At 44.1% G+C, this 144,179-nt stretch overlaps 1 pseudogene; it reads left to right on the top strand.

The window, feature by feature from the left end:
• The first annotated feature begins 61,653 nt into the window (after window positions 1-61,653).
• On the top strand, window positions 61,654-111,952 carry LOC122554702 (calcium-activated chloride channel regulator 3A-1-like; annotated as a pseudogene).
• The last annotated feature ends 32,227 nt before the right edge of the window (window positions 111,953-144,179 follow it).

The raw sequence follows: 144,179 nt of genomic DNA, 5'->3' as shown, positions 1-144,179 counted from the left end.
CCTTTCTTGGAAATATATTGTCGTTTGTTCACTGTTGCAAAATCCTGTTCACTGTTCACAAAATTCTAGAATTCCTTCCCTAATGGCATTGTAGGTCAACCCATTGCAGGTGGACTGCAGCAGTGCAAGAAGGCAGCTCACCACCATCTTCTCAAGGACAACCAGGGACTGTCAATAAATGCCAGTCCAGCCAGGGACACCCATATCCCACAAATGGAGAAAGAAAGACAGAAAGCAGGAGGCTGTAGGTTAGTTAAGATGATGTATTGTCATTGGAATAATGTTAAAATCAATTGTGACAGGCATTAAAACAGGGCTAATAGAGAAATTCAAGGCAGAGACAACATAATTTTGTTAAAAAAGAAATCACATCTAACCAATTTATTGAAGTTCTTTGTAAAGTGGATGCAAAGTAGACTTTCAGAAACCATTTGATAAAGTGCCACATCAATGGTTACTGCAGAAAACAAAGGCTTATGGTGTAAGTGGTAACATCTTGGTATCGAATAGGAGGAAGCAGAGTACACATGTGGGTCATTTTCTGGTTGAATGGGCATGGTATGCCACAGGGATCAGCACTGGGTCCTCAACACTTTACGATCGAAGTAAATGATTCAGATGAAGGGATCTGAAGTAATGACCTTAGTCCTGGTGAAGGGGTTCGGCCAGAAACATTGATTTTCCTGCTCCTCGGATGCTGTCTGACCTGCTGTGCTTTTCCAGCTCCACATCTATTGGACCTGAAGTAATGGTTGAACAATTTGCTCACAACAGGAAAGTAGATAGGAAAGTAAGTGATGAAGAGGATACTAGGAGAGTTCAAAATGATATAGGTACACTAGATGAGTGAGCATAAACCTAGCAAATGGAATACAATGTAGGAAAATATGAAATTGTTAATGTTTGCAGGAAGACTAAAACATCTAAATGGTGACACATTGCAAAGGAGACTAGATATCCAAGTGCATGAATCACAACAGGTTAGTTTGCAGATCCAGCAAGTCATTAAGAAAGCAAATAATGTTGCTATTTATTGCAGGGGAAATGAATACAAAAGTAGGGAGATTATGCTTCACTTACACAGGGCATTAGTGAGATAGTGGAGTAATGTATCCTGTATTGGTCTCCAACTTTAAGGAAAGATGTAAAAATGTTGGAGGCTGTTCAAAGAAGGTTTACTGGATGAATACTTGGGAGTCCTAGTTCAGGATTCTCTGAGGGTTAACATGCAGGTTCAGTTGGCAGTTAGGAAGGTGAATGCAATATTAACACTCATTTTGAGAAGGCTGGAATACAAGAGAATGGTGTACTGCTGAGTCTGTACAAGGCTCTGATCAGACCACATTTGGAATATTGTGAGCAATGTTTGGCTCTGTAACTTCGGAAATATGTACTGTCCTTGGAGAGTGTCCAGTGGAGGTTCACAAGAATGATCCTGGAGATGAAGGGCTTGTCATATGAGGAGCGGTTGAAGACTCTGGGTCTGTACTCGATGGAGTTTAGAAGGATGAGGGGGGATCTGATTGAAACTTACAGTATATGAGAGGCCTGCATAGTGTGGGCATGGAGAAGATGTTTCCACTGGTAGGAGAGACCAGAATCTGAGGGCACAGCCTCAGAGCAAAGGAACAATCCTTTACAACTGAGATGAGGAGAAGTTTCTTCAGTCCGAGAGTGCTGAATCTGTGGAACTTATTGCTGCAGAAGGCTGTGAAGGCCATGTCATTGAGTGTATTTGACTTAAATACCTATCAGAGATAGGTTCTTGACTGGTAAGGAAATTAAGGGTTATGGGGAGAAGGCAGGAGGCAGGAGAATAATGGGGTTGTGAAACATACCAGCCATAATCGAATAATGGAACTAACTCAATGGGCCAAATAGCCTAACTCTAGCCATTTATCTTATGATCTAAAAGGTAGTAGAGGCAGAATCTCTGAGTACTTTTAAGGCAGAGGTAGACAGATCCTTGACAAGCAATGGGGTGAAAGGTCACTGAGGTAGGTCGCAATGTGTAATTGAGGATTAAACCAGATTATCCATTATCTTAATGAATGGCAGGGCTGGCCCAAACACCTTCTCCTAATTTGTACGTATGTTCAGACATTTTTGCCCATCTCTAAGTTTCCTTGAACTGCGGAACTTATGGGGCATAGCAGAGGGCACCAATCCTCGGCATCATTAGTATAAAAGCTGGGGAAGTGAACGTTGAAATGAGCTTGGAGCTTTAGTATAACATTACTGTGCTGGGTACCTCCGAAAAACAGGGTGGTAACCACATAACACATATCTCCCTTTAGGTGGGTGTATGCTCCATATCAGGGAGAAAGTGAGGACTGTAGATGCTGGAGATCAGAGTCAAGAGTGTGGTGCTGGGAAAGCACAGCCAGTCAGGCACCATCTGATAAGCAGGAGAATCATCATTTCGGGCATAAGCCCTTCATCTTATGCTTTATCTTATGCTCCAGACCAGCTGTTAGACTGATGAAAACCCTCCCACAGAAGCTGTGGTTCTGATCATCTGTTTTCAGCTGGAAGGGAGGGGGAAAGAAAGCATTGCTTTCCAATAAATCAGGAAGTATTCAAAACAAAACAAATTGGCTCAATTTCACTGCCTAAAACTGCAGCTCCTAATATCTTGTCCTTTTGACATCTTGAAATATTTGTTGAGTTTAAATGCACAGTGGGATGATTAAATTTCACTAAATTAATAAGATCACCATATTCTGTGCCTTTAGTGAGGTTGAAGCATCATATATTGATAATTTGCATTGTGCAGAGTTGCCTGATTGAATGTCTGCTTTCAAGGTGAATTAGTCATTCATCTTCATCTGCTTATTATTTCCTTTTCCACATTTTCTGAGCATCCTATGTTGGATATAATCCAGTTAGTAACAGGCAGATAAATGCAGTAAAACAGGGTCTAATAATGTTCCTATGAGCAAAGGCTAACGAGGTTAGGACTGGAGTTTCGAAGAATGTGAAGTGATCCCATTGAAACATATGGGATTCTTAATAGGCTTGGCAGAGTAAAGGCTGAGAGGATGTTTCCTCTGATGGGAGAGTCTAGGACCAGAGGGCACAGTCTCAGAGTAAAGAGCCAATTTAAGGCTCAAGTGAGGTGGAACTTCTTTTCTCAGAGAGTTGTGAGTCTTTGCAACTCCTTGGCACAGAGAGCTGTGGGGGCAGAATTTTTCCGTACATTTGAGGCTGAGAGGGCTTGACAGAGGCCTAACAGTGTGCTTGCAAATCTTGGATAAACAAGAATGTAATTTGATAATATTTTAAGCTGTATACTGTTCCACTGACTTGATAATCTTAAAAAGTCTGCTGAAAGCAGAGGCTCAGGTTATCCACAACTTCCATTATTAACACTGCTTCACTGGCCAGACATGAAAACAATAATATTGTATGTCTTTAAGAAATGGCTGAACGATATGTATTGATTTGTTGCTAACTGACAAATCCTTGTTATATGAATTTTTTTTTCTGTTTTCTGTGCTCGAGGTAAAAAGCCATTTTGTCTGTTGATTCGTGAGACATATTCCTCATGATTTCCTGATAAAGGGCCCTTGCCCGAAATGTCGACTCTCCTGCTCCTCGGATGCTGACTGACCTGCTGTGCTTTTCCAGCACCATACTCTCAACTCTAATCTCCAGCATCTGCAGTCCTCATTTTCGCCTATATTCCTCGTGCCTTTCTGTTTTATTAGAATTTTGAAAAGATGCCCTTGCTCTGAAGCTGGCAAATAGTGATGCACACTCCAGAATCTCCGATTTCTAATTTGGCATCTGTGAAACTTTACACCTGCTCTTTATTATACATGGCAATTTCTGTTACTGACTCAATGTTTCACAGAAGCACATTTACAAGTTTTAGGATTGCTGTCCCAAGGCAGTTGAATGATTAGCCTCTGTTTTTGCAGAAGCAGAACTTGTTCAAACCTATGTTACATACCTTCAGCTATTAAATAGTTAAATTCACCACATATTGATGCAAGTTAATGGAATTTTCCTCACAGGCTAATGTCCCTTTTGAAGAAGGGCCTGTGCCCGAAACGTCGAATCTCCTGTTCCCTGGATGCTGCCTGACCTGCTGTGCTGTTCCAGCAATAAAGTTTCAACTTTGATCTCCAGCATCTGCAGACCTCACTTTCTCCTTTTGAAGAGCTACACAGGCTTGAAAGAATTGGAAAGATTTGGGATGAAGTGAAGCCTCAGCTGTGGAACTTCTTCCATAACAATGTACAAATGAACATAATATGTGTAATGATGTGGAGGTGCTAGTGTTGGACTGGGGAAGACAAAGCTAAAAATCACACAGCACCAGCTTACAGTCCAACAGGTTCCTTTGGAAGTATACCCTTTCTGTGTGCTGCTCCTTCATCAGGGATTAGGCAGGCAGGATCATAGGAAACAGATTAAAGTGTCATACAACTGGTGCAAAGTATTGAACAAGACTAGATTGCTGTTAAGTCTTTAATCACTTGGAATGGGATTGGAGATTTCGATTCATTAATATGTAAATCCCAGAACTTCTTTCAAGTCATATTCCTGAGATAACTTAAGGTTCTATTATAAAGAAAGTGACATCTCAGCTCAGACATTTAATGTAATGTCTGAGCTTAGAATCTGTTTGTCTCCCAAACTTTATGCAGATTGTTTCTATTTCCAAAGCAGGAATTTATAAAATCTCACATGGACTGACTGTCTACAGAATTTGTGCTTTTTGAACAAAGTAGAATGTATCTGTAAATACAAATCTGCAAATGTAAATTCATTGTCTTATATGTATGAGTGTGTGTGTATACACATGCATGTGTGTGTGTGTGTGTGTGGTAGAGAGAAAGAGAATGTGTGTGTGTGGGAGGGAGTATGTGAGTGTGAGTGCGTGTGAGAGTGTTTGTGCATGTGTGCATGTTTGTTAGTGTGTACGTGACTGTGACAGAGTATTATGCCTGTGAGAGGGTATGCACATGATTGTGGATGTGTCTGTGTGTCTGAGAGACAGCATGTGTATGAAAGAGGGTTTGTGTGAGTGTGATCGAGTGTAAAAGTGTGTGTGTATATGTGTGTGTATGTGAGAGTGTATAGTGTAGTGGGGTCACCTGTAGTGTGACATGAACCCAAGATTCCCGTTGAGGCCACCCTCATGGGAACCGAACTTGAATATCAGCCTCTGCTCAGCAACTCTGCATTGTTGCGTATCCCAAAGGCCACCTTGAAGGACGGTCACCCGAAGATCTGAGGCCCAATGTCCATGGCCGCTGAAGTATTCCCTGACTGAGAGGGAACATCCCTGACTGGTGGTTGTTGCGCAGTGTCCATTCATCCCTTGTAGCCTCTGTGTTGTTTCGCCAATATACCATGCCTTGGAGCATCCTTGCCGGCAGCGGAAGAGATAGACAATGTTGGCTGAGTCACTTGAGTACCTGGTGTGCATGGGTTGGGTGGTGTCCCCATTTGTAATGCTGGTATCCGTGTCGACACTCTGACACGTCTTGCAGTGGTTGCCATGACAGTGTTGTATGATGTTGTGGTCGCTGTTGTCCTGAAGGCTGGGCAGTTTGCTGCGAACAATGGTCTGTTTAAGGTTTGGCTGTTATTTAAAGGCGAGATGTAGAGGCAAGGGGAAGATCTTGGTGGGGTGCTGTTCTTAATCGATAGCAAGTTACAGGCTACAAAGAACATGGCATAGTTTCTCTGGTCCTGAGAAGTAGTGTATTGGTCACCGGGACAAAGTGTAACCTTAACTGCACAGCCACCTCTTATCTCTTTCGCTTTTGTTACCATGATTGTGTTGTTTGTGATCGAGAAAACAGCATATCAAAGGTGTTTAACATTTCACTACTTTCATTGTTTCCTGTACCTGATTGTTTATGGCCTGTTTGTACTGAGTCTATACTTTGTATGATCTTACCATGTCAATCATTGTCATACATAGTAACAGGTGAGACAATCATAGATGGTTACCGTAAGAATAAATTGTCTATATTTTAACCCTACTGCGAATCCTCTTGCAAGGATGCCTGCCTTGAAGAAGTTTTCCTCCTCTCTCTACAAGAATCTCAGGGAGTCCCTCTCCCACTGCAACTCCCAGGTCATTTCCTCTGACCTGAAGCTCTTCCTCCCTGACCTATCACCTTCATCTCCTCCCCCACTCACCCATTGTACTCTATGCCACTCTCTCCCCACCCCCACCCTCTCCTAGCTTATCTCTCCACGCTTCAGGCTCTCTGCCTTTATTCCTGATGAAGGGCTTTTGCCCGAAACGTCGATTTTGCTGAAGCTCCTCGGATGCTGCCTGAACAGCTGTGCTCTTCCAGCACCATTGATCCAGAATATATTTTAAAAGAATCTACAATAACTCATGATTTAGAAATGATTAATACACCCTCTTAATGGACATCCCATATGAATGTTGGTTTATGTTGAAGAGGTTTATTTCGCTTGTTATTAGAATATTACGTGAACAGACCCTGGGTAACCTTAATCGAATGTCAAGAGAGAATGTGCCAACATCACAATGCTGCCCTTAACTTAATATCAATTGTGACTCTCAGTTTGAGGTGCCATCAGATCTGAGAAATGAGAAATGTTGAACCGTTGTTGTTAAAGTGATTTTCTGATATTGCCGCTTTGGTGCATTGTTGGGAGAGAAAAGATAAAGAGCTTTGCACTCCACAAAACCATTCCTTACTGAGCATGGGAATGCTTGAAGGGAATCTAAAATGGAATATGTTCAATTCCCAGCATCAATATGAGTTTTCATCGCACACCTTCTCCAACACAGTGTTTTTTAAATGACTTAACAGCAGTACACAGAGAGTGGTGGAGGGTTGCTTTTCGGACTGGAGTCCTGCGGTGTTCCATATGGATCTGTTCTGGATCCTCTTTTGTTTGTCATTTATATAAATGATTTGGATGAGAACATAGGAGGTATGGTAACTTTGCAGATGACACCAAAATTTGTGGCATAGTAGACAGTGAAGAAGGTTTTCTAAGAGATCTTGATCAAATAGGTCAATGTGCTGAAAAATCGTAGATGGAGTTCAATTTGGATAAATTATTTTGGTATAACAATCCTTTGAGTATAGGACAAAGTGAGGAGTGCAGATGCTGGAGATCAGAGTCAAAACATGTGGTGCTGGCAAAGCACAGCAGGTCAGGCAGCATCCAAGGAGCAGGAGAACCGATGTTTTGGGCATAAGCCCTTCATCAGCAATGTAATGGGGAGGGGGAGGGTGCTGAGATAAATAGGAGAGTGTGGGTGTGGTGAAAGTAGCTGGGAAGGTGAGAGGTTTATGCAGGTTGGGTGGGGTGATTGTGATAGTTCGGAGCGGAGGTTGGAGCAGATAGGTGGGAAGGAAGATGGACAGGTAGGACAGTTTAAGAGGACAGTACTGAGTTGGAGGGTTGGATCTGGGATGAGGCAGAAGAGGAGAGATAAGGAAACTGGTGAAGTCATCATTAATGCTGTGTGGTTGAAGAGTTCCAAGGCGGAAAATAAGGGGTTCTTCCTGCGGTCATTGACAACTGGAGGAAGATTTGAAGAATAGACTAGGAAGAGCTAGGAAGGGGCATGAGAAAGCCTTGTTGGGTAGGATTAAGGAAAACCCCAAGGTGTTCTACACTTAGGTGAAGAACAAGAGGATGGCCAGAGTGAGGGTAGGGCTGATCAGGGTTAGTGGACGTCGGGGAGGTCCTTAATGAATACTTTGCTTCAGTATTCACAAGTGAGAGGGACCTTGTCATTTGTGAGGACAATGTGAAACAGACCGATATACCCAAACGTTACATTAAGAAGGAGGATGTGTTGGAAATTTTGAAGAACATGAGGATAGATAAGTCCAAAGGGCCAAGTGGGATATACCCAAGGTTTCTATGGAAAGCAAGGGAAGAGATTGCTGCACCTTTGCGATGAGCTTTGCATTCTTACTCTCTGCTGGAGTAGTGCCAGATGAGTGGATGGTGGCAAATGTTATTCCCTTGTTCAAGAAAGGGACTAGGGGCAACCCTGGGAAATATAGACCAGTCAGTCTTATTTGGTGGTGGGCAAATTATTGGAGAGGATTCAGAGATACAGGAAAAGCATAGCTTGATTAGAAATAGTCAGCATGTCTTTGTGAGGGGCAGGTCATGCCTCACAAGCCTTGCTGAATTCTTTGAGGATGTGACAAAACACATTGATGAAGGTACAGCAATGGATGTGGAGCACATGGATTTTAGCAAGGTATTTGATAAGGTTCCCCATGGGAGGTTCATTCAAAATGTGAGGAGGCATGGGATCCAGGGAAATTTGGCTGTCTGGATTCAGATTTGGCTGGCCCATAGAAGACAGAGGATGGTAGTTGATGGAAAGTATTTGGCCTGGAGCTCGGTTACCAGTGATGTTTTGCAAGGATCTGTTCTGGGACCTCTGCTCTTCATGATTTTTATAAATGACTTGGATGAGGAAGTGGAAAGGTGGGTTAGTAAGTTTGTCAATGATCGAGTTGTGGATAGTGTGGATGGCTGTTGTAGATTGCAAAGGGACATTGACAGGACGCAGAGTTGGGTTGAGAAGTGGCAGATGTAATTCAACTGTAATCAAGTTGAATTGATTTATTTTGGAAGGTCAAATTTGACAGGGTTAAAGGCAGGATTCTTGGGGTCCATGTCCATAGATCCCTCAAAGTTGCCACCCAAGTTGGTAGGGTCGTTAAGAAGGTGTAAGGTGTCTTGGCTTTCATTAGCAGGGGGATTGAGTTTAAGAGCTGCAAGGTTATGCTGCAGCTCTATAAAGCCCTGGTTAGACCACACTTGGAATATTATGTTCAGTTCTGGTCTCCTCATTATAGGAAGGATGTGGAAACTTTCGAGAGGGAGCAGACAAGTTATGCCAGAATACCTGGACTGGAGAGCATGTCTTATGAAGAAAGGTTTGGGGACCTAGGGCTGTTTTCACTGCAGCGATGAGAGATGACATGATAGCGATGTATAAGATGATGAGAAGCATAGATAGAGTGGTCAGCCTGACTTTTTCCAAGGGCGGAAATGACTATCACGAGGGGACATAATCTTAAGGTGATTGGAGGAAGGTTTAGGGGAGATGTCAAAGGTTGGTTCTTTACTCAGAGAGTGGTGAGTGCATGAAATGCACTGCCAGCTGTGATAGTAGAGTCAGATACATTAGGGACATTTAAGTGACTTTTGGATAGGAACATGGATGATAGTAAAATGAAGGGTATATTGGTTAGTTTGATCTTAGAGTAGGATAAAAGGTCGGCACAACATCGAGGGCTGAAGGGCCTGTACTGTGCTGTACTGTTCTATGTTCTAAGACATTCCAAACCTCAAATAGCAAAATATTTTAAGATCAACTCTTAAATATATTCAGTAATTACATGGAGGTAGGAAAACAGTCAAATTTAATTGGAACAGGACTGTGTTGCAAATTTAACTATTTTCTGTTGTCTTTGCTGCATATGTCAGCGAAGTACAATCAGCTAGGTGCTGCCTGCACTACTGTATCTGTTGACAAACAACTCATCTCAACAAAGGACAATATGAATTTTATATAAAAAAGTACTATTCATGGATTCAAGGGTTGTAACCGAAACTGGAATGGCCAGCATTTCTTGAGCAAAGCAGCCCTAAAACAAAATGATGAACTTCTGCAGCCATAGAGGTATACAACATGGAAACAGACCCTTCTAACTCATCCATGGTGATATTTCTGTATAAATCTAGTCCCATTTGCCAGTATTGGTCCAAAAAACCATCTTAACCTTTCCTATTCAGACACCCATCCAGATGCTATTTAAATATTGCAATGGTACCAGCCTCCACCACTTCCTCTGGTAGCTCCTTCCAGACACGCACCACCCTCTGCGTGAAAACATTGCCCCAAGGTCCCTTTCGGATCTTTCCAAGTGTATAAGTCCTACTCTGATTTGCTTTTCCAAAATGCAGCACCTCACATTTATCTAAACTAAACACCATCTGCTACTCCTCAGCCCATTGGCCCATCTGATCATGATCCTGTTGTACCTAAGGTAACTTTCTTTGCTATCACTACAACTCCAATTTTGATGTCAATTGCAAACTTACTAACTATACCTCTTATGTTCACATCTAAATCATTTATATACATGAAAAAAAGACATGGACCCAACACTGATCCTTGTGACACTCCACTGGTCACAGGCCTCTAGTCTGAAAAGCAACTCTTCACCACTACCCTCTACCTTCTACCTTGAAGGGAGTTCTGTATCCAAATGGCTAGTTGTCCCTGTAATTCATGAGATCTAACCTTGCTAAGCAGTCTCCCATGGAGATCCTTGTCGAATGTCTTATTAAAGTCCATGTAAATGATGTCCGCAGCTCTGCCCTCATCAATCCTCTTTGTTATTTCTTCAAAAAATTCAATCAAGGGTTTGTGAGACATGATTTCTCATGCACAAAGCTGTATTGACTATCCCTAATCAGTCCTTGCCTTTCCAAATAGATGTAAATCCTGTCTTTCAGGATTCCTCCAACAGCGTGCCCACTATGACATCAGGTTCACTGGTATGTAACTCCCTGGCTTGTACTTATCACCTTTTTTGTTCGAGGAAAACACATTTTGGGCTGGGATTGTATTTATGGACTTACAAGTCGGTTGAATAAGCTTTGAACTCATGTGAAGTATAAAATCCAAATGGACATTGATGCAGTGAAACAGACAAATAAAATAAAACACAGGTTTGTTTCATTGGTGTGTGTGAACAGAATTCTTGTCAGTGAAATGCACGACCAACTGCAGACTCTCAGCAAGTTCATAAAAGGCCAGAGGAAAACTCTCGATTTAGAGAGAGAAATGTCCAAACTATGATCTGCAGGCACCTCACCACCTGCAAACCCTGTCCATCTGACCTACAATAATTTGCTTTTCTCCAGTCTTCCCTGGATTTGGACAACACATTAACTCAGAATGCGACCAACGATTGAGGAAGAGGCAAAGTATGAGTGTTATTTCCAATGTCATGGGGACAATTTAATTTTAATGCCTCCTGTAAATTTCCCAAATGAGATGTAGGGTTTTGACTGGGCAGATTGTATGATCTGCATCACTCCCCACCCACCTCCCCCTGTACTGTACATGCTGGAAATCTAAAACACAGAGAATGCTGACAGTACTTAGCAAGCCTAGTGGCATCTGAAGACAGAGAATGTTTCTTGTCAGTTACCTTTCATGAGGAATCAGGAGTCAGGAGTGGGGAACAGGGAATGTGTATGGGAAGTGAATAGAGACAGAAGGACTCTGAGTGAGTGATAGGATATAAGGCCCAATAGAAGATTGCAAAGATTGGTTGTAGCTAATCCATAAATTTGAAAAGATTTGGAACATTTTGACCATAACAATGCTGGGTTCAGAGAAACATTGAGGAGAGTAACAAGTAAATGCTCCTTAAACTGAAGATAAGGAACAAAAAACAATTTTAAAGCTTCATGGATCCCATATTGTTTATTTGAGAGAGCAAGCCATCCTGTATTGTGTTCACCATCGAGCTGGCAGTGTGACTGGGGCTAGAGGCTCCTGGAATGAAGACTGTACTGGGGAAGGGGGTGTGAATACATGGTATGTTTCATTACAAGAGAAAATGGGACACTTTGGGTTAGATCTATGGACCCTATTCTGTGCAACGTTATTGAGTACCTAACTCTTTTCGAAGAAATCAAAGCTTCTGCTGTCCAGGTATTTTGTGATGGGCCGAACAATACAATAAATATCATGTCCATTGGCACAGCCAAGAAGTGTCATTGTTAGAATTCGTGGATTTGCATCAAAATTCCTGAAGTGAACATATTCTCTCCTTGTACAGTAACTCTAATACAATGGATGGTTATTTCTGACACTGAATCAAAGTACAATCATTTGAATGATCCCCATGGCTGCTGAGTCCATTGAGGTTTGGTGCAGCTCTTTCTTCATCATTCCTCTTTGTTTCATGATGTTTTGTTTTTCCTTATCCCCCCCAAACCCTAGTTCAGGGTTGTACATGGCAAAACACAAAACGTTTTTATCACTATGAACTGGGCAGTAATCTGGTAGAGTGGATCACACAATGTTTTAAAGGACTAATGTAATTTTCATTGCATTTCATTGAATACATCTACCCCACCGTGTCCCATCTTCTCTTGAAATGAAACAGACCAGGTGTTCACACCTCCCTCCCCAGTACAGTCTCCATTCCAGGAGCCTCTAACCCCAGTCACACTGCCAGCTCGATGGTGAACAGAATACAGGATGGCTTGCTATCATGCAAAAACAAAGTTAGACTGCATAATCTAATCTTCTCACCAGAGTAGGAATCATTAGTGCCAAAATTAGGATTTATGCTATCATTATAGGGCCATTGTGGTTAAATCAGATTAGCAACTTGGACAAAAAGCCTCTATTGCAGCTTTTGTGATAACTCAATGGGTAAAGGCATCACATGGTGAGGACTTGGGCCATACAGATTGGGGGGTTCTTCAGGCTTGATGCCTAGCCTGTACTAGGTTACCTGAAACAACTGAATGATGCAATCACCCCACATTTTCAAAGGTGGAACAAGAAAAACTAGCAACAACACCCACCCTGATTACAGGGTCCTGACTTCTATTAGGAAATGCATTTGGTGCAGGCAAGAATAGACAAAGGTGCATTGTCCCTGTAGTCATCTGATCTGACAGTAATATTTGAGTTCAGATGTGCAGAATCTGGCAAAATACTGATGGCTGTGACCTAACTCCCTCAATTTGGAGAACAAAGTGTTGTCAACACTTTAGATGTGATGTTGGTGACACTGATGAGGGCAAGGTTCGTTACCCATCTCTTAATATCCTGGAACAGATTGTCTTTGCTAGGTCATTATAAAGGGCAGTTAATGACCAATCACATTGCCATCAATCTGAAGTCACATGTAGATTAGACTGGATTTCCTTCTCTGAAGGGCATTAGTGAACAAGATGGGTTTTGAACCACAACGATGATCAATTCATGGCCACTTTCACTGAAACTCGGTTTCAACTCCAGAACTAATTCCAGTTGCCAATGTGGAACTTGAACCCTTACCCCCAAAGGTCAGCCTGGAAGTCTGGATGATTAGTACAGTGCCATTACCACCAAGTCACCAGCTTCCCCATAAACTGACCTAATTGGCCATTTCATCTTGCTCCTTTTCCATACTACTCCTCACAGATGGTCTTGTTAAAACCACCTTTTGCATCCATCCATAAAACCCATCACAACTTCATTCACTTCGCTTCTGAAAACTCCTCCATTCCTGTATGTTCCCACACTGTCTGGTCCTGTAGCCTTTTCCTTCTGTTCTCACCGCTCTTGGCAGAGTCTTTTGGCAGTCTCCTGGCAGAGGCATCTCAAACAAACTCTCTTTGATTCTCAGTAAACCAGTGTATTCCTCTCATGTATCCCAGTCTTTGAAAGTGTATTCAGATCTACCTAAGAGAAAAAAAGATTGTCAGTTGTCTGACTCCTTGTTCACACTGAACACTGCATCTGTCACTTCTTTTCCATTCAAAGAGCCTCAATAAAGACAGGCGAATGTTGGTGAGAATGGATTGGCAATTCTGGTGATTAACCAGGCAGCAGACAGTGGTACAGGCCTGGACTTTATGGAGCATCCGCACTGGACAGGGTGGAGGGTCAGAGAGCGGAATTATAAGAGCTGTCCATCAGCAATTTCTCAGGAAGAAAAGTCATTAAACTTGAATTGACGCGTTCTGGTTTGTGTCATCTTGCATTCCTCAAAAAGAGACTCTTGTACAATCCAAAATAATTTGGATCCCTTCAGTCAACACTGAAGGAAGTGTCAATTACTTTAAGGAGGAACTGCTATCCCTTTCTCAGGAGAAAATCTACCCCTGAGAGTTGCTAGCCAATCAGACGAATGACTGATCTGTAGTCTCACTGTGATACAGTGGCCATTGCTGGGACTACAGGCTGCCCCACCAATTAATCGACATGTTGTGCCATTTCAGTCAATGTTTGTCCCTCAGGTATAGGGACCCTGGTCTGCAAGCTTATGCTCGAAGCACTGACTCTCCTGCTCCTCGGATGCTGCCTGACCTGCTGAGCTTTTCCAGCACAACACTGTCGAGTCTGATCTCCAGCATCTGCAGTCCTCGCTTTCTCCTCTGTGGTCTGTAGGCTGATCCAATGGAGGATATGTGCTACATCTGGGGAAGTTTTGCTTATTTACAAGACATGATTGAACACGGAATTATCAGGACTCACACCAACATTGAGGTGCCATTGGGGATTTATGTCCAACAGATGCAGTATCCCTACTTTGTTCATGAAATGTGAGGAATGTCATACTTGGTGCATTTTGTAAAGTTTCCTTGTTTTTGAAAATCATCGGAACTTCAAAACTTTGCAAGTTACTGCCACTACAAGCTTCACCCAGTGACAGCACATTGTGGGGATCCAGGTGGCATTTTCTGGCCTGAGTTTCTGACAAGCAGGTCCCGCTGGAAGGATTATAGCAGGAAGTTAGCCTGTACATACTGCCCTAAGTAAACATGCTCTGCTGTATGTAGTGTGAGAAGCGAAATGCCCATATCACGTGTTCTGTGTCATGGTTATGTTAGATATTCAATCCTCTGCAACACACCATAACCCACCCTTCACAGTGCTACAGGTCATTCTGCTCTATTGTGACAGTTGTGTTCCTCTGCAACCTCGCACTGTAGCAAATTGTGCTGTAGATTACCGCGATAGAAAATCGCACTGTAGAAGATCAGTAACAGAAAATCATTATACTCATTCAGCAGAAGGTTCGCACGATCCAAACAACGTCCATAATTCATCAATTACATTATAGCGAATTCGCTTTGACGAAACACACGTTATAGCAGAACAACCTGTGCTTCACAACTTCGGCAAAGTCTATCCTGATCTTACAGCTTAAAAAATGTAATATTAAATCAAAGTACCACTGATAGAAGTCGGAAATTAAATGGAAAAATGCTGGAAATACTCAGTAGATCTGGCAGCATTTTGAAAAGGTGAACAGAGTTAATTCTTCAGGTCTGTGACCTCAGCATTTTGATCAAAGTTTGTTGATCTGTAACAGTGGGAAGGATGTAATGCAGCCTCCCAGAGTGACCTATATTGATGAGTCGGCCTCTATAATCATAGGAGAGATCATATATCGCAGTCCCGCCATTGTTGGGAAAACCGGTTGCAATAAATCAGTGGCAGAAATGGGTCATTGTGGGGAATATGCTCCCTGGTTAAACAGACTCCTATTGAGTCACTGAATATTCATTATCTCTGACTGCTCCACAACTTAATGTTGACATCAGAATTCTCCCCAAACCCATATGAAGGTGGCGCTAAATGGTGGTTGTGGTGCTGGTTTTCCTCATAGTGATTAGATTAGATTAGATTCCCTACAGCATGGAAACAGGCCCTTCGGCCCAACTAGTCCACACCGAAACTCCGAAGAGTAACCCACCCAGAACCATTCCCCATATTTACCCCTGACTAACGCACCTAACTCCACGGGTAATTTCATCTTTGGACTGTGGGAGGAAACCCACGCAGACACGGGGAGAATGTGCAAACTCCACACAGACAGTCGCCCAAGATGGAAATCGAACCTGGGTCCCTAGCGCTGTGAGACAGCAATGCTAGCCACTGAGCCATCATGCCACCCCAGTGATGCCAGGCCGAAAAATGGAAGGAAACACACTTAATGCTCGAGAAATTAAAACCTTAGAAAAGTATTGTCATCCTACCAGCAGATAAGGGATGCATGACTGGTATTTTGAAAAAAATCTGACAATCTTAAAAAGACAAATGCACTTTGACAAAAGGTGAGTTAGACTCAAAACGTCAGCTCTTTTCTCTCCATACAGATGCTGCCAGACCTGCTGAGATTTTCTAGCATTTTCTCTTTTGGAGGCAAATGCACTAGTTGCAGTTACCAACACTTACCAGCAGGTGGCAGTAAACCAGACCCCACAATTATTAAATAAAAACAATGACTGCAGAAGCTGGAAACCAGATTCTGCATTAGTGGAGCTGGAAGAGCACAGCAGTTCAGGCAGCATCTGAGGAGCAGTAAAATCGGCGTTTGGGCATTTGCCCGAAACGTCGATTTTACTGCTCCTCGGATGCTGCCTGAACTGCTGTCGTCTTCCAGCATCACTAATCCAGAACCCACAATTATTAAACAGAATCTCATCCTTTTTAACATCATTTTTAAAAATCAGGAGAATCAAACAGGACAGGCTTCCAAAACATGAAACCAGATGGATCCAACACACCACGCTTCTATGGATTACCCAAAATGCACAAACCAGCAGCCCCCTCAGACCCTTAGTCTCCCTACCTGGTACACCAACATAACGACTAGCCAAATAACTCCACCAAAAAGTAAGACACCTAATTGAAGATTCACACTCCATTCACTCCATCCAAAAATTCCTGAACACCATCAAAGACACCAAGATAGATGAGGACAAAATAATGGTCATCTTTGATGTTTCAGCCCTTTTCACATCAATTAACACCGATCTTGCCAAAGAAACACTGGCATTACTACTAGGAAAACCAGGGCCACAACCACCTGGCAGCACCAACTTCATCAGCAAAGATAACAACCTCAAGCTCAAGGACCTGTCCTTCACCACCCACTTCACATTCACTAACAAAACCTACAAACAAGTGAATGGAACACCTATGGGATCACCAATATCATGGCTCATGGCGGAAGCAGTAATGCAGTGACTTTAACAAGCTGCCCTCCCATCTATCCAACCCAAACTTTGGGTCTGCTACATAGATGTCACCTTTGTTATCACTAAACGGAACATATTAGAGGAAACATACAACACCTTCAACAATATCCTGACAGGCATAAAATTCACAAAAGAGGAGGAGGATGACGACAGACTCCCATTCCTAGATGTGACAGTTGAACATACAGTTAACGGAGAACTCCAAACCAGTGTCTACAGAAAAACAACACACAAGGACCAAATACTTAACTTCAGCAGCAATCATTCCAACACCCACAAACGAAGCTGCACCAAGACATTATTTCAATGAACTATATCACACTGCAGCACCCAAGAACTACAAAAAGCAGAAGAAAAATATCTATACAACGTTTTCAAAAAAAAGAGTACCCAATAAACACAATTCGCTGATTCCTCAGAAACAAACGCAAACAAGTAGACACAATGCAAACAAAAACGATAGCCACATGACCTTACATCAAAGGCACAGCAGAAATGACTTCCAGACTACTCAGACCCCCTTGGCATCAAGGTCGCCCACACACCTACTAACACACTTAAACAGTGACTAATGAACCTAAAGGATCCAATAGATAACACCAGCAAAACTAACGCCATTTACAAGATATCATACAAGAACTGTAAAAAAAAGACACTACATCGAGCATACTAGCAAGAAATTTTCCATCAGGATACATGAACACCAACTGGCCACCAAAACACAAGACCCACTATCATTAGTTTCTATACATATAGACAAAGAAGGACACCACTTTTACTGGGACAACATACACATCCTAAGATAGGCAAAACAAAGACATGCACGAGAATTCTTAGAGGCATAAAGTTAAAAATCACACAACACCAAGTTATAGTCCAACAGGTTTACTTGGAAGCACACTAACTTTCGAAGCTAGTGTGCTTCCAATTAAACCTGTTGGACTATAACGTGGTGTGTGTGATTTTTAAGTTTGTACACCCCAGTCCAACACCGGCATCTCCAAGTCTTAGAGGCATGGCATTCTAACCAGAATTCTATTAGTAAACACATTGATTTAGACCCTACCTACCTTTCCTTGAAAAAAAACAGAAATGACATCACCCATCTTAAGAAACTAAGACTATAAATGGAGAGGTGGGACATACCACCAGCACATCACAAGAGCCTCTCACTGATGATGTTACCTCGTATACTGATGAAATGTCTGCAAACAAGCCTTCAAGTTCAGCGAGCTAACTTACATACTTAACATCTTTACATCATAAAGCCACCTCAAGACAAAGTGGGAGCATAATAGACAATGGGATATTGAACCACATAGGAGATTGGGAGAAATGACAAAAGGCTAGGTTAAAAAGATCGATTTTAAAGACCAATTTAAAGGATGTGAGAGAGGCAGAGAGGTTTAAGGAATCCCTGAGCTTAGATCCTAAGGCTGCTGAAGGCAAAGTGACTCAGGGATTGAGAGGAGATGTACATTGAGCAAGGAACATGGAAACTAAACTGTGGTGAAAGGGATAAACGCTTGCACGGCCTTTTAAAAGAATAACAAAGAGGGAAAATGGTTTTGAAAAGAATTTGCAGAGAGCATGACATAATGGCTGAAGAGTCTGTATTGAATGGTTCGTGTTAGAATTGAAGCAATAACATAGGATCAGGAAATGGAGTGGAAGGAAATCCTGAGCTGGCGGTATCTTCAGGAATTGCAACCGTAAAAATCCCTCCAGCTGCCATTCACTTTATTCAAACATTGTCACCGACAGAAAGACCTGGTTTACCAATTCAATCTTTCCTTTTTTCACTTCCTCTTTGCTTGGGTCTATTATGTTTAAAACATGAGTCTTTGCTGCCATCTTAATGAGGGTGTATGCATACCTACAACCTATTTCTTTTCATTGGATTCATTTTTCTGATCAAGCTATTCAGAGATATTATTACACACCTCTGGAGCAGGCAGGACTTGAACCCTGGCTGCTTAGTCTAAGAGTAGGGGAATTTATCACTATGCCACAAGACGACCCCTCACACTTATCATTGACAGTACAATCTCGGTTGTCCGAACATTGATTATCCAAATTCCGGATTAACCAAACAAGATCTCATGGTCCCAATGTGCAAACATTCAATTATCCGAATATTTGACGATCCAAACAAAGTATTCCCCGCCCGTGTCATTCAGGTAATGGAGGTTGCCCTGTGTTCCGAACTGTCTCATTGAACTCACCCATACAAATTTATACTACTTCCTCAGTTCTTGTGCAATTAATTTCAATCTGATCAGTTCAGTCCATATGCTTCCCCAGTTTACTCAGGTCACAGACGTTAATTCCCTGGACTTGCAGCAAGTTACAATGCAATTCAATTCAAAGGCCTAAGTTTGTGAGGTAAAGTCTAACAAATAGAACACAGGAAGAACTTGCCTTTTGGACACAGAACTGGCTGAATGGTAAGAGACAGAGGGTGGTGGTGGAGAGTTGCTTTTCAGACTGGAGGCCTGTGACCAGTGGGTGCCACAAGGATCGGTGCTGATTGCACTGCTCTTTGTCACTTATATAAAGGATATGGTTATGGATATGAATATAAGAGGCATGGTCAGTAAATTTGCAGATGGCACCAAAATTGGTGGTGCAGTGGACACTGAAGAAGGCTGCCTTTAAGTATAACAAGACCTTGATCAGATGAGCTGAGGAGTGGCAGATGGAGTTTAATCTCGATAAATGTGAAGTGCTACATTTTGGGTAGGCAAGTCAGTGCAGAACCTATGCACTTAATGGTAAGGTCCGGGGGAGTGTTGCTGAATAAAGAAACCTTGGAGTGCAGATTCATTGTTCCTTCAAAGTGGAGTTGCAGTGGACAATGTAGTGAAGAAGATGTTTGGTACACTTGCCTTTACTGGTCAGTGCATTGAGTACAGGAGTTGGGAGGTCATGTTGTGGCTGTATAGAACATTGCTTAGGCCTCTTTTGGAATACTGTGTTCAACTTTGAACTCCTTGCCTTGGAAAAGATGTTAAACTTGAAAGGGTTCAGAAAAGATTTACAAGGACGTTACCAATGTTGGAGGGTTTAAGCTATAGGGAGAGGCTGAATAGGCTGGGGCTGTTTTCCCTGGAGCACCAGAGGGTGAGGGGTGACCTTATAGAGGTTTATAGATTCATGAGGGGAATGGATAGGGTAAATAGACAAGGTCTTTTCCCTGGGGTGGGGGAGCCCAGAACTAGAGAGCATAGATTTAGGATGAGATGACAAATATTTAAAAGGAACCTAACAACCTATTCACACAGAGGGTGGTGTGTGTATGGAATGAGTTGCCAGAGGAAGTGATGAGGCTGGTATAATTGCAACATTGAAAAGGCATCTGGATGGGTGCATGAATAGGAAGGGTGGAGAGGGATATGGGCAAAATGGTGGCAAATGTGACCCTAACATAATTTAGGATATCTGGTTGGCAGGGACCGGTTGGATCGAAACAACTATTTCTGTGCTAAAAATCTCTTAGACTCTAGTAGTCATCAATCATGCTGTACATTCATGGTTCTGAAGGGGACAATGTTCATGGTACATTGATTCCACCCATTCCACTGATGTCACACACACTCTGGCTTTCGTCGGGAGAATGCATTCCGGTCTGCTTCCTAAAGACCTAATCATTATGCTTGACCACCATACTAGGTGGAACATGTGAGAGTCCCTCGCTAGAGTGTCCATTCCTAATTGCCCAGCAGGCAGTCAAGAATCCACCACATTGCAGTGGTCTGGAGTCACATGGAGGCCAGACCAGCTGGAAATAGTAGTTTTCCATTCCTACAGGACTGAACTGATGGATGAAGAAGATGCCAAAGTAAACATAGCCCCTTAGAGATTGAGGCTTGGGAAATAATAATCAGGAACAAGAAAATGACAGAGGAGCTGGAGATATACATTGCATTGGTCTTCCCAACTGAGGATGCTAATATCATTCAAAACTACAAAATAATCACGTCTAAAGGGGGTTGGGAATTAAACACAGCAACTATCGCAAGACAATATGCCTGATGCCTGACCTGTTGTGCTTTTGGGAATAAGGCTTGTGGGCCGGGGGGTGCTGAGAGATAATTGGGAGGGGTTAGAGCTGGGGGAAGGTAGCTGAGAATGCACTAGGGGTGGGTCTTCATCTTCCACCCCACCAACCTCTGTATACATCACATCATCCTCCACTATTTCCACCACCTACAAACAGACACCACCAGGGATATATTTCCCTCCTCACTCCTATTAGCATTTCGGAGAGACCATTCCCTCCGCCTCCCTTGTCAGATCCATGCAGCCCCCACCAGCACATACCCCATACCCAGCACCTTCCCCTGCCACTGCAAGAAGTGCAAAACCTGTATCCACGCCTAACCCCCCCTCACCTCTATCCAAGGCCCCAAAGGATCCTTCCGCATCCGATAGAAATTTACCTGTACTTCCACAAATGTTATCTGCTGTATTTGTTGCACCCAATGTGGTCTCCTCTACATCGGGGAGACAGGATGCCAACATGTGGATCATTTCAGAGAACATCTCTGGGACAGGTGCACCAATCAACCTCACCGCTCTTTGGCTGAACACTTCAACTCCCCCTCCCGCTCCCCCAAGGACATGCAGGTCCTGAGCGTCCTCCATCACTGAACTCCAACCATTCGACACCTGGAGGAAGAATGCCTCATCTTTTGCCTTGGGACCCTGCAACCACAAGGGATTAATGTGGATTTCACCAGTTTCCTCATTTCCCCTCCCCCCACCTTATCCCAGTCCCAACCTCCAATTTGGCACCGCCCTCTTGACCTGTCCATCACCTTTCCCATCTATCTGCTCCACCCTCCTCTCTGGCCTATCACCTTCTCCCCCACCTTCACCGACCTATTGCATTCTCAGATACCTTCCCCCCCAGCTCCACCCCCTCCCATTTATTTCTCTCCCCGCCCAGGTCCACAAGCCTAATTCCTGATGAAGGGTTTATGCCCGAAAGGTCGATTCTCCAGCTCCTCAGATGCTGCCTGACCTGCTGTGCTTTCCCAGCACCACACTCTGGTCTCCAGAGCATTAGCCTGGCCCTCAGTCCAGTGACATTATCACTATCCCTGACAATAACATATAAACATATGGGAACAGTTAGTGCTGAACTTTGCAAACCACTGTACGCAAGCACATTGCTGAAACAAAAGCCTCATAAATGGAAGTCAGTATTGAAGTCGCTCACTGATCTTTTGTCTCCCTTCCCTGGAGCATTCCTTCATTAAAACTCTGCATTTATTGTGGCAGCAAAATATATTTCAGATTACTTTAAATTATGAGCTCAAATACTAACACTGCTCGGATTGTTGAGTAGTCTCACCACAGAGAACAGATTGTGCATCTAAACATCAGAAACTTCTTTTGACAAGTGGAAATAAGATAATGCTGTTGTGGGATTCGAGATTATAGATCTCTTCATTCACCCACTCACAAGCGCTTTTTATTTACTCATTCATAAATCGCTACTACAACACGGTCTCACTCATTCATTCATAAAACTGTGGCTCGGTGGTATATTTTACTATCACCCGACAGACCAAATTAAAACAACCCATTCCTGCAGTTGTGGGGTTCAGCAGGAACCCACAGGGCAGGGAAGAATAAAAGGGGAGAATTAATTGAATCAGGGAAACTTCATTAGATCAGAATCAAAGTTTCCAGTGGCAACAATATTGATAAAAAGGGAACTAAAGGGAGCAGAGTTAAAAATCACACAACACCAGGTTATAGTCCAACAGGTTTAATTGGAAGCACACTAGCTTTCAGAGCGACGCTCCTTCATCAGGTGATTGTGGAGGGCTCGATCGTAACACAGAATTTATAGCAAAAATTTGCAGTGTGATGTAACTGAAATTATACATTGAAGAATTGATTATCTGTTAAGCCTTTCATCTGTTAGAATACAGTGATAGTTTCACTTCTTTCATGTGTAAATCACAAAACCCTTTTTTTTTAAAAGTTGTGAGAAGTTTATGAGAGGTGCAGTGACAAAGTCCCTCTGCGTAGTCTGTGTTGTAGGTCGACCTAAGTGGGTTCGTGATCCGTAATCCTTTCGGGATCTTTCCTGCTTGCCTGCATTCCTGTAGAAACTTGATGTCTGTGTCGATATGTGCGATCTTCTTGGAGATTCTCTCCACTTTAAGCCTCCACAACCACCTGATGAAGGAGCGTCGCTCCGAAAGCTAGTGTGCTTCCAATTAAACCTGTTGGACTATAAACTGGTGTTGTGTGATTTTTAACTTTGTACACCCCAGTCCAACACCGGCATCTCCAAATCATGACTACTATCGACACCACTAACTGCCGGCTTAAAGTTTGTTCTAGCACTAAGCTTCCACCCTAGCTCCCTGAATTTCTGCCTTAAATCCACATTTCTCTTCCTATCTATGTCCTTCATGCCTATGTGGACCACAATTTGGGGCTGCTCCCCTTCCCCCTCAAGGATCCTGAAAACACGATCCGAGACATCATGAACCATGGCACCTGGGAAGCAACACACCAATCATTCCCACCGAACCTCCTTTCTGTCCCCCTAACTATGGAATCCCCAGTGACTGATGCTCTGCCCCTTTACCCCATTGCCTTATGAGCAAGAAGGACAGACACTGTGCCACAGTCCTGTACCCCGTGGCTTCCCGTTGGTAAGTATATCCCCAACAGCATCCAAAATAGTATAATTGTTATTGAGGGGAACAACCGCAGGGGTTCCTGCACTGCCTGCCGGTTCCCTTTCCACCCTCTTGCTCAGAGTGCGCTCCACCTATTCATGAGGTAAGTTTTAAATCAGTGATTCACCTTCCCGTCAGCCCCCTGGTCAAAGCTCCCGCTCTTCCTCCTGCTGAAGCAAAAAAAAATCCCCATCCAGTCTTTACCAGATAGCAGGTAGGCATTCCAGTCTCTGAGCGCTGGGCTGGCATCCTGTGGGGTGTGCATGTCCAATGGGAATGAAGTTACCCTGGTGGGCGGGCCATGTTGAGGTGTTTGTATCTGATCCTATGTGTAGCTGCAATACTGAGAGGCACAAGTCAATGGAATTGTGATAAGCAACAAAAAGCATGAACTGGTTGGTTAATAAAGAATCCATATTGTTTGCTGTGTGAAATTAAATCCTTGTGTGTCTTTGGCTGAATCATAGAACATAGAACATAGAAGAATACAGCGCATTACAGGCCCTTCGGCCCTCGATGTTGCGCCGATCCAAGCCCACCTAACCTACACTAGCCCACTATCCTCCATATGCCTATCCAATGCCCGCTTAAGTGCCCATAATGAGGGAGAGTCCACCACTGTTACTGGCAGGGCATTCCATGAACTCACGACTCGCTGAGTAAAGAACCTACCCCTAACATCTGTCCTATATCTACCACCCCTTAATTTAAAGCTATGCCCCCTTGTAATAGCTGACTCCATACGTGGAAAAAGATTCTCACTGTCGACCCTATCTAAACCCCTAATCATCTTGTACACCTCTGTCAAGTCACCCCTAAACCTTCTTTTCTCCAATGAAAACAACCCCAAGTGCCTCAGCCTTTCCTCATACGATCTTCCTACCATACCAGGCAACATCCTGGTAAACCTCCTCTGCACCCGTTCCAGTGCCTCCACATCCTTCCTATAATATGGCGACCAAAACTGCACACAATACTCCAACTGCAACATGACCTCAGTACTCCGGAACTCAATTCCTCTACCAATAAAAGCCAGTACGCCATATGCCTTCTTCACCGCACTATTTACCTGGGTGGCAACTTTCAAAGATCTGTGTACATGGACACCAAGATCCCTCTGCTCATCCACACTACCAAGTATCCAACCATTAGCCCAGTACCCCATCTTTTTATTACTCTTACCAAAGTGAATCACCTCATACTTAGCTACATTGAACTCCATTTGCCACCTTTCTGCCCAGTTCTGCAGCTTATCTATATCCCGCTGTAACCTGCCATATCCTTCCTCACTGTCTACAACTCCTCCGACTTTCGTATCATCCGCAAACTTGCTCACCCAACCTTCTAACCCCTCCTCCAGGTCATTTATAAAAATGACAAACAGCAATGGTCCCAAAACAGATCCTTGCGGAACACCGCTAGTAACGGCACTCCAAGATGAACCTTTGCCATCAACTACTACCCTCTGTCTTCTTCCAGCCAGCCAACTCCTAATCCAACCAGCCCCAAAAATCATGCCCCAAAAACACCAAGGAGGAAGTGAGGACTGCAGATGCTGGAGATCAGAGTCAAGAATGTGGTGCTGGAAAAGCACAGCAGGTCAGGCAGCATCCGAGGAGCAGAAGAATTGACATTTTGGGCATAAGCCCTTTATCAGGAATGGGGGACAGCCCGAGGCGAAGGAGCTGAGAGAGGAGGGTGGGGGTGGGTGTGTGTGTGTGTGTGTTTCCCCTCCGCCGCCCTATCTCAGTTCCAACCTTTCAACTCAGCACCGCCCTCATGACCTGTCCTACCTGTCCATCTTCCTTCCCACCCACTTGCTCCACCCTCCCCTCTGACCTATCAGCATTATCCTCACCTCCATCCACCTATCACATTCTCAGCTACATTCACTCCAGCCCCACCCCCCCCCCGCCCCCCCCCCCCCCCCCCCATTTATCTCTCCACCCCCGAGGCTCATCACCTCAGTCCTGATGAAGGGCTTATGCCCGAAATGTCGATTCTCTTGCTTCTTGGATGCTGCCTGACCTGCTCAGCTTTTCCAGCAACACATTTTCAGCTCTGATCTCCAGCATCTGCAGTCCTCACTTTCTCCTTTTTCACCACCCTGTCTACATGTGAATCCATTTTCGAGGAGCTACGCTTGTGTGATTTGGATGTCACTAGGAATGCCGTCATCTGTTGACCTTGGGACTATCTTGCTTGGCCATTTCAAAGGTCAGTTAAAAATCAACCACATTACTGGGGGTCTGGAGTCACATGTAGGTCAGACCAAGTAAGGAAGGCAGATTTCTCTCCTTAGGTCTGCAGCAGACTTGTTAACCACAATCAAACTAACACAGTGCATGTGTAGATTAGCTGTGTTGCTATCTCATCATTGGGACAGGGTACTGAACAACACTTTCAGACCACGGCAACCCCTCCAGGAAACCCCCTTTTGCTGAGGTACCAAGAACCACCAACCATTGTGACATGGCCCAGGATGACATATCCTCAAGAGCAGGCACCTGAGGGCTCCTGGGGCTCCTATCCCTGAGCACAGTGCCAGCTGGAAAGCTGTGAAAGAGGACTATGTGGGTGTCACACAATAAATAATTTTAAGCAACCATCCTCACTCGGATTTGGATGATGTGACCTGCCCACACAGAGACTGCAACAGGCTTGGGGTCAGCAGTATCATATGGTACTTTTCATAAGCAATGGCTTTAACAAACCATTTCACAGACAATGACGTACCATTGAAGTCGGGGTCAGTTTGCTCAGATGGTTGGTTTGTGATACACAATGACACCAATAGCGTGAGTTAAGTTTCTGCACTGGCTGAGGTTATATGAAGGACTCTCCTCGTCAACCTCTCCTCTGGCCTGAGGAACAGCGATCCTCAGGTGAAACCACCACCAGTCATCTCTATCTGAGAGAGCAGTCCTCTGGGACGATGGTGACTTTACCTTTTACCACTGCAGTGTAAATCCTGTTTTCAGGTAGTGTGTGTCACAGCCAGTTTGTGTACAATAGGGTCTGGCAAAGTTTAATAAGAACCAGTTGGTCTGTTTGAGATGTTGGGGTTTTTGTTGATTAGGGCCAATCACCTGACCTTCTTCAAAGCTCTATGGGATCCTTCTGTCCACTTGAGAGAGCAGTTACATCCACAAGGATGAGTTGGATTGAAGAGTCTGTTTCAGTGCTGCATGATTCTATTACTCTATGACCTGATCTCAGCGCAAGATGTCACCTCTGATATCCTACATTAGCCTTCATAGTTGTGCCCAAGTCCTGGTACAGATCCTGAATCTAAAGCCTTCAGCTCAGAGGGAGAGCACTGCCAACTGAGTCCAAGGCTGAAGCAATGTGCCCACAGTGAGGGCTAACACTGTGCTGTGCCCTCCACTGTGTTGCACCTTTTATATTACATTTATTCATGGATGGGGGCATTGCTAGCTAGGCCCAGCATTTATTGCCCATCCCTAATTGCCTGGGGGGCAGTTAAGTGTCAATCACATTGCTGTGGGTCTGGTGTCATATGTAGACCAGACCCGGTAAGGACGGCAAATTTCCTTCCCTATGGGGCATTAATCAGCTAAGAAAAGTTTTTATGAAAGTCAAGTGCTTTCATGGTTAACACTAGATTATTTTTATTTTACAGATTTTTTTCCCTTCGTTGAATTCAAATTTCACAATGTGTTGTGGTGGGGTTTGATCTCATGTTCCCAAAGCATTAACCTGGAGTTCTGGCTTACCAGTCCAACGCCACTACCCAACAATGTCTCCTTCCTCCTTGCTCCCTGACATCAGGAGACTGCCTGGCTGACCAGTCACAACAGCAGCATATCCATATCCATACCCCTTCAAGACCACCCTGGGACTGCTGCCTCACTGAGGTCCTGGTGAACCTCCACAGCAGAATCCAGCAACCACCTCCCCTTCAGGGAAAGGAAGCATCCATGTCTCCCTGTTCTGAAGAAGAGTCACACTGCACTCAAAACATAACTCTTTCACTCTCCACAAATGTACCAGACCTGCAGAGTTTCTTCAGCACTTTCTATTTTCAATCCTTTTCCCCATGTCCTGGCTGTAGCTCACTATTGCCTGCTGACCCACCATGTGTTGGTCATAACCCTGCACTGATCTCCAAGTTACATGTCATGCCAGTATTCAAGCTGCAAGCATGAGATAAAGTGACGGGATCTGTTCATTTGTGCTGTGCTGTTGCTGTCTCCCTTCCTCCTGAAACTCCTGTACCTGAGCAGGTGGCAGTTCCAGCATGACTCAAATCAGATCTCAGAAGGAGAAAGCTGATCTGAGGGTAGAGGGTGTGGGTGGGAAGCAACAGGTTCATGATTATACCATCAGCAGCTTGTTCATCAGAAAACAGGGTTAAGGTGAACTGGGAATGGTGAAGGGGCATGTAGAGTTCAGGAGATGTAGGCAGCCTTGCGATGCATTGGCTTTATTCTGTTCTCTTCTCTTATGAGAGAGGGCAGAGTGTCTGTGACTGGCTTGCATTGCGATTGGCTGATCTGTTCATCATCGCGCACTAGCTGAAGGAATGTGGAGCAGCAAGAAACAAGGATATGTCTTGCAGCATTGGGCGGTGAGTGAGGGGCCAATCATTGTAACTGCTGAAAGTCAGGGGGTGGCTCAATGAAAGTGTTGGTGTGGTGGGAGGATCAAAGTTTGAGTAGAGGTTGAGAAGTGACAGGTAATGCTGCAGTCATTGGTGAGTGAAGTCATTAGATTCGTTGAGACACTAATGCCAAGTTTTCAAGTCCATGGGGCTGTACGGTGGCTCAGTGGTTAGCACTGCTGCTTCACAGTGCCCGGGACGTACGTTTGATTCCAGTCTTGAGTGACTTGGCTGATAGGAGTTTGCATGTTTTCCCTGTGTCTGCATGGTTTTCCTCCGGATGCTCCAGTTTCCTACCACAGTCCAAAGATGTGTGTGTTGTGTGGATTGACCATGCTAAATTGCCCATTATGTCCAATGTGGTGCAGGTTAGGTGGAATAGCCATGGTAAATGCAGGGTTATTGGGTAGGGGGGTGGTTGTGGGTAGAAGCTGTTTGGAGGGTCAGTACAGGCCCAAATGGTGGAATGGCATCTATCTGCACTGTCGGGATTCTATCCACATTTTAAATGTTGGCCACCTGCTCCCATCCCCTTTTTGTGTGTGTGTGTGGTACTTCAAAACGTCTGAGGGCCAATGGAGCCATCCTCCCAATCACCTCCTCCACTAAAACCTCCAGTGTCACATTATTCCACCTTGCAAATCTCTCTTTGCCCTGGTGTTCATCATTCAGTGCAGTATCCCTTCAACATCAATGGACTACCTTTAGGAAGGGTGCTCAACACACTGTTGATGGACAACCTTTATGGTTTCAGCACTCCCTGCTGAGTGCAGAAGCAGCCAGGAGTATTGGGACCCACTGAGACTCAAACTACAATTCTGCTAATAATTTGGGAACGTTGTCCTCCTCTGACAGAACTGGTGGAGGCAGAATGTGTATCACGTCTCCCATGCCCGAAATAACCAGCGCTGAGGAATTTACCGAATGATGCTGCTGACCACAGCAGTGAAATTCTTTCCAGCTCCAGCAGAGGTATTCGGCACTTTGCAGCAAAGTTTCGAGCAACAGCAGGAGGCACTGGTGCTGATAAAGGAAGACAATGAATCAAACCAACCTCAAGCAATTTCTGCTTCTCGATGTTGTCCAAAATTGCACGTTCAATTTCGTTAAATGATCTCTTCTGAAAGATATGTTACTCAGAATCAATTACAATGTTAATATTATATTGACTCTCAGATGTACAAAAGAGATAACTGGAATAGCTGCTGATTGCACAGGCAGATCCTGTTCACCATGTGAGATTGATCCTGATACAACATTGCTGAAAGGTGTTTGTGAATTTTTCCCAGTGAAGAATCAGAATTCATCCTTTTCGATCATGTACCTCCAGGAGCTGCCAAATGTAAGTGGAGATACAATAAGGTGCTTTTCTCAAATATCATTAGCAGCTCCTGTGGCTTTTACACGGCTTATCATATCAGCTCCAGGCCACTGTGACAGGATAACCCTCATGGTAGCCTCCTAGGCAGAATTATCCTCACTGTGCTTCACCAATGTTCTTCCCCTCACCTGGATACTGCTGTTGATTGTACAGTTTTCAGCTCAATTCACAATTCTTCGAATAACAGAGCTGTCTGTGCATTCATGACACAGGACCTGCACAATACCCAGGGTGAACCTGGCAAGTGTCAAAGTGCCAGGCAATGACCATCTCCAACAAGTGAGAATCTAACTATCTCCTCTTTACATTCAATCTGATTACCCTCACTATTACCATCCTGGGGATTACCACTGGCCAACAACTAAATTGATATCATTCTGGAACAGGTCAGGGACCCCGCAGTGAGTGCTACATCCCTGCAGCCTCTCTCCCCACCACCTCAGGTCAGTTCGGAAAGTGACAATAACATTCAGCTGAAGAATAAGTATGAACCCATGTCTAACTATATATTTGTATATTTCTTTGAAAGGGACTTGTATATTGGCTTCAGTGCTCTCGGAGGATTTCACTTTGATGGAATCCTCCAATTTCTCAGAATCAATCTCCCCTTTTTACTACAGATTGGGAGTGACTGCTTTTCATTGGAGGGACGGCAGTGAAATCCTGCATTTTCCACATCTCCAGCTTCCTCCTGCAGGCTTCACAGAGCCAGGCCCTGGAAGTTGTTGATAATGTAGGGTTTGATGTCTTCCCATGATCAGTTGCCAGGAAATATGCAACTACTATGGTGAACACACTATTCACGATAAAGATGAATTTTGTGAAAAAAAAATTTGGCTAATTTGTCTTTTGCCTATTTTCAAGCTCAGATTGTAATGGCATCAGTGTGAAGTATGTTTTAAACTTTGTGTCCAGGAGCACATATCTGATGTCCTGTTAGAATCCCTTGGTATCCATTGGAATTAATGGAATGCCAATCCAGGTGGTTTCATTGTGGGTGAGTGGTGGGACTAATAGATCACTGTCCGATTGGGAAAGGTAAAAATGGAATACAGTATAGCGTACAATTCTGGTCCCCCTGCAATAGGAAGAATGATACTAAGCTGGAAAGGATGCAAAAAAATTTTAAAAGGTGTTACCAAGACTCGAGAGTTTGAGTTATAAAGAAAGGCTTGATAAGCTGAGACTTTTATCCCTGGAGCATAGGAGGCTGAGGGGTAACCTTATAGAGGTTTATCAAATCATAAGGGGATATAGGTAAGGTGAATAGCCAAGGGCTATTTCCCAGCATAGGGGAGTCCAAAACTAGAGGACATAGTTTTAAGGTGAGAGGGGAAAGATTTTAAAGGAACCTGAGGGGCAACATTTTCACACAGAGGGTGGTGTGTGTATGGAACAAACTGTCAGAGGAAGTGGTGGATGAGGAAATGATTACAACTTTTAAAGAAATTTGGTAAATGGAATAGGAAATATTTAGACGAATATGGGCCAAATGCTGGAAAATGGGACTATTTCCATTTAGGATATCTGGTCAGCATGGTCAAGTTGAGCTGTTTCCGTGCTGTGTGACTCTATGACCCTGTGGAGACAGTCTCCACAAATCTGCTAAATCCATTCTGGCTTTTTCTATCTTGAAGAGTTCCACACTTTGGAAGACATTGCATAACATTTTTATGCAGAGCCCTTCCGCCCCACACCCCTATTGCCCCTGCACCTCACAACATCACAATCTAACCCTTTAACCCACTGCATTTGTTTAATCTAAATATGCAGGTGGTTGAATTCTGTGATAATATGACACACTATCATGAAGCACCAACTATGCAGAATAAAATATGCAACTACAGGAGCATTTGGGAGGTAATCAGCGAGTCGGAGGATTTCAGAAACAATCACCTACCGTACAGTGGTTCAGTGATACCGACCTTTACACTGCTACAGGCCAAACACCGTGTGCTGTGCTTAGCCCTTGATGTTTCTGGGAGCATGGGCTCGGTAAGGCTATTAGTAAAGTTTATTTCACAGAAACCTCACTTCATACTGTTGTGTGACTTCATGCAGCAATCCAGAGCAGGTCAGAAGCTGGGTTTGCTGAGACAAGTGGCTCATCTCTTGATTCCCAGGTCCTCTCTGTCACCAACAGAGGGGACTGGAACAATCTCCACTTGCCTGTATTGAGGGCGGAGACACCACTGAGGGAAAAGCAGTCTGCTTGATCAATTCCAAACTAAATGAGTACTTGCAAATCTTATTTCTTAACATTATGTTGAAACAATTCAAATAAATGACTGCATATTTCATATTGCTGTATCTTTTATTTGTTTAAATAGGGGAAGTGCATTAACAGACTATGACAAGCATCTGAGATATTCTTACTGCAGATCATTGAAGCAAAATCAGAAGTTGGAATTGTCATTTTTAATGACACTGCAACCATTCAAACAAATTTGACAGTGTTCGATCATGATGTTGTCAGGGATGAACTGGTCCAACTCTTACTGACCTCGGCTAATGGGGGGAACAAGCATATGTGCAGGGGTTCGAGCTGGTTTTCAGGTGAGTTCAGGAAATTTTAACAGCTCTTTGCTTTTAGTTAGCACGTTTCTCCCCAACACTGACAATAACTAATTGCTTTGCAGATAATTCACAACAATGACAATGCAACATGCGGTGATGAAATTTTGCTGACTGATGGGCAAGATTCCACAATGAAGGGCTTTTGCCAGAAACGTCAATTTTCATGCTCCTTGGATGCTGCCTGACCTGCTGTGCTTTTCCAGCAACACTCTAATCTAAACCCAAGATTCCACAATAAGCAGTTGCTATTCAGAAGTGAAACAATGTGGTGCCGTGATCCATACCACAGCATCCGGACCAAGTGCATCTGTTGAATTGGAACAGTTGTCAAATATGACAGGTAAAAAGCCTGAAAGGCCATAAGACCATAAGACCATAACACATAGGAGTGGAAGTAAGGCCATTCGGCCCATCGAGTCCACGCCGCCATTCAATCATGGCTGATGGCATTTCAACTCCACTTACCCACATTCTCCCCATAGCCCTTAATTCCTTGTGACATCAAGAATTATCAATCTCTGCCTTGAAGACATTTAGCGTCCCGGCCTCCACTGCACTACGCGGCAATGAATTCCACAGGCCCACCACTCTCTGGCTGAAGAAATGTCTCCGCATTTCTGTTCTGAATTTACCCCCTCTAATTCTAAGGCTGTGTCCACGGGTCCTAGTCTCCTCGCTTAACGGAAACAATTTCCTGGCATCCACCCTTTCCAAGCCATGTATTATCTTGTAAGTTTCTATTAGATCTCCCTTTAATCTTCTAAACTCCAATGAATACAATCCCAGGATCCTCAGCCGTTCCTCATATGTTAGACCTATCATTCCAGGGATCATCCGTGTGAATCTCCGCTGGACACGCTCCAGTGCCAGTATGTCCTTCCTGAGGTGTGGGGACCAAAACTGGACACAGTACTCCAAATGGGGCCTAACCAGAGCTTTATAAAGTCTCAGTAGCACAACGGTGCTTTTATATTCCAACCCTCTTGAGATAAATGACAACATTGCATTCGCTTTCTTAATCACGGACTCAACCTGCATGTTTACCTTTCGAGAATCCTCAACTAGCCCGCCCAGATCCCTCTGTACTTTGGCTTTACGAATTTTCTCACCGTTTAGAAAGTAGTCCATGCTTGTATTCTTTTTTCCAAAGTGCAAGACCTTGCATTTGCTCACATTGAATTCCATCAGCCATTTCCTGGACCACTCTTCCAAACTGTCTAGATCCTTCTGCAGCCTCCCCACTTCCTCAGTACTACCTGCCTGTCCACCTAACTTTGTATCATCGGCAAACTTCGCTAGAATGCCCCCAGTCCCTTCGTCCAGATCATTAATATATAACGTGAACAGCTGCGGCCCCAACACTGAACACAGCTTGTCACTGGCTGCCATTCCGAAAAAGAACCTTTTATCCCAACTCTTTGCCTTCTGTCAGACAGCCAATCCTCAATCCATACCAGTAGCTCACCTCAAACACTATGGGCCCTCACCTTGCTCATCAGCCTCCCCTGTGGCACCTTATCAAAGGTCTTTTGGAAGTCTAGGTAGACCACATCCACTGGGTTTCCCTGGTCTAACCTACTTGTCACCTCTTCAAAGAATTCCAACAGGTTTGTCAGGCATGACCTCCCCTTACTAAATCCATGTTGACTTGTTCTAATCCGACCCTGCTCTTCCAAGAATTTAGAAACCTCATCCTTAATGATGGATTGTAGAGTTTTACCAACAACCGAGGTTAAGCTGATTGGCCTATAATTTTTCATCTTTTGTCTTGATCCTTTCTTGAACAAGGGGGTTACAACAGTGATCTTCCAATCATCCGGGACTTTCCCTGACTCCAGTGACTTTTGAAAGATCTCAACCAACGCCTCCGCTATTTCCTCAGCCACCTCCCTCAGAACTCTAGGATGTAGCCCGTCGGGGCCAGGAGATTTATCAATTTTAAGACCTTTTAGCTTTTCTAGCACTTTCTCTTTTGTAATGGCAACCATACTCAACTCAGCCCCCTGACTCCCTTTAATTGTTGGGATATTACTCATGTCTTCCACTGTGAAGACTGACGCAAAGTACTTGTTAAGTTCTTCTACTATTTCCTTATCTCCCATCACTAGGCTTCCAGCGTCAGTTTGAAGTGGCCCAATGTCTACTCTTGCCTGTCGTTTGTTTCTTATGTATTGAAAGAAACTTTTACTATCATTTCTAATATTACTGGCTAGCCTACTTTCATATTTGATCCTCTTCTTCCTTATTTCTCTCTTTGTTATCTTCTGTTTGTTTTTGTAGCCTTCCCAATCTTCTGATTTCCCAGTGCTCTTGGCCACTTTATAGGATCTCTCTTTTTCTTTGATAGATTTCCTGACTTCCTTTGTCAGCCATGGCTGTCTAATCCCTCCCCGGATAATCTTTCTTTTCTTGGGGATGAACCTCTGTACAGTGTCCTCAATTATACCCACAAACTCCTGCCATTTTTGCTCTACTGTCTTCCCTGCTAGGCTCTGCTTCCAGTCTATTTTGGTCAGTTCCTTTAATTATGGCTTGTAAGATCACCATGAAAGCACTCCTGGTCTCTTGCACTTTGTGTTTTTTTATATACGTAGCTAGCCTACTGTATACTACAGAGAATTGAGTTTATTTACAACACTACTTACACAGCCTATAAAGAGGCTAGGAATTCTGCAGGAAGTCACTTTCTGACTCCCCAAAGCCTGTCCACCATCCCCAAGGCACAAATCAGGAGTGGGATGGAATACTCCTCATTTGCATGAATGACAACAGCTCCAGTAACAATCAAGAAACCTGACACCATCCAGGGCAAAGCAGCCAACTTGATTGGCACCAGACCCACTCCACTGCCCCGGGACTCAAAACGTCAACTGTGTTTATCTCTGATATGGAGATGCCAGTGGGTGGGCAAAGTCAGAAGTCACATGACACCAGTTTATACTCCGAAAGGTTTATTTGAAATTACAAGCTTTCATAGTATTGCTCCTTTGTCAGGTGATGTTTTCACCTGACGAAGGAGCAGCGCTCTGAAACCTTGTGATTTCAAATAAATCTATTTGACTATAACCTGGTGTCATGTGACTTCTGACTCAGTTTTTCTCTCTCTGCAGAGGCTGCCAAGCCTGCTGAGTTTCTCCAGCAATTTCTGTTTTTGTTTGTTTAACTACGTTGGTTGCCATCTCAATGAAAATAATGGACAAAGAATTTCCAGGTGAATGTGCTCCAATCACTGGGCAGATTCTGACAGGGAATTGGAGGGACTTTTCCTTCCTATTTGTGGTCCTGACGTTTGCTAACAGGAAACACAGTGTACTTTTTGAATTTATTGCAAGTGACATCGCACAATATCTAATAACTATATTAGAAAAGTATTAGAAAGCCAACACAATTGGGAAGCAAAAGTCAAAGTGTTTAAGTTACACTGAGATTACTGGTGTAGTGTTCCATAACATTTACAGCAGAAAGCAGACCATTCAACTGAATGGATCCTTGGTAATATATGAAACTTTATTGTTGGAACAGCACAGCAGGTCAGGCAGCATCCAGGGAACAGGAGATTCGACGTTTCGGGCACAGGCCCTTCTTCAGGATTCCTGAAGAAGGGCCTGTGCCCGAAACGTCGAATCTCCTGTTCAGTGGATGCTGCCTGACCTGCTGTGCTGTTCCAGCAATAAAGTTTCAACTTTGATCTCCAGCATCTGCAGACCTCACTTTCTCCTTGGTAATATATAACCTGCACAGAAGCCTCTTCAACTTTCTGTGTCTAACTCCATCGATATATTTTACCCCCCTGCACTTACTTCAAACGGATCTTTGCTCATCACTTCAAATACCTCTTGTTGTCATGAGCTCAAGACTTTCTCCACTCTCTTGGTGAAGTGAGGGTTTATTTGGGGCTATCTTACCTTTTGGATTCTCTCCTGCATTGTGGGTGTAACGAAGTGGCCAGCATTTGTAATCCATCCCTAAGAAATGCGAGATACTGCATTTTGGGAAAGCAAATCTTAGCAGGAATTATACATTTAATGGTAAGGTCCTAGGGAGTGTTACTGAACAAAGAGACCTTGGAGTGCAGGTAGAGTTGCAGGTAGATAGGATAGTGAAGAAGGCATTTGGTATGCTTTCCTTTATTGGTCAGAGTATTGAGTACAGGAGTTGGGAGGTCATGTTGCAGCTGTACAGGACATTCGTTCGGCCACTTTTGGAATATTGTATGCAATTCTGGTCTCCTTCCTATCGGAAGGATGTTGTGAAACTCGAAAAAGGTTCAGATTTACAAGGATGTTGCCAGGGTTGGAGGATTTGAGCTATAGGGAGAGGCTGAATAGGCCAGGGCTGTTTTCCCAGGAGCATCGGAGGCTGAGGGGTGACCTCATAGAGGTTTATTTTATCATGAGGGGTATGGATAGGATAAGTAAATTAAGTATTTTCCCTGGGATGGGGCATTCAGAATTAGAGGGCATAGGTTTGTGGTGAGAGGGGAAAGGCATCTGGATGGGTATATGAATAGGAAGGGTTTGGAGCAATATGGGCCGGGTGTTGGCAGGTGGGACTAGATTGGATTGGGATAGAGTTGGCATGGATGAGTTGGACCGAAGGGTCTGTTTCCGTGCTGCACATCTCTATGATTGTATGATTCTATAATTGCTCTGGAGAAGGTGGTATTGAGCTGCCTTCTTGAACTGCTGCAGTCTTTTGACCCAGGATTTTGACCCAGCGACAATGAAGGAGTATGTCTAATGTAGTTCGAAATCAGAATGATGAGTGGGTGAAGAACTTGAAAATGGTGGTGTTCTCATGCATTTGCTGCCATTGTCCTTTTAGGGTCTGGAAGATTCTGTCAGAGGAGCCTCAATGACTTACTGTCATGGAAGTTGTAGATGGTACACAGTGCTGCTACTGTGGTCAGTGGTAAAGACAGTGAATGTTGAAGGTGTTGGAGAGACTGCCAATCTTTATCCTCGATTATTTTGAAGTTCTGGCCTTAATCCTATACTTCCTATCATGTGGACCCTATCTTTACCACATCCAAAAAAATAATCCTTTATTAAACCTCTTTCATAATCTTAAGTGCTCTCATCATGTCATCCCTTCAAGCCTGGAGAGAAGAGCCCTACCTGACTTAATCTTTCCTGATGGGAATAATCTCTCCATTCCATTATCACTCTAAAGAATATGTTGTACCTTCTCCACTGAATCCATAACTTATTGTTAGAAACCGGACTGTTCACAGTACTCAGTGCAGTTGGAAAAGTTTTGAGATAAGTTTAAAATTACAACTCCAATAGTCAATTCTATTCCAGTTCAAAATGTACTGTAATTTTATTTTTGCAATGATTTATTAATTTGGATTGCTACGAGAAGTCATGTGTGTATTGGTTCATTCTCTGTTCCTCCACTTCATTTCAACACACAGCAATAAGTGGGAAGGAAAGGAAGGAAATCCCCCACCCTGACCTAATCTGCCCATATGTGACCCCAGAACCACATCAACCTATAACTGCCCTCTGGGAAATTCTGGATGAATAAAAAATGCTGGCCCAGCCAACGATATCCACCTCCCATTAATGAATAAAAAACTGGCCCTGAACTCTGAGGTCCCCCTGTTCCTGACCATTCTTTGGCACTGTGCCTTGATGTATCCATTACTTCTTCCAATCCCTTCTGTCAAAATGTGTTATCTTACACTGCTCTGTCTTAAATTTATTCTGCCACTTACTTAACCACCTTGTCCTTCCATATTTGTCCTTTTATAAACCATTTGTATCATCCTCACCACTTGTGAAACCTCCAAATTGGAAATAAGAAGCAATTTTTGAAATTCAAGTCATCTGTATATAGTACAAAAACAATTCTGGTCCTAGTAATTCATATCTAGTACTCCTAGTGCACTTGGGGACCCCACTGTCAATCATCCTTGTGTGTGAAAAATATTCATTGACCACAACTCACTGTTTACAGTCTGCAAGCCATTTCTTTATCCAAATGTATACTGACACATCTGACTCAGAATTAATTTAACCAACCTGCAAGTTGGTGCTTTGTTTTGTATCTTCTTAAAATATAAGAGATGGTGGCTCAGTGGTTAGCACTGCTACCTCACAGTGCCAGGGATCCAGGTTCAATTCCCACCTTGGGCATCTGTCTGTATGGAGTTTGCACATTCTCCCTGTGTCTGTGTGGGTTTCCTCTGGGTGCTCCAGTTTTCTCCCACAGTCCAAAGATGTGTAGGTCAGGTAAATTGCCTGTAGTGTTAGGTGCATCAGTCAGGGGTGAATGTAAAGGAATGGGTCTGGGTGGGTTGCTCTTTGAAGGGTCGGTGTGGACTTGTTGGGCGAAAGGGCCTGTTTCCACATTGTAGGGAATCGAATCTAATCTAATCTTAAAATCTGCACAGATGCAATCCATTTCATTCCCTTCATGATCCATCTCTGTACTTCATCAAAAAATTCAATTTGATTAGTTACGCATGCCCTGTATTTTATACACGTGTATTGGTTATCCTTTATTGACCCAAATCACCTGTTAACTTTTCTTCTATAAATTATTGTTTTCAAAAGTCTTACCCAAAACTGATTTAGTTTCTTACACTGTGTATGTTGTGATTAGAATCAAGTGACAGCCTAGTTGAGTTTGTGCGATGGAATAGTTTATCAGTTCTTCATGTGTGACCACATTTCTGGACTTTAATTGCCAATTCTCCTGGTAACACAAGCTGCAAGGTGGCTTAATGTTTAGCACTGTTGCCTCACAGCACCAGGTACCTGGGTTCAATTCCAGCCTCAGGCAACTGTCTGTGTGGAGTCTGCACATTTTCCCTGTGTCTGTGTGAGTTTTTTCTGGGTGCTCTGGTTTCCTCCCACAGTCCAAAGATATGCAGTTTAGTGAATTGCTCATAGTGTTCAGGGCTCTGTAGGCTGTGTGCCTTAGTCAGGGGTAAATGTAGAATAATGGGTTGGTGTGGTCTTAAAAATGGGGTAAAATGATCCACAGTTTATTATAGAAGCAAGCCATTCGGCCCATCAAATTCACACCAATCCTCTAAAGAGCATCCCACCCTGTACCCTATCCCTTCATCACCCATTGTCAATCAAACTAGCCTACACATCACAGGAGTTTATGAACAATTTAGCATGGCCAATCCATATAACCTGCTTTGGGAGAAAACCAGAGCATTTGGAGGCAACTCACGCAGGCATGGGGAGCATGTGCAAACACCACACAGACATGGGGAGCATGTGCAAACAGTTGCCCAAGAGTGGAATGAAATCTGGGTCCCTGGCACTGTGAGGTAGCAGTGCTAAACACTGAGCCACTGTGCCGAATTAACTTTCATTGGGTGGATTCTGTCACACTGCAGAAACCCATGGATACCTATTTCAGAATCAAGTTCTTCATTGGAATTGGCCAGAGGTTTTCTCTGTATTTATGACATTTCCTTCTTATTCTCTAGGGATTTGCAGTTTGCAGCCACTGATAACCTTGATACCAATGGAATAATGGATGCTTTCGTTGGATTAGTATCAGGAAATGGAGACATTCGTCAACAGTCTGTTCAGGTTTGATTGCTATCAGAAAATGAATTTCCGATGCACATTTCAAATTTCATTTGTGCTAACCTAACAGGAAAGCATAAAACACAGTAATTCTATTTGCTTGGTCTCAGTGTGAAAGCTCTGGAATAAAGATTGATGATGACAGTTGGTTAAATGGTATAGTATTCGTCGGTAAGACCATTGGGAATGACACATTTTTTTGTCATTACGTGGAAGAGGTAGACACCAGGTGTGTTCGGACATGACTCCAGTGGAAAGATATACAACAGCGGTGACTTTAAGATTGATAACACCATACAAACAGCCCATCTGAAGATTAATGACGCTGCCCAGGTATGATCAAATTGTTTCTTTTGAAAATCTATTTCTTATCAATTTAAGCATGTTTCCTGATAATATTGTTTATGTTCAACTTGCTTCTAGTCACTCGTTCATGATTCAGAAAAGTCTCCATTAAACACTATCCTGGCAAGACCTTTAGATTCCTATATGTTTCAATATACCTCACACCCTTCGAAATTCCAATGGATACAGTCCCATTCTGTTAACATTTCCTCATAAGATAAACCTCTTCATCCCAGGAAATAACCGAGGGAATCTCTGAACTGCTTCCAACACAAGAGTGTCCCTTCTTTTAAACAGCTACTCTCTGCTTAGTCAATCCCTGAAATCTGGTCTTTCCATCGTCTTCAACAGTTTCCTTTCCTGGCTATTTCCACCATGTGAGATATATTATTTCTACATGGTGCAGCTTCTAATACATTAGTGAGAAAGGAGGGTATTCAGAAATTATCATTCAATTTGATTCACAGACTTGGGAATTAATAGTTGGAAACATTGCAACAGTTGGGAAATATCACAACGTATTCTAATCCTGACCTCATTGACTTTCACACACGACAGTTTCTATCAATGCCATATGGATAGACACTGAGCAGTCTATGAGAAGGTAAACAACTTGTCAGGCCTTGGGTGCTTTTTTTTAAAAGGTTGGAACAATAGTTGCAGCCTGAATGGGTGTGAGCTCCCAAAGAAACAGGGAGGATTTCAGGTTTAGCTTTCAGCAGTTGCTGTTGGGGTCTTGAAGAAGTGCAAGCTATTTTTCCCTCTCTCAATTACAGCCAAAAGTTGGGGGTTCTCTTCTGAGGCTGCTGGATTGCATGGGAGACAAAATCTGTTTTCTGAATTTGCCTTTTGCCAAGGGTGCGTTTGTGGGATGTTACTGTATTGGAACAATTAAATAGTAATAGTAATTATATCTATTATTCTGTTCAGTTTTCCAATAGAGTTGTTATTCCATGATCTTCTTTCTTTTGTTGTATTTTTACTACAGTTTTTGAATAAATTCTGTTTTGCTTAACCAAAGAAATTGCATCTGGAGCACAGCACCTGACATTTAATTTTAAAATAACAAAACATTAGGGTCTAGGCCATCTTTTTCTGATATTTTGAAGGAGTCTGATCTGGTCCATAACATTGTTTCATTGCCAATCAAGTAAGCTGACATTGTGCGGGGACATAGGTATCAGCATAAGGTGATCAACAAGAATTAAAGACTGGCGACACCCTTTGTATTAGAAATTACAGAGGTTCAGCGTTAAGTCTGCTCTGGGATAGTAGCATCAGAGGTTACTCTTTTTTCACCAGATATATATATTGAATGGCTAATGAAGGGTGAGATAGAGTCATTGTGGTGACCACTGGAATAATAATCCAGAGACCAATCTCGTGCTCTGAAGTCTTGGATTCAAATCCTCCTTTGACTGGATGAGAAATTTGAGTGCATATGCTAAAATAGCAGCAATAGTGACCATGGAATGATCATCGATTGTTGTTAAAACCCATCCATTGTAAAGGAATATGCTGTTCTGATATGGTTGATATGTGACTCCAGATTCCCAAAAATGTGGCTATCTTGTAACATTGAAATACAAGCTCCCTGAATCAGGGCAATTAGCGATAAGCAACAAATGGTCTTTCTAGTTATGCCAAAATCCAATGAATGAATTAAAAGGATCAATTGGCTCCTGCTCACCATTGAAGCTGAGGGGGAATTATGGCTCTCCCGATGGCACAGCAAGCTCACTGCTTCAGGGTCAGAGTGGACAGCCTTGATCATTTCAGGTGGCTTGTGGTTTTCAATGCTCAATATAAATTTCTTGTCCTGGAAAACAAAGCAGTTGATGAAGCTTGGCCTGTACTTGCTCATAGTAAGCCATAAATCTCAAAATCGCTAGAAGGTATATCACAGAATAGAACCTCCGAGGTGTGGAGAAAGGCCATTTGGGCTGCTACTGTTGTTCAAACATTAAACAAAAATCCAAAGCCTCATAAGCTGTTTCCTCCAGTGGTTCTGGTGGACTGCTTGGTACTTCTGCCCTAAAACCTCTCGTCAAAAACCAAACAGGACAAAATAATCTCTTACAGCCACAACATTGTCACTTATTCTGTGGCATATAAGATTGCAGTGCAGATTCAATGAAAATAATACAATTTTTCACAGGGTATTCAGTAATTGTCATATTTATTGCAAGCAAGATCAAGATTGGCCTCACTAGGGAACACCATGTCCTTTTGTCTTTGTAAATCAAATTGCAATTTGAACATGTCTCAGTTTGGTAACTAAAAGTTCCCTTTGGTAAGGGATGGTGATGGCCTGGTATTAAACAGAGACCGAGATATTGTTTTGGGGTCCTGGATTTGAAACTCCCATGGCAGATGGTGGAATTTGAATTCAGCAAAAATGAATCTGGAATTAAGAATCTACTGATGACCATGAAATCTTTGTCAATTGTTGGAAAAACCCCATTTGGCTTCATGGAAGAAAACTGCCAACCTCACCTGATCAGGCCTACATGTGACTCCTGACCCACAGCAATGTGGCTGACTCTCAATTGCCTTCTGAAATGGCCCAGCAAGCTATTCAGTTCTACCAATTGCTAAAAAGTCTCAAACACATGAAGTCGGGTGAATCACCTGGCATCAACCCAGGCACTGGAAAAGACAAATATAGGAACTGCCCCGTTGTCCCTGCAAAGTCCTACCCACTAACATCTGGGGGATAGTGTCAAAATTAGGCGAGCTCTCTCACAGACTAGTCAAGCAACAGCCTGATATAGTCATACTCACAGAATTATACCTTATAGACAATGGCCCAGACACCACCATCACCATCCCCGGATATGACCTGTCCCACTGGCAAGGCAGACCAAGCAAAAGTGGTGGCACAGTGATACATAGTTGGGACGGACTTGCCCTGGGAGTCCTCAACATTGACTCCAGACCCATGAAGTCTCATGCTTCAGGTTAAACATTGCCATGGAAACCTCCTGCTGATTACCATGTACCATCCTTCCTTGGCTGGTAAATCGATACTCCTCCATGTTGAACAACACTTGGAGGATGCACTGAGGATGGCAAGGGCGCAGAATATACTCTGGGCAGGGGAGTTCAATGTGCACCATCAAGAGTGACTCAGCAGCTGTACTACAGATCGAGCTGACTGGGTCTTAAAGGTCTGAAGCAGGTAGTGAGGGAACCAACAAGAAGGGAAAACATACTTGACCTAATCCTTATCAATCCATCAACTGCAGATGCATCTGTCCATGACAGTATTGGCAAAAAGTAACCATCGCTCAGTTCTTGTGGAGACAAAGTCCTGCCATCACATTGAGAATAACCTCCATCATGTTGTGTGGCATGATCACAATTCAAATAGATCTAACAACTTAAGACTGGCCATCCATGAGGCACTGTAGGCCACCAATAGCAGCAGAATTGTACTCTAACACAAACTGTAACTTCATAGCCCGGCATATCCCCCACTCAACCTTTACCATAAAGCCAGGTGATCAAGTGTCGGTCAATGGAGAGTGCAGGAGGCCAGACCTGGAACAACACTGGGCATACTTAAAGACGAGGTGTCAACCTGGTGAAGCCACCAAACAGGACTCCTTCCATGCCAAACAGCATAAGCAACAAGCTTAGTCACCCCAAAGCGATCCCACAGCTAACAGGTCAGATGTAAGCTCTGCAGTCCTGCCACATTCAATCGTGAATGATGGTGGACAATTCAACAACTCACTGTATTAAATTTTTTTCTGAGATCCTTACACACTTGATGCAACTGTTACACGCCAACTTCTGTGAAGAACAAATAAATTTTATTAAACTCAGTACAGTACAAACCTTCTGGAGGAACCTTTAACACACCTCGCAGGGCTTAGAAGGTCATGGCAAAAGTTCTCCCCGAATAAAGGAAATAGTCCTTCCTTTATACAAACTCTTTACATCAAAGTTAATAACGCCCACAAGACAACCCCCAGCCACTCCCTCACAGCTACATGCCACTCAAGACACAATGTAGTGACTAGCTCACCTCCAGAATCAACGTAATGCAAATTATCCTTTATTGGCCAGATCTGGTGTGAATTCTATTTTTTACCTGCAGAGAGTTGTCAGATTTCCAATGATAATGTTCTTGATTTTGAATAGGGGATGAAAACAAAGTAAATGAATGGCAAGAGATGGGAATGTAAACCTCCCACATTCCCCCTATAAGACAAAGACACACCACCCCACCACCGGGGCATTCAACTTTCTGCAGGTCAGCAGAACAATTGAACTCTTTAACATCACAACTGAAGAAGGAAGCTCCACAACTATCCCCATGCTCAATGATGGAAGAGCATAGCACATCAGTGCAAAAGGTAAGGTGGAAAATTTCACAACCAGAAGTTCTGAGTGGATCTCTCATCATGGCCCACTCCATTGGTCGCCACTATTACAGATACCAGTCTTCAACCAATTTAATTCATTCCATGCGATGTCAAGAAATGGTTGGAGGAACTACATTTGGCAAAAACTATAGGCCCTAACAATATTCCATTGATAGTATTGAAGACTTGTGCTCCAGAAGTTGCTACCCCCCCCTAGCCAGGCTGTTCCAGTACAGTTACAACACTGGCATCTACCCGACAATTTGGACAATTGCCCAAGTATGTCTGTACATAAGAAGCAGGTCAAATCCAAACAGCCCAATTACGACCCCATCAGTCAACTCTCAATCATCAGTAAAGTGAAGAAAAGTGTCATCAACAGTGCTATTAAGCTGCACCTGCTCAGCAATAACTTGTTTTGTGATGCCCAGTTTGGGTTCAGCTAGGGTCACTCAGCTCATGACCTCATTACAGCCCCTGTTCAAATATGGTCATGAGAACTGATTTCCAGAGGGACTGACTTTGGCATCATGGCTGCATTTGAGTGAATGTGGCATCAAGGACCCCTAGAAAAACTGGAATCAGTAGGTATCAGGGAGTAAGCTCTCTGGTGGATGGAATCATACCTGACTCATAGGAAGATGGTCATGGTTGTTGGAGGTCAGTCATCTCAGCTCCAGGACATCACTCCGGGAGTTCCTCAGGGTAGAGTCTTAGGCCCAACAATCTTCAGCTGCTTCATCAGCTGCTTCAGTGACTTTCCCCCTATCAAACAGACAGAAGTGGGGAATTTCATTGCTGATTACACAATGTTCAGCAACATTCATGACTTCTCAGATATTGAAGCAGTCCATGTTCAACTGTAACAGAATCTGGACAATATTTGGGCTTGGGCTGACAAATGGCAATTAACATTTGCCCCACACAAATGTCAGGCTGTGACTATTACCAATAAGATTCTGGATTAGTGGTGCTGGAAGAGCACAGCAGTTCAGGCAGCATCCGAGGGGCAGTAAAAGCCCTTCATCAGGAATACAGGCAGAGAGCCTGAAGGGGGAGAGATAAGTGAGAGGAGGGTGGGGGTGGGGAGAAAGTAGCATAGAGTACAATAGGGGATGAAGGTGATAGGTTGGGGGGGGGAGTGGATAGGTGGAAAAGAAGATAGGCAGGTAGGACAAGTCATGGGGACAGTGATGAGCTGGAAGTTTGGGACTGGGGTGGGGGAAGGGGAAATGAGGAAACTGTTGAAGTCCACATTGATGCCCTGGGGTTGAAGTGTTCCGAGGCGGAAGATGGGGCGTTCTTCCTCCAGGCGTCTGGTGGTGAGGGAGCGGTGGTGAAGGAGGCCCAGGACATCCATGACCTCGGCAGAGTGGGAGGGGGAATTGAAATGTTGGGCCACAGGGCGGTGTGGTTGATTGGTGCGGGTGTCCCTGAGATGTTCCCTGAAGCGCTCTGCTCGGAGGCGTCCAGTCTCCCCAATATAGAGGAGACCACATCGGGAGCAAAGGATACAATAAATGATATTAGTGGATGTGCCGGTAAAACTTTGATGGATGTGGAAGGCTCCTTTAGGGCCTTGGGTGGAGGTGAGGGAGGAGGTGTGGGCGCAGGTTTTGCAATTCCTGCAGTGGCAGGGTAAGGTGCCAGGATGGGAGGGTGGGTTTTTGGGGGGCATGGACCTGACCAGGTAGTCACGGAGGGAACGGTCTTGCGGAAGGCAGAAAGGGGTGGGGAGGGAAATATATCCCTAGTGGTGGGATCTGTTTGGAGGTGTCGGAAATGTCGGCGGATGATTTGGTTTATGCGAAGGATGGTAGAGTGGAAGGTGAGCACCAGGGGCGTTCTGTCCTTGTTACGGTTGGAGGGGTGGGGTCTGAGGGCGGCGGTGCGGGATGTGGACGAGATGCGTTGGAGGCCATCTTTAACAACGTGGGAAGGGAAATTGCGATCTCTAAAGAAGGAGGCCATCTGGTGTGTTCTGTGGTGGAACTGGTCCTCCTGGGAGCAGATACGGCAGAGGCAGAGGAATTGGGAATACGAGATGGCATTTTTGCAGGAGGTAGGGCGGAAAGAGGTGTAATCCAGGTAGCTGTGGGAGTCGGTGGGTTTGTAAAACATGTCAGTGTCAAGTCGGACTTCACTAATGGAGATGGAGAGGTCCAGGAAGGGGAGGGAGGTGTCAGAGATGGTCCAGGTAAATTTAAGGTCAGGGTGGAATGTGTTGGTGAAGTTGATGATTTGCTCAACCTCCTCGCGTGAGCACGAGCTGGCGCCAATGCAGTCATCAATGTAGCGGAGGAAGAGGTGGGGAGTGGTGCCGGTGTAATTTCACAAGATCGACTGTTCTACGTAGCTAACAAAGAGGCAGGCATAGCTGGGGCCCATATGGGTGCCCATGGCTACCCCTTTGGTCTGGAGGAAGTGGGAGGATTCGAAGGAGAAATTGTTAAGGGTGAGGACCAGTTCGGCCAAACGAATGAGGGTGTCAGTGGAAGGATATTGTTGGGGACGTCAAGAGAGGAAGAAACGAAGGGCTTGGAGGCCCTGGTCATGGCGGATGTACCTATTACCAATAAGAGACAATCCAACCACTGCCCGTGGACATTTGATGGTGTTATCATCCCTGAATCCCCCACTATCAACATCTTGGGAGTTCTCATTGATCAGAAACTCAACTGGACTCACCACATAAACACAGTAGTGACAAGAGCAGGACAGAAGATAGGAATACTGTGACGAGTAACTCATCTCCTGACTCCCGAAAATCTACAAAGCACGAGTGTGATGGAATACTCCACACTTGTCTGAATGGATGCAGCTCCAACAACACACAAAAAGCTTGACAGCATTCAGCACAAAACAGTCCATTTGATTGACACTACATCCACAAATATCCAATCCCTCCACCATCGACACTCAGTAACATCAGTGTGTACTATCAACAAGATGCACTGCAGAAATTCACCAAAGATCCTCAGACAGTACTTTCCATTCCCACAACCATTTCCATCTGGAAGGACAAAGGCAGCTGATACACGGGAACACCACCACCTTCATGTTCCCCTCCAAGCCACTCACCAATCTGACTTGAAAATATATCCCAGTTACTTCACTGTCGCTGGATCAAAATTCCCTCCCTAATGGTATTGTAGGTCAACTCACAGCAGATAGACTGCAGCTGTTCAAGAAGGCAGCTCACCCCCCCCTTCTCAGGGGCAACAAGGGATGGAAAATAAATACTGCAGTCAGCGACGCCCACATCCCACAAAGTGAACTAAAATATACTGATCTGCTGGAAAACAGTTCAATGCTAAGTTTACTATTTAACAAACTTCTCATGCAGTTCTGGTCACCCAACTACAGAAAGGATATTACTGAACTGGAAAGAGCGCAGAAAACATTCTGGATAAGAAGGTTTGAATTATAAGGTAAGGCTGGTTAGGCTGAGACTTTTTTCCCTGGACTATTGGAGACTGAGATTTGATCTTATAGATGTGTGTAAAATCATGAGAGGCATAGATAAAGCAGATAGCCAACAGCTCTTCTCTGTATTAGGGGAGCCTAAAACTAGATGGTACAGGTTTAAGGTGAAAGTGGAGAGATACAAAAGGGCCCAGATTGGCATTTCTTTTACAGAGGGTGCTGAGTGTCTGAAATGGGCTGCCAGAGGTAGTGGCAGAGGCGAGTATAATTTTGTCACTGTATAAACATTTGGACAGGTACATGGATGGGATAGGTATGGAGGGATGTGGACCAATCACAGGCAAATGGGACTAGATTAACTGTGAAAACTGGGCAGCATGGACAGGTTGGGCCCAAGACCGGAAATTTGGCTGCCCTGATGTTTTTCCAGCACCAAAAACATCCCAAACAAGCTGCAGTATTGGAGCTACTGACATTTTGACTCGGTATTTTAAAAGAATTACTGCAAAATCCTACCATAGCCAGCATCACACAGTGCCTTATAAGATTTTACACATGGTCTATTTTATTCATTGAATTTAAATTTCACCAGTTGCTTTGGTGGGATTTGAGTGTGTGTCCCCAGAGCATTAAGCTGGGCCTTCAGTCCAGTAACATTATCACTATCCCCACCATAACATATAAACATATCGGAATAGTTAGTGCTGAATCTTACAAACCACTGCAGGATAGCACATTGCTGAAACAAATGTCAGTATTGGAGTTTCTCACAGATTAAATATCCAATCACTTCTCTGGAGTATTAAAACTCAATGCATTTACTTTGGTAGAAAATGTAGTGTATTTGGGAAAATATATTTTGGATTACTTTAAAATGTTAGCTCAAATACTAATATTGCTGGGATTTGAGAGCAATTAACATTCTCAGAACGGATTGTGTATCGAAACATCAGAAGTTTCTTTTGACAAGTTGAAATAAGATAATGGCGTGGATATGTTCTTAAGTATATACTATGCTTCTTGTAAAGATTCCATACATTTGTAACAGTTTCTCTGTCTCCAGTGCACCCATCTGATAATACCATTGTCAAGACCATGAAGTGTAAAATCTCTCTCTTGTACGTCAATTGAAGAACAATGACAGAACATTGTCTCCCTGCTATAGGAAGGATGCTGTGAAACTTGAAAAGGGTTCAGAAAAGATTTACAAGGACATTGCCATGTTTGGAGGGTTTGAGCTACACAGAGAGGTAGGGTTGGTTTCCCTGGAGCATTGGAGGCTGAGGAGTGACCTTATAGATGTTTATAAAGCCAGAACTAGAGGGTCTAGGTTTAAGGATATCTGATCGGCGTGGACGAGTTGGACTGAGGATCTGTTTCTGTGCCATATATCTCCATGTCTCTACAACAGCTTCACTTCCTGTCCTTCTCTATTCACAGTCGTTCCTTCCTCAAACAGTGGTGGGGTCCATCTCCCACTGCAGTTGGTTTCACTGTCATCACCTGTAATTTCCACAACTTTAAGTGAAGCCACCTTTAAGCTCCACAACTCTAACAGGACAGTTCACTGCATGACAACTGACACATGTGCCCAGCACTGCATTGTTTGTATTTCTTATCCTGGCATCTTTACATCTAAGAGTCAAAAAGTGTTGTGCTGGAAAAGCACAGCAGATCAGGCAGCATCCGAGGAGCAGGAGATTCACGTTTCGGGCCTAAGCCCTTCATCAGGATTGTAGCATGGGGAAAGGGGACTGAGAGATAAATAGGAGGCTGGGGGTGGGGTGGGGGGATGGCAGCTGGGAAGGTGACAGGTGCATGCAGGTGGGGGGTAATTGTGATAGGTTGGTGGGGAGGATGGAGCAGATAGGTGGGAAGGAAGTTGGACAGGTAGGACAGTTCAAGAGGGTGATGCCAAGTTAGAGCGTTGGATTTGGGATGAGGTTGGGGGTCTGTGGGGTGATGGAGGGGACATAAGGAAACTGTTGATGTTGACGTTGATGCCATGTGGCTGAAGTGTCCCAAGGCAGAAGATGAGGTGTTCTTCCTCCAGTGATCAGGTGGCTTGGATTTGGTTGTGGAGGAGGCACAGGACTTGGTGGAGTTGGAGGGGGAGTAGAAGTGGTCGGCCAGAGGGCAGTGGGATTGTTTGGTGCGTGTGGCCCAGAGATGTTCCCTGAAGTGCTTTGCAAGTTGGTATCCTGAATCCCTAATGTAGAGCGCATCGAGACCAACAGACACAATAGATGAGGTAGGTGGATGTGCAGAAAAATCTCTGCCGGGTGTGGAAGGATCCTTTCGGCCTTGGATGGAAGTGAGTAGGGAGGGGTGGGCACAGGTTTTACACCTATTGCACTGGCAGGGGAAGGTGCCGTTAGTAGAGGAGGGGTTGGTGGGCGGTGTTCACCTAATGAGGGAGTCATGGAGGGAATGATCTCTGTGAAATGCAGATTAAGGGTGGGGAGGGAGATATATCTCTGGTGGTGGTGTCTAATTGATGCGCTGTATCCGGATATTAGTGGTGTGGAAGGTGAGGACCTGAGAGGGGTTCTATTCAGTGTTGTGGTTGGAGGGGTGGGGTTCAAGGGTGGAGATGCAGGAAGTGGAGGAGATGTGCTGGAGAACATTGTTGACCACGTGGGAGGAAAATTTGCAGTCCTTGAAACAGGAGGCCATCTGGGATATCCTGGAGTGGAGCTGCTCCTCCTGGGAGCAGATATGGCTAAGGTGGAGGAATTGAGGGTAAGGGGTCGCATTTTTACAGTGAGGGAGAAGGTGGGGAGTGCGCGGTAGCCGAGGTAGCTGTGGGAGTGAGTGGGTTTGAAGTTGGTTGCTGGTGATGCAGAGGTCCAGAAAGGGGAGTGCAGTATCTGAGATGGTCCAGGTGAACTTAAGGTCAGGGTGGAAGGTGTTAGTGATGTGGGAGCACAAGGTGGCAGCAATACAATCATGAATATGGTGGAGTAAAAGGTGGGGGATTGTGTCAATGTAACTGCAAAAGGTAGAATATTCCATGTATCTAATGAAGAGTCAGGCTTAGTTAGGGCCCATGCAGGTGTCCATGGCTACCCCTTTGGTCTGAAGGAACTGGGAGGGTTTGAAGGAGAAGTTGAGAGTGAGGACCAGTTCCACCAATGCAATGCATGTGTCACTGGAAGGGTACTGGTTGGGTCGGCAGGAGTGGAAGAAACGGAGGGCTAGGAGGCATTCGGCATCGTGGATGGATGTGTACAGGGGCTGGATGGCCATGGTGAACATGCCGTGATGGGCAGCACGGTGGCACAGTGGTTAGCACTGCTGCCTCACAGCGCCAGAGACCCGGGTTCAATTCCCGACTCAGGCGACTGACTGTGTGGAGTTTGCACGTTCTCCCCGTGTCTGCGTGGGTTTTCTCCGGGTGCTCCGGTTTCCTCCCACAGTCCAAAGATGTGCAGGTCAGGTGAATTGGCCATGCTAAATTGCCCGTAGTGTTAGGTAATAAGGGGTAGATGTAGGGGTATGGGTGGGTTGCGCTTCGGCGGGTCGGTGTGGACTTGTTGGGCCGAAGGGCCTGTTTCCACACTGTAAGTAATCTAATCTAATCTAAAAAAAAACATGAGTCATTACGAGTTGGGGAAATGAAAGTCATGGAGGAGGTGGAGGGTGTCCCGCATTTACATGGGTAGATCCTGGACCAAGAAGGACAGGATGGTGTCAAGGTATGTCGATATAGGTTTACTGGAGCAAGTGCAATAGGAGGGGATGGGTCGACTGAGACAGTCAGGCTTGTAAATTTTGGGGAGGGGGTAGAACCGGGCAGTGGGGTGTTCTCGGACTATGACGTTGGAGGCTGTGGATGGCATGTTCCCTGAGGTATTGAGGTTGTGGATGGTCTGGGAGATGATAGTTTGGTGATGGGAGATGAGGTCGTGATCGAGAGCACGATGGGAGGAGGTGTCCATGAATTGGCGTCTGGCTTCAGCGGTGTTCAGGTTAATGCCCCAAACTACTAAGGCATTTGATGGTGAGATTCTGGTTTGAGTGGAGGGAATGGAATGCTGCACATTGCGAGGGTGAGAGTTTAGAGAGGGTGAGACTACCTGGACTACACCTCCTCCCCTCCTCCTGTAAAAACACTATTCCTTATTCCCAATTCCTCCGCCTTGGCCACAACTGCTCCCAGGAGGACCAATTCCACTCCAGAATATCCTAGATGGTCTCCTACTTCAAGGACCACAACTTCCTCTCCCAGGTGGTCAGCAATGTCCTCCAGCACACCTCCTCCACTTCCTGCACCTCCGCCCTTGAACCTCACACCTCCAACTGCAATGAGACAGAACGGCCCTGGCCTCACGTTCCACCCCACCAATCTCTGGATACAAGTCATCCTCCGCCTTTTCTGCCACCTGCAGTCAGTCCCCACCACCAGAGATTTATTTCCCTCCTCACCCCTTTCACATTCCACAGAGAACATTCCATCCGTGAATCCCTTGTTAGGTCCAAGACCCCCACCAAAGCTGAAAATGTGTTGCTGGAAAAGCGCAGCAGGTCAGGCAGCATCCAAGGAACAGGCCTGACCTGCTGCGCTTTTCCAACAACACATTTTCAGCTCTGATCTCCAGCATCTGCAGTCCTCACTTTCTCCTCCAAGACCCCCACCAACCCACCTTCCATCCAACGCCTTCCCTTGTCACCGCAAGACATGTGAGACCTGAGCCTAAACCTCTCCTATCTTATCCACCCAGGTCGCAAAGGATTACTTCCACATCCTGCAGAGATTTTCTTGCACCTCCAAACACCTCATCTACTGTGTCCGTTACTCTTGATGTGGTTTTCTCTACATTGGGGAGACATGATTTCAACTTACAGAGCATTTCATAGAACATCTCTGGGACACCCTGGGCCTCCTTCACTGCCAAACCCTAGCAACCTGATGTCTGAAGAAACAACACTCCATCTTCTGCCTTCAGACCCTCCAACCGTGCAGGATCAATGTCGACTTCACCAGTTTCCTCATCTCCCTCCCTGCACCTTATTCCAGATCCAACTCAGCACTGCCCTCTTGACCTGTCTTACCTGAGCATCCTCCTTCCCATCTATCCGCTCCACCCTCCACTCCATTCTATCACCATCACTTCCCAACTATCAAATTCCTTGCTCCCTTGCCCCCTGCCCCACATCCCATTTATCTCTCAGCCCCCTTGGGCCGACATTCCTGATGAAGAGCTTATGCTTGAAATATCAACTCTCCTGCTCCTCGGATGTTTCCTGACCTGCTGTGCTTTTCCAGTGCCACACGTTTTTACTCTGATCTCCACCATCTGCCGTCCTCACTTTCTCCCACTGAAGTGTCAAGTGCCAGATTGCTTCAAGTTGGTCAGCAAAGTGGTCGTCTAATTTTTCGTTGGTTTTCCAAATGCAGAGGATACCTGAAGTGGACAGTGGTTTATTCACACTGGCAATGTTCATTCAAAGGATTGCTTGGTACTCAGGATGTGTTGAGTGCACTTCTGCTTAGATGTACAGATGCAAGGATACGAGAAGCAAGCAATGCAGTGGTGAGAACATGAGCCAGCTGTCCTGGACTAGAACTGCCCCTTTAAAGATGAGGAGCTTAAAGTTGGGTTCATGTGGAGATGTGGAAATCACAGGTGATGACAGTGAAGCCCGCTGCAGTGGGAGATGGATCCGAGCACTGTTTGAGGGGGGAACAAGGGTGAATGCAGTTTGGAAAATGAAGCAGTTGAACATCCTGCCAAGGTAGTGGCTCTTTAAATGAGGTAAAAGGGAGAGATTTTACACATCATGGTGTTGATGATGGTATTATCGGATGGAATGCAGTGGAGACAGAGAAACGATCACAAATGCATGGAGTGTTTCCAAGTAGCACGTTGAGTATTTAAGAATCTATCCACAGCATTATCTTATTTCCGCTTGTCAAAAGAAGCTTCCGATGTTTAGATGCACAATCTGTTCTCCAAGATGAGAATGTTAATTGCTCAACAATCCCAGCAGTTTAAGTATTTAAACTCATAATCTAAATGACATTTTCTACCACAATAAATGCGCTGAGTTTTAATGAATGAATACTCCAGAGAAGAGTTACAAATGACACTGAATTTGTGAGCAACTTCAATACTGACTTACATTTATGACATTTTGTTTCAGCAATGTGTTGGCCTCCAGTGGTTTGTGGGATTCAGCACTAACTGTTCCCATATATTTATATGTTATGGTGGGGATAGTGATAATGTTACCTGACTGAAGGCCCAGGCTAATGCTGTGGGGACACAGGTTCAAATCCCACTCCAGCAGTTGATAAAATTTAAATTCAATGAATAAAATAGATCATGGGGTACAATCTTTTTAGGAACTGTGTGATGCTGGTTATGGTAGGATTTCCAACAGAAATTGATGAAAATTCTGGTGAGGCCCAATACAACAGGAGCATATTTGTGCACTTCTTAACACTTTCAAAATGCAATGCAGCAAGTGTCTGGCTAGACATGGCAAATTACAACTAAGATGATTATTACCTGTTAAGCATGTTGTTAATGGCTCAACTCATCAACAATCTTCCATCCTCACATTCCAATCACTCAATCTGCACTATCAGCATCCTTCCTCTTCCATTATTGCATAAATGCTGCCCCTTCACATCAGCTCTGATGAAGAGTCATCTAGACTCACAAGTCAAAGAGTGTGGTGCTGGAAAAGCACAGCAGGTCAGGCAGCATCCAAGGAGCAGGAGCATTGATGTTTCAAGCAAACGTTCTTCATCAGGAAAAAGAGCTGATGAAAGGTTTATGCTCAAAATGTCGATTCTCCTGCTCCTCTGAAGCTGCCTGACAGGCTGTGCTTTTCCAGCACCACACTCTTCGACTCTGATCTCCAGCATCTGCAGTCCTCATGTTCTCCCATCTGGACCAACAATGTGAGTTCGCTGTCTCTGCACAGATGCTGCCTGACCTGCTGTGACTTCCAGCCTTTTTTTGCTCAAAGGTCAAAAACCAATTTATTGGCGCCATGTACACATTATTTTCTGTGCAAACTTTGCAGCTAGATAACTTGAAATGCATTTCTCCCAGAAGGAAACGTTTACCTATAAACAGGAAAAGAGGAAAGAACTGTTGTGACAGATAATGTGGCTAATGGGTGTTGCGCATTCTTTAAATGTTTCCTTGTTAACCCATGAAACAATGACACTGACTGTATCGAGGCTTGGATCTAATGAGGGCTTTTGTCTTTCGCAGAAACAAGGTCAGGAACAGTAACACAGAAAGTGAAGGAACAAAAATAGTTCCTCGAACTTTAGCTGTTCCTGTAGTGTCTTGTTTTCCTGGATTAAGGACACCTCAAGACATTTGAAGCATATTGTTGAACAGGAGAGTGAAAAACCAGACATTATTGTACACATTGGTAGGAATGACATAGTTAGGGAAAAGATTCAGGGTTTACAGAGTGAATATAAGAAGTTTGGTAGAAGATTAAAAAACAGAACCTCTAAAGTAGGAATCTCTGGTTTATTCCTGGTGCCGAATGAATGAGAATAAAAGGATAAAGGAGATAAATTAATGGTTGAAGATGTGGTGTCATGTTCAGGGATTTGGGTTCTTGGGTCATTGGGATCTCCACTGAGGCAGAGAAGACCTGTTCAAAAAGGGTGGGTTTCACCTGAACTGCAAAGGGACCAAGATCCCCGCAGGGAGATTTACTAATTCTATTAAGAGAGACAGTAAACTATTCCAGTGGGTGTGGCGGTGGAGGGATCCCAAGTAGCAAAGTAAATAGATAGATTTGGATGGTTGTGAATCTGAAAAGTATAATTAATTAGAAAAGACAGACAATAGCATTTCAGCGAATGAAGTTACTCTGAAGAATTAAACTGCATTTTATTGCAGTGTATGGGGTCTTCCAGGTAAGGCTGATGAACTCAGGGCATGTTTGGGAACATGGGACTGGCACATCATAGCTATTACAGAAACTTGGCCAGGGGATGGGCAGCACTGATAGCTCAATGTTTCACATGATACAGGAAGGAAAGGAAAGGAGGCAAACCATTAGGGGAGTGGCATTTTTGATTAAGGAAAGCATTACTGCTGATACCAGACAAGATATTTCAGAAAGATTGCCCGGTGAATATATATGGGTTGGAGTTAGAAATAAAAAAGAAATGATCATCTTGTTGGGCTTGTACTATAGGCCCTTCAATAGTCAGATGGAAATCGAAGATTGAATTGAGAATTATGATCACTATACCCAAAATATACCACCACTATTCATAGACAGCATGGTGGCTCACAGCGTCAGGGATCCGGGTTTGAGTCCCGCCTCAGGTGATTGTCTGTCTGGAGTTTGCATATTCTCCCCGTGTCTGTGTGGGGTTCCTCCCACAATCCAAAGATGTGTCAGGTTAAGTGAATTTGCCACGCTAAATTGCCCATATGTCCAAGGATGTGAAGGGCTGATGCATTGGTCTGGGGTAAATATAGGGGAATGGGTCTGGGTGGGTTACTCTTCAGGGTATCGATGTGGACATGTTGGGCTGAAGGGCCTGTTTCCACACTGTAGAGATTATATGATTCTAAAAAATATACAGAGAGATCTCAGATATATGTAGGAATAATATATATGTAGGAATAATACGATTCTAATTGTTGGTGATTTTAATTTTCCAAACACTGACTGGGTCTACTATCATGTTAAAGGTTTGGATGGTGAACAATTTTTTACTTGTGTTCAAGAATACTTTCCTTATTAATTTGCAAATGTTCTGTCTCGAGAAGGAACAAAATGTGACCTTCTCTTCGGGTGTAAAACAGGACAAGTGACTGAAGTGATTAGAATTATAGAATCCCTACAATGTTGAAGCAGGCCATTCAACCTATCGAGTCCACAATGGCTCTCTGTAGAGTATCCCACACTGACCCTTGTTCCATCCTATCCCTGCAACCCGGCATTTCCCATGGCTAATCTACCCAGCCTGCACATCCCTGGACATTATGGGCAATTCAGCACAGGCCAATCAATGTAACCATCACATCTTTGGACTGTGGGAGGAAACCAGAGCACCCAGAGGAAACTCACAAAGAACATGCAAACTCCACACAGACAGTCACCCGAGATCCCTAACACTTTGAGGGAGCAGTGCTAACCATGAGCCACCATGCTGCCTATGAATAGTAGAGGTACATTTTAGGTATAGTGATCATAATTCTATTTGTTTTAAAATAGTTACAGGAAAGCATTAGCCTTTCATTAAATTTTATAATTGCAGGAAGGCATATTTTAATGTTATAGACAAGAACTTTCAAAAGTTGATTGGAGTATTCTGTTCACATGTAAAGTGATGCCTGATAATGGAAGGCTTTTAAAAGTGTTATTACGAGACTTCGAGTCATTATGTTCCTGTTAGAGTGAAAGGTAGGACTGGTTGGTTCAGAGAATAACTGATGAATAAAGATATTCAGCTTTTAGTCAAGAATAAAAGAGAATCATATATAAGATATTGACATTGGGTTCAAATGAATCTATTGAACAATACAAAATGTGCAGAATAATTCTTAAGAGGGAGATCAAGAAAGTAAAGACAGGATATGAGGCAGCCTTGGCAGATAGAACAATGAAAATTTACAGCCCAGGAACAGGCCCTTCGGCCCTCCAAGCCTGAGCCGATCCAAATGTACTGTCTAAACCTGTCGGTCAATTCCTAAGCATCTGTATCCCTCTGCTCCCCAGCAACTCATGCATTTATCCAGACGCATCTTAAATGAATCTACTATGCCTGCCTCAACCACCTCTGTTGGCAACGTGTTCCAAACGCCCACCACCCTCTGTATGAAGTACTTACTGCGTGTCTGCCCCTTAAACTTTCCACCTCTCACCTTGAAAGCATGACCTCTCGTTATTGAATCCTTCACCCTGGGAAAAAGTTTGTCTCTATCCACCCTGTCTATACCCTTCAATCAGGTCCCCTCTCAATCTCCTTTTTTATAATGAAAATAAACCTAACCTAATCAATCATAAGGTGAAAGATAAGGTGAAAGATAATCCAAAGAGATTCTACAAATGCATTAAGAGCAAGAAAGTAACTATAGAGTGTGAGGGGCCCCTTAAAGATCAAAGAGGTCATCTTTGTGTTGTACCTCAGGAGATGGGGGAGATATTGAATGAGTATTTTGCATCAGTTTTTTTTACTGTGGAGAATGAAATGGAGTTTAGAGAACTAAAAAAAAAAGGATGCTTTCAAAAAGTTCACGTTACAGAAGAGGAAGTGCTGCATATCTCAGAAAAAATGAAGGTGCATAAATCTATCGCACCTGACCTATTGTAACCCAAGGCGTTGTGGGACGTTAGGGAGGAAATTGCAGGGCCCCTTTGGAAAAACATTTGTATAACCTATTACCACTGGTGAGGTGTCAGATAACTGGAGAGTGACTCATATAACCAGTCGGCCCAACAAGTCTACATTGACCCTCCGAAGATTAAGGAGAAAGTGAGGTCTGCAGATGCTGGAGATCAGAGCTGGAAATGTGTTGCTGGAAAAGCGCAGCAGGTCAGGCAGCATCCAGGGAACAGGAGAATCGACGTTTCGGGCATAAGCCCTTCTTCAGGAATGAGGAAAGTTGGTCCAGCAGGCTAAGATAAAAGATAGGGAGGAGGGACTTGGGGGAGGGGCGTCGGAAATGTGATAGGTGGAAAGAGGTCAAGGTGAGGGTGATAGGTCAGACTGGGGTGGGGGCGGAGAGGTCGGGAAGAAGATTGCAGGTTAGGAAGGCGGTGCTGAATTCGATGGATTTGACTGAGACAGGGTGGGGGGAGGGGAAATGAGGAAACTGGTGAAATCCGAGTTCATCCCTTGTGGCTGGAGGGTTCCTAGGCGGAAGATGAGGCGTTCTTCCTCCAACCGTCGTTTTGTTGTGGTCTGACTATGGAGGAGTCCAAAGACCTGCATATCCTTGGTGGAGTGGGAGGGGGAATTGAAATGTTGAGCTACAGGGTGGTTGGGTTGGTTGGTCCGGGTGTCCCAGAGGTGTTCTCTGAAACACTCCGCAAGTAGCCGGCCTGTCTCCCCAATATAGAGGAGGCCACATCGGGTGCAGAGGATGCAATAGATGATGTGTGTGGAGGTGCAGGTGAATCTGTGGCGGATATGGAAGTTTCCTTTGGGGCCTTGGAGGGAGGTGAGGGGGGAGGTGTGGGCGCAAGTCTTGCACCTCCTGCGGTTGCAGGGGAAGGTGCCGGGAGTGGAGGTTGGGTTGGTGGGGGGTGTGGATCTGACGAGGGAGTCACGGAGGGAGTGGTCTTTACGGAATGCTGATAGGGGAGGGGAGGGAAATATATCCTTGGTGGTGGGGTCCGTTTGGAGGTAGCGGAAATGACGGCGGATGATGCGCTGTACATGGAGATTGGTGGGGTGGTAGGTGAGGACCAGTGGGGTTCTGTCCTGGTGGCGGTTGGAGGGGCGGGGCTCAAGGGCGGAGGAGCGGGAAGTGGAAGAGATGCGGTGAAGGGCATCGTCGACCACGTCGGGGGGGAAATTGCGGTCCTTGAAGAAGGAGGCCATCTGGGTTGTGCGTTTTTGGAACTGGTCCTCCTGGGAGCAGATGCGGCGGAGTCGAAGGAATTGGGAGAATGGGATGGCGTTTTTACAGGGGGCAGGATGGGAGGAGGTGTAGTCCAGGTAGCTGTGGGAGTCGGTCGGTTTGTAGTAGATGTCCGTGTTGATTCGGTCGCCTGAGATAGAAATAGAAAGGTCGAGGAAGGGGAGGGAGGAATCTGAGACTGTCCAGGTGAATTTGAGGTCGGGGTGGAAGGTGTTGGTGAAGTGGATGAACTGTTCAACCTCCTCGTGGGAGCACAAGGCAGCGCCGATACAGTCATCGATGTCGCGGAGGAAAAGGTGGGGGGTGGAGCCAGTGTAGTTGCGGAAGATGGATTGTTCCACATATCCTACGAAGAGGCAGGCATAGCTGATAGCTGTTCGGGACACCACCCATGCCCTCCACCTGCTCCATGATTTTCGCTTCCCCGGTCCCCAACGCCTTATTTTCACTATGGACATCCAGTCCCTGTACACCTCCATCCCCCATCACGAAGGACTCAAAGCCCTCCGCTTCTTTCTTTCCCGCCGTACCAACCAGTACCCTTCCACTGACACCCTCCTTCGACTGACTAAACTGGTCCTCACCCTGAACAACTTCTCTTTCCAATCCTCCCACTTCCTCCAAACGAAAGGAGTAGCCATGGGCACCCGCATGGGCCCCAGCTATGCCTGCCTCTTCTTCCGCCTAGGAACCCTCCAACCACAAGGGATGAACTCAGATTTCACCAGTTTCCTCATTTCCCCTCCCCCCACCCTGTCTCAGTCAAATCCATCGAATTCAGCACCGCCTTCCTAACCTGCAATCTTCTTCCCGACCACTCCGCCCCCACCCCAGTCTGACCTATCACCCTCACCTTGACCTCTTTCCACCTATCACATTTCCGACGCCCCTCCCCCAAGTCCCTCCTCCCTATCTTTTATCTTAGCCTGCTGGACCAACTTTCCTCATTCCTGAAGAAGGGCTTATGCCCGAAACGTCGATTTTCCTGTTCCCTGGATGCTGCCTGACCTGCTGCACTTTTCCAGCAACACATTTCCACCTCCGAAGATTAACCCACCCAGATCTCTACCTTATGTTTACCCTTGACTAAGGTACATCACCTACACATCCCTGAACACCACAGGGCAATTTAGCACAGCCAATTCACCTAACCTGCACATCTTTGGACTGTGGGAGAAAATCAGAGCCCCTGGAAAAACCCGCACAGACACGGGGAGAATGTGCAAACTCTACACAAACAGTCGCCCAAGGCTGGAATCAAACCAGGGTCCATGGTGCTGTGAGGTAGCAGTGCTAACCACTGAGCCACTGTGCACATGTTGTGCCTTTGTTTAAGGAGTGATATAAGGAGAAGCCTGAAAACAAGAGACATGCACATCTGATTCAGTGATGGGCATGTTTTTTGAAGTGATTCTGAAAAATAGGACTTATATGCATTTGGAGAGGCAAGGAATGATTAGGGATAGTTAACATGATTTTGTGTCATGGAAATTGTGTCTCACAAGGTCAGATGTGTTCCAACAAAATGCCCTTTGTCATTTACCAACGAGCAAATACAGCAAATAGAAGTAGGCCATTCGGCCCCTGAGACTACTTTGCCATTCAATAAGATTGTACCTGACCTTTGGTGTTTCAAATTCCATGTTCTCCATCTATCCCTGTCAATCCTCGATTGATTCAATCCAAGTTGACTGGGAGCAGTTACTTGCAGATAAAACAGTATCAGAGCAGGAGGAGGAATTCAAGGAGGAAATAGCATGAGTAGAGGGCAGCTAGGTCCCATGAAAAAAACCAAAGGTTGGAGCCAGGCTGGAACCCGAATTGTTGAGGGACATAAAGTTTCAGTTAAGGAAGAAAGTAGTGGCTTATTGCAGATCCTAATGTGCAGAATTCCTGAAGTATTACAAAAAGCTTGGATGGGAGAGGATTGAAAAGGAAAGTAGGAAAACAAAGAATGGTGCACAAGGACAGGGGAGGAAGCTAATGAGGTAATTTTGGGATGACAGCGAAGGAAGTACGCTCGGTCTTGCAGAGAGCAACCTTCCTCCGAAATTCATCAAAATCATTAGAGAGAAGAAGTTTGAGAGGTGAGTTAATAGAGACATACAAGATGATCAGAGGATTAGGTAGGGTGCACAGTGAGAGTCCTGTGTTTTCTTTAGCAACAATCCAAATCAATTGGATTTCACTGGATACCACGTTCCATGGGTCACTGCAGGAAAGCCTTTATTTACATGTTACGACATCAGAGACCATTATATGAATCTGACAAGCTATAGTCTGGAAACAATCTGAACACAGCAGTAATGAGATTCCAAAAAGCTTTTGTCTTGGTGCTCAGCTATCTTCTGTGTGGTTCTATTCTAAAGTGTACCGAAATAAAGCTGGAGAATAATCGATATCGAGACATCGTTATTGCCATTAACCCGAACGTTCAACATAATGAACAGCTGATTCAAAATATTCAGGTGAGTTATTGATGTGTTGAATATTGGTATGAATTAATTATTTTGTTTCATTGTATGTCGTTTAATGTTATATTTAATGTTAAGAATTCAGGATTTGCTGAGAGGGGGAGTTAAAGGAATATATTAAATACTTTTTCTTTAGTCCTGAACTCACTGCCACATCCCTTCCATGTGTACCTACCTTGAAGAAGTTCAGCTCTTCAGTTGCGATGAAGGTTCACAGAACCCAAAATGTTAACTCTGCTTTCTCTTTACAAGACCTGCAGAGTTTTTCAGGCAATTTCTCATTTTGTTTCTGATTTTCAGTATCCACGGTTCTTTATGTTTTTTTAATTATATTTGTTTCCCTCTCACCATTTGATGAATGAATGGAGCTGTTTTAATATTAAAACTGGGTTTTTGTTTTATAGGAAATAGTGACTGCAGCCTCCTCCTACCTTCACTGAGCGACCAAACAGCGAGTTTATTTCGCAGATGTGAAATCCTGCTGCCTGTAACATGGCCAGTTCCCATGTGGTTCATAGAGTGACAACTGAGTCCTATAAGAAGGTAAGGACAGAGGGTGAAGAGTAACAATTACCCGGAATCTCCTTCTGCTCAGCTGCTGAGGCCTCACAAAACCCATCTACGATTGAGTGGTTTTATTTTGCCCTCTGATGTAGCAGCAGCAACTCTGAGGCAATTCTCACAGAATCTGAGACTTGAGAAATGTTGTCTTGAGCATGAAAATCATCTCTGGCTGAATATGTGTGGAGTTTCCACACTTTCTCTGTGTCTCCATGCGTTTCCTTTGGTGCTCTAGTTTCCTCTCACAGTCTGGGAATGTGCAGTTAGGTGGATTAGCCATGGTAAATTCCGGGGTTACAGGAATAGACTTGGTGGTGGTGTGTGGGGGGGGGGGGGGGTGAGTCTAACCTGGTCAGCTCAGGTTACATAGAGTCATAGAGATGTACAGCACAGACACAGACCCTTCAGTGCAGTTCGTCCATGCTGACGAGATATCCCAACCCAATCTAGTCCCACCTGCCAGCACCTGGCTCAAATCCCTCCAAACACTTCCTATTCATATACCAACCAAATGCCTTTTAAGTATTGCAATTCTACCAGCCTCCAACACTTCTTCTGGCAGCTCATTCCATACATGCAGTACCCTCTACTTGGAAAAGTTGCCCCTTAGGTACCTTTTACATCTTTGCCCTCTCACCTAAACCTATGCCTTCTAGTTCTGGACTCCCAAATCCCAGGGAAAAGGCCTTGTCTATTTATCCTATCCATGCCCCTCATGATTTTATAAACCTCTATAAGGTCGCCCCTCAGCCTTTGATGCTCCAGGAAAACAGCCCTAGCTTATACAGCCTCTTCCTATAGCTCAAATCCTCCAAACCTGGCAACATTCTTGTAATTTTTTTTTCTGAACTCTTTCAAGTTTCACAACATCCTTCTGCTAGGAAGGTGACTCGAATTGCACGCAATATTCCAATGATGGCCTAACCAACATCCTGTACAGCCGCAATATGACCTCCCAACTCCTGTTCTCAATGCTCTGAACAATAAAGGAAAGCATACCAAACGCCTTCTTCACTATCCTATCTACCATTGACTCCACTTTCAAGGAGCTATGAACCTACACTCCAAGGTCTCTTTGTTCAGCCACACTCCCTCGGACCTTACCATTAAGTGGATAAGTGCTACTAAGACTTGCTTTCCCAAAATGCAGCACGTCACATTTATCCATCTGCCACTTCTCAGCCCATTGGCCCATCTGGTCAAGATCCTTTTGTAATCTGAGGTAACCTTCTTCGCTGAGAAAGTGAGGACTGCAGATGCTGGAGATCAGAGCTGAAAATGTGTTGCTGGAAAAGCGCAGCAGGTCAGGCAGCATCCAAGGATCAGGAGAATCAACGTTTCGGGTACAAGCCCTGAAGAAGGGCTTGTGCCCGAAACGTCGATTCTCCTGTTCCTTGGATGCTGCCTGACCTGCTGCACTTTTCCAGCAACACATTTTCAGCTCTAACCTTCTTCGCTGTCCACTACACCTCCAATTTTGAGGTCATCTGCAAACTTACTAACTATACCCGGGTTCAATTCCCGCCTCAGGTGACTAACTGTGTGGAGTTTGCACGTTCTCCCCGTGTCTGCGTGGGTTTCCTCCGGGTGCTCCAGTTTCCTCCCACAGTCACAAAGATGTGCAGGTCAGGTGAATTGGCCATGCTAAATTGCCCGTAGTGTTAGGTAAGGGGTAAATGTAGGGGTATGGGTGGGTTGCGCTTCGGCCGTGCGGTGTGGACTTGTTGGGCCGAAGGGCCTGTTTCCACACTGTAGGTAATCTAATCTAATCTAATCTAATAAATCCTATGTTCATATCCAAATCATTTATGTAAATGATGAACAGTAGTGGACCCAACACTGATCCTTGTGGCACTCCACTGGTCACAGGCCTCCAGTCTGAAAAACAACCCTCCACCATCACCTTCTGCTTTCTACCTTCAAGCCAGTTCTGTATCCAAATGGCTAGTTCTCTCTGTATTTCATGAGATCTAAACTTGCTCATCAGTCTTCCATGGGGAACCTTGTCAAATGCCTTACTGAAGTCCATATAGAACACGTCCACCATTCTGCCCTCATCAATCTTCTTTGTTACTTTTTCAAAAAACTCAATCAAGTTTGTGAAACAGGATTTCCCACGCACAAAGCCATGTTGATTATCCCTAATCAGTCCTTGCTTTTCCAAATATGTGTAAATCCTGTCCTTAAGGATTCCCTCCAACAACTTGCCCACCACCGATGTGAGGCTCACCGCTCTATAGTTCCCTGGCTTGTCCTTACCACATTTATTAAACAGTGGCACCACTTTAGCCAACCTTCAGTCTTCTTGCACCTCACCTGTGATGAACAATGATACAAATATCTCAGCAAGGGACCCAGCAATCACTTCCTCACTGCTCACAGAGTTCTCGGGTACACCTGATCAAGTCTAGGGGATTTATCCACCTTTATGTGTTTCAAGACATCCAGCACTTCCTCCACTGTAATATGAACATTTTTCAAGATGTCACCATCTATTTCCCTACATTCTATATCTTCCATGTCCTTCTCCACAGTAAACACTGATGCAAAATACTCATTAGTATCTCCCCCATCTCCTGCGGCTCCACACAAAGGCCACCTTGCTGATCTTAGAGGGATCCTATTCTCTCCCTAGTTACTCTTTTGTCCTTAAAAAAACTCTTTAGATTCTCCTTAACCCTGTTTGCCAAAGCTATCCCATGTCAGCTTTCTGCCCTTCTGATTTCCCTCTTAAGTATACTGCTACTCCCTTTATACTCTAAAGATTCTCCCAATCTCTCTTGTCTATACCTGACATATGCTTCCTTCTTTTTTTTAACCAAACCCTCAATTTCTCGAGTCATCCAGCATTCTCTACACCTACCAGCCTTTCCTTCCACCCTAAGGCGAATATACAGTCTCTGGACTCTCGTTATCTCATTCTTGAATGCTTCCTGAATGCGAATATCTACCCCCAATCAACCTTTGAAAGTTCTTGCCTAATACCGTCAAAATTAACCTTCCTCCAATTTCGAACTTCAACTGCTACTTTAAAACTAATTGAATTATGGTCACTGGCCCTAATGTGCTCCCCCACTGACACATGCTCAGGCTGCATGTAGAAATCAACTCCATAAGCAAAGCCAGGATGAATATCGAGCCCATTCCAAAATAGAAAAGGGAAACATAAATTCGGAAGCAATTATGAGGAGCAAATTATTGTGAATGCTGGAATCTGTACTGAAAACAAAAGTTGCTGGAAATCACAATGGTACACAAGCAGGAGGCTGGAAGAACAGAGCAAGCCAGGCAGCATCAGGAGGTGCAGAAGTCAATGTTTCAGGTGTAACCCTTCTTCACGTGGTGACAGAACAAGATAATATTTCGATTCTAGATGACTCTTCGTCAGAGCTGACGTGAAGTATGCAGTGGTTGGGGGGGGGAGTGCTGGGGGAGAAAAGGTGCTGATAGTGCCGAGTGAGTGATCAGAATGTGAGAGTGGCAGAAGAATGGTGTGTTGAACTTCTTTTAGTTTTAATTGTTCCATTTTATGTCACAGTGTGCTCTGTCCCTTCACCACCACCCCACAAACCCTCCCCCACCCTCTCCAGTGGGACCCTCTGTCCTTCCCAGTTTGGCAGGTGGACACACCACTGTTCTGTCATTCTCACATTCTGATCACTTAATATGCTCTATCAGCATCATTTCTTCCCCAGCACTCCACCCCTGACCAATGCATAAATGCTGCCAACTCTACTTCATGTCAGTTTTTTCTCCAGGGTTGTTGCCTGACCTGCTGTGATTACCAGCATTGTTTGTTTTCACTCAAATATTTATTGTTTTAGTTTTATTCACACATGGGATGTGGGTTTTGCTGGCCGGCACAGCCTTTATTGCCAGTCCCTAGTTACCCGAGAGAAGGCGATGGTGAGCTGCCTTTTTGAACCACTGTAGTCTATGTCCTGTAGGTAGACACACAGTGCTCAGCAAAACTGACACCTCAGGGGAGATACAGCTTTGAACTAATTACTGCAGGGAGCAGACATTTGAAGGGAAGTTTTAAAGTCAAAATTACACAAACATTAAGGGTAGTGAAGAGGCGAATGATAATCGAAGTCTGACAGGAAGGGATAGAAAATATGCGTAGAAGAATGCATCTGAAAATGGAACCAGAATAATTTATAATGATGAAAAGCTTACGACTTTTTAAAAATCTGAATACATACAGCATTTGTATCGTGTAGATGATGGCTTTGTGATACTATTGCTTCAGTATTAATCCGGAGATGCAGTAATGTTCTGGGACAGGAGTTCCAATCCTATCATGACAGATGATGGAGTTTGAAAACAATGTTAAAAATCAGGAATTTAGTGTCTAATGATGAGGAACACCCCACCTGGATCACCAATGACCTTTAGACCATCACATAATGGAGTGTAATTCATAGAATCCCTGCAGAACAGAATCCCCACAGAATAGAATCCTGACCAGAATAGAATCCCTACAATGTGGAAATAGGCCATTTTGGCCCAACAAATCCACACCAACCCACTGAAGAACAACCCAACCAGCCCCACACCCCACCCCACATTCGCTCCTCACCAATGCACACAACCTACATATCTCTGAACACTACAGGCAATTTAGCATGCAATTCACCTGCACATCTTAGTGATTTTGGGAGGAATACAGGATAAATGTGGATTTCAACAGCTTTTCATTTCCCCTCCTCCCACATTATCCCAGTCCCAAGCCTCCAACTCGGTACCGCCCTCCAGACCGGTCCATCACTGCCCCCTCTGACCTATCACCTGCTCCCTCACCTTCATTCACCTATCGCTTTCCCACTTACCTCCCCTCAATCCCACCCCCCCTCCCATTTATTTCTCAGCCCCGACCCCCAAGCCTCATGCCTGATGAAGGGCTAATGCATGAAACGTCGATTCTCCTCCTTGGATGTTGCCTGACCTGCTGTGCTTTTCTAACACCACACTCTTGACTCTGATCTCCAGCATTTGCAGTCTGCACTTTCTCTCACCTCGGGAAAACCCAGGTTTCCTGCCGCAGGGAAGAATGTGGGTCAAGATTAGAGTGGTGCTGGAAAAGCACAGCAGGTCAGGCAGCATCTAAGGAGCAGGAAAATCAATAATTCGGGCAAAAGCCCTTCATGCAAATTCCACACAGACAGTTGCCTGAGGCAGGAATCAAATTCGGGTCCCTGGTGCTGTGAGGCAGCAGTGCTAACCACTGAGCCACCGTGCTGCCCCTAACTGAGTCACTGTGCCACCCTGGCCATTCGGCCCATTGAGTCTGCTTTGTAATTTGATCAGTGGCTGATATATTTCTCAACCCCATTTTCCTACATTCTCCCTGTGACCCTTGATCCCCTTACTAACCAAGAACCTGTCTACCCTGGTATTAAATGCATTCAATGACTTGGTCTTGACAGCCTTCTCCATGAACATGTTCCAGAAATTAATCACTCTGTGGCTTAAGGAATTCCTAAAGGGAATTCTAAAGGGTCATTCCTTACTCTGAGCCTGTGTTTTTGAGTCCTAGTTTCTCCAAATGTGGAAACATCTCCTCCATGTCTCCTCTCTCCAGGCCTCTCAGAATTTTTTAATTTCAATCTGATCCCCCTTCAACCTTCTAAACTCCATTGAGTACAGAGCAAAAGTCTTCAAGTGCTCCACATATAACAAACCCTTCATCCCCAGGATCATTCTTGTAAAACTCCTCTGGCAATCCTCTAAGGCCAGTGGGCCCTTCCTTATATATGGGGTCCAAAGTCCCCTACACTATATTTCAAATGTGGTATGAGCAGAGCTTTATTCAGCCTCAGTAATACAATCCTATTCTTGTATTCTAGCTTCAGGGATGGAAACTGCCATCCGTACCTGGTCTGACCCACAAGTGACTTCAGACTCACAGCAGTGTGATTGTCTTTTAATTGCCATCCCATAGTCACTCATGAAAAGGTCATAGCCAGCTGCCTTCTTGAATTGCTGCAGTGCATGTATGTTCAATAGAACCACAATGCCATTAGGGAAGGAATTGTGAGATCTCACCCAGTAACACTGAAGGAATGGGAACATATTTCTATGTCAGGATGGTGAGTAGCTTGGAGAGGAACTTGTACATGGTGGTGCTCCTATATATCTGCTGTCCTTGTCCTTTGGAATGTAGGTTGGGGGTTAGAGGTGCTGCCTCAGGATATTTGGTGAATATCTGCGGTGCGGGAAAAGCGCAGCAGATCAGGCAGCATCTAGGGAACAGGAGAATCGACGTTTCGGGCATTAGCCCTTCTTCAGGAACCTGGGGGGTGCAGTGAGAGAGGGACTCACTGAAACCTTTGTAGAGGGAGAAAGAGAGCTTCTTCAAGGAAGGCATCCTTGTAAGAGGATTCGCAGTAGGTTGAAATCTTTGAGGAGAAAGTGAGGTCTGCAGATGCTGGAGATCAGAGATGGAAATGTGTTGCTGGAAAAGCGCAGCAGGTCAGGCAGCATCTAGGGAACAGGAGAATCGACGTTTCGGGCATTAGCCCTTCTTCAGGCTAATGCCCGAAACGTCGATTCTCCTGTTCCCTAGATGCTGCCTGACCTGCTGCGCTTTTCCAGCAACACATTTCCATCTCTGATCTCCAGTATCTGCAGACCTCACTTTCTCCTCGAATATCTGCAGTGCGCCTTGTGGATAGTACACACTGCTGCTACTGAGTGTTGGATGCTTGTGGATGTGGTGCCAATCAAGCTGACTGCTTTGAGCTTCTTGAGTGTTGTTGGAGCTGCACTCATCCAAGGATAGAGGGAGTATTCCATCACACTCCTGACTTGCTGCTTTGTAGATGGTGGACAGACTTTGGGGAAATCAGGCGATGACTTACTGACTGCAGGATTCTGAGCCACTGACTTGCTGTTTTAGCCACGGTATTTATATAGCTAGTCCAGTTCAGTTTCTGACCAATGGTCACCCCAAGATGTTGATAGTAGGTGATTCAGTGACTGTGATATCAAGGGGCAATGTTTAGATTCTTTCTTGTTGGAGATGGTCCTTGCCTGACATGGATGGACAAGCATTGTACACAGTTCAAAAGAGATTCACCAGGCTGGTTCCTGGGGTGAAGGGGCTGACTGATCAAGAATGGTTAAACAGGTTAGAGATCAGAAGAATGACGCTTGTGTTCTTACTGAAACACATAACATTCTGAGCGGCCTTGTCTAATGGTATCACAGCTTTAAAAGATGTGGTTTGTCCTTTTTCTTTGAAGAAAGGCTGAGACAGAGGAGCCAAGAGTCTGCTCCAGCCAATAAAGTAAACAGTTTATGAGGCTTGCGGGTTTTTTTTAAAGTTGGAACAACAGAATGGGTGGGGTCAAGCTTCCACAGAAAGCAGTTGCCGGCTGGGTTCTTGAAGCTGGATGTTTTTCCTCTCACTATTACCGGCTAAAAGCTCGGGTTCTCTTCCTGCTGCGAGAATTGCATGTGAGACAATCTATTTTACTGAATCTGCCTTTGCTAAGGGAGTGTTTATGGGATTTGCTCTACTTGAACAATTAATTAGTCATAGTTTATATGTATATATAATTTTATTAATTATTTAGATAAGAGTTACAGGTAAGCCAATTCTTTTCCACTGTTTTTATTATCTGTATTTTAACTGCAGTATAAGAATAAAGTGTGGTTTGCTAAAGTCAAGTAGATTAGATTCCCTACAGTATAGAAACAGGCCCTTTCACCCAACAAGTCCACACTGACCCTCTGAAGAGTAATCCAACCAGACCCATTCCCTCTGACTAATGCACCTAACACAATGGGCAATTTAACATGGCCAATTCACCTGGCCTGCAGGAGGAAACCTGAGTACCCGAAGGAAACCCACACAGACACAGGGAGAATGTGCAAACTCCACACAGACAGTCACCCAAGGCTGAAATTGAAACTGGGATCCTGGTGCTGTGAAGTAGCAGTGCGAACCACTGAGGCACCGTGCCACCCTAATAGTTTGACCAATCAAGTAGTCAAGTAGTTTGTCCAATCAAATGGCATCTGGAATGCGACACCTTACACTTAAATTAAGAAAAGTCTCGGCTATCTTCTCAAAATACTTTTGAGCTTGTTTGGTCCTATCCATAATGCTTGACAGAGCAGATGTTGACAAGTTGTATTCATTTGTGGAGGACCACATTAAAGGAACTTTTATTTAAAACAGGTGCGAAAGAATTTCTTCTCCCAGAGGGTTGTGAATGCCTAGAATCCCAGAGCCCAGAGAGTTGAGGAGGCTGGATGATTGTAAGTGTTTAAAGAGGAGGTTTGTCTGAATTTGAGGGCTATGAGGAGCTGGCATTAAAGAAGAAATAAAGCCTGTGTCAGAATAGCCATGATCTTGCTGAATGCTTGGGGGGAAAGGTTGAGAATGGCCTACTCTTGCTTTGTCTTCTTATCTTCTCACAATGATGGTGACATCTACATCCTGTGAGAGAATACATTTTAAAGAACGGTGCCAATTGTTTGTAGTCCATAAGGAAAATCCACATTTTCCAATTATGGAACAGACTATTATTTCCTCAGCCATATAGAAAATGAAATCATCCACTTTGGAGGACAAAGGACTAATTCTTCTGTTTTTACAGCTTATTTCTTTTTTCTACTTAAAACTAAGAAAATCTGCAATGTGCAACATTTAACCTTATTTTGTATGTTTTATGCCATAGTAGAATTACGGCAATTTTTAACTTTTAAATTTGTTCTTTCTTTCTACCTTGTTCTTAAGATTCTGTACCATGGTACTTGTACCTAAAATGGTACCTTGTGTGGCAACATTATACACTTTTCACTGTACTCCTGTACCTTGTACATGAGTATGTTTTAGCCTCATGAATTGAAACACATGAATATGAATTATTTTATGATATCCCATCATTCCTAGCTGAAAATTTCTACTTATAACAAATGGCAATCTTCAAACCAATTTTTAAGTTATAAGTGTGCCCATAAAATCCCACAGCCGTTTCCCCCCTCAATTAAAATATTTAATGTAATAACTAAAGATATAATTTTGTGAAATTAAGCTATCACTACAGATACTTGCCAGTTGGGAGTGCCTATCATTATTTCCCTCCCCATAGATACCAGGCGTGATGAACAGAAAATCAAGTGAAACCATTATTAAATGGATTTTTCTCCCAGTACACAAGAAAAACCATTGGCAATGTACTTCAAATTTTCAGTTCCTGTCCTTATTTTGAAATCCCTCCATGACCTCTAGCTCTCCTCAACTCCAGCCCCACAACCTGTCAAAATTTTAAAGCTTGTCTAAGTCTGGCTTCTTGAGCATTTGCAATTTTAATCACTCCATCATTTTCAGCTATGCCTTCAGCTGCTGAATTCCCAACTATCAACATCCTGGGATGGGGGATTCCGTTGACCAGAATTTGTAATTGACTAGCCATAAAAGTACTATGGTTCAAGAGTAGATCTGAGGCAGGGGTTATGCATGGAGTAACTCATCTCTTCACTAGTCCAGTTCAGATTCCCCTTTTGCAGGATGTTGATATTTGGGGATTCAGCAATAGTAATGTCATTGATTGTCAAAGAGCAATGTTTGGATTCTCTGTTGTTGGGCGTGGTTAACCTCTGGCATACATTTGACATCATTGTTACTTACCGCTTATTAGTCCAACCCTGAACGTTGTCCTGATCTCATTACACTTGAACATAGACACTTCAGTATCTGAGGAGTTGCAAATGGTGCTGAACATTGTGCAATCATCAGTGAATATCATCCCTGATGAAGGAGGAAAGATCATTTATCAAGCAACTGAGATAGTTGAGCTCAGGACAGTGCCCTTAGGAATTTCTGAAGTGATACCATGGAGCTGAGATGATTGACAATCAACACTCACAGCCATCTTCCTTTGTGCCAAGTATGACTCCAAACAGTGGAGTGTTTGACCCAGATTCCTCGTGACTTCAGTTTTTCTAGGGCTCCATGATGCCACTTGACAGGTAGTCAATGGTCGAGTGGTCTTATCACAAGATTATCATGAGATTATCAGTCCCGAAACTCAGCTAACCTTCTGGGGAGCCAGATTCGAATCCTGCCATGACAGATGGTAATGTTGGAATTCAATTTTTAAAATTCTGGAATTAAGAATTTGTCCAATGTACATGAAACCATTGTTGATTGTTGGGAAAACCCCATCTGTTTCACTAATATCCTTCAGGGAAGAAAGGGAGCCATTATAACCTTGTCTGGCTCTCAGAGGGGCAGTGATGGTCTAGTGATATTATTGCTCGACATTAATCTAGAAACCCAGAAGAATGTTCTAAAGACCTGAGTTCAAATCCTGCCATGGCAAATGGTGGAATTTCAATTCAATAAAAAAATCTTGAATTAAGAGTCAACTGACGACCTTGAAACCATTGTCAATTGTCTGAAAAACCCATCTGGTTCACAAGCATCCTTTAGGGAAGGAAATCTGCCATCCTTACCTGGTCTGGCCTAAATGTGACTCCAGACCCACAGCAATGTGGTTGACTCTCAACTGCCCTCTGAAATGGCCTAACAAATCACCCAGTTGTATCAATCGGTAGAAAGTCACAACAAAGAAATGAACTCACAACAAGTGGACTGCAGCAATTCAAGAAGGCAGCTCACTACCACCTTCTCAAGGGCAAATAGAGATGGGCTATCAATGCTGGCCAGCCAGTGACGCTCAAGTCACACAAATGAATTAAAAAGAAATGACTCTGGACCCTAGAGCAATGTGGTTGACTTTCAACTCCCCTTTGAAATGGCTGAGCTGGTCACTTAGTTCAACAGCACTCGAGGAAAGGCACTAAATGCTGGCCAGCCAGAGACAGCCACAGCCCACGAGTGAATTATAAAGATACTGTTGGTCAGAACTCATCTCAATATCAAGAGCAGTCAACTTTGCTTCCTCTCTGGAGTTCAGTTCTTTTGATCATGTTTGGTCAGAGGCTGTATTGAGGTTAGGAGCTGAGTTGGCTGGGCGGAACCAAACTGAATGTCAGTGAGAAGGGTAGAATTGGGTAAGAACTGTGATAGCACTGTCAATGACACTTTTAGATGTTACAGTTTAGTTCAGACTTGCACAATACAAGGCAAAGTTATGACAACAGATATCGGATATCAACAGATTCTTACACGGTAGTATCCATTTGTCTTTTCCTAGGCTGATGTGATCATTGAGGAACCATACTGTAAATATGGAGATGAACCATACACCCTGCAGTATGGTGGATGTGGTGAGAAGGGACGGTACATTCACTTCACACCAAACTTTCTACTGAACAGCAGTCTGGTTTCATTTTATGGACCGTAAGGTAAAATATCTGAAGTAAGTTAGAACTGAGTAGCATATGCTTTAAGCACCAAATTAAGGCTGCTTAGTTGGTGAACATGATCCTAGCTGATGCTCATGAAGTGGAGGTGCCAGTGTTGGACTGGGGTGGACAAAGTCAGAAGTCACTTGACACCAGGTTATAGTCCAATAGGTTTATTTGGAATCACAAGCTTTAGGAGAAAATGAATATTGGCGTTGTTATGACAACGAGGTATGATAAAGGCAAAACTGGGATTACAAAAATCCTTTTATTATCAGGCAGCTATTGGACCTGGAGTGTGTCAGTTAATCAAATATTCTGGTCAATTAAGAGGTCCACATGACCAATGCAAAAACACACACGAATAATGTAAGGGATATACACATCACAGTTATACTTTATTAACAGAACAAATCAATTAAAGAATAATGCAGCTTTGATTTAAATAACTTTTACCAGCAGAGAACTTTACTCATGCAAACCCTAAACTGACCACTTGGACATCACAGAGATTGTGATAATACAGTAAATTTCCAGTGTTTGAGGTAGATAATTTTTTTGCCAGATTATTGAAATTGCTGGTTCAAAAGGTGCTGTTTGAAACAAAATTTGCTTGGTGAATCTTGGTGAACTAATTAAAAGCAATGCCACACAAAGAGCAATTTCGTTTTTATTTCGCTCCTTTCCCTCCAAGCCAATGGAACACTGAACTTTTCAGGTTTACCCTCTGAGTCACCAAGTCGATCCCATACTCAGAAGCACTGCACCACTAACACAGGAACTGAATATTGATTTCTCTTGTGAAGTCACAAAATAACAGAATGCCATCACGTGTATTTTGTACCCATGAGTGGATAATGCCAATGTTCAAACTTTCAGAAGGACAATTTAATTTATTTCTTGCAGAGAATGGATGCATTAGTTTCATTATTTTAATAAAAAGTGCTTTTGTTTCTACAGGTAGAGCATTTGTTCATGAATGGGCTCATCTTCAGTGGGGAGTTTTCGATGAATATAATGAACTGATGCCCTTCTATTTATTTAATGGAACAAATGAAGCAACGAGGTAGGACAGCACTGATTAGAGTATTCTGCTCACTGAAAAACGTCTCCTGTGTTTTCTAGATAATTCCATACAGAGCACAGAACATGGAACATTACAGCACAGTACAGGCCCTTCGGCCCTCGATGTTGTGCCGACCTGTGGAACCAATCTGAAGTCCATCCAACCTACCCTATTCCAGTCTCATCCATATGACTATCCAATGACCATTTAAATGCCCTGAAAGTTGGCAAGTCTACTACTATTGCAGGTAGTGCGTTCCATGCTCCTCCTACTCTCTGAGTAAAGAAACTGCCTCTGACATCTGTCCTACAACTATCACCCCTCAATTTAAAGCTATGTCCCCTTGTGCTAGCCATCGTCATCTGAGGAAAAAGGCTCCCACTGTCCAACCTGTCTAACCCTCTGATTATCTGATATATTTCAATTAAGTTGCCTCTCAATCTTCTTCTCTCCAACAAAATCAGCCCCAAGTCCCTCAGCCTTTCCTCATAAGACCTTCCCTCCAGACCAGGCAGCATCCTCGTAAATCTCCTCTGAACCTTTTCCAAAGCTTCCTATAATGCGATGGCCAGAACTGTACACAACTCTGCAAATGCGGCCACACCAGAGTTTTCTACAGCTGCAGCATGATCTCATGATTCTGAAACTCAATCCCTCTACCAATAAAAGCTAACACACCATACGTCTTCTTCACAAACCTATCAACCTTGGTGGCAACTTTCAAGGATCTATGTATCTAGATACTGAGATCTCTCTGCTCATCTACACGATGCAGAATCTTACCATTAGCCGAATACTCTGCAATCCTGTTACCCCTTCCAAAGTGAACCACCTCACACTTTCCTGCATTAAACTCCATTTGCCACCTCCCAGCCCAGCTCTGCAGCTTATCTATGTAACCAGAACATTCTTCCTCACTATCCACAATTCTACAGACTTTAGTGTCATCAGCAAATTTACTAACCCATCCTTCTATGCCCTCATCCAGGTCATTTATATAAATGACAAACAACAGTGGATCCAAAACAGATCCTTGCGGTACCCCACTAGTAACTGAAGTCCAGGATGAATATTTCCCAACAACCACCACCCTCTGTCTTCTTTCAGCTAGCCAATTTCTGATCCCAACCGTTAAATCACCCTCAACTCCATGCCTCTGTATGTTGTGCAATAGCAAAACTTATCAAACACCTTACTGACATCCATATACACCATATTAACCGCTTTATCATCATCCACCTGTTTGATCACATTCTCAAATAACTCAATAAGGTTTCTGAGGCATAACCTGCCCTTCACAAAACAGTGTTGATTATCCCTAATCAACTTATTCCTTTCTCGATTATTATAAATCCTATCTCTTATCACCCTTTCCAACACTTTAACCACAATAGAAGTAAGGCTCACAGGTCTATAATTTCCAGGGTTGTCTCTGCTCCTCTTCTTGAACAAGGGAACAACATTTGCTATCCACCAGTCTTCTGGCACTATTCCTGTAGACAATGACCACATAAAGATCAAAGCCAATAGCTCAACATCTCCTCCCTGGCTTTCCAGAGAATCTGAGATTAAATCCCATCCGACCCAGGGAACTTATCTATTTTTACACTTTCCAGAATTGCTAACACCTCCTCCATATGCACTTCAGCCCCATCTAGTCTAGTAGCCTGTATCTCAGTATTCTCCTTGACCACATTGCCTTTTTCTGGTGTGAATATGAACGAAAAGTATTCATTTAACGCTCCTCTCTCTCCTCTGAATCCATGCATAACTTCCCATTACTCTGCTTGATTGACCCGAATCTTACTCGAGTTATTCTTTTATTCCCAACATAGCTTTTGAAAGTCTTAGGGTTTTCCTTGATACTATCCGCCAGCGACTTCTCATGTCCCCTCCAAGCTCTTCTTAGCTCCCTCTTTCGGACTTTGCTGGCTAACGTGTAACTCTTAAACGCCCTAACTGAGCCTTCTCATCTCATCCTAACATGAGCTTTCTTCTTCCTCTTGACAAGAGATTCAACTTCCTTAGTAAACCATGGCTACCACGTTCGATAACTTCCTCCCTGCCTGACCGGTACATACTTATCAAGGATCTACTGTTTCAATTGTGCCCATCTCCTGCAGTTTCCTTCCCCATCCTCTGCATCCTAAATCTTGATTACTTGCATCATAGTTGCCTTTCCTCTAGCAATAACTCTTGCCATGCAGTATATACCCATCCCCTTTCATCACTAAAGTAAACATAACTGAATTGTGGTCACTACCTTCAAAGTGCTCACCTACCTCCAAATCTAAATTAATGCCTGGCTAGGTTCATTAGCCTGTGGCCTCACTCCTTGTTGGCCTGTCGACATACTGTGCCAGGAAACCCTCCTGCACACATTGGACAAAACCTGACCCATCCAAAGTACTTGAACTATGGTATTCCCAGTCAATATTTGGAAAGTTAAAGACCCCCATAAAAACAACCCTGTCACTCTCACACCTATTGAGGATTATCTTTGCCATCCTATCCTCTTCGGGCAGCACGGTGGCACAGTGGTTAGCACTGCTGCCTCACAGCGCCAGAGACCCGGGTTCAATTCCCGCCTCAGGCGACTGACTGTGTGGAGTTTGCACGTTCTCCCCGTGTCTGCGTGGGTTTCCTCCGGGTGCTCCGGTTTCCTCCCACAGTCCAAAAATGTGCAGGGTCAGGTGAATTGGCCATACTAAATTGCCCGTAGTGTTAGGTAAGGGGTAAATGTAGGGGTATGGGTTGGTTTCGCTTCAGCGGGTCGGTGTGGACTTGTTGGGCCGAAGGGCCTGTTTCCACACTGTAATCTAATCTAATCTAATCTAATCTCTGGAACTATTTGGAGGCCGATAGAAAACTCCCAATACGGTAACCATTCCTCTCCTGTTTCTAATCTCAGCCCATACTACCTCAGTAGACGAGTCTTCAAATGTCCTTTCTGTAATACTGTCCTTGACTAACAATGCCACACCACCCCCTCTTTTACCATTTTCTCTGTTCTTACTGAAACACCTAAATCCCAGAACTTGCAACCACCATTCCTGTCCCTGCTCTAGAATGGCCACAACATCAAAATCTCAGGTACCAACCTATGCTGCAAGTTCACCCACCTTATTCCAGATGCTCCTAGCATTGAAGTAGATACATTTCAAACCAACTTCTTGCCTTCCAGAGCTTTCTTGCGATCTTGAAATCTTAGTTCTAACTTCACGACTCTCATCCTCCCGTTTACTTGAACTACAATTTCGGTTCCCATCCTCCTGCTGAATTAGTTTAAATCCACCTGAAGAGCATTAGCAAATATACCCTCCAGGATATTGGTACCCCTCTGGTTCAGGTGAAGACCATCTTTTAGTCGAGGTCCCACGTAGCCCAGAAAGAGACCCAATTATCCAGGAATCCAAAACCCTCTCTCCTGCACCATCTTTGTAGCCACATGTTCAACACCTCTCTCTCCTTATTCCTTGCCTTGCTAGCACATGGCATGGGCAACAAACCAGAGATAACAACTCTGTTTGTTCTATGTCTAAGCTTCCACCTAGCTCCCAGAATGTCTGTTTGAAATCCCCATTTCCCCTCCTAACTATATCGTTGGTACCTATGTGGACCATGACCTGGGGTTGATCCCCCTCCCCTTCCCCTTCAAGGATCCTGAAAACACGGTCAGAGACATTACGAACTCTGGCACCTGGGAGGCAACACACCAACTGTGAGTCGCTCTCATTCCCACAGAACCTCCTACCTGTCCCCCTATCTAAGGAGTCCCCAATGACTCATGCTCTGCTCCTCTTCTCCTTCCCTTCTGAGCAACAGAGACAGACTCTGTGCCAGAGACCTGTTCCCCATTGCTTACCCTGATAAGTCATCCCCCCCCAACAGTATCCAAAACTGTCTACTTGTTGTTGAGAGGAACAGCCACAGGGGATCCCTGCACTGCCTGCTGGTTCACTTACTGAGCCTTGACAGTAACCCATCTACCTTCATTTTTACCTGAGGTGTGACTACCTCCCTGTAATTCCTCTCTGCCTTTGGCCTATATCCCTTGATACCTTTGCTTAACAAAAAAAACCCTCAGATTTTAAATTATCAACTGATCCCGCATCCACTGAAGTTTGTGCAGTAGAGTTCCAATTACCCACCACCCTTTGTGTGTAGAAACGCTTCCCAACATCTGTCCCGAATGGTTTGGCCCTAATTCTCAAACTATGTCCCCAGCTCTGGAATCCCCAACCAATGGAAATAGCTCATCTTTATCTATCCTGTCTTTTCCAGTTATTAATTTTGCAGCGTGGACTATCCATACAAATACATGTCATAACCCTATTTTACACAGGTCCTTCTTCTGGGTAACTCAAATGACCATCTGACTAAGACAGGAGCCATATTATTTGATTTAAATCAAGATCCTGTGAAAAATATTAATCTCTCCAGTGGCATTTAAGGAGAATTTCAAACTTCTAGTTCATAGTTTCTTTTTAATAATTTGATACAATCTGGGCATGGTGAAAAATAGAGATAATGACAAAACATTTTATTTGTCTCTATACATTGATAACGTGGAAACTGCAGTCATTGGTCCAAGACTAAATACCTCAATTCAATTATTGAGGATTATTGAATTATCCTCAATAATTCACAAAGGATTACTCCTGATTTACTCTTTGATTTACCTTATGTTTAAAAGTCACAGTCCTCAATTATAATCATCTTATTAAACAAAACATGCAATCCTCAAACAATGATTGAACAAACCTCACAATAATAACATGGGCATATGGTACATAAAGACAAATCTGTGGAGATACAATCCCGTCCAAAGGAATTTCATCCTCAGCTTTTCTAAATATACATGTCTGATCGCGTTGGTGAAAAATTATCGAGACTTGATAGAGGTGTATAAGATGATTAGGGGTTTAGATAGGGTCGACAGTGAGAATCTTTTTCCACATATGGAGTCAGCTATTACAAGGGGGCATAGCTTTAAATTAAGGGGGGGTAGGTATAGGACAGATGTTAGGGTAGGTTCTTTACTCAGCGAGTCGTGAGTTCATGGAATGCCCTGCCAGTAGCAGTGGTGGACTCTCCCTCATTATGGGCATTTAAGTGGGCATTGGATAGGCATATGGAGGATAGTGGGCTAGTGTAGGTTAGGTGGGCTTGGATCGGCGCAACATCGAGGGCCGAAGGGCCTGTAGTGCGCTGTATTCTTCTATGTTCTATGTTCTAAACATTCCAAGGAACTCTATAAATGATCATTTAAGAAGGCATAAATTAATCAAGGAGGGTCAGGATGGATCTGTTCAGGGAAGGCTGAGTCTGACCAACTTGGTTCAATTGTTCAGCAAGTAAAATGGAGGGTTTATCTGGTTAATGCATTTGGTGTGATCTCCATGGGATTTTGCTAGGCTTTTAGCAAAATCTCACATGACAGACTGGTCAGAAAACTAAATGTTTGTATGGGATCTCTAAACAAGTAAAAAATTGGATGAAAAATTAGCTCTATGGAAGAAACAAAGGATCTACAGATATCTTTGGGACTGGAAGGCTGGTTTCAATGGTGTGTACGAGGTCCCTTACCTTTCATGATATACATCTATAATTACATATACAGATTCAGACTTCAATGTAGTCATCATTATTAAGATGTTTGTACTTGGTGTCAAAAATTGGCCACATGTTTCATGTTCAATAATGTAAACTGCAGAAATATAAATGGATTATCAAGTTGGTTGAAAAGTGAAAATGAAATTCTATCCAGAGAACAGAGAGATAATGCATTTAGATTACTTACAGTGTGGAAACAGGCCGTTCGGCCCAACAAGTCCACACCAACCCTTCAAAGAGCAACCCACCCAGACCCATTCCCCTACATTTACCCCTTCACCTAACACTACGGGCAATTTAGCATAGCCAATTGACCTAGCCTGCACATTTTTGGACTGTGGGAGGAAACCGGAGCACCTGGAGAAAATACACGCAGACACGGGGAGAATGTGCAAACTCCACACAGACAGTTGCCCGAGGCTGGAATTGAACCCAGGTCTCTGGCACTGTGAGGCAGCAGTGCTAACCACTGTGCCACCATGCTGCCACTGAGGCACTGCCGCCCAATTGCAGGACTGAGGATGGTGAAAATGAGCAAAAGGAACCTATAATACATAGCTGATCACTGAGAAGGGTCGGAGAAAAGACTAGCATTCCAGTGTATGCTCCGTGAAGATAAAAAACGGCAATTGGAATGGTGGTGAAGAAGGCATACAGATAGATTCCTTTATTAACTCAGGCAGAGAGTACAAAAGTAGGGAGGTTATTCCAGAATCATATGAAATACTGTTCAGTGAACAGCTCATGTACTGCATATTGTGAAGAGCATATCTTTTTTATTTAACTGTATTTTTTGATTGTGGTCTGAAATGGAATACAACTGGTTTAAAAACCAAGATTATTGAAAGGATTGCTGTACATTCTTAAAGCAAATAACTTGGCACTCATTGTAGGAAATGTTTACACAGCTGTGTGTGCAAGAGATGGGGCAAATCTAGTTCCAGACGATCTGTGTACAAACAGAGATTTGGCTGGCAACAGGTACCTGTTTGTTGCATGGAAGAGTGACCAGTTATTGATAACAAAGGCCTTTTTCCTGTCCACAGCAATGTGACTGGCTTCCAGTTAGCTGAGCAGCTCACAGATGTGACTATTCAAGTCAAAAACAATCAGGACTCCAGGAGGAAAGGAGTTGTAATCAGCAAAAGGAGCATCTGAGCAAACCCTGTGGGCCTTCTGAAATGTTTGCTCCACCTGTAATGCCCTTTTCTTTGTGTCTATCTGTATGTATGTGTGCAATGGGAGTTTTATAAGTAGGTTAGAATTTTAACCATTAGAGTTACGTGTCAATTGATCATAATTTTTTTATCTGCAGTTAGAATCTATTTATTTGTAATATATAGTAATCCTTGTTACGTTTACATTCCTGGTCCATGCTTTCTTTCAGCTTGGATCCAAAAGATGGGAAAATTGGGAATTTTGTGAAATTTTAAAGTCTTGAAAGTCTACTTATGTGATGACTCTGGTTATAGTGGGGCTTGGTTTTTAGTGTCTTACTCCAGTGAGACATAACAGAACAGTTCTGATAACTGTGTGTCAGTTAGGCTAGTATACACTGAAAGACGGTACAAAGGAAATTTATTGGGATGTCGTCTCAACTAGAGAATGAAGAATGAATAAACACTGGATAGACTCGAGTTCTTTTCTTTGGAAAGAGGGAGCATGGGGACATTTAATTGAGATGAATTAAAATTCTAAACAGCTAAGAGTGGAAAGGAAATGACGGATGAAAGTTGTGAACGGTATAGAGGAAATGTTGTAAGTTTTAATCTTATTCAGTGATTTCTCATTGTCGAAATGTTATTTGGAATCAAGGAGTGATCTTTGATCATTTTTACTTCCAGATGTCCAGAAGAGATTAGAAGACAGGTTGCTGATTGCGCAGACAGCTCCTGTTCAGTGTTTGACACAGATGCCAAGTCAGGACTGCCAAAAGAGGATTGTAAATTTTATCCCGACAGAAAACAGACTGCATCCTCCTCAATTACATTCATACAGAGACGATCAATTGTCAGTGAAGTGATCATGATTTTCAGATTTTATTTCACATTTGTAGCATCTGTGATATTTTGCTCTTGTTGGGTAGTCTCACACTTTGACTCCCCAAAGCCTCTGTCTCTCTGACAAGGCACAAGTCAAAACCATGATGGGCTGCTTCCTATGTGACTGTAACAACAAGTAGCTCAATACTATCAAACATGAAGAACTCCACTTGGTCAGCTCCATCAGCCACTTTAAACATTCACTTGCTCCATTATTGACACACAGCGGCTGGATTGTGTACCAGTTGCAGGATGCATTGAATCTGTCACTAAGGCTTCTTCAACAGGACTTTAAACTTAAGCAAAAGAAGCAGATGAATGGTGTTGTGCCCAAGACTGGGGAGTGGACTGCCTCTGTCCAGTGCCATCACTCCATTGTTCCCATTGTTTTAAAAGTGCTTACCGGTAGCGGGCAGCGGTGTTTTTTTTCTCTTTCACTCTCTCTTCACAGAAAGAGCGGGAGCACCAGGGGGAAGTGACGACGACCAGAGGGGCAGCCGAGACCCGGAAGCAGTTAGTGTAAGCTTACCTGGGTAGGTTTTTTCCCCCTTTAAAAGCGCGAAGGAGAGGAACCCGAGGCACTACACGGGTAGTGCCTCCCACCCGCCCTCCTCCTCTAACCTAATAATAACACCTGTTTTGGTAAGTAGGTAAGTGCTGAATTTTGCTTGTTGTATTCTTTAGACCCAGTTTTTTTTAAAATAAAAGTTAGCTTTAGAGGGATGGCAGTGAAGGCAGTGCAATGTTCCTCCTGCAACATGTATGAGGTGAGGGATGCCATCGACGTCCCTGCCGATTACACTTGCAGGAAGTGCACCCATCTCCAGCTCCTCCAAGACCGTGTTAGGGAACTGGAGCTGGAGTTGGATGAACTTCGGATCATTCAGGAGGCAGAGGGGGTCATAGATCAGAGTTATAGGGAAGTAGTAACTCCAAAGATGGCAGATAGATGGGTGACAGTGAGGGGGACTGGGAGGAAGCAGCCAGTGCAGGGACCCCCTGCGGCCGTTCCCCTCAAGAACAAGCATACCGTTTTGGATACTTGTGGGGGGGATGACTTACCAGGGGTAAGTAACGGGGCTCAGGCCTCTGGCACGGAGCCTGTCCCCGTTACTCAGAAGGGAAGGGTGAAGAAGAGCAGAGCAGTAGTAATTGGGGACTCGATAGTTAGGGGCACAAATAGGCGGTTTTGTGGGAACGAGAGAGACTCACGTTTGGTATGTTGCCTCCCAGGTGCAAGGGTACGTGATGTCTCTGATCGTGTTTTCCGGGTCCTGGAGGGGGAGGGGGAGCAGCCCGAAGTCGTGGTCCATATTGGCACCAACGACATAGGTAGGAGGAGTGCTGAGGATGTTAGACAGGCTTTCAGGGAGCTAGGTTGGAAGCTCAGAGTTAGAACGAACAGAGTTGTTGTCTCTGGTTTGTTACCCGTGCCACGTGATAGAGATTCGAGGAATAGGGAAAGAGAACAGTCAAATGCGTGGCTACAGGGATGGTGCAGGAGGGAGGGATTCCGGTTTTTGGATAACTGGGGTTCTTTCTGGGGACGGTGGGACCTCTATAAACAGGATGGTCTACACCTGAACCTGAGGGGCACCAGTATCCTTGGGGGGAGGTTTGCTAGTGCTCTTGGGGGGGGTTTAAACTAACTCTGCAGGGGCATGGGAACCCAGATTGTAGCTTCAGGGTGCAGGGCCTGGAGTGTAGGGAGGTTAGGAACATGGCATCAATTTCCAAGGAGGGTGTCTGTAAACAGGAAAGTGGCTTGAAGTGTGTATACTTCAATGCAAGAAGTCTACGAAATAAGGTAGGTGAACTTGCAGCGTGGGTTGGTACCTGGGACTTCGATGTTGTGGCTATTACGGAGACATGGCTAGAACAGGGACAGGTTTGGCTGTTGCAGGTTCCAGAATTTAAATGTTTTAGTAGGGTCAGAGGTGGGGGTAAAAGAGGGGGAGGTGTGGCATTGCTTGTCAAAGATAGTATTACAGTGGTGGAAAGGACGATGGATGAGGACTTGCCATCTGAGGTAGTTTGGGCTGAGGTTCGGAATAGGAAAGGTGAGGTCACCCTGTTAGGAGTCTTTTACAGGCCTCCTAATATTCCTAGAATCATTGAAGAAAGGATTGGGAAGGTGATTCAGGAGATGAGTGACAGTAATAGGGTGGTTGTTATGGGGGACTTTAACTTTCCTGATATTGATTGGGAAAGCTATAGCTCAAGTTCGTTAGATGGGTCAGTGTTTGTTCAATGTGTGCAGGAGAGTTTCCTGACACAATATGTAGACAGGCCAACAAGAGGTGAGGCCATACTGGATTTGGTTCTGGGTAACGAACCAGGCCAGGTGTTAGAATTAGAGGTAGGTGAGCACTTTGGGGATAGTGACCATAATTCGGTGATTTTTACTCTCGTGATGGAGAGGGATAAGTGTGTACTACAGGGCAAGAGTTATAGCTGGGGTCAGGGAAATTATGATGCGGTGAGGCATGACTTAGGATGTGTGGCTTGGAAAAGTAGACTCCAAGGCAAGAGTGTAAATGATATGTGGAGCTTGTTCAAGGAGCAACTATTGAGTGTCCTTGATAATGTACCTGTCAGGCAGGGAGGAAAGGGTCGTGCGAGGGAGCCGTGGTTTAATAAGGAATTGGAATCCCTTGTTAAATGGAAGAGGGCGGCCTATCTCAAGATGAGACGTGAAGGTTCAATTGGGGCGATTGAGAGTTATAGGGTAGCCAGGAAGGACCTGAAGAGAGAGCTAAGAGCAGCAAGGAGGGGACATGAAAGGTCCTTAGTCGGTAGGATTAGGGAAAACCCTAAGGCTTTCTATAGGTATGTTAGGAATAAAAGAATGACTAGGGTAGGAATAGGTCCAGTCAAGGATAGTAGTGGGAAGTTGCGTGTGGAGGTGGAAGAGATTGGGGAGACACTGAATGAATACTTTTCTTCAGTATTTACTCAGGAACAGGGCATTGTCGTCGATGTGAATACTGAGTCACAAATAAGTAGAATGGATGGCTTTGAGGTATGTAGAGAAGAGGTGTTGGAAATCCTGGAAAAGGTGAAAATAGATAAGTCCCCTGGGCCTGATGGCATTTATCCTAGGATTCTCTGGGAAGCAAGGGAGGAGATTGCAGAGCCATTGGCCTTGATTTTTATGTCCTCTTTGTCTACTGGAGTAGTGCCAGAAGACTGGAGGATAGCAAATGTGGTTCCCTTGTTCAAAAAGGGGAGTAGGGATAACCCTAGTAACTATAGGCCGGTGAGTCTCACTTCTGTTGTGGGCAAAGTCTTAGAGAGAATTGTAAGGGATAGGATTTATGCACATCTGGATAGGAATAATGTGATCAAGGATAGTCAGCATGGTTTTGTGAAGGGCAGGTCGTGCCTCACAAACCTTATTGAATTCTTTGAAAAGGTGACGAAGGAGGTTGATGAGGGGAAAGCGGTAGATGTGGTATATATGGATTTTAGTAAGGCGTTTGATAAGGTTCCCCATGGTAGGCTACTGCAGAAAATACGGAGATATGGCATTGAGGGAGAGTTGGAGGTTTGGATTAGGAATTGGCTGGATGGAAGAAGACAGAGGGTAGTAGTTGATGGCAAAGTTTCTTCATGGAGTGCCGTCACTAGCGGTGTTCCGCAAGGATCTGTTTTGGGACCATTGCTGTTTGTCATTTTTATAAATGACCTGGAAGAGGGGTTAGAAGGTTGGGTGAGCAAGTTTGCGGATGATACGAAAGTCGGAGGAGTTGTTGACAGTGAGGAAGGATGTGGCAGGTTACAGCAGGATATAGAGAAGCTGCAGAGCTGGGCAGAAAGGTGGCAAATGGAATTCAATGTAGCTAAGTGTGAGGTGATTCACTTTGGGAAGAATAACAAAAAGATGGGGTACTGGGCTAATGGTCGAATACTTGGTAGTGTGGATGAGCAGAGGGATCTTGGTGTCCATGTACACAGATCTCTGAAAGTTGCCACCCAGGTAAATAGTGCGGTGAGGAAGGCATATGGCATACTGGCTTTTATTGGTAGAGGAATTGAGTTCCGGAGTCCTGAGGTCATGATGCAGTTGTATAAGACTCTGGTGCGGCCGCATCTGGAATATTGTGTGCAGTTTTGGTCGCCATACTATAGGAAGGATGTGGAGGCACTGGAACGGGTGCAGAGGAGGTTTACCAGGATGTTGCCTGGTATGGAAGGAAGATCGTATGAGAAAAGACTGAGACACTTGGGGCTGTTTTCATTAGAGAAAAGAAAGTTTAGGGGTGACTTGATTGAGGTGTACAAGATGATTAGGGGGTTAGATAGGGTTGACAGTGTGAACCTTTTCCCGCGTATGGAGTCGGGTATTACAAGGGGGCATAGCTTTAAATTAAGGGGGGGTAGATATAGGACTGAAGTTAGGGGTAGGTTCTTCACTCAGCGAGTCGTAAGTTCATGGAATGCCCTGCCAGTAGCAGTGGTGGACTCTCCCTCTTTATGGGCATTTAAGCAGGTATTGGATAGGTATATGGAGGATAGTGGGTTAGTATAGGTTAGGTGGGCTTGGATCGGCGCAACATCGAGGGCCAAAGGGCCTGTACTGCGTTGTATTCTTCTATGTTCTATGTTCTATGTTCTATCACAAATATATTTACTTTACACAGTTACCAAGATAGCCAATGATGCTTTATCTATATTTTCAAATTAGAATATAAAAGATCCATTAAATAAGCATCTCTAGTCAGGAACAAAATTATTGATTTATTATAAAGCAGAACTTGCTCAAGAAAAATTCAAACACACAAGTGGAAGTCCCAAATGTTATATCTTTGAAATAACCATACATATGTCAATTTAAAAAGAAACAAAGTTCTTGACAGAGATATGGAATGAGGATGTGAAGAATAACGATAAGGCTTTCATCCAGCTTCCTGGCACATGGATATCGAAGATAGACAGTCACCACAGGGATCCTTATGGATGTAATTTATTCTGTAATCACCAAGAAGTATTGTTGAAAAGGTATTCAAGGAGTTCATACAGTGTTTGGTTATTACACTGGTCCCTCAAAAGAGCTTCCTTTAAAAGGCAGAGGATAACCATCTCAGCAACTGAATTCCAAACAATATTGACAGCCCTAAACCATGACATGTGATTTCCAATAAATCACTGTAAGTAATTAACTTAAATCATGTGACTTCCAGCAAGTGTCTTTAAAAAAAGGTCCAATGGGTCATTTAGTGACACTTTTGAGACAAATCTCCAGATATCTTATGAAAGTTTACAAACAAATAGCTGTCTGCATTTCTTTAAACACAAATCCTCAAAGAAACTGTTCATAATGAAGCACCTTCATAACAATAGCAGCACATTGACGTCCAGGTTCTCCTCAAAGTCCAACACTAATTCCCAACTTTGAAAATTATCATTATCACTGAAATCCCCTAACGTTACAAAGGGTACAGACAGTTGATACTGCTGTGATTCAAGAAGGTGAATCACCATGTCCCTGTCATAGTTAATTCGATCCTGCCAGAGATATCTATACTGTAATAATTAATATAAAAATAAAATGAAGTCTCCATCGTTCTACCAGGCCAAGACTGCTCTCCCATTGGATTGAGGCAACGTGTGATGCCTTACCCAGACAGACACCACAGCTCAGGTGAGGGTAAAGGTTGACAAGGACAGTCCTTCATGGAAACCTCAACCAGTGCAGGAATCGAACATTAGTGCTGTCACCTCTGTGTCATAAATCTGCTGTCCAGCCAACTGAAGTCTTTGTACTGGCAGCAGTGCTCTGGGAGAATTTCACTTTGATGAAAACCTGCAATTTCATAAAATCCTGACAGTGTGGAAAGAAACCATTCAGCCCATCGGGTTTGCCATCAACCCTCCACAGAGAATTCTATCCCATACACGGTGGCACAGTGGTTAGCACTGCTGCCTCACAGCGCCTGATACCCGGGTTCAATTCCCGCCTCAGGCGACTAACTGTGTGGAGTTTGCACGTTCTCCCCGTGTCTGCGTGGGTTTCCTCCGGGTGCTCCGGTTTCCTCCCACAGTCCAAAGATGTGCAGGGTCAGGTGAATTGGCCATGCTAAATTGCCCGTAGTATTAGGTAAGGGGTAAATGTAGGGGTATGGGTGGGTTTCGCTTCGGCGGGTCGGTGTGGACTTGTTGGGCCGAAGGGCCTGTTTCCACACTGTAATGTAATCTAATCATACCGGTAACCTAATTTGCCATGGTCAATCCACCCAGCCTGTATATCTTTGGACGATGGGAGGTAACCAGAGCACCCAGAGGAAACCTGTGCAGACACGGGGAGAGCATGCAAACTTCACACAGTCATTATCCAAGGCTGAAATTGAACCCAGGTCCCTTGTGTATGAGGCAGCAGTGCTAACCACTGAATCACCTTACCATCTCCTCAATTCCTGAGCATCACTTTCCCCATTTTACTGCAGATTGGAGGTGTCTCCTCTTCAATGGATGACAGCAGTGACCTGCATTTTCCACATCTCCAGCTTCCTCTTGCAAAGTGCAGGGCCTTTGAGATTGATGATAATGCACAGTTTGGTGTCTTGCCCTTATCGGATGCCATTGATTGGGGAAGGGCAAGGAGCAAACTTGAAACATTTAAGGATTTAACAGTTCTGTCCTTTTCTTGTTTAAAATACATATTATGATGTTATCAAGAAATCAGGGATAAGTTTTAAACACTGAGGGTAGTTGCAAACTTATATTGTGGATTTCTTCTTATCAGACATCTGTGTGACATCCGAGAGATTCAATGCAATATCGATCCTGTGGTCTTCACAATGGGCAGGTGACTGTCTCCAACAGTACTCTTCCTGGGAATGGAAGGTAAAAATAATCCATCCCCACTACAATCTATCTGCAGCCCCTTTAACCTGTTGCATCTTGTTTTTAAAAACATCCAGGTGACTGAATTCTGTGACGATAAGACTCACAATCCTGACGCACCGAACATGCAAAACAAAATGTGCAACTTCAGGAGCACTTGGGATGTAATCAGCAAGTCGGAGGATTTCAGAAACAATCCCTCACCCTACAGTGGTTCAATGATACCGACCTTTACACTGCTACAGGCCAAACACCGTGCTCTGTGCTTAGTCCTTGATGTCTCTGGGAGCATGACGTTGGTAAGGTCAATAGTAAAGTTTATTTCACAGAAAGTATTGACTTAGACCCACATTTGTGCTGTTGTGTGGCTTCACACAGCAAGTTAGAGGAGGTCAGAAGCTGGATATTCTGAAACTAGTAGCTCATCTCCTTACTCCCAGATCCTCTCTGTCATCTACAAAGAACATATCGAGAGTTTGACAGAACACTCTAGAATTTTAGAGCAGGCATTGGTATAGCAGTAATGTCAGGGTGGCAATGTAGAGACTCCTGATGAAGGGCTGATGCCCAAAAAATAGATTCTCCTGCTGCAGGGATGCTGACTGACTTGCTGTGCTTTTGCAGTACTGCAGTCTCAACTCTGATCTGCAGCATCTGCAGTCCTCACTTTCTCCTGGTAATGTAGAGAGCCATGCTAATGCTCTGGAGACACGGGTTCAAGGGGGAGATGATGGCACAGCTCCAGTATCGTTCAACTATTAATGCAGAAATTCAGCCAATGTTCTTGGGACCTGGTTTCGAATCCTGTCATGGCAGATAGTGGAATTTGAATTCAATTAAAAAGTTTGGAATTAAGAATCTTCTGATGACCATGAGGTCATTGTCAATTGGCGAAAAAACCCATCTGGTTCACCGATGTCCTTCAAGAACGAAATTTATCATCCTCACCTCGGCTGGCTGACATGTGACTTCAGACTCACAGCAATGTGGTTGACTCTCAATTGCCGTCTGAAATGGCCTAGCAAGCCATTCCTTTGTGTTAATCATTACAAGAAAAAAACCAGACAGATTATCTGGCATTGACCTGGGCAGTGGAAAAGACAATGGCAGAAACAGTCCTGTCTACCCTGCAAAATCCTTCTCATTAGCATTTGGGGCTAGTACTAAAATTGGTTGACTAGTCAAGCACCAGCGTGTAACAGCCATTCAACATAGAACAATGCAATGCAGAATAGGCCCTTTGGCCCTCGATGTTGCACCGATGTAAACTAATCTAAACCCATCACCTTACACTATACCATCATCATCCATATGCTTATCCAAGGACTGTTTAAATGCCCCTAATGTGGCTGAGTTAACTACATTGGCAGGTAGGGCATTCCACACCCTTACCACTCTCTGAGGAAAGTACCTGCCTCTGACATCTGTTTTCAATCTATCACCCCTCAACTTGCAGCTATAACCCCTTGTAAAAGCAGATGTCATCGTCCTAGGAAAAAGACTCTCACTGTCCACCCTATCTAATCTTCTGATCATCTTTTATGTCTCTAATAAATTTCCTCTTAGCCTTCTTCTTTCCAATAGGTAAAAACAAGGGCTGCAGATGCTGGAAACCAGATTCTCGATTAAACTGGTGCTGGAAAAGCACAGCACATCAGGCAGCATCCGAGGAGCAGGAAAATCGACGTTTCAGGCAAAAGCCCTTCATCAGGAGTAGAGGCAGAGTGCCTGCAGAGTGGAGAGATAACTGAGAGGAGGGGGCGGGTGGGGAGAAAGTAGCATAGAGTACAATGGGTGAATGGGGGTGGGCATGAAGGTGATAGGTCAGAGAGGAGGGTGGAGTGGATAGGTGGAAAGGAAGATAGGCAGGTAGGACAGGTCATGGGGACGGTGCTGAGCTGGAAGTTTGGAGCTGGGGTGAGGTGGGGGAAGGGAAAATGAGGAAACTGGTGAAGTCCACATTGATGCCCTGGGGTTGAAGTGTTCCAAGGTGTAAGATGAGGCGTTCTTCCTCCAGGCGTTGGGTGGTGAGGGAGCGGCGGTGAAGGAGGCCCAGGACCTCCATGTCCTCGGCAGAGTGGGAAGGGGAGTTGAAATGTTGGGCCACAGGGCGGTGGGGTTGATTGGTGTGGGTGTCCCGGAGATGTTCTCTAAAGCACTCTGCTAGTAGGCATCCAATTTCTCCTTTGAATCCTCCCACTTCTTCCAGACCAAAGGGGTAGCCATGGGCACCCGTATGGGCCCCAGCTATGCCTGTCTCTTTGTTGGCTACGTAGAACAGTCGATCTTCTGTAGTTACACCGGCACCACTCCCCACCTCGTCCTCCGCTACATTGATGACTGCATTGGCGCCACCTCGTGCTCCCGCGAGGAGGTTGAGCAATTCATCAACTTCACCAACGCATTCCACCCTGACCTTAAATTTACCTGGACCATCTCTGACACCTCCCTCTCCTTCCTGGACCTCTCCATCTCCATTAATGACGACCGACTTGACGCCAACATTTTTTACAAACCCACCGACTCCCACAGCTACCTGGATTACACCTCTTCCCACCCTACCTCCTGCAAAAATGCCATCCCGTATTCCCAATTCCTCCGCCTCTGCCGTATCTGCTCCCAGGAGGACCAGTTCCACCACAGAACACACCAGATGGCCTCCTTCTTTAGAGACCGCAATTTCCCTTCCCACGTGGTTAAAGATGACCTCCAACGCATCTCATCCACATCCCGCACCTCCGCCCTCAGACCCCACCCCTCCAACCGTAACAAGGGCAGAACACCCCTGGTGCTCACCTTCCACCCTACCACCCTTCGCATAAACCAAATCATCCGCCAACATTTCCGCCATCTCCAAATGGACCCCACAACCAGGGATATATTTCCCTCCCCACCCCTTTCCACCTTTCGCAAAGACCATTCCCTCCGTGACTACCTGGTCAGGTCCATGCCCCCCAACAACCCACCCTCCCATCCTGGCAACTTCCCGTGACACCGCAGGAATTGCAAAACCTGCACCCACACCACCTCCCTCACCTCCATCCAAGGCCCCAAAGGAGCCATCCACATCCATCAAAGTTTTACTGGCACATCCACCAATATCATTTATCGTATTCGGTGTTCCCGATGCGGTATCCTCTACATTGGGGAGATTGGACGCCTCCTGGCAGAGCGCTTTAGGGAACATCTCTGGGACACCCGCACCAATCAAGCACACCGCCCTGTGGCCCAACATTTCGATTCCCCCTCCCACTCTGCCGAGGACATGGAGGTCCTGGGCCTCCTTCACCGCCGCTCCCTCACCACCCAACGCCTGGAGAAAGAACGTCTCATCTTCTGCCTCGGAACACTTCAACCCCAGGGCATCAATGTGGACTTCACCAGTTTCCTTATTTCCCCCTCCCCACCTCACCCCAGCTCCAAACTTCCAGCTCAGCACCGTCCCCATGACCTGTCCTACCTGCCTATCTTCCTTTCCACCTGTCCACCCCACCCTCCTCTCTGACCAATCAACTTCATCCCCACCCCCATTCACCCATTGTACTCTTTGCTACCTTCTCCCCACCCCCACCCTCCTCTCATTTATCTCTCCACCCTGCAGGCACTCTGCTTTTATTCCTGATGAAGGGCTTTTGCCCGAAACGTCGATTTTCCTGCTCCTCGGATGCTGCCTGAACTGTTGTGCTTTTCCAGCACCAGTTTAATCTAGATTCTTCTTTCCAGTGAGAACTGACCCAAGTCCCTCAGCCTTTCCTCATAAGACCTTCGCTCCAGACCAGGAAACATCCTGGTAAATCTTCTCTGCACCTTCTCCAATGCTTCCACATCCTTCCTGTAATGTGGGGACCAGAACTGCATACAATACTCCAAGTGATGCTGCACTATCGTTTTGTACAGTTACAGCATGACATCATGGCTCTGCAACTCAATCCTTCTACCAATAAAACCTAACACACCATTTGCCTTCTTACAGCACTATCAACCTGGGTGGTAACTTTCAGGGATTTATGTGCATGGACACCAAGATCCTTCTGCACACTCACACTACCAAGAATCTTTATATTGACCCAGTATTTTGTTTTCCTGTTATTCTTCCCAAAGTGAATCACCTCACATTTATCTGCATTGAACTCCATTTGCCACCTCTCAGTCCAATTTTGCAGTTTATCCAAGTCTCCCTGCAACCTGCAACATTCCACACTGTCCACTACTCCACTGACTTTAGTATCATATGTAAACTTACTTATCCATCCATCTATGCCTGCGTCGAAGTCATTTATAAAACTGACAAACAGCAGTGGTCCCAAAGCAGATCCTTCTGGCACACCACTAGTAATTGGATTCTAGGCTGAATATTTTCCATCAACTATCACTCATTGCCTTCATACATAAAGCCAGTTTCTCATCCAAACTGCTAAATCACCTTCAATCCTGTGCCTCCACATTTTCTCCAATAGCCTGCCTTATCAAAGGCTTTACTGAAGTCTATGTGCACCACGTTAACTGCCCTACCCTCATCCACATGCTTGGTCACCTTGTCAAAGAAATCAATGAGGTTTGTGAGACATGGCCTGCCCTGACTAATCCATGTTAATTACTTTCCAATCAAATAGTTGCTTGCTAGATGATTATAAATCCTATCTCTTAAATTCCTTTCCAAAACTTTTCCTTCAACAGACATCAGGCTCACTGGTCTATAATTACCTGGGTCATCTCTGCTGCCCTTCTTGAACAAGGGCACAACACTTGCAATCCTTCAGTCCTTTGGTACTAAATCTGCAGACAATGACAACTCAAAGATCAAGGCCAAAGGCTCAGCAATCTCTTCCCTAGCTTCCCAGAGAATCCTTGGATAAATCCCATCCAGCCAGGAGACTATCTACTTTCACATCTTCTAGAATTGATAACACCTCCTCCTTACTAACCTCAATCCTTTCAAGTCTAATAGCCCATTTCTCTGTCTTCTGCTCTACAATATTCTCCTTTTCCTGATTGAAAACAGATGAGAAATATTCATTTAGCATCTCTCCATTCTTCACAGGGTCCAGGCACAAAATCCCACTTCTGTCTTTGACAGGCTGTATTCCTGCCCTAGTCATCCTTTTATTCCTCACATATCTACAGAAACATTTCGGGTTCTCCTTTATTCTACCTGCTAAAGACTGCTCATGTCCCCTCCTTGCTCTTCTTAACTCTCTCTTTAAATCCTTCCCAGCTAATCTGTAACTCTCTATCGCCTCATCTGAACCATCTTGCCTCAACTTCACATAAGCCTCTCTCTTCCGCTTAACAAGAGATACGATTTCTTTAATAAATCACGGTTCCCTTACTTAATCACATCCTCCTTACCTGACAGGGACATACCTATCAAAGATGTGCAATATCTGTTCCTTAAACCAGCTCTACATTTCGAATGTCCCAACTCCAGCATTTTGCTGCCCGATTCCATGCCTCCTAAGTATTGCCTAATTCTATTATAATTCCCCTTTCCCCATCAATAACTATTGCCCTGTGGCATGTACCTATCCCTTTCCATCACTAAACTAAACTTAACTGAATTATGGTCACTCTGTCCAAAGTGCTCACCTATCACTAGATCATTACCAAGCACCAGATCCAGTGTGGCCTCCCCTCATGTCGGCCCTTCGACATATTGTGTCATGAAACTCTCCTGCAAACATTGGACAAAAACCGATCCATCCAACATGCTAGAGTTATAGCATTCGAGAGTGTGGTGTTGGAAAAGCACAGCAGGTCAAGCAGCATCCGAGGAACAGAAAAATCGACTTTTCGGGCAAAAGCCCTTCATGAGAAATGAGGCTGGGCGCCTCGGTTGTGGAAGAGATAAATGGGAGGAGGGTGGGGCTGGGGGGAAGGTAGCTCAGAGGGCAATAGGTGGTTGGAGGTGGGGGTGAAGGTGATAAGTCGGAGAGGAAGGTGGAGTGGATAGGTGGGAAGGAAGATTGACAAATGGGACAGGTCAAGAGGACAGTGCTGAGCTGCAAGTTTGGAACTGGGGTAAAGTGAGGGGGAGGAGAATTGAGGAAGCTGGTGAAGCCCACATTGATGCCGTGGGGTTGAAGGGTTCCGATGTGGAAGATGAGGCGTTCTTCCGCCTAGCATTGGGTGGTGAGGGAGTGGCGACGGAGGAGGCTCAGGACCTGCATGTCCTTGGCGGAGTGGGAGAGGGAGTTGAAATGTTCGGCCACAGGGCGGTGGGAATGATTGGTGCAGGTGTCCTGGAGATCTTCTCTGAAGCGCTCTGTGAGTAGGCAACCAGTCGCCCCAATGTAGAGGAGACCACATTGGGAGCAACGTATACATTAAATGACATGTGTGGAGGTGCAGGTGAAACTTTGATAGATGTGGAAGGCTCCTTTTGGGCATTGGATGGAGGTGAGGGGGGAGGTGTGGGCGCAGGTTTTGCAATTCCTCCAGTGGCAGGGGAAGATGCCGAGCGAGGAGGGTGGGCTGTTAGGGGGCTGGACCTAACCAGGTAATCTCGGAAGGAATGGTCTTTGTGGAAAGCAGATAGTGGTGAGGAGGGAAATATATCTCTGGTGGTGGGGTCCGTTTGTAGCTGGCGGAAATGTCGGCGGATGATATGATGTATATGGAGGTTGGTGGGCTGGAAGAGGGGGCCCCAGGTGTGGGGGGAGGGGGGGGGGGGGGGGGGGGTTCTGTCCTTGTTGCAGTTGGAGGGGTGGCATTCAAGGGGGGATGCATGGGATGTGGATGAGATGCGTTGGAGGGCATCTTCAACCACCTGGGAGGTGAAATTGCGGTCTTTAAAGAAGGAGGCCATCTGGTGTGTTCTGTGGTGGAACGGGTCCTCCATGGAGCAGATGCAGCAGAGGCGGAGGAATTGAGATAAGGGAATAGCATTTTTGCAGGAGGCAGGGTGGAAGGAGGTGTAATTCAGGTAGCTGTGGGAGTCAGGGGGTTGTAGGGAAAGGCTGAATAGCCTGCGGCTGTTTTCCCTGGAACATCAGAGTCTGAGGTGTGATCTTTTGGAGGTTTATAACATCATGAGGGGGATGGGTAAGGTAAATAGATAAGGTCTTTTCCCTGGGTTGGGGGAGTCCAGAACTGGAGGAGTTAAGTTTAGTGAGAGAGGGAAAAGATTTAAAAGGGACAAAAGGGATAACTTTTTCACACAGAGTATGGTGTGTGTATGGAATGAGCTGCCAGAGGAAGTGATGGAGGCCGGTACAATTACAACATTTAAGGCACCTGGATGGGTACATGAATAGGAAGGGTTTAGGAAATGATATGGGCCAAGTGCTGGTAAATGGGACGAGATTAAGTTTGGAAATCTGGTTGGCATGGATGGGTTGGACCAAAGGGTTCCATGCAGTGCATCTCCATGTATGTCCTCCCTCAGCTACTGAATTGATACTCCTCCATGTTGAACAAACTTCGAGGAAGCACTGACGAAGGCAAGGACACAAAATGTACTTTGGGCGAGGCATTTCAATGTCCACCATCAAGGAGGGCTCAGCAGCAGTGCTACTGATCGAACTGGTAAGGTCCTAAAGACCAAGCTACCAGACTGGATCTGCAGCAGGCGGTGAGGGAATCAACGTACCTGACCTCATCCTTACCAATCTGCTGTCCGCAGATGCACCTGTCCATGACAGTATCAGTAAGAGCGACCACTGCACAATCCTTGTGGAGATGAAGTCCCACCTTCACATTGAGAACACCCTCCATTGTGTTGTGCAGTACTAACACTGTGCTACATGAGACAGACTTTGAACAACTCAAGACTTGGCATCCATGAGGTACTATGGGCCATGACCTGGAGCAGAATTGTCTTCAGCACAATTCACAACCTCATGGCCCAGCACATCCCCCACTGGACCATTACCATCAAGCCAGGGAATCAATCCTGTTTCAATGGAGAATGCAGGAGCAGCTGAAGGCATATCTGAACATGAGGTGTCTACCTGGTGAAAGTACCAAACAGGATTACTTGTAATTCAAACAGCACAAGTGAATCCACAGTCAATGGATCAAAGCTCTGCAGTCCTGCCACATCCAGTTGTGAATGGCGGTGGTCGATTCAACAACTAAGTGGGAGGAGGATGATCCACAAATATCCCCATCCTCAATCTTGGAAGAATCCAACATAGTGTGAAAGTTAAAGCTGAAGCATTTGCAACAACCTTCAGCTACAAATACCAAGTTTCATCTGGATCTCCTCCAGTGGTCCCCAGTATCATAGATGCCAGTCTTCAGCTAGTTTGATTCACTCCATGTGAGATCAAGAAATGTTTGGAAACATTGGATATTGCAAAGACTATGGGCCCTGGCCACATTCCAACAGTTGTACAGAAGACTTGTGCTCCAGAACTTGACACTTTCTTAACCAAGCTCTTCCAGTACAGTGAAAAACTGGTATCTATCTGACAATTGTCCAGATATGCTCCTGACTCCACCTGCAAGGCACAAGACAGGTGTGTGATGGAATACTGTCCACTTGCCTAGAGGAGTTCAGCTCTGACAACACTCAAGCAGCTTGACACCATCAAGGACAAAGTAGCTGATTTGATTGGCATCACATCCACAACATCCACTCCATCCACCATCAACGCTCAGTAGTAGCAGTGCATACTGTCTACAAGATGCACTGCAGAAATTCACCAAAGATCCTCAGGCAGCACCTTCCAAACCCATGACCACTTCCTTCTAGAAGGACAAGGGCAGCAGAGACACGGGAACACCAACATGTTCATGGTTCCCTCGAAATCATAGACCATGCTGACTTGGACATATATTCCTGTCCCTTCACTATTGTTCGGTAAAATGCTGGGAATTCCCTCCCTAAAGGCATTGTTGGTCAAGCCACAGCATGTGGACTGCAGTAGTTCATGAAGGTAGCTCAACACCACCTTCTCACGGGCAACTACGGATGGGCAGTAGATGCTGGCCAGTTGAACAAATGGCAATCATTGTTGTAAATAACGAACTAATGGCCTTTCAGTAAGGAAATCTGCCAATGTTATCTGATGCAGATGTGACTCCAGTCTCAGAGACTGTAGTTGACTTTAACTACCCTTGAAATGCCCTGCAAGTCGTTCAGTTCAAAGGCAATTAAAGATGGGCAATAAATACTGCTGTTGCCAATGACACCCACATCCCATCTGTAAAAAGGAAACATTTGCTTGAATTAATGCAGCCAAAACAATCATCAAAAAAATTTACACACTATCTCCAGCAAAGCAGAATGCTTAATACTAACTTTAAATTAATTTTTATCAATATTACTTTAAATGTAATGATAAACAAATCAGCTAAAAGGCAGTGAGCTGCATATTACATTGTCTTTTTTTAATTCAACAGGAGAATCGTATTAGCAGACTCCGACAAGCAGCCGAGATATTCTTACTTCAGATCATTGAAGCAAAATCACAAGTTGGAATAGTCACTTTTAACAATACTGCAACTATTCAATCACATTTGAAAGTGATTGATAATGAAGATGTGAGGAATCAACTTGTCCAATTGCTACCTACAACAGCTAATGGAGGGACAAATATCTGCGCAGGAATCCAGGCTGGTTTTCAGGTAGAAACTGAAATGCTTCAGCAAACTTTAGTAACTCATTTTATTTTTCAGTTTTCCCATGTTGACAATAACTTAACGGCTTTGCAGGTACTTGGTGGTGACGACGGTGCTACAAATGGTGATGAAGTTGTTTTGCTGACTGATGGGGAGGACAGTGGGATAAGCAGTTGTTTCTCGGAGGTGGAACAAAGTGGTGCAGTTATCCACACGATAGCATTAGGACCTGATGCAGCTGCAGAGCTGGAACAGATGTCAACCCTGACAGGTAATAAGAACACACAGAATTTCTCATGAATTCTTGGGAGAGGAACACAACCACAAGCCTTGTTGTTTTGAGTTCTGCTCCCAACGTTTATTGTGGTGGAAGTGGTAACAGGTTTAAAATGAATTGGGTGGCCCTCAATGAAAATACTGGACAAAGGAATTTCAGTTGAGAGCATTCCAATTACTGGGCAGACTCCAACAGGAAGTTGGTGGGACTTTACTCCTGGCACTGTCCATAAGTAGAGCTAACAGGAAATTAGCCAAGTCAATTTATTTATGTCACACAACTTTAATATCCAATAAAAGTCACGGACATGTCCATATTTCTAGTCAGTCAGGCTTGATTCTCCAAGCTAACTGTTAATATTGCAGGTAATGGGAACATAATGGCTACCACTGCCATTTTAATTCTTCTTCCCTCAACCAGACATTGTTCCTGCTAATCAGACAGGATTAAAATCGATGTTATCGTGTTCAATGTTTTACTCCAAACAATTTGACATTGGGCAGTTACTGTCACATTGCAGAAATCTCTGATGCCTCCTTCTTCATTTCAGTCTCAATTGGCATTGCCCATTGACCATGTATTTGATCCATGTTTATAACTTTCTTACCCTCTCCATTCTCTAGGGGGTCAACAGTTTGTAGCCACGGATAATGTGTATGCAACTGGATTAACTGATGCCTTCTCTTCAATAGTATCAGGAAATGGTGACATTAGTCAACAGTTAGTTCAGGTCTGTTTTCCCTCAGATAATGACTTTCTCATTATCCTTTTGTTAACTTAACATTAAATTCAATAGATCCATTTCTTTGGTTCCAGCTTGAAAGCTCTGGAACAAAGGTTGAAGATGACCTTGGTTGAAAGGAATAGTTTTCGTCGATAAGACCATTGGGAACCACATGTTTTTTGTAATTACATGGCAGAAGCAGACACCAGAAATGGTTGTATATGACCCCAGTGGAAACGTGTACAACAACAATGACTTTAAGGCTGATAGTACAACACGTACAGCCCGTCTGAACATTCCTGGCACTGCATAGGTAGGGATCAAAATGTCTCCTTTGATTCTTTATGTTCTGCAGTGTACATTGTATCATTGTTAATCATGTTTTCCAGCAGAGTCATTGGACAGCAGCATGTTTACTCTCAACCATCCTCTATTTCGACAATTATACAGTGCAGTCTTTCACATGATCTCTGCCATTAGCCAGTTGAGTACACAGCACACATGGAGTGAAACAAAATAGTTACGTTACAATTTGAAATGTATCACTTCTGCATGGTACAGCTTCCAATGCATTGGTGAGGACATGGGCATTAGGGTCATTCAATGCCATTGAGAGCCTTGGGAACCCATGGAGGCACCAAAAGCGAAAACAATTCTGAGTTCACCTCAATTTTGCCGACACACTTTCGAGTAAAGGGTAATAAACACACTAAAGTGCTGGGGACTATGCTCAAGACAGAGATTGGTAGACTTCCAGATGTTGAAGTCATTAAGAGGTATGGAGATAGTGCAGGTCAATGGCATTGAGATAGAAGATCATCCATGAATTGGTCAAATGGCAGGGTATGATTGATGTTCTTATTTCTGATATTCCTGAGTACATCAATGGTGCCTCAATGTCATATAAGAAAGACAAGTCAGTCCCTTAAATGACTTCTGTTATTCAGTGAGACCATGGCTGATTTGTATCTTAAATCAATGTACTCAGTTTGGTTCCAAACCCCTTGACATATTTGCCTTTCAATATTCAGTGTTCTCAGTATTGAAATATTTATTTGAGCAGCAAATACCCAAAATTCTAAATTTCAATTAGTTCTTGTGTGCTTCCTAGCTTTGACCCTTACAGCTGATCCCTCATTTTGTTTGGATGTTCCCAAAGGAGGCAATAAAATTCTTTAATCACCATGACACTCAGAATAAATCACTCTAAATCATCTCTAGTTCAAACAAAAGCACCTCAGTCTATGAAACATTTCCTCATTATTTAATCCTCATCACAACAGGAACATCATAAAGAATCTGTGCTGGAAATAAAAACTGAAATTGCTGGGAAACTCAACTGGCCTAGCAGCATCTGTGGAGGGAGAAATAGAGTCCAATGCCCGTTCTTCAGAACCTATTCCATCTTTCCTGGTGGGAGAAAGTAATACTGCAGATGCGGTATTCCCAGAGCTTTACACCGCTGGGATCATAACATCCACACCATTATATTCCAGCCCCTCGAAATGAAGGCTAACATTCTTGTAGCTGTCCATTAGTACAATGTGATCCATCTAGATCATTCCCACAACTACTATTCTCACAACTATTTGGATCAATTTTTCTTGGCGATGGAGTGAATTATCTCATACTTCCTTGCACTGAACTTCCTCCATGATGGTTTTCATTATTCACTTATTGAACTTCTGTTCCTTTCTGCTCCCTATTCACTGTGCTAAACAATTCAGTGTTGATCATGGTGGGTGCCATGTCCATTTATTTTTCTCTCCCCCAATAAGTGACACTGAGGGCATTTGTAAAAGGTTTCCTAGTACCTAAGCTCATACCAACAAAGAAGGCACAAAACAGCAAGTAAATCTGGGACTTACCTGGACTGCATTGAACAACTGCAGGATACAGTACAGCAACTCAACGAGACCATGGCTATACCTTCAATCAAATCCAAGAACTCCGCCATTTAGAATGACCAAGGCAGCAGGAACTCCTTCAGTTGCAAGTTCCCTTTCAAGTCAATGCCATCCTGATTTGGAACTGTTCCATTATTTCTTCATGAACACTGGGTCAAAATCCTGGTACTTTCTTCACGTAGCAACACTCCCCTAGCTAGAGCGCAACAGTTCAAATCACTTTCTCAAGGACACTTGGGGATGGGCAATGAGCAGATATTGGATCAGTGGTGCTGGAAGAGCACAGCAATTCAGGCAGAATCCGAGGACAGGCAAAATCGACGTTTCGGGCAAAAGCCCTTCATCAGGAGGCTTTTGCCCGAAACGTCGATTTTGCCTGTCCTCGGATGCTGCCTGAATTGCTGTGCTCTTCCAGCACCACTGATCCAGAATCTGGTTTCCAGCATCTGCAGTCATTGTTTTTACCTCAATGAGCAGATATTCTCCAGGTGAATTTAGAGAAAGCATTCAGGTGTTGCAGAAGCTCTTACTTATCCAGCTGTTGAAAATAAATATTTTTATTCCAGGCAGGTCCTTGGAATTATGGCATCCTGAATCCTGGCATCGAACAGGTTATAAGTATCATAGTGACATCCCGAGCAGCAGACGAGAAAGTTCCCCTGTGCACATCAGTGAAAAGGATTCGGTTGGTGTTAGGACAATTTACGCAGAAGTCAGTCAGAGATTCTCACCCGTCCTGTTTGCAAATGCAATGGTTATTATTGAACGACCAACTGGCCCAACAATTGAACAGGAACTTTCTGATGATGGCCTGGGTGAGACTGATAATGTGGCTCTATAAAATGAAATGTATATTCGTACTGTCAGTATCTGTTATGTGCATGTATCTAATTATAACCTCCAGAACATAAAATGTATCGCACATTCAGCCTGATGGAACTGTTGACTGTTTCTACATTTGAAGCAGTGCTTGCAGGGATTATGGGCATTGAGTACATTGAGTGTGGACCCCACGAGTTCTCATAGCTTCAGGTCAAACATGGGAAAGGAATCCTTCGCATTTTTCGACACATCACCATGCACACACCCCACCCCACCCCCACCCCCTCCACCCACATCCCATGAGCGAATACATTAAAAAAAACCTGCTGAATCCTTCAGATTCAGACAATAGGTATTAACCTTCCTGGCTACCTGCTCCTACTCCCGTCTGAGGATGGGTCTTAAGGATCTCATGGCCCCATTCCCTCAAGATCCATGGTGTCTCTCCTCCTCTGCACCTCTACCACAGAAGGCTGGCTTCAGCATCTTTTTACTGCTCAGTGCACTCTAAAATGCAGTGGCAGTCAACAGTGCAGGGGACACGTAGTTCCCACTATATACATCAGATGGCAGGGTAAGGTTAATGTGTTTTGTATCTATACCCGACTCGGAATGAGCAGCTCATGAATCCTAAACACAGTGCCTGAGAATCAGCGCAAAACCAATTTTTAACTCCCAAAGTTCCATTTGCATTAATAAATTATGTAAAAAAATGATATTTTGCATTTATAACTATTCACAAAGCAATTAAAGCAACTGGGATTTGAAATTAGAATTTCCAGATCAATTTGACTTTACACTTGTCATCAGTGATATCAGTGCCAATCCAAATACTGTGTAATTATTCCATGCTTCACTTAGTCTGCAGCTACTTACCCTTTCCTTGCCTTTAGGTGCTGACATTGTCAAAAATGATGGTATTTACACAAAGTATTTCTCAAAATATTCTGAAATTGGAAGATGCAACTTTAAAATACGTGTGCAGGGAAAGGAAGGGAAGGCAAAGGCAGCGATCCGAACAGGAGGACATTCCTTTTACATACCGGGATACACAGAAAATGGTAAACAATATTTGGCAACAGCAAGAATCAGAAATGAAATAACTGAAGAATCGTCCGGTGAGGCTTTGTGGGTGGAGCTAAGAAATAAGAAGCGGGTGGTGACGTTACTGTAGTAGTACTATAGGCCCCCAAATAGTCAATGGGAATTAGAGGAACAAATATGCAGGGAGACTGGGGAGACTCGCAGGAGAAATAGGCTTGTCATAGTAGAGGATTTTAATCTTCCCAACATAGACTGGGACTGCCATAACATTAAGGGCTTAGATGGGTTGGAATTTGTTAAGTGTGTTCAGGAAAGTGCATTTCCTCAAACAGTATATGGAGGGTCATACTCGGAAGGGGTAAAACTTGACCTACTCTTGGGAAATAGGGCAGGACAGGTGACTGAGGTGACAGTGTGGGAGCACTTTGGGACCAGTGACCGTAGTTCTATTAATTTTAAAATTGTTGTGGAGGGGGACAAAACTGGTCGACAGTTTTAAGTTCTAAATGAGAGCAAGGCAAATTTTGATGGAATTAGACAGGAGCTTGCAGGGGTTGGTTTAAGTAGTTTGTTTCCAGGCAACGGGATCTCCGGGTTGTGGGAGGCCTTTAAAACTGAGATAGCTAGAGTTCAAAGTCTACACATTCCTGGAAGAGTGAAAGGCAAGATTGACAGGAATAGGGAACCCTGGATGACAAGAAATATTGAGGCTTTGACCAGAAAAAAGGAGGAGGTATGGCTCAGGTACGGGCAACTGGGATCAAGGGATTCTCTGGAGGTATATAGTGGATCCAAGAGTTTACTGAAGAAGGAAATGGGAACAGAAAAAAAGGGGCCATGAGATAAGCTTGGCTGAGAAAATTAAGGTGAATCCAAAGAAGTTATTTCAGCCTACAAAAGGAAAAAGAATAACTAGAGAGAGAACAGGGCCCCTTGAAGACCAAAGTGGAAATGTATGTGTAGAACCTCAGGAGATGGGCAAAGTCCTCAATGAATATTTCTCCTCTGTGTTTACCATGGAGAAAGACATGAAGACTTGGGAACTTGGGGAAGTTAGCGGTCACATCTTGGGGACAACTCATATCACAGTAGAGGAAGAGTTGGATGGATTAGAATGTACAAAAATGGATAAGTCTCCTGGTCCTTACCAGATATATCCAAGAACATTGCAAGAGGCTGGAGAAGAAATTGCAGGGACCCTGGCAGATTGTTTTGCATCATTGTTAGCCACAGGCAAGGTCCCAGAAGACTGGAGGGTAATGCCATTATTCAAGAAGGGCTGCAAAGAAAATCATGGGAACTATAGACCAGTGAGCTTAATATCTGTGGTGGGTAAGTTACTTGAGAAGATTCTGAGAGATAAGATGTACCTGCATTTGGAAAGACAGGGTTTGATAAGTCAGCATGCCTTTTTGTGTGGGAGATCATGCCTCACAAATTTGTTAGAATTCTTTGATAAAGTGACCAGGAATGTTGATGAGGGCAGGGCGTTAGATGTAGTCAATATGGATTTCAGTAAAGCCTTTGAAAAAGTTCCACATGGTAGGCTGCACTGGTCGGTTATCAAATGGAATCAAGTGGAAACTGGCAAGTTGGATACACAACTGGCTTGATGGTTGGAAGCAGAGAGTTATAGTGAAAGAGTGCTTGTCAGACTGGAGGCCTGTGATTAGTCGAGTGCCTCAGGGGTCAGTACTGGGCCCATTGCTGCTTGTTATCTATATCAGTGATTCGGATGAAAATGTCCAAGGAATGATCAGTAAGTTTGCAGATGACACTAAAACAGGAAGTATCATGTATGGTAAGGAATGGTATCAGATACTGCAGCAGGACCTTGATCATTGGGGGAAGTGGGCCGAGAAATGGCAAATGGACTCAATGTAGATAAGTGTGAGGTCTTGCATTTTGGGAAGTCAAATCAAGGGAGGAGTTTCATGGTGAATGGTAGGGCCTTAAGGAGTGTAGTGGAACAGGGGGACCTTGGAATCAGGTGCACGTTCTCTGAAAGTGGAGTCACAGGTAGACAGGGTAGTGAAGAAGTCTTTTGGCACACTGGCCTTCATCGGTCAGGGCACTGAATATAAACATTGGGAAATTGCAGCTGTACAGGACGCTGGTGAGCCAGCACTTGGAGTCTGGTGTTCAGTTTTGATCACCTTGCTACAGGAAGAATGTTATTAAACTGGAAAGAGTGCAGAAGAAGTTTACAAGGATGTTGCCAGGACTCAACGGTCTGAGTTATAGGGAGAGATTGGACAAGCTAGGACTTTTTTCTTTCGAGTGTATGAGACTGAAAGGGGATCTTATAGGCGCAGTTAGGGTGAATTTACTCAGTCTTTTTTCCAGGGTTGGGGTAATGAGCACTAGAGGGCATCAGTTTACGTTTAGAGGTGATGAATAAAAGGGAACCTGTGGGGCAAAGTTTTTACGTAGCGAGTGGTATGCATATGGAATAAGCTGCCAGCAGAAGTGGTTGAGGCAGGTACATTAACAACATTTAAAAGGCATTGGGACAAATACATGGATAAGAAAGGTTTAGAAAAATATGGGCCAAGTGCAGGGTTGACGTGAATGGACATTTTGGTTGTCACGGAGCAGTTTGGGCCAAAGGGCCTGTCTCTGTTCTGTAGGACGCAATGACTCTCATGCGCAGGGATGCCTTGGAAATGGCGTATGGGTTTATGTTGTAGTAAACCACTGAGTTGTGAGCTCTCCACATCCTTTGGGTGCTATCTGTTTTGCTTTCTACTTTGGCAGGAATGTCACTTTACATAATGGCTCAACTTACGTAGCATTCATTGCAGAAGATTCTCCCAGCCTTTACATTCCATGAAAAACCAAATAATGGTGTTGGGCAATGGGGGATGGGAAATGTAAACACGAATGAGTTTACTGACCCCTTCCTTACTGTGATAAAAGATTGCCTTCTACTGTTGGATGTTGTTCTTCACTGTGTTTTAACACAATGGTCAAAATCTTGTGCCTTCCCCCAGGAGGACTTTCTGCCACCACCTTCTCACCTCCAGCCTGGTAAATCCATGGCAGGATGGCATTTCAATGGTGCTCTTGCGGCCTTGATGTTCACTCAAGGGCAATGTCCCACCACCATTGGTGTTAAATAGAAAGATGGACAGAATACCCACCACGTGGGGAAGCCACCATGCAAACCCTCGTGGGTTTACTTTCAAGCATCTGGAGACAGGCCCTCTTTCAAAATCACTTGGTGCCTGAACAAGGGGCTAAATGTTACGATGGGGCTAGCCTACTGACAGCCAATCTTTCTCCACTTCCTGCCAACTCTCCCCACCCAGTTACCGTCCTTCCTCCTTTTCCACCGTCATTCACCTTTCTTCCTGGGTTCATTGTTTATTCAAAGCCTCGTTTATGTGTCATACCGGCAACAGCTACCACCTAACTCCTGGCACTGCTGAATCAAGAAGAGCAACTCCGCTCTGATTGGCTGGCAGCTCCATCCTCACACTCCTCTCCACCCCTCTCAGGGTCCTTCATCCTGGACCAAGGCTGGCTTGATTAATGCCCAATTTGTGCAAGATACACTGAGTATTCTTGAAAAGATGTGGCACTGGGGTCACATATGCTTATGACAATAGTTGAGATCGCTGTTGCCTCCTCAAATTCCCACCAGTAACTCTAACTCAATGTAAAATAATTTCATAATGCCACCTAAATTATTCCATTGGATAATTATGTGTTGATCCTTGGACACACATCATTGTAAGTTCTTCATACATTACGATTCAAAATTAAAACTAACTGATCTAACCCTAACTCTATTGAAGCTGATGGGCCCATGAGACAAGTCTGTTTCCCTTTCTTACTGTGCAGTAATAACACAAATAGTGTTCACCAACAAAAAGATACTGACATCAAACCAAAAACACAGTGTCTGATATTAGATGTGAGTTTGCAATTGGACTACATTTGCTGGATAAGAGTGTGAGGAATTATGCCGACAATCGGTTTAAGGTAGTCCGTCAGGCTCACAGTGTGGTGCCCTTGTGTGGGCTGGAAGTTCCATGTAATAACACACCAGGCCCTTGACAGACAGAAATTACATGTACACACTCTGTTCCTACTGCAAATCAACAAGTAGGTGACAGTCGGACATTGGTTAATTTCTCAGGGCCTGACCAATTAGAAACAACCCACTTGGTTAAAAATTTAACAAATTTGACTGTTAGCTGTCAATCAATATTAATGAATATATTTTCCATGGCGATGCCTCTACTAATCAGAGACCACTTGCCAACCAACTGGCAGTCTCCCCTGATGTGATATAAATATTGAAATCCCCTTGATTTGGAATTCTTGTGCCAGATACAAGATGAGAAACAGAAGAACATCGAACAATACAGCACAGGTCCAGGTCCTTCAGTCCTGCAAGCCTGCACTGACACATCTCACCCTCACATAGTAAAACCGTTGTCACCTACAGGATCCATTTTCCTCTTATTCCCTTCCTATTTATGTATTTGTCCAGGTGCTTCTTAAATGCTGCTACTGTGTCTGCTTCCACCACCTCCCCTGGTATTCCGTTGCAAGCACTCACCACCCTTTTGTGTGAAAAACTTGCTTCACACATCTGTCTTAAGCTTCCCCCCACCCCACACCGTCAACCTCGTACTTACCCCCTATTACCCTGGGAAAAAGCCTCAAACTTCCATTCTCTCCATGCCATTCACAATCTCACAAACTTCTATAAGGCACCCCTCAACCTCTTGCATTCCAATGAAAACAAACCCAGTCGATCCAACCTTTTTTCATTGCTAAAATCTCCTATACCAGACAATGTCCTGGTAAACCTTTTCTGTATGCTCTCTAAAACATCCACATCCTTCTGGGTATGTGGTGACCAGAACTGTACACAATATTCGAAGGGCAGCTTGACTAAAGTTCAATAAAACTGTCGCATAACTTGCCTATCCATACATTCAATCTGCTTTTTTTCTCCCATTACTCAAGTTCTGTCCATCTAAACGAGTATTAAAGTTATTACGTATGTGTCTATACAAACATAGAATATATATATAAATTACACACCTTCCATTACAACATCTTAGGTATCATATTTGTTTAAAGGTTCTTAAACAATACAATCCACTTAAACATTTACTGCATTATGAAAACCTTTTCCTCATGCTGCATTTTCCCCACAGAACAATCCATGATGTTCATGTGTTTGTTCCTTTTACAAGGAGGTAGTCTGGAAAGAGAAATGTCACCTTAACTGTACTGGGGTTAACCACGCATTAGATCATGCTGCTTGATAGTGTTGGTGCTGGGGAGATGATTCCCTTGGTCAGGAAATCTAAAAGTACAGATCATTGGCTCAGAATGGGTTATTGGCCATTTAGGACTGGGTTGAAGCAAAATTTCTTCACAGAGAAGGTTATAAAGCTTTGGAATTAAAAGCCAAAGTGCAGGTGAAATACAGCCGGTCTGGTCATATCTGTGGAGACAGAAAAAGAGTTATGTTTCATGTCTGATATCAGACTCGAAACATTACTTCTGTTTCTCTCTCCACGGATACTGCAAGAGTTCCTGTGTTTCTCCCACATTCTCTGTGTTTGTATGAGTTTCTGCACACCTATTTCCCCACACCATGTAGCCAAGGCCAGAAACATGTCCTGTGGGGAATTCTAGGCAAGTTCTGCAGATCAAGGCTTTTCATGAAATGGTCATGCTCATTAAGTCTGTGTGGTCTGGGTCTAATTAAGATATGTGTCTTTCTCTTTGTGTGGGCAAAATTCAAGTAAATCCACCAAGACCTTCAGTCAATGTGGATGATCTTGAGGCTGTCATCGGAGATTTCAAAAGGGTCAAATCAGGAGGTACCATTTCAGTTGCCGAAGGGACACTCAATGTTGACATTCCACTGTGTAAAATCACAGACCTTCAAGCAACATTAGCTCAAAATAAAGTTGTGTTGGAATGGACTGCACCAGGAGAGGACTATGATGAGGGAGCAAGTAATTGTTGCTAAACATTGGTTATTTATGTGGATATTTTCTTTGTGGGACTGAATTAAATAGATCGTTGGTGAATGCTGATTAACAGAGGAGATATTTAAAATGCACCCACCAGAGGAAGAGAGAAACCAAACCAAGTCTTAGTGAAACTGTGAATTTAGATGTGGCACAGTAGTTTAGTGGTAAACACTGCTGCCTCACAGTGCCTGGGACCCGGGTTTGATTCCAGCCTCGGGCGATGTCTGTGTGGAGTCTGCGCATTCTCCGTGTCTGTATGGGTTTCGTCTGAGTGCTCTGGTTTCCTCCCACAAGCCAAAGATTTGCTGTAAAGGTGAATTGGCCATGCTAATTTGCCAATTATGTTCAGGGTGGGTTAGGTGCATTAGATAGTAGTAAATACAGAGGAATGGGTCTGGGGGAGATACTTTTCGGAGGGTCGGTGTGGGCTTGCTGGGCTGACGGGCCTTTTTCCACAATGTAGGGATTCTATGATGATTCATTGATTGCTTGTGTTCCGCTTTGATCAATAAATTGTGATGTTTGTGTTATAATGTAACAATGCGCTGTTTTCCCATGAATGGTAAAGCTCTCCATGGATGGTATTCCACTGTTTGAGCCCCTTAAGTTGGCAATACCCACTTACAACTACATCCTGCTGCTGCTAGCATTAATCCAGTGGTGGGGGAGGGACCCCTTTGCAGAGGGCACAAGAAGCAAAGCCTGGCGTATTATTTTGGAACTTTGTAGAAAGGTTCCCTCTTTCAATGATACTGAAATGGACACAGCATTAAGGGGTTATGATGGGTGGGGGGGTGGGTTTGGTGGGGTGCTGTTCACTGCGTTACAGACGAAGCCAGAACACTCAAACATTCTTAAGCAGGCAGCCCCAGACCATAACTTCAGTAAGTGTACAGTGAATATTACCCAGATTCAGTTAGCTAGGTTGACTACTAGATTTTAAAACAGACAAAAAATTACTCACAATATAGCACAATGAAACACAAAGAACAGAATAAAAAGCACCTACAGAACTCAATCTATCCAACTAGACTTAATTATGCTGTTCTGAATATATACAACAGTCTCAATAAGCAAATTCCCTTTAAATCCAATATAAATGGAAAATATGCTTACAGGTTGAAGCTGAAGGACAGAAGAGAGATAAGAGTTTCCACACGGCTCCCTGTAAAACTTCCCAGTTCAGGACTGAACTAAAACTACTCAGCTCAGATCAGCTAAAGAGCTGACCAAACCCCTTTCGTTGCACAGGTCACTTCTAAAACATGACCACTTTGGCCTGAACTCTCATCTGTTTACATAAAAATAAAAGACCTCTCAAAATCCTTTTCACCTCTGTACCAAACCAGACTGATCAGAGCCCGGCTAGGTTTATTGCCCCTCTGAAAAACATAAGGACAGAGTCTCCTTTAGCTAAGGAACAGCTTTTAGAAAAAAAGGGACTAACTTTGTGAGAACTAGCAACCACCCTTCCCATTGCACCCCACACTCCCCCAGCTTGATGTAGAACCTCCCAGTTCCCCCACCCAACAACCCAACATCCAGCAACCCACTTCCTGCCATCACTTACCTGAGTCCTTCATTGGCCCTCAGGTGTATGCAGTGCCAACAGCAGCCAATGGTTCCCAAGTGTCACTGAGGAACATGGATGAATTGGCCAGCAGCTCTCAGTAGGTGGGTCTTTTCCAACACTAACCTCCCCCCATCCCCAAACAAAATACTCCCCAATCTTGGCTCACAACAGACCTGCCCAGTGCCTGACTGGCACAACATGTGGCACACTTTCCCAAAATGAGATGAAGCATGGGTTGCTCTGCTATCCTGCCACAAACCAAGACCCTGTTGTTTACCCCAGGTTCCACCCTTTACCTCAGTTTAGAAAGTCATCGTTGTTATGTTTAGATGTGAACACATTAATTTCTTTTCTCTCTTCTTTCATTTCTCCTTTTGATAGCATCCCGCTATGAGGTGAGAATGGGTGACCACCCCCTCCAGCTACGGGATAATTTCACAGCAGCTGCCCTGGTTAACCTCACCAACTTGAATCCACGTCCATTTGGCTCAAGGGAAACATTCACATTTGTTCCCAAAAACATGGAACTGCAAAACGGGACAACGCTCTACTTTGCCCTCTGCACCTACAATAAAAAGGATCAATCATCTGAAATGTCTAATGTGGCCAAGGTTTGTAATTGCATCTCTGCTTAAGCACCCAAAATGCAGTAGTGTATTGGAGGTCATTTGGATTCCGATAGTTGTTGCAATCCTTGTGTATTTGATCATTGATTACCTGGTTCAGAAAAAATGCAAAAATAGAACTTCTTTGTGATGTTGAATGTCCTTACTGGAGGAATGAGCAGGCAGCATGCAATTAATTAGTCTAATTATTCAAACACTCAGATTACACTGTATTATATAAAGATTTGGTGCTGAGGGGTTGTAGTCCATGAATGTCCATGGTATTTCTCCAATATTCATGCTATTTTCCAGGGATTTCACAGCCTTTCTGCCAATGTTGTTGGGCACCTTTCCTCATTATTGGCTTGAAAGAGATAGGAAGCTGCATGGATAAATGGAGGAAGGATGTTCCTGACAACTAGGGAGTCCAGAACCAGGGTCACAGTCCAGAGAAACAGGGTGGGCCTTTAAGGACTGGTATGAAGAGAAATTCCTTCACCCAGCATAGTCAGCCTGTGGAACTCTCTGCCAAAGAAAGTGGTTTGAACAAAACATTGAATGTTTCCAAAGAGTTGGATATGGTTCTCATGGCTAAAGGGTATGGGAGAGAAAGCAGGGACCAGGTACTAAGTTGGATGTTTTGCCATGATCACATTGAACGGTGGAGTACGCTGGAAGGAACGAATGGTCAACTCCTGCTCCTATTTTCTGTGTTTCTCTGTTTAAACTGAAATGGTATGACAGACACAGCCCAGGTGACATAAGTTTTGGTTCTCACCCATCTTTATATCTTATTTTTTGGAACTTGGGCAATTCTGAGTGCTCTTCCATTCTGTGTAATTGATTTAAAAAATATTATTCTGCTCTGTTGCTTTGTAAAAAAACAATATATCGTGTAATTAGAATAGTGTTCTCTTGGAGAGGCTGACACCATTAATTAGAAATTCATGAAAAATGGCCCTGGGGCAACATTGCTGTTTGAAGTCGATTCTCACAGAGAAAGTTTTCTGAAAACAACAATACCATTCAACTTCCACACTACTATCATCAACAACATAAATCCAATTGGCTCCTTTAATAGAAGAATATCAACAAGGATCACAAATGGAAATATGCATCAAAAGGAAACTTCAACCATGAATGGAGGGATTAGATGATTGAGACTAAAACAGGAATTGCTGGAGAACTTTAGCAGATCTGGCAGCATCTGTGGAGACAGAAACAGAAACAGAATTTGTGTTTCAGAATCTGACCAAGTGTAGCTGGACCTGAAACATTAACTCTGATTTTCTCACCCCGCAGATGCTGCCAGATCTGCTGAGGTTCTCCAGCAATTCCTCTTTCTGTTTCAGAATTCCACCCTTCCATGTTTCTTGTTTAGCTGGTTGGTGGCCAGTCGGTGAGACGGTGAGGAAATGTATAAGGGAAGAAAAGAAAAGAGCAGCAATAAAGGGATTCTGATTGGCTGAGCCAGAAAGCAAAGTTAAACATCGCTGATGACCTGACAGCAAAGGTGGAGCTATTGTGGATGAGTTAGGAATTTGGGAATGATAGGAGTCCTGTGGAATAATTATGTTTAGTGTTCGAGATGGAGAGAGATGTGGGAGAATTTCTCCCTTTTCTCACCTCTTGGCTGATTGCAACTTAGAGTCATAGAGTCATAACGTCATAGAGATGTACAGCATGGAAACAGACCCTTCGGTCCAACTCGTCCATGCCAACCAGATGTCCCAACCCAATCTAGTCCCACCTGTCAGCACCTGTCCCATATCCCTCCAACCCCTTCCTATTCATATTCCCATCCAGGTGACTTTTACATGTTGCAATTGTACTCGCCTCCACCACTTCTTCTAGCAGCTCATTCCATACACGTATCACCCTCTGAGTGAAAATGTTGCCTCTTAGGTCTCTTTTATATCTTTCCCCTCTCCCCCTAAATCTATACCCTCTAGTTCTGGACTCCCCCATCCCAGGGAAAAGACTTTGTCTATTTATCCTATCCATGCCCCTCATGATTTTATAAATCTCTATAAGGTCATCCCTCAGCCTCCGACAATCCAGGGAAAAAAGCCCTAGCCTATTCGACCTCTCTCTACGGCTCAAATCCTCCAACCCTGGAAACATACTTGTAAATCTTTTCTGAACTCTTTCATGTTTCACAACATCTTTCCGATAGGAAGGAGACCAGAACTGCATGCAATATTCCAACAGTGGCCTAACCAATGTCCTGTAAAGCCACAAAATGACCTCCAAACTCCTGTACTCAATACTCTGACCAATAAAGGAACTTCAGAGATACAGTGTTTCATGTCTTTCTAACTTCAAAACACACACATGGAACCTTGTTAGATTAAATCAAAAGAACAGATGGCCATTTATTTCCCACATGATCTGAACTGTAATCGTAACATACCCAACCTTACACACACTCACACATGACAATGCTGTCACTTTAGGAGGTTATTTTGTTCTGTTTTTGTTTTGAAACGAGCTTGTACGGTAAAAGTACCAAATTTGCTACTGAAGACCAAGTAAACAGATTGGGAGGCGTTGGCCTTCCTTAAAAAAAATCTTGAATATGTATGGCCAGCTCTCACAGGTCCAGATGTCTAGAATTTGGTTTTGTCAGTAACATCAGAAGATATTGGGGTGTCAAAAGCATTGGAAGCTTCAGTGAATGTCTCTTGGCTGCTACCTTCTCTCAAACTTCTCTTGATATTTTTTTTTCCTCCTGGTTTGGAGAAATGGATGTGAGACTTTGTCTGAAATTTCTTTTTGGCTAAGGGGTGTGTTTGGAACAATATGGTGTCATATTGGAACAGTTAATTAGTAATTGGTACTGTATCTATTATTCTGATAAGTTTCCAATAGTGTTAAGTTATTCTAAATTCCTCTTTCTTTGGTTGTATTTTAACTTCAGTGTTTAGAACATAGAACATAGAACATAGAAGAATACAGCGCAGTATAGGCCCTTTGGCCCTCGATGTTGCACCGATCCAAGCTACACTAGCCCACTATCCTCCATATGCCTATCCAATGCCAGTTTAAATGCCCATAAAGAGGGAGAGTCCACCACTGCTACTGGCAATGCATTCCATGAACTCACGACTCGCTGAGTAAAGAACCTACCCCTAACATCTATCCTATACCTACCACCCCTTAATATAAAGCTATGCCCCCTCGTAATAGCTGACTCCGTATGTGGAAAAAGGTTCTCACGGTCAACCCTATCTAAACCCCTAATCATCTTGTACACCTCTATCCAGTCACTCCTAAACCTTCATTTCTCCAATGAAAATAACCCCAAGTGCCTCAGCCTTTACTCATTCGATCTTCCTATCATACCAGGCAACATTCTGGTAAACCTCCTCTGCACCCGTTCCAGTGCCTCCACATCCTTCCTATAGTATGGCGACCAAAACTGCACACAATACTCCAGGTGCGGCCGCACCAGAGTCTTATACAACTGTAACATGATCTCAGGACTCCGGAACTCAATTCCTCTACCAATAAAAGCCAGTACGCCAAATGCCTTCTTCACCGCACTATTTACCTGGGTGGCAACTTTCAAAGATCTGTGTACATGGACACCAAGATCCCTCTGCTCATCCACACTACCAAGTATCCGACCATTAGCCCAATATCCCATCTTTTTATTACTCTTACCAAAGTGAATCACCTCACACTTAGCTACATTGAACTCCATTTGCCAACTTTCTGCCCAGTTCTGCAGATTATCTATATCCCGCTGTAACCTGCCACATCCTTCCCCACTGTCAACAACTCCTCCGACTTTCATATCATCCGCAAACTTGCTCACCCAACCTTCTAGCCTCCTCCAGGTCATTTATAAAAATGACAAACAGCAATGGTCCCAAAACAGATCCTTGCGGAACACCGCTAGTAACGGCACTCCAAGATGAACCTTTACCATCAACTACTACCCTCTGTCTTCTTTCAGCCAGCCAATTCCTAATACAAACCTCCAACTCACCCTCAATGCCATACCTCCGTATTTTTTGAAGTAGCCTACCATGGGGAACCTTATCAAATGCCTTACTAAAATCCAAATGCAACACATCTACCGCTTTCCCCTCATCCACCTCCTTAGTCACCTTCTCAAAGAATTCAATAAGGTTTGTGAGGCACGACCTGCCCTTCACAAAACCATGCTGACTATTCTTGATCACATTATTCCTATCCAGATGTTCATAAATCCTATCCCTTACAATTCTCTCTAAGACTTTGCCCACAACAGAAGTGAGACTCACCGGCCTATAGTTACTAGGGTTATCCCTACTCCCCTTCTTGAACAAGGGAACCACATTTGCTAGCCTCCAGTCTTCTGGCACTACTCCTGTAGACAACGAGGACATAAAAATCAAGGCCAATGGCTCTGCAATCTCCTCCCTTGCTTCCCAGAGAATCCTAGGATAAATGCCATCAGGCCCAGAGGAATATATCTATTTTCACCCTTTCCAGAATTTCCAACACCTCTTCCCTACATACCTCAAAGCCATTCATTCTACTTAATTGTGACTCAGTATTCACATCGGCAACAATGTCCTGTTCCCGAGTGAATACTGGCGAAAAGTATTCATTCAGTGTCTCCCCAATCTCTTCAGCCTCCACACGCAACTTTCCACTACTATCCTTGACTGGACCTATTCCTACCCTAGTCATTCTTTTATTCCTGACATACCTATAGAAAGCCTTAGGGTTTTCCCTAATCCTACCAACTAAGGACCTTTCATGTCCCCTCCTTGCTGCTCTTAGCTCTCTCTTCAGATCCTTCCTGGCTACCTTATAACTCTCAATCGCCCCAATTGAACATTCACGCCTCATCTTTACATAGGCTGCCCTCCTCCATTTAACAAGGGATTCCAATTCCTTATTAAACCATGGCTCCCTCACACGACCCTTTCCTCCCTGCCTGACAGGTACATACTTATCAAGGACACTCAATAATTGCTCCTTGAACAAGCTCCACATATCAATTACGCCCTTGCCTTGAAGCCTACTTTTCCAAGCCACGCATCCTCAGTCATGCCTCACCGCATCATAATTTCCCTGCCCCCAGCTATAACTCTTGCCCTGCAGTGCACACTTATCCCTCTCCATCACTATATAATTGCTTAATGTCGAGTAGTTTGACCAGTTGTATCGCATTTGAGACACTTGACATTTGCCTTTACAACAAGAAAAGGTTAGAGTCTAGAACAAAGAACAAAAAACAAAGAAAATTTACAGCCCAGGAATAGGCCCTTCAGCCCTTCAAGCCTGAGCCGATCCAAATATACTGTCTAAACCTGTCGGTCAATTACTAAGCATTTGCATCCTTCTGCTCCCCACCTAATCATGCATCTGTCCAGGCGCATCTTAAATGAATCTACCATGCTTTGCCTCTACCACCTCTGCTGTCAACGCGTTCCAAATGCTCACCACCCTCTTTGTGAAGTACTTGCCACGTGTATCCCCCTTAAACTTTCCACCTCTCACCTTGAAAGCGTGACCTCTTGTTATTGAATCCTTCACCCTGGGAAAAAGCTTGTCTCTATCCACCCTGTCTATACCCTTCATGATTTTGTAAACCTCAATCAGGTCCCCCCTCAATCTCCTTTTTTTGAATGAAAATAAACCTAACTTACTCAACCTCTCTTCATAGCTAGCACCTTTCATACCAGGCAACATCCTCATAAACCTTCTCTGCACCCTCTCCAAAACGTCCACATCCTTTTGGTAATGTGGCACCCAGAACTGTACACAATATTCTAAATGCAGCCGAACCAATGTCTTGTACAATGTTAACATGACTTACCAGCTCTTATACTCAATACCCCGTCAATGAAGGCAAGCATACGATATGCCTTCCTGACCACTATCCATCTGTGCAGCAACCTTCAGGGTACAATGGTCTAGTTTACGTTCTTAAAATATTTTTGAGGGAGTCTGTTCTGACGTATCATAAACTGGGGACTTTTGTCTTGATCAAAATCGATAATTCCCAAGTTGGGTTTAGGATTATTGGACTCGAAAGGCTGCACGTGGTTATGGTTGGTGTCTTTCATTTTAAGGTATTGAATTTGGCGGATTGAAACAAGGAGTGCCTTTTGTAGTAATGGCTCTTTCACTCACTAAGAGTTTTCTGGGGGTGGTGGAAGTGACTTTAGGAGTTTTACACAAAGTGAGCAAGGCAAAGCTGTTGGAATTGACAAACAAGCTGGAGTTCGGGTTGCCCCAGTCCGTGCGAATATTGGAGGGAATTGCAGCAATAGCTCGACACTTAGAATTTTCGGAAATGCCAGCAGAATCTTTGGAAATGGCTAAAATTCAATTGCAAATAAAACAGCTTGAATTAGAGGCAAGAGCAAAGGAAACAATAGCCCTGACAAAACAAAAAGAAAGAGGTAAGGAAACAAAACAGTTTTAATTGCAATTAAAAGCAGAGGAAAAAGAGGAGACAAAGGCCCAAGCAGTAGAAAGAGAAGCAGAAAGAGTTTGAACTTCAGAAGTTGGCAATTAAAAACATTTATACTCTATTTCCTTTGAAATAGAGGCCAACTTTCTATTTGTGTCCCCTTTACCTTCTCAACTTAGATGTGAGCCTTTTGTGCTTCATGGATGAAGACTTCAAACCCCTCTGTTCTGAGGCTTTCTGCAGTCTTTCTTCATTTTAAGAATACTTAACTCCACTATCCTTCCTGCCAAAGTGCATAACTTCACATTTTCCCACTTTATACACTCAGTTTTTGTCCATTCACTTAACCTGACTGTATCACTCTGCAGACTCTCCGTCATTCCCACCACTCACCTTCCCACCTATACTTTTGTGTCAGTCACAAACTGGGTGGTAGTACATTCACCTTCCTCATCCAGATCATCAATATCTATTGTGAACCATTGTGGCAACAACATGGACTCTTGTAGCACACCACTCATTACGGGTTGCCAACCTCAAAATGTACCCCTTCTGCCAACTTCATCTTTTCAAGCAAACCCTCTATCCATGCCAATGTACTATCTCCAACACCATGACCTTACCTGGTGTGGGCTGTGGGTGACTGGTTTGAACATGCGGAGACAGGACTGTGGGAATCCTGGAGAAAGCACCAAGTGAGTTCAGTCAGTGCATAAACACATGAAATAATTACATTATATTTATCAGTTTGACACTTCATCAGGAAGTCTTATTGTCAAATGTTTTCTTTTTCTGCTATAGAAACAGAAAAAAACTGCGGATGCTGTAAATCAGAAACAAAAACAGAAATTGCTGGAAAAATTCAGTAGGTCTGGCAGCATCTGTGGAGAGAAATCAGAGTTAATGTTTCAGAACCAGTGACCCATCTATTCCAACCTGATATTCTCAATTAATCTAGTACCATTTGCAAGCATTTGGCCCATGTCCCCGTAAACCCTTCCCATTTATGTACCCATTCAGATGTCTTTCAAGTGTTATAACTGTACTGAGGAAGGGTCATGCGACCTGAAATGTTAAATCTAATTTCTCTCTGCAGATGCTGTTATACATGCTGAGTTTTTCCTATAAAATAATATTCTGTCTTTATGCAGTGAAAAATTTTTTGGTATATTTTAAGATGTCTTTGATGTACACCAAATCTTATTATAGCCATTCAATTAAGACATGTAAACCACAGGCTCTTCGTCCTTTTATGTATCAACTTTCTTCCTGCCATCACTTTATGTTACATTGTGAAATGATGATCTAAAAGAGCAATCTTTCATGACTGGCCAGGTTTAAAGTCAGAAGTCACATGACACCAGATTATAGAGTCGAAACGTGTGGCGCTGGGGGCAAGCAGCATCCGAGGAGCAGGAGAGTTGACATTTTGGACATAAGCCCTTCATCAGGAATGTTGGGGAAGCCAGGCTGAGTGATAAATAGGAGGATGGGCGTGGGGCTGGGGGAAGGTAGCTGGGAAGGTGGGTGCAGGAGAGGTTGATAGGTCGGTGGGGAGGGCGGAGCAGTAAGGTGGGAAGGAAGATGGACATATGGGGCAGGTCAAGAGTTGGAGGGTTGGATCTAGGAGGATGTGGGAGATGGGGAAATTCAGAAGCTGGGAAAAATGATGTTGATGTCATGTGATTGAAGGGTTCCAAGGCAGAAGAAAAAGCGTTCTTCCTCTCGTCATATGGTGGCTGGATTTGGCAGTGGAGGAGGCCCAGGACTTGCATGTCTTTGGTGGAGTAGGAGGGGGAGTTGAAGTGGTCAGCCACAGGCAGTGGGGTTGTTGGGTACATGTGTCCCAGACAAGTTCCCTGAAATGTTCCGCGAGTTGGCTTTCTGCGTCGCTGAAGTAGAGGAGACTACATCGAGAGCAATGGACACAGTAGGTGAGGTGTTTGGTTGTGCAGGAAAATTTCTGCTGGATGTGAACGGATCCTTTGGGGCCTTGGATCCAGGTGAGGGGGGAGGTGTGGCTGCAGGTTTTACACCTCTTGCAGCAGCAAGAGAAGGAGCCGGGAGTGGAGGGTGGATTGGTGGGGTCATGGATATAATGAGGCACACATGATGGGAATGGTCTCTGTGGAACGCAGATAGGGGTGGGAAAGGAAATACATCTCTGATGGTGGGGTCTGAATATAGGTGGCGGAAATGGCGGAGGATGATGCGATGTATCTGCATATTAATGGGGTGGAAGGTGAGGACGGGGTGGGGGTTTCTAACCTTGTTGCAGTTGGAGGGATGGCATTCAAGGGTGGAGGTGCAAGAAGTGAAGGAGATGCTTTGGAGGGCACTGTTGATCATGTGGGAGGGGAAATTGCGATCCTGAAAATAGGAGGCCATCTGGGATGTCCTGAAGTGGAATTGCTCCTCCTGGGGGCAAATATAGCTGGGATGGAGAAATTGGGAGATCGAGATTGTGTTTTTATGGGGATGGGAATGGGGGTGGTGGTTGCAAAGAGGTGTATTCCAGGTAGCTATGGGAGTCGATGCGTTTGAAATAGATGTCTGTGTTGAGTCCGTTACCACAGATGGAGACGGAGAGATCCAGGAAGTGGAAGGAGGTGTCCGAGCTGGTCCAGGTGAACTTAAAGTCAGGGTAGAAGGTGTTAGTGAGGTTGATAAACTGTTCCACCACCTAGTGGGAGCACGAGATGGCGCTGATACAGTCACCAATATCGCGGGGGAAAAGGTGGGGGATGGTACCAGTGTAACTGCAGAAGATGGACTGTTCCACGTCTCCTCCGAAGAGGCAGTCATAGCTGGGACCCATGCGGGTATTCACACGTTACCCCTTTGGTCTGAAGGAAGTGGGAGAATTGGAAGCAGAAGTTGTTGAGAGTCAGGGCCAGTTCTGCGAATCGAATGAGTGTGTTAGTGGAGGGGCACTGGTTGGGTCAGCAGCAGAGGAAAAATGGAGGACTTGGAGGCCTTCGCCATGGTGGATGGACATGTAGAGGGACTGGATGTCCATGATGAAGACGAGGTATAGGGACGGGTAAACGAAACTCATGCAGGAAGTGGAGGGAGTGGGTGGTGTTCCAAATGTATGTGTGGACTAAGAGGAACAGGGTGATGTCAAGATATGAGGAGATAAGTTCGGTGGGGCTGGAGCAGGCAGAGACAATATGTCGACCGAGGCAGTCAGGTTTATAAATTTTGGGTAAGAGATAGTGCAGGGTTGCAGAATAATGAGGTTCACGGCTGTGGATGGAAAATCCCCTCAGGCAATGACACTGTGGATGGTCTGGGAGGCAAGGTCATGGTCGAGGGGGCAGTAGGAGGAGGTATCCGTGAGTTGGCACCTGGCTTCAGCAGTGTAGGGATCGATGCCCCAAACTACCACTGCGCACCCCCTTGTCCACTGGTTTAATGGTGAGGTTGGGGTTGGAGTGGAGGGAGTGGAGCGCTGTGCTTTGTGAAGTTGAGAGGTTGGAAGAGTAGGTGATAGGGGTGGAAGAGTAGGTGAGAGGCTGTCAGTGCCATAGTGGCAGTTGGAGATGAAGAGATTGAGGGCAGGTAAGAGACCAGGATGGGATATCCAAGAGGATGGAGTATGTTTAAGGCAGGAGAAGGGTTCTCTGAGAGCAGGTGGAGTGGGAGCCATGATTGAAAGCATGAAAGCAGCAGAAGAAAAGTGCAATGTTGCAACGCAAATGAAATTCGTTGATCCAGGAGTGTAGTGCTATGAAGGTGAAACTTTTACTGTGGAGTGATCGTTTATCCTCAGTGAGGGGGAGATCTGGGGGAATGGTAAAAACCTGGCAAGACTGGGGGCTGGGGCCTGGTGTAGATCTGGAGTTGGGAGTTGGGGTGGAGACTGTCTCTGGAGTGGGGGTGGTGGTCATGTGATCATTGGTGACATCACCAGAGGAAGTGATGTAAATGGCGGCGGTTGGGGGCGTGTGTGGAAGCAGTGCTTTCGGTGATATCCTCGGGGGTGGAAGTGACATTCTGGGTGATGTTTGCGGTGTCTTCAGCGGCAGCTGTGGAGGCGACATGGTCAGCAGAGCTTCGGTGAGTATGTTCGGACGTGGCACTGTGGCTCAGCGGTTAGGACTGCTGCCTCACAGTGTCAGGGATCCACGTTCGATTCCAGCCTTAGGTGACTGTCTGTTTGGAGTTTGCACATTCTCCCTGTGTCTGTGTGGATTCCCCCCAGGAGCTCTGGTTTCCTCCCATAATCCAAAGGTAAGAGATGGATGATCACTTTATTGGGATTGTATTATAGACTCCCAATACTCTGTGGGAAATTGAGAATAGGTTTCGTAAGGAGATTTCAGTTATCTGTATGAATACTAAGGTGGTTATGGTAGGGGATTTTAACTTTGCAAATATAGACTGGGAGTGCCATAGTGTTAAGGGTTTAGATGGAGTGGACTTTGGGGCCAGCGATGATAATTCTATTAGTTTTAAAATAGTGACGGAAAAGGATAGACTAAGTCTAAAAGTTGAAGTTCTAAATTGGATGAGGCTTACCTTGATGGTATTAGGCAAGCATTTCAAAAGCTAACTGGGGACAGATTTTCGCAGGTAAAGGAACTGCTGGAAAATTAGAAGATTTTCAGAAATGAGATAAAGAGACAGTATATTCCCGTTAGAGTGAAATGAAAGGCTGGCAGGTGCAGGGAACGTTGGATAACTAAAGAAATTGAGGGTTTGGTTCAGGAAAAAAAGGAAGCATATGTCAGCTGTCGACGGGATAGATCGAATGAATCCTTAGAAAAGTATAAAGGCAGCCAGAGTATAATTAAGAGGGAAATCAGGAGGGCAAAAAGGCGACGAGATAGTTTTGGCAAATAGGGTTAAGGAGAGTCCAAAGGGTTTTTACAAATACATTAAGGACAAAAGGGTGACTAGGGAGAGAACAGGACTCCTCAAAGAACAGCAAGGCAGCCTTTGTATGGAGCTGCAGGAGATGGGGTAATACTAAATAAGTATTTTGCATCAGTTTTTACTGTGGGGAAGGACATGGAAGACATCGAACGAAGAGAAATAGATGGTGACACCTTGCATATTACAGAGGAGGAAGTGCTGGGTGTCTTGAAATGCTTAAAGGTGGATAAATCCCCAGGACCTAATCAAGTGTACCTTAGAACTCTGTGGGAAGCTAGCAAAGTGATTGCTGGGCACCTTGCTGAGATAATTGTCTCATCAATTGTCACAGGTAAAGTGCTGGAAGACTGAAGGTTAGCTAACGTGGTGCCACTATTTAAGAAAGGTGGTAAGGTAAAGCCAGGAAACTATAGACCAGTGAGCCTGACGTCAGTGGTGGACAAGCCATTGGCGTGAATCTGACGGACAGGATTTACACGTATTTGGAAAGGCAAGGACTTTCCAAAGGATAATCAACATGGCTTTTTGCATGGGAAATCATGTCTCAGGAATTGATTGAGTTTTTTGAAGAAGTAACAAAGAGGATTGATGAGAACAGGACACTGGACGTGCTCTATATTGACATCAGTAAGGCATTCGACAAGGTTCCCCATGGGAGACTGGTTAGCAAGCTTAGATCTCACCGAATACAGGGAGAACCAGCTACTTGTTGTGCAATACAGACAGAACCCACCCCCCCCCCCCCCCCCTTATTCTCACCTTCCACCCCACTAATCTCTGGATACAGCACATTATCCTCCGCCATTTCTGCCACTTACAGCCAGACCCACCACCAGAGACGTAGTTCCCTCTCCACCCCTATCTTAATTCCACAGAGACCATTTCCTCGAAGGTGAAAGGCAGAGGGCAGTGCTGGAGAGTTGTTTTTCAGTCTGGACGCCTGTGAGCAGTGAAGTGCCACAAGGTTCAGTACTGGGTCCACTACTTTGCGTCATTTACATAAATTATTTGGATATGAACATAGGAAATATATTTAGTAAGTTTGCAAATGACACTAAATTGGAGGTGTAGTGGACAGAGAAGACGGTTCCCTCAGATTACAACTGGATCTTGATCAGATGGGCCAATGAGTTGAGAGGTGGCAGATGGAGTTTAGTTTAGATAAATGTGAGGTGTTGCATTTTGGGAAAGCAAATCTTAGCAAGACTTAAACATTTAATAATAAGTTCCTGGGGAGTGTTGCTGGACAAAGAGACTTTGGAGTGCATGTTCATAGCTCCTTGAAAGTGGAGTCGCAGATAAATAGGAGAGTGAAGAAGGCATTTGGTATGCTTTCCTTTATTGATCAGAGTATTGAGTACAGGAGATGGGAGGTCATGTTGCAGCTGTACAGGACATTGTTCAGGCCACGTTTGCAATATTGCATGCAATTGTAGGCTCCTTCCTATTGGAACGATGTTGTGAAACTTGAAAGGGTTCAGAAAAGACTTTGACAGGGTTGGAGGATTTGAGCTACAGGGAGAAGTTGAATACGCTGGGGCTGTTTTCCCTGGAGTGTCGGATGCTGAGGTGTGACCTATAAAATCATGAGGGGCAAGGATAGGGTAAATAGACAAAGTATTTTCCATGGGGTGGAGGAGTCCAGAACCACAGGGCAGAGGTTTAGGGTGAGAGGGGAAAGATATAAAAGGAACCTAAGAGGCAACTTTTTCACACAGAGGGTGATGCGTGTGTGGAATGAGCTGCCAGAGGAAGTGGTGGAGGCTGGTTCAATTGAAATGCACCTGGGTTGGTATTTAAAATAGGAAGGATTGGGAGGGATATGGGCCAGGTGCTGGCAAGTAGGACTAGTTTAGGTTGGGATATCTAATCGGCATGGACGGAATGGACCGAAGGGTTTGTTTCCATGCTGTACATCTCTCTGACTCAGTGTGCATTTTAGGTGAATTGGCCATGCTAAGTTGCCCATAGTGTTCAGGGATGTGTAGGTTAGGTGTATTACTCAGGGGTAAATGTGGAGTAACAGGATGGAGGTAAAGGCCTCGGTGGTCACTCTTCAGAGGGTTGGTGTTGACTTGTTGGGCCAAAGGGCCTGTTTCCATACTGTAGAGATTCCGATGGATTCATTCAGTGGCAGCCACATGGGCGGATGTAACTCTTGTAGTAGTTTGACCCACAGACCTCTCCACCGCTGGAGCCAGGTGTCAACTCCCTCAGCTACCTGGACTACTCCACCTCCCACCACTTCTCCTGTGGCAACACGATCCCTTACTCCCAATTCCTCTGACTCAGCTGTATCTACTCCCAGAAGGAGCAATTCCACACCAGGACATCTTAGATGGCCTCCGATTTCCAGGACCTCAATTTCCCCTCCCACGTGATCAACAATGCCCTGCAGTTCCTCTCCTCCACTTCCTACACCTTTGCCCTTGAACCCCACTCCTCCAACTATTACACAGACAGAACCCCCCCCAGTCCTCACCTTCCACCCCACTAATCTTCAGATACAGCGCATCGTCCTCCGCCATGTCTGCCACATACAGTCAGACTCCACCACCAGAGACGTATCTCCCTCTCCACCCCTATCTTAATTCCACAGACACCATTTCCTCTGTGACCTCCTCATTATGTCCACACCCCACACCAACCCACCCTCCACACCCAACACCTTCATTGCTGTCGCAAGAGGTGTAAAACCTGCACCAATGGCATGCAGTCCTGGGCCTCCTTCATCATGAAATCCAAGTCACTTGATGTCTGGAGGAAGAACGCCTCATCTTCTGCCTCGGGACACTTCAACCACATGACATCAATGTCGACTTCATGACTTTCCAAATTTTCCCTCCCCCCACCTCATCCGAGATCCAACCTTTCAACTCAGCACCACCTTCTTGGCCTGTCCTACCTGTCCATCTTCCTTCACAACTATCTGCTCCATTCTCCCCACCGACCTATCACAACCACCTCCCACTTGCATCCACCTATCACTTTCCCAGCTACCTTTCCCCCCCAGCCCCACTCCCACCCTCTTATTTATATCTCAGTCCCCATCACCTCCGATATTCCGAAAGGGCTTATATCCGAAACGTCAACTCTTCTGCTCCTTGGATGCTGCCTGACCTGCTGTGCTTTTCCAGCACCATACTTTTTGACTCTGACTCTCCAGCATCTTCATTCCTTACTTTCTCTCAGACACCAGATTATAGTCCAACAGGTTTATTTGAAATCACAAGCTTTCAAAGCAAAACCCTTTCATCAGCTCCACTGCGCAAGTTTGTGATTTCAAATAAATCCCTTGTACCATAACCTGGTGTCATGTGACCTCTGACTCTGTCCACCCCAATTCAACATTGGCGCCTCTTCACCATGTCCAAGGTTAGAGTTACAAGCCCCATCTAGATCTGACTGTTTTGGTTGTGGATTGTCTACTGACCTCTCCCTTGGTTAGAGTTAGGTGTTTCAATACGTCATTTTCACTGCACATGTACATCAAGTACATTTCTGAAAGAAAACACATCTTGTTGAAGTTAGTGGACATTTACAAGCCTGCAAAAGGGAACAACATTTTATAATGTATGAGAACAGATTGCTGGTTAGTTGGCAACAGCAGAGGCATTGCATGGAGAATGCACCAGTTAGATGATGATTGCAAGTTAACGGCCAAGCTTTGTTTACATGTCAGTGAGGCAGATTGTCTCTAATTGGTCAAGGCATTGCCCTGATGAACACCCTCGAGAATGGCTGTCACCTATTTTGTAAAGTTGATGAAAGCATAATATGCATGCATGATCTTTGTCACTTGCAGTGGTGTTCCACAGGATTAATGTTGGGATTGTTGCAGCTAATGATCTTATCGAGATGTGCATATTGTGGAGGAATGATCTGCACATTTCCGTACAATTCCAAGTTAACTGCAAGAGAGAGGACAGTAGACAATCCATAGCTAAAACAGTCAGATCTAGATAGGGCTTGTGACTGGCCAATGATGTGTAACTTACAAAAGGACAAATTGACGTGGGTAAACTGAATGGCCGATATGCAAAAATATAGCTTCAAGGAAAAGTACGAACACCCTGTAGAAAATGAACATAATATGGACATTCAAGTGTGTAGCTCTTGGAAGAAATAAGACATGAATTTATGTTTAATGTTTCACAACCCAAGGCCTTGCCAAAGTCATTCACAACCAATAAAGTGTACATTTATTTAAAACAATGCGGTCACGATTGTAATGGCAGAAATGTGGCCCAATATTGCTCAAACTTGATAATGATGAGGTAGTCTGCGGGCTAACGGCTAAATAATGGTCAGAACATCAGAGAAAACTGGATGTAAGTTTGCTCACTGAGCTGGAAGGTTCATCTCATATGTTTCATCACCATACCAGGTAAAATCATCAGTGAGCCTTTGGTCATAGAGTCATAGAGTCATAGAGATGTACAGCATGAACACAGACCCTTCAGTCCAACCCGTCCATGCCGACCAGATATCCCAACCCAATCTAGTCCCACCTGCCAGCACCCGGACCATATCCCTCCAAACTCTTCCTATTCATATACCCATCCAAATGCCTCTTAAATGTTGCAATTGTACCAGCCTCCACCACTTCCTCTGGCAGCTCATTCTATACACGTACCACTCTCTGTGTGGAAAAGTTGCCCCGAAGGTCTCTTTTATATCTTTCCCCTCTCACCCTAAAACTAGGCCCTCTATTTCTTGACTCCCCGTTCCCAGGGAAAAGACTTTGCCTATTTACCCTATCCATGCACCACATAATTTTGTAAACCTCTGTAAGGTCACCCCTCAGCCTCCGACGCTCCAGGGAAAACAGCCCCAGCCTGTTCAGCCTCTCCCTGTAGCTCAAATCCTCCAACCCTGGCAACATCCTTGTAAATCTTTTCTGAGCCCTTTCAAGTTTCACAATATCTTTCCAATAGGAAGGAGACCAGAATTGCATGCATTATTCCAACTGTGGCTGAACCAATGTCCTGTACAGCTACAACATGACCTCCCAACTCCTGTACTCAATAATCTGACCAATAAAGGAAAGCATACCAAATGCCTTCTTCACTATCGTATTTACCTGTGACTCCACTTTCAAGGAGCTTTGAACCTGCACTCCAAGGTCTCTTTGTTCAGCAACACTCCCTAGGGCCTTGCCATTAAGTGTATAAGTCCTACTAAGATTTGCTTTCCCAAAATGCAGCACCTCACATTTATTTGAATTAAACTCCATCTGCCACTTCTCAGCCCATTAGCCTATCCAACACTTCCTCCTCTGTAATATGGACATTTTTCAAGATGTCACCATCTATTTCCCTACAGTCTATATCTTCCATATCCTTTTCCACAGTAAATACTCATGCAAAATGCTCATTTAGTATCTCCCCATTTTCTGTGGTTCCACACAAAGACCGCCTTGCTGATCTTTGATGGGCCCTATTCTCTCCCTAGTTACCCTTTTGTCCTTAATGTATTTGTAAAATCTCTGTGGATTCTCCTTAATTCTATTCGCCAAAGCTATCTCATGTCCCCTTTTTCCCTCCTGATTTCCCTCTTAAGTATACTCCTACTTCCTTTTTATTCTTCTAAGGATTCACTCGATCTATCCTGTCTATTCCTTACATATGTTTCCTTCTTTTTCTTAACCTAGTGAAGCACTGGTGTTATGGGGCACTTTCTCTTCATGTGTTTAGGTTTCCTTGCACTGGTGATGGCATTTCCTGTGTTGCTGATGTCATTCCTGTTCTTTTTCTCACAGGGTGATAGATGGGATCGAAATTGATGTGTTTGTTGATAGAGTTCACATTGAAATGCCATGTTTCTAGGAATTTGTGTGCATGTCTCTGTTTGGTTTGTCCTAAGATAGATGTGTTCTCCCAGTCAAAGTGGTGTCCTTCCTCAGCTGTATGTAGGGATACTCGTGATAGTGGGTCATGCCTTTTTGAGGCTAGTTGATGTTCATGTATCCTGGTGGCTAGTTTTCTGCCTGTTTGTCCAATGTCATATTTGTTACTGTTCTTGCATGGTATTTTGTAAATAACATTTGTTTTGCTTGTTGCCTACATAGGGTCATTAGCTACTGTTGTAGTGTGTTGGTGGGTTTGTGGCCAAGAGGTCTGAGTAATCTGGCAGTCATTTCTGAGATGTCTTTGATGTAGGGGAGGGTGACTAGGGTTTCTGGGCATGTTTTGTCTGCTTGTTTGGGTTTGTTGCTGAGAAATCGATGGACTATTTTCATTGGGTACCTATTCTTTTTGAATATGCAGTATAGGTGGTTTTCTTCTGCGCTTTGTAGTTCCTCAATGCTGTAGTGTATGTTGGTTCATAATAATAATGTTCTAATGCGGCTTTATTTGTGGGTGTTGGGATGATTGCTTCTGTAGTTCAGTATTTGGTCCGTATGTGTTATTTTCCTGTAGACGCTGGTTTGAAGTTCCCCATTGACTGTTCGCTCTACTGTGACATTTAGGAATGGCAGTTTGTTGTTGTTTTCCTCCTTTTTTGTGAATTTTATGCCTGTAAAGATATTATTGGTGACCTTGAAGGTTTCCTCTAATTTGTTTCATTTAGTGATGACAAAGGTGTCATCCATGTAGCTGGTTTGAGTTGAATGGTTAGAAGAGCTGTTTGTTCTAGTCGAAGAAGACCATTATTTCATCCTCTTCTACCGTAGTGTCTTTGATTGTGTTCAGGAATTCTTGGGTGGAGTGAATGGAGTGGCATGCATCTTCTATTAAGTGTTTTAGTCATTGGTGCAATTCTTTGGTTAATCTGTACGTTGATGTTCCAGGTAGTGAGACAATGAGTCTGAGGGGGGCTCCTGGTCTGTGAATTTTGTGTAATCTTTAGAGGCGTAGTGTGTTAGATCCATCTGGTTTCATTTTTTGCAAGTCTGTCTTGTTTAATTCTCCAGATTGCTATGATTCAGTTATCGAGTTGTGGGATCGGGTCTATCACCAAAATTCACTGACAGATACCAGTCTTCAGCCAATTCATTCCAGGTGATAGCAAGAAATGGTTGGGTACTGCAAAGGCTATGGGGCCTGACAATATTCTGGCAATTGTACTGAAGACTTGTGCTCCAGAACTTACCGCTTCCCTACCAAGCTTTTCCAGTACAGTTACAACACTAGTATCTACCCAACAATGTGGAAAATATCCTAAGTAAGTCCTGTACATAAAAAGCAGAATCAATCCAACTCAATTGCATTTGAACATGGACTGCTTCAGTATCTGAGGAGTCGCGAATGGTACTGATCATTGTGCAATTATTGGCGAACATTCCCACTTCTGACCTTATGGCAGAGGGAAGGTCATTGACAAAGCAGCTGAAGATTATTGGGCTAAAGACACTACCCTGAGGAAGTTCTGCAGAAATGTCCTGGAGCTGAGATGAATGACTTCCACAAACAGACATACAGATGTTCCATGCCTTCTGGATATGGATGTAGCCAAAGAACAGTCTATTGAAAAAATCCTCTTTCCACTCCCTGTCAATAATCTGGCTGCGGCATTCTCCACGTGAATGTATGGCCAATTATCGCCTATGAGTCTACTGCCAGTAAAGTGATGGAAGGTGTCATCAAGAGCACTATCAAGCAGCACTTACGCAGCAATAATGTGCTCAATGACGCCCAGTTTGGGTTCTGCCAAGGCCACTCAGCTCCTGACCTCATTACAACCTTGGTCCAAGTATGGAAAAAAGAGCAGAATTCCCGAGGTGAAGTGAGAGTGTCAGCTTTTGACATCAAGGCTGCATACAACTGACTGTGACATCAAGGAGCCCTGACAAAATTGGAATCAATGGGGATCGGGGGCAAATTCTGTGGTGGTTGGTGTCATACCTGGCATATGGGATGATGATTGTGGTTGTTGGAGGTCAACTAGGAGAAACTGAGGACTACAAATGCTGGAGATCAGAGTCGAAGAGTGTGGTGCTGGAAAAGCACAGCCGGTCAGGTAGCTTCCGAGGAGCAGGAAAGTTGACATTTTGAGCATAAGCCCTTCGGCAGGAGGGAGGAGGTCAGTCATCTCAACTCCAGGACATCTCTGCAGAACTCAGCCCAACAATCTTCAGCTGCTTCCTCAATGATCTTCCCTCTATCATAAGGTCAGAAGTGGGGATGTTCGCCAATAATTGCACAATATTCAGTACCATTCAAGACTCCTCAGATGTTAAAGTAGTCCATTTCAAATGCAACTTGATCTGGATAATATCCAGGCTTGAGCTGACAGCTGGCAAGTAAGATGCATGCCACACAAATGCCAGACTAACCATCAAGCCTTGGCATTCAATCGTTTTGCCATCACTGAATCCTCCAATATCAACATCCTGGAGGTTATCATTGACTAGAAACTCAGCTGGACTCACCACAGAAACACAGTGGTGACAGGAGCAAGTCAGAAGCTCGGGATACTGTGGCGAATAACTCACCTCCCGATTCCTCAAAACCCAGTTCACCATCTACAAGGCACAAATCAGGAGTGTAATGGAATACTCCCCAATTTCCTGGATGAGAGCAGCCCAACAACCCTCAAGAAGCCTGACTCCATCCAGGACAAAGCAGCCTGCTTGATTGGCACCACATCCACAAACACCCACTCCCTCTACCACCGAAGCTCAGTAGCAACAGTGTGTACTATCTACAAGATGCACTGCAGAAGTTCACCAAAGATCTTCAGACAGCACCTTCCAAACCCATGACCACTTCCATCCACAAGCAGCAGATATATGGGAACATCACCTGCATCAAGTTCCTCAGCAAGACACTTACCATCCTGACTTGGAAATCTATTGATGTTCCTTCACTATCACTGGTCAACATCCTGAAATACCCACCCTAATGGCATTGTGGGTCAATCCACAGCAGGTGGACTGCAGTGGTTCAAGAGGGCAGCTCACCACCACCTTCTCAAGGACAACTAGTGACGTGCAATAAAATGCTGGACCAGCCAGCGACACCCACATCCTACAAAAATAATGAATAAAGAGAAATAAATAAAATTAGCCATCTTTACTGGAGCAGGGGTAGTGCATTCATGTGGAGAATAATGTCTAGTGATCCAGACCTCCACACAGAGACGTACAGATGCGCCTTGCCTTCAGGATATGGATATAGCCAAAGAACAGTCTAATGAAAAAATCCTCTTCCCCCTCCCTGTCAATAATCTGGCTGCTTTTTCTGTTTGTTTTTCTTATATTTCTGAATTACTGTCTCACACACTCCATCTTTAGTGTTTTCTCACAAAAAAATACTTTTGATTCCAAAGCTTTGTTCAACAGTGCTCCTATGACCCCAAATTTCAGATGGCACCTGTCTCCAGTCCAAAAGGGTGACTGTTTCCCCCGGGGACCATTTGGGGACTTGGTGGGAAAATCATGGCTTCTGTTGTCCACCCTGAAAGTGAAAGTGCTGACTCCTAATTCATTTAAATGGTTTCAGACAAATCTAGCACATTTTCGTGCACAAACTTGTCGCTGACTTCAGGGTGTGTCCGTTAACAACTTTAAATTCTGTTAACAATAAATCATATATCAGCAAAGTCAGCAATTAATATTGGGTTACCCAGATGGAACTTGTTTGAAAGAAAAGATGTCTTTGTTCGGATAACTCAGATGTTATCTTGATCTGACTGTTCATTTTCTTGCAGTAATTATCGTGTGTTTACTTTTTACCCTGAGCAGGTACAGAATCATAGAATCTTTCCCGTGCGGAAGCAGGCTATTCATCCCATCAAGTTTACACTGATCCTCTGAAGAACAGGGTCAAGGGAATTGAGGTATTTGATAGCCACGATTGAATTAAATGGGAGAGCAGGCTTGATGAGCTGAATGACCTACTCCTGTTTACCTGAAATTGTTATTGGATACAACTTTCAAAAGGTTAAGTAAAACCGATTAAGGTAAAGCGTTATGAAGATGTGGGTGAACTATACCTTTAAGAGAGTAAAAGCTAGTAATGACAGCACCAAGTGTTCTCAATAAGATGCAATGTAACATATGCTCCAGCTACTGGGGCAGCCAGTTGCTTTGTAATGACAAAACAGATTCGAATTAGGCCAATCAGTTTAAATTATACCCCGAGAAATACCAAATTCCAATTCAGTTTGAATAGAGTATATTGACAATTTTAAAAGCCAATGACACAATCCAATGCTTTGGTGTCTAAGACCGGGAAAAATTGAACAGTTGGGAGGAGAATTGCTACCAGACCAACAGCTGTAGACTGCTAGTCAGAACACTCTGAGAGGTACCTGTCGAGAGAAGAAGTTTGCACAAACAAAAACCTCAACACTGACCTGGAGAGCCAACCTACCAATGAAGATAAAGAGAAGATTCAACTGCTGGCTGGTTTACAAATTAGAATTTTTCTGTAAATCTTAATTGGGAGTTTTATTGAACCAGTATTATAGAAGGCAAAGTAAAAGATAGGTTACAGGAAGGAGTTATAAATAAGTGCTAGTTAATTATTCTCTGTTATACTCTAAGAAATAAAGTTGTTAATTTTTACTTTACGTAGTTCTTGGCCACTCAATTTTTACAGATTACTGCATGGGATAAATCTTTTCTGTGCTGCTGGTTTTAAATTAAGCAGGAGGGTTTACCCCGTGTCGTAACAAAAGACAAAGAGACTCAAAGTTTGTGAGAAGATTTGTAGCTCGGGTGCTCGTTGTTGTGGTTCTGTTCGCCGAGCTGGGAATTCGTGTTGCAGACATTTCGTCCCCTGTCTAGGTGACATCCTCAGTGCTTGGGACCCTCCTGTGAAGCGCTTCTGTGATCTTTCCTCCGGCATTTATAGTGGCCTGTCCCTGCTGCTTCCGGTTGTCAGTTCCAGCTGTCCGCTGTAGTGGCCGGTATATTGGGTCTAGGTCAATGTGCTTATTGTTTGAATCTGTGGACCAATTGAATCAGCGACCTGGACCCAATGTACCGACCACTGCAGTGGACAGCTGGAACTGACAACCGGAAGCAGCAGATTCAGACCACTACAAATGCCGGAGGAAAGATCACAGAAGCGCTTCACAGGAGGCTCCCAAGCACTGAGGATGTCACCTAGACAGGGGACGAAATGTCTGCAACACAAATTCCCAGCTCGGCAAACAGAACCACAAAGACAAAGAGACTGATATGTTTAGCCTATCTTCTTGTAAAGAAATGTAATGAATGGGTTCAGAATTGAAAGAGTTAAATAAAACAACCTTCCAATTTTGTATTTTTCTGTTTTATTTTATTGCCATCTTTGTTTATCTTTGTGACCCTGCATAGGTTCCACCACACTGCCATTCCAGTTTCCACCTGTCCCAACATCACTGGCAAATACTTGCTACTAGTCAGTCATGGACCTGCCCAGGTGTAAGCAGAGCATGAAGTAAAGATTTTACAACATTTAGAACATGTAGCAAAAGATTCAGAAATTGTAAATTTGACCCTCCAACAATCAAGTTGGAAAACATGGAGTTACTTCAGAGGTTGGACAGCATTATCTTTAATCTTCCAGAAAACTATCAAACTGACTCACAGAATTATAAACTAAATTGCGGGAATAGGTCAGGAAACTGTCTTTGGTGTTCACGATGTTAATGTGGGGACTATATTACTTAGAAAATAACACATCTGCAGCTCAATCTAGAGTGATTTACTCAGGCGAGTGATGAGTAATGAGATAAAGTTCATGAAATAACACCATGTTCCTGATTGAACTCAATTTTTGTATTTAGATTAGATTAGAATAGATTAGATTAGATTACTTACAGTGTGGAAACAGGCCCTTCGGCCCAACAAGTCCACACCGACCCGCCGAAGCGTATACCACCCAGACCCATACTCCTACATTTACCCCTTCACCTAACACTGCGGGCAATTTAGCATGGCTAATTCACCTAACCTTAGACTTACCTATTGTAATGATGCCAAAACTGGATGTGTCACAAAGAATCTGTATTGAATATCTCAATGAATGTGGTAACAAAAACCAATTTATTATTTCCAAGACTAGAGGACTGCATTGAGCAAATTGGACATGCATAATTTGACTCAAAAATAACCTACTTGCTAAAGGGATATTGGTAAATTCTGTTGACTGATGGAACCAAAGAAAAAGTGGACGGACTGTATCAAAATAAAGTCACATGATTGGAATGAGATATGCACTGGCTGCATGCATATTAATCAAGAAGGGCATGAAAGGATGATGTAACTGTGTTGCTTATATCAACGCTTTGGTTGTTTTTAATGCAGGCTGGGAGGAATATTTACACTCCTTGACCGAACAGATGGGTCGGTCACAAAATGCCAATTTGGTTCAGATAGAATTTTGCCAAAGCAGAAGTGACTTATTTAGGCCACACTATGGAGTAAGTCCAAGGAGCACCTATACAGCTGGAAATACAGGCTATTCTGGATTTTTCTGAGCCGAGGACAAAACCTAAAATTTTATGCTATGTTGGCATGAGTGGAGTTTATCACAAGTGTGTTCCGAATTTCAGTGCCTAAGTTCCAAATTTATTGAAGAAAGGTAGAAAATCTGAATGATGCTAGAGTTTCAGAGTGCTTTTGGAAACGTGAAAGCACTGCTGCCAAGCACAGCAGGTTAAGCCACACACAATTATGAGGGGCCTTTCAAACTGCATTGTGGGGACTGTTTTACTGCAAGGGACAGAGGCGGGGATTGAACAGCCTGTCAGGTACTTTACAAAACAACTGATTGCATATCAGCAAGAGAATTCTACAGTGGAGAATGCGACATTAGGTCTTGAGATGTCCACAAAACTTTGAACCAAACATCACCAACACTGTGGAAGAAACTGTTTATAGGCCGCAACATTTTTGTAGGAAATATTTTTTAAAAAAAGTTTGGAATTATTTTGACAGAATTTAATTCTCAACTCATGTAGTTTGAAAATTGCTCTTGTGTGTGGAAAAGAGAAATTTTTGAAGTCAAAACTTTACCAAGAGCATATTTGAAGGACACTGAGTAACATAGTATCTATGAACTTTTGTGAAATATGGTTGCTATGTGCCTCATTGTGTGTTTAATGTCAATATGTACCTAACTGTTAATGTGACCTAACAATAGTATTAAGTTAACCTTTGATTTGTCTGTTTCTACGTATTAGCCTCAATAATATCATGTGCAGCAACTTCCATACTCCAATCAGATTCTGTTTTGGATTTATATTTGGGGTTAGGCTTCCTTTTATTCTTGTATCCTAGTTTTGAACACTCTCAGGAGTGGAAACATTCCAAATGTACCTTACAGAACATTTAAAGTCCTCTGCACAGGTCATCCCTCCAACAGCTGCTTTTCTAGTTTGAAAACTTTGAATGGCAATTGATAGATACACCAAATAAAGAACTTTATGAGAATTAGTTAAATAAACTAAGAATGTGATGACTAAGGTGTCACTGTGACTCTTCTCAGTGCTCAGTTTTAATTGGACTGTGGTTTTTCAGCTCTAATCCTTTCCAATCATGATTTGACAGAAACAGCCCCCATTAATTAGGTGTAACCTGTCTTGCAATGAAAATATATTCTTTTGCTGATGTTAGGAACAAGACAAAATTCAACACAGTGTCTTCTTGGATGTTGCCAACAAGCCTATCATTGATTGCTGATCCCAAATTGTCCATGAAGGTGGGATGAGTTCCCTTCTTGATCTGCTGCATTCTCTGTGCTGAAGGTACAACCACAGTGCCGTAAGGGAGGGAGTTCTAGGTTCTCGGCCCAGCCCCAGTGAAGTTGCTGTATAGGTTCCAAGTCTGAAACAGAGGACTGGTTGTGTACCTGTGCATTTTGTCTTTCTAGAGGTAGAGGCCTTGAGGTTGGAAGGTGCTTTTGAAGAAACCAAGGGTAGCATGGTGACACAGTGGTTAGCACTGCTGCCTCACAGCACCAGAGACCTGGGTTCAATTCCCGTCTCAGGCACATTCTCCCCGTGTCTGCGTGGGTTTCCTCCGGGTGCTCAGGTTTCCTCCCACAATACAAAAATGTGCAGGTTAGGTGAAGAGGCCATGCTAAATTGCCTGTAATGTTAGGTGAAGGGGTAAATGTAGGGGAATGAGTCTGGGTGGGCGGCGGGTCGGTATGGACTTGTTGGGCCATAGAGCCTGTTTCCACACTGTAAGTAATCCAATCTAATCTAAAACGTAATTGACAGGCAGGGGGGCTGGAAGAACACAGCAAGCCAGGCAGCATCAGGAGGTGGAGAAGTCAACGTTTGGGTGTAACTTTTCTTCAGGATGAGGGGTGGGTTTAGAGGGAGCTGCAGATAAAGGGGGTGGCAAGACAGGGTGGTGAAGTGGGGATAGGTGAAGACAATTAGAAGGTACATCCTGGTTGGTCAATAGAAGGAATGAATCTGGTTGGTGGCAGGGAACAGTGGTAGGGTAGGGAAGGGAAGGGAAGGGAAGGGAAGGGAAGGGAAGGGAAGGGAAGGGGAGGGTCTGAGAAAGGAGTCAGAGGATAGGGCAGGAGGTTATTTGAAATTGGAGAACTGAATGTTGAGCTCTACAATGTAGGCTGCCCAGGCGGAAGATGAGGTGTTGTTCCTCCAATTTGTGATGTGATTCACTGCGGTAATGGAGGAGGCCAAGGATGGTCATGTTGGTAAGAGAGTGGTTGGGGGATTGAAATGGGCAGTGACTGGAAGGTCCAGCCGGTCCCTGTGAATCCGGCTGCAATGCTCAGTGAACCGTTCCGCAAGTTTAAGTTTGATGAAGAAATCTTGGCACGGGATGCTGCAATGCATCTTGGATATGGTACAGGCTGCAGGCTTGAGAATACCCTCCTTCTGTACAATTCAATTCTAAGTCCCAGATGGACTGTGGGCCTGACTGAGTGTGTGAGAAGCTCTCTGAGTGCAATTTTGCTTGGAACGTTTATTTGAAGAAACCTGTAACAATGTGAATGTTAACTTTACATGAAATGATGCAGTTTTAACCCCCACAGTTTAAAATTATTTCAGCAGGAACTTGTGGACAGTTCAAGTAACCTGAGGGACCAACTCTGACAGCAGTGCATGTGCCCCCATTGGAAGCACTTATATTGTCTGTTTAAATGAGGTGTGTGTGGCTGTCAGTTAACTTACACCAAAGGTCATTAGTTACCATAAAAGGTCAGGGGAGGACATTTCACTGGATGAAAGGAAGTTAATAATTACTAGTGCTGATGGCAAGAACATCAGCAGAAATAGAGGGAATCATCTGTCCAGCTCAATGTAATGAGGTTGGTCTGTGAAACAAAATGTTAGATGCAGCAGAGCTGTCACCTAATGATGATAAAAATGGATTAAGAGGAGCGCTTTAAACATTCTGGATGCAGATCTCCAGAGAATCCTCCACAAAATAAATAAACTTTGAACAACATGTTCTGACCAGCCACTGGTGACTTTGCAGGCCAGCCAAGTTCTTTTCAGAAAGGTGTTCGAACAGCCTTCCCTCACACCCCTGATCTGTCAGAGGCTGAGCTGGATGCTTTGGAGCTGATGGGAATTGGCTCATGTTCCATGACAGGGAAAGGAGTGAGCTGTTCGGCAAGCTTCTGGGAACAGCTTAATGTCATTTCTATTGTTAGGTTTTAACATAGCATGCAATTAATAACAAATATAAATGACAAATAATACAGTTAAATAATTAATTACTAGGCAAACATTGGATATGGGATCAATAATCCTATACAAACACACAAACACACATATATACACACATATATAATATAGGCATGCATAAATATCATGAAAAATAACACCACTGAAAAGGGCCTTCCAGTCCCAAAGATATCCTGAGATCCTTATTCTTCTTTTCCCACCATAGAGTTAAGTTTACATCCAACTTTTCAGTTGTTTGGAGATCCCATGTAAACTTGCACTTTTCTGATCAGCCTGTCATGTGAGATTTTGTTAAAAGCCTGGCACAATCCCATGAAGACAACGGCAAGTGCATTAATCAGATAACCCCTCCACATTACTTGTTCAACAAATGAACCAAGTTAGTCAGACTCAGCTTTCCCTGAACAAATCCCTCCTGACTCTCCTTGATTAATTTGTGACTTTTTAAATGATAATTTATGCTGCTGCTTGGAATCTTTTTTGATAATTTTCTCACCAATAAGATTAGAAATGTTTATTTCAAAAAGCTAAGAATGAAATTCCTTTCGACAGGTTTGTCATGGGTCATAGTCTAAAAATTAGGGCTAGACCATTCAACAAAGATGTCAGGAAGCATTTCTACACAAAAAAGGTGCTACATATTTGGAACCCTCTTCTGCAAACAACACTGGATGCTGAATCAGTTGATAATTTTAAATCTGAGCTTGTTAATTTTTTTGTTAAGCATAGGTCTCAAAAGATATTGGCCGAAGGCAGGTATATGGAGGTAGCCAATAGATCAGCCATTAACTCGTTAATAGAACAATGAACAAAGAAAATTTACAGTCCAGGAACAGCCCCTTCAGCCCTTCAAGCCTGAACCGATCCACATGTACTGTCTAAACCTGTCGGTCAATTCCTAAGCATATGTATCCCTCTGCTCCCCACCTACTCATGCATCAGTCCAGACACATCTTAAATGAATCTACCGTGCCTGCCTCTACCACCTCTGCTGGCAATGTGTTCCAAACGCCCACCACCCTCTGTGTGAAGTACTTGCCATGTGTATCCCCCTTAAACATTCCACCTCTCACCTTGAAAGCATGACCTCTCGTTATTGAATCCTTCACCCTGGGAAAAAGCTTGTCTCTATCCACCCTGTCTATACCCTTCATGATTTTGTAAACCTCAATCAGGCCCCCCCTCAATCTCCTTTTTTCTAATGAAAATAAACCTAACCTACTCAATCTCTCTTCATAGCTAGCACCTTCCATACAAGGCAACATCCTCATAAACCTTCTTTCCACACTCTGCAAAGCATCCACATCCTATTGGTAATGTGGCGTCCAGAACTGTACACAATATTCTAAATGCAGCCGAAACAATGTCTTGTACAATGTTAACATGACTTGCTAGCTCTTATACTCAATACCCCGTCCAAGAAGGCAAGCATACTATTTGCCTTCTTGACCACTCTATCCACCGGTGCAGCAAACCTCAGGGTACAATGGTCCTGTACTCCTAGATCTCTCTGCCCATCAACCTTTTCCAAGGATCTTCCGTTCATTGTATAGTTTGCTGTAGAATTAGACTTGCCTAAATGCATCACCTCACATTTGTCTGGATTGTAAACCATCTGCCGCGTTTCCACCCAACTCCCCAGTCTATCTATATCCTCCTGTATTCTCTGACAGTCCCTTATGCTTTCTGCTACTCCACCAATCTTTGTGTCATCTGCAAACTTGCTGATTATACCAACAGTGCCCTCTTCCAGATCATTTATGTATATTACAAACAATAGTGGCCCCAATACTGACCCCTGTGGAACACCACTGGTCACCTTTCTCCATTTCAAGAAACTCCCTTCAACTACTACTCTCTGTCTCCTGTTGCTCAACCAGTTCTTTATCCACCTAGCTAGAACACCCTGCACACCATGTGATTTCACTTTCTTCATTAGTCTACCATGGGGAACCTTATCAAACGGCTTACTAAAGTCCATGTATATGGCATCAACAGCCCTTCCTTCATACATCAACTTGGTCACTTCCTCAAAGAACTCTCTTAAGTTGGTAAGGCACAATCTCCCCCCGTACAAAACCATGTTGCCTATCACTGATAAGACCACTCATTTCTAAATATAACTAGATCCTATCCCTCAGTACCTTCTCCAGCAACTTTCCCAACACTGAACGTCAGGCTCACTGGTCTGTAGTTACCCGGAATATACATACTGCCCATCTTGTACAGGGGGCCAACATGAGCAACCCTCTAGTCCTCCAGCACCTCACCTGTATGTAAGGATGCCACAAAAATATCTGTCAGGGCCCCAGCTATTTCCTTTCTCTCCTCCCTCAGCAACCTGGGATAGATCCCATCGGTCCTGGGGATTTGTCACCTTAATAGCCTCTAGCCTACCCAACACATCTTCCCTACTTATGTCAAAGTGATCTAGACTTATCAAACTTCTATCTCTAATCTCAACATTCATCATGTTCCTCTCCTCAGTGAACATTAATGCAAAGTAATCATTCAGAATCTCAGGTTCGACACACAGCCTTCCTTCGTTATCCTTTAGTGGACAATCCTTTCTCTATTTACCCAATTGCTTCTTATATAAGAATAGAATGCTTTGGGATTCTCCTTAATTCTGCTCGCTAAAGCAATTTCATGACCCCTTTTAGCCCACTAGATTCCTTGTTTAAGACTTGTCCTACTCTTCCGATATTTCTCCAGGGCCCATTCTGTTCTTAGCTGCCTGGACCTTACGTACGCTTCCTTTTTCCTCTTGGCTAGGTGTACAATTTCTTCTGTCATCCACGGTTCATGAATCTTGCCCTTCCTATCCTTTGCCTTCAACGGGACATGCCTATCCTGCACTATCTTTAACCTATCTTTGAAAGCCTCCCACATCTCAAATGTGGACTTCCCTTCAAATAGCTGTGTCCAATCTACATTTCTGAGCTCCTGCCTAATTCTGATATAATTGGCCTTGGCCCAGTTTAGTACTCTTCCAATAGAACCACTCTCTTCTTTATCTATGAGTATTCTAAAACTTACAGAATTGTGGTCTTTGTTCCCAACAAAATCCCCCACTGCAACTTCTACCACCTGTCCTGGCTCGTTCCCCAGTACCAGGTCCAATATGGCCCCTTCCCTTGTTGGACTATTGATATACTGCTCTGGAAAACTCTCCTGGACACTTCTTACAAATTCTACCCCATCCAGACCTCAGACGATAAGTGTGTCCCAGTCAATGTTGGGAAAATTAAAATCTCCCATCACCACTACCCTATTGCCTCTACATCTTTCCATAATCTTCTACCTCACGCTCACTGTTGGGAGGCCTGTAATACAGCCCCATCAATGTAACTGCACCATTCTTATTTCTCAGCTCCACCCATAATGCCTCACTACCCAAGACCTCCATAGTGTGCTCCTTTAGCACAGACGTGATATCAACCCTGACCAGCAATGCAATTCCACTCCACCACCCTCCCCCCCACCACCCATTTACTTCTCTCCCTGCCCTGTCTGAAGCATCTATGTCCTGGAACATTTAGTTGCCAATCATCATTCCCTTCTATAAACCAAGTCTCTGTGATTGCAATAATGTCATACTCCCAGGCACCAATCCAAGCCCTAAGTTCATCTGCCTCACACAATGTACTCCTTGCATTAAAGTAGATGCATTTCAGGCCACCAGTTTTTTTTGCGCTTATCTGCTCTCTGCCTACTCTTGCCTTTATTAATGCTATCTTCATAATTCTTACAGTCTGCAGTCTCCACCTCACTGCCTACTTGTTTTCTCTTCTGGTTCCCAGTCTCCTGCCACATTAGATTAAAACCTCCACAACAGCAGTAGCAAAAACTGCCCCAAAGGCATTGGTTCCAGTCTGGTTCAGATGTAGACCGTCCCTTGTTGTAATAGTCCCACCTTCCTCAGAACCGGTCCCAATGTGTCAATAATGGTGTAATAGCCTAGGCTAAATGGCTTACTCCTGTTCCTATATTTCTATGTTCCCATGTTAAGTAGCTAGGCAGAATTTCATCATCTTTGTTGACTGCTACACAAGTCTGATCTCGCTCAAGATGGTGTAACTTTTACAAACTGGCGGACAACTTGTGTCTGAACTGTTTTGACATATCAAATTGCAATAACAGTAAGTTATCCTATGGGCATTGTGAGTTATTTAGAAAACACAGTAGACATTTTTCAGTGAGCAGAATACTACAATCAGTGTTGTCCTATCTTGTTACTTCACTAGTTCCATTATGTAAATAGAAGGGCATTATATTCATCAAAAACTCCCCACTGAAGACGAGCCCATTCATGAACAAATACTCCATCTGTAGTAAGAGGAGTACTTTTAATTAAAATAATAAAACCAATGCATATAGTTTCTGCAAGAAATAAGTGACATTGTGTTTCTGAAATTTCAACATTGGCATTATCCACTCGCGGGTACAAGATACACCCCATGGCATGAAGTTACTTTGTACTTCACAAGAGGTATCAGTATTATGTTCCCCCATGTTAGTGGTGTGATGCTTCAGAGTATGGAGTAGAATTTGTGTCTCAAAGGGTTTAGCTGAAAAGTTCAGTGTTCCATTGACTTGAAGGGAGAACAGCTCGTTAAAAAGGATATTGCTCTGCTTGTGGCATTGCTTAAATTTTTTCATCAAGGTTTACTGCAGCAAATTTTGTTTTAACCAGCATGTTATGAACTGGCATTCTTGATAAACTGGCAAAAATTATATATCTGAAATATTAGCAGTTTACTGTATTACTACAATCTGTGTGATGTCCAAATAGTCAGTTGATGGTATGAGTGAGAAACGCTCTCTGTCGGTAAATTTTATTGAAGACAAAGTGGCATCATTGTAAAGTTGGTTTATGCTGTAAATGAAGAATGACAGCGATGTGTATATCCCCTGTACTACTTAGTGTGTGTTTTTACATTGGCCACCTCTTGGTCAACTGCATGCTGCCATGCAGTACCAGGAATCTGGGTTCAATTTTAGCCTCAGGCAACTGTCTGTGTGGAGTTTGCACAAGCTCCCCATGTCTGTGTGAGTTTCTTCTGGGTGCTCCAGCTTCCTCCCACAGTTCGAAGATGTGCAGATTCGGTGGCTTGGCCATGCTAAATTGCCCATAGTGTCCAGGGATTTGTTGGTTAGGTGGATTACTAGTGGTGTTCCACAAGGATCTGTTTTGGGACCACTGCTGTTTGTCATTTTTATAAATGATTTAGACGCAGGCATAGGTGAAGTAGTGGACAGTATGGAAGACTGTTACAGGTTACAGGGGGACTTGGATAAACTTAAGAATTGGACTGAGAGGTGGCAAATGGAGTTCAATGCAGCTAAATGTGAGGCGATGCACTTTGGGAAGAATAACAGGAAGGCAGGGTACTGGGTCAATGGAAAGATTCTTGGTAGTGTGGATGTGCAGAGGGATCTTGGAGTCAATGTACATAGATCCCTGGAA

Source organism: Chiloscyllium plagiosum, unplaced genomic scaffold, assembly GCF_037043375.1.
Source record: "Chiloscyllium plagiosum isolate Xiang-an unplaced genomic scaffold, Cpla_swu_hap1 HiC_scaffold_9, whole genome shotgun sequence".
Lineage (NCBI taxonomy): Eukaryota > Metazoa > Chordata > Chondrichthyes > Orectolobiformes > Hemiscylliidae > Chiloscyllium > Chiloscyllium plagiosum.
Note: the sequence above shows the minus strand (reverse complement) of the source record. Positions and strands in the feature narration are given on the sequence as shown.